Consider the following 144,179-nt stretch of genomic DNA (forward strand, 5'->3'; position numbering starts at 1 on the left):
AATGGTTAAACCATGACCCCATTTTCTCGGGCTTACATCCTAATTCACTATTTGTTAGTGACCTTATTGATGCAGACACTAGGCAGTGGGATCGTGGAAAGATTCAAGCTCTGTTTGCTCCATCAACACAACAAGAGATCCTTGCCATTCCTCTGAACAATCTGCATTCCAATGATGAATTAGTGTGGAAGGAAAACAGCACCCAGAATTTTACAGTGAAGACAGCCTACAAAATTGCCCTTGGCCTCAAAAATCAACCCTAAGGTGAGCACTCACAAGCACGGCAACATGGCAGAATTTGGAAGAAGTTGTGGAAACTAAATGTACCCCCTAAGGTCCGGTCCCTTCTGTGGAGAGCCTGCTCAAATATTTTGCCCACAAAAGACAATCTGCAACGCTGGAAGGTGAGGGTTGATGACGGATGCGAATTTTGCACCCAAGACATTGAGACTACATGTCATGTGCTTTGGGAATGCCCTTTTGCTAGAAATGTATGGGCATTGGCAAGTAGAAGAATTCAGAAGTGCTCAAATAGTGCATCAGATTTTTTTGAGCTGTTCCAGACCATGACAACTAGGCTGAACCATCAGGAGCTTGAGCTATGGACAGTGGTCGTTTGGGCTCTCTGGAATGCACGTAACAAATATCATTTTGAGAAGACCCAAATCCAGCCACAGCGCATCTATGAGGGTGCCTTGGGTCTCTTAACTGACTACCAACATCTCATGACAGCACAAACAACTTGAGCAGTCTCTGTTTTCTCTGTTGTATCTCACTGCTGCATGGTTATCTCACTGTGGCATATTTTCCAGTCCGTGGCCCCTGCCTTGTTGAATACAGAGTTGTGTTTTACTCTCTGGGGGCCCATTATGTCCACTTTGTAACTCAGCTTGTAGTCTTTCTACTATCTTAATAAAGCTTTCTATCTTTGATCTCAAAAAATAATAATAATAAGAATAACCGGTTAATAAGTCCTATACACATTTTATTATTTCTATATGTATGTCAATTTATGTAATGCCAATATTGGTTGTGTTCAAGTCAGTTTTAAATAATGTTACACTAATTAAGTTTAATTTTAATGTAATTTCTTTCCTTTTTGGGAAAGGATCTCCTTCAATTGAATCTTTCAATTCACTTTCATTTTTAGTTAGATGTGTGTCATGTGACATTTATTTGATTTTTAAATAACACATATCTTACATTTATTGGTTCTCATCTTTCCCTACTACTAAGTATAAGTGTTTATGGAGTGGGGGGGCCCAAGGGTCGGAATTCAAGTCTTTAAGAAGGAGTTTCACACACATAAATACTTAAATTTCGGTTAGAGTAGAATTTTTGTCATGTATAAAAAATAAATAAATAAAATAAAACATTACTTTTTCATTTACCATTAATTACTCACCACATCAACACTTTGTAAAAATTGTTATAAATCAATTTGTAACTCTCGTATTTTTCTTAAATTAAAATTGAAGAAAATTAGAGAATTCAATTTGGATAGATGTAGAAATGATATATGATTATGAGATGGGACATGGTTTGAATTTTCCTTTTTGGTGTCAAACAATTCTTTACCTCTTAAATTATTTCGGTAGAAAGTGCTAATGAGTAATGATGGAAAGAGATTTATTATTGTTTCTTTAGTTGTCTCAAACTTGGAGAATTTGATATGTTTAAAAGTTGTGTCATTTATTTATTTATTTTGTTGTCAAGTAAGGAATTAAAGAAAAAAAATTATTGATGTAATTAAATAAAAAATTGTTATATTTTTTCATTCGTAGTCATTGTTTGAAGATGTTTATAATTAAGAAGTTATATTATATAAATTGTGACTGACTTAAAATTTGTTTACATTTTATATTTTTCTAGTTAATATTTTATTAATTATAAATATATTATATTTCTTTATAATTTTATTATATTATTATATTATTTGTGACATCATTAGTTTGACCTTAAAACTAAAAACCATGGTCTCTTCCAATTCTTTTTTTTGAGAGAGTTTCAACTTATGGCGTCCGTTCCTAATGATAACTCTTTATCATTAGACCAAGACACCAATCAGTTTTTGGTGTAAGCAGGGATTGAACCCCAGATCTCTTATACAACCACGGTTTCTTCCAATTCTTTGTCTTGTCTAATTTTAAAAATCATAATATTAGTCCCTTAATTAAAGTCTCTTTAAGATTTTATCTTTCCAACATGACACATAACAAGCTAATAGCATTCATGTTAAAAAGATGACTACATAAAATTGTGGACAGATATTTTGGCTCAATAATAAATTTACCACCATAATATTATCATGGAATAGAGAATCCACATTAATGTTGCTAAAATTTCTAAAAAGCTATTTTAGCACCCAAAACACAAAAAAGCAAGTTACATTGATTGTGCTAAAGCTGAAATTTTTAGCAACTAAGTTACAGTAAACTACCAAAGATGGTAGTTTAATGTAGCTCCAAAGTGATAATTTTTTTTTTCATTTCTCTCTCTTCTTCTCTTTAAAATACTTTTTCTCTTTCTTCCTTCTCTCTTTAACCTTCGTTCCTCTCTCCTCTTTTTTTTTTTTTTTTTCTTTTTTCTCTCTTCTCTCGTCTTGATCGGGACAATTGAAATGGGCAATAGTGTGAGTGTGCTGTGGAGGTTGAGATCAGCGACAACGTGGGTAGGTTTTGGTATTTTGAGTTGTTAGGTTTTGTGGTTCGTGTTGAATCGGTGGCTTTTACCTGGTCAATAATGACTATGTCTTGCAAGAAGCATAAGCCAAGTACTAATAGAACTTGGATATTAAGTTCTAGTTGGTTTAGGGCTTATGTACTAGCTGACCTTTGCTATTATATATATGTTACTATGCAGCAAACTAATTTAATGATAATGAGAGAAAGAGTGGTGCTACAAGACTAGCAAATACAATAGGGTGCTTTATCTGTATGAGAGAGTTAAGGGTGTATTTGAGGTTTGGGTATTGTGAGAGTGCCTGTGTTCTCTGTCGTCGTCTGTGGACATAGGCATATTGCCGAACCACGTAAATTCTTTGTGTCTATTTTTCTTCTCTTCTTTAATCTTGCGTAAGTGGGTTTATTTTCACAGCAATTGGTATCAGAGCTCCATGTTGGTTGATCCAATTGAGGTTAATGCTTTTATTGCCAAGGTAGACGTAGTTAATTTCAATGATATTGGTAACTTCAAGTTCTTTGTAGAGAAGGATGAAAGACATATTAGTACAGGAAGGTTTGATGAAGGCTTTGTTTGGTTTAACAAAGAAACAAAATTAGATGATTGATGACAAGTGGGAATAACTTAAGATGAAGGTGGTGAGTATAGTTCAACTATGTCTGGTAGATAAGCTTATGTATGATGTCATGAATGAGGTGTCAACTACTGTTATATGGTTGAAGTTGGAGAGTCGATATATGTCCAAGTCTCTCACAAATAAATTGGATCTTAAGCAAAAACTTTATGGGCTTAAGATGGTAGAGAGTGCAGATTTGGCTCAACACATCCAACCAAGTAATTAGTGATACGTTATGGATTGATATAAAATTCGATGATGAAGATAAGGCAATGATGCTTTTGACCTCTCTCTCGTTTTCTTATGAACACTTAGTTCAACCCTATGTTGGGGGAAGGAAACTCCAAAATTTAAAGAGATCTTAGGAGCCTTGATGGATCACTACCATTAGAAACAGAATTCGAGTGATCGAAGTTCTGGAGAAGGGCTTGTGGTAAATAGTAATCAAGATCGTGGAAGGAAGAATGACAGGGATAATAGTTTTGCCAGGGATATAGTAATCCAAATCCAAGAGTAAGACAGTGAAGTGCTATAATTGCCAAAAGAAGTGGCATATAAGGCGAGACTATCTAGAATGGAAAAGAAACAAGGATAAAGACAATGAAAGGTCCTCAAGATCTACCAAAATAGTGGCAATAGATGCAAATTTAGATGGAGATTTTTATTATATTTCATCAAATGTAGATGGCAAGCTCTTCTCCACCATGCCATTGCCATAGTTATAGACCTTAGCTTTCATTCTCACACATAAACCCACCATTACATCCTCAACCAAACCCACAAATCAAGTCCCAACCTTTACAATTCCAATCTGGCCTTCCATCTTCAATGATCTCCTTCACTATGCCACCACTTCCTACTCCCACTCTGCCTAGTGAGTCTCTTTCTGATTGTATTTTCTGTTGTTAGAGATTTGGGTAAATTTGGGATTTAAAAAAAAAAAAAAAAAAAATCTAAGGGTAATATAGGCACAATGTACAAAATAATCAATAGTAACATGGAAAGCAATAGTGCGATTAGGAATTTCATCTCAAATATCTCAAATGGTCCAATACCAAAAAGCATTTTCAGTTGTTTGCGATTTGAAATGGTCTAGTACCAAAATGAGCAATTTGGAAATCTTAGAGTCTGTTTGGATACAACTTATTTTGCTGAAAATTGAAAATTTGAAATTGAAAACTGAAAACTGAAAACATTGTAGCAAAATAATTTTTAAATATGTGAATAGTGTCATGGAACCCATTTTTAATATTTTTTCCTAAATAAAATGATTGTGAGTCCCATGAACAGTGCATAAATAGTATATGAACAGTGCGTGAATAATTCTCTGTCTCCTGAAACACGTGAATCAAAAAAAAAAAAAAGAAAAAAAAAAGAGGAAAACGCCTGACACAAACGCACTAGCTTTTTCATCCGGATCCAAACATACACTTAGAGGTTTTTTTTTTCAAAATGTTTAACCAAACTAATAATAATTTATCCAACAAACCTTTATCTATTATCTAACTTCTAGTAACAAAAACAAAATAATGACAAAGAATGACTGGTTTATAAGTCCTATACACCTTTTTTTTTCTTTTTTTCTTTTTAATATATATATACAAGATAGAATTTCTACTCTAACTTAATCTAATTGTACATGTGTGTGAAGCTCCTTCTTGAAGACTTGAACCCCTACCTTTGCGCCTCACACCCCACAAACACTTATACTTGTAGAGTGACCATCGCATCAAGGGTGTGCGGTAGTATACACATATTTTATTATGTCTATATGTATGTCAATTTATGTAATGCCAATATTGGTTGGGTTCAAGTCAACTTTAATAATGTTACACCAATTAATTTAATTTTAATGCAATTTTTTTCCTTTTTGGGAAAGGATTTCTTTCAATGGAATCTTTCAATTCCCTTCCATTTTTAGCTAGATATGTGCCACGTGACATTTATTTGATTTTTAAATGGCACATATCTTACATTTATTGGTTCTCATCTTTCCCTACTACTAAGTATAAGTGTTTGTGGAGTGTGGGGGGTAAATGTCGGAGTTCAAGTCTCTAAGAGAGAGTTTCACACATATACACTTAAATTCAATTAGAGTAAAATTTCTATCATGTATAAAAAAATAAATAAATAAAATAAAACATTACTTTTTCACTTACCAGTAATCACTCACTACATCAACATTTTGTAAAAATTATTATAAAGTAGTTTGTAACTCTAGTATTTTTCTTAAATTAAAATTGAAGAAAATTAGAGAATTAATTTTTTTTATATACAAAATAGAATTTTTACTCTAGCTTAATTTAAGTATATATGTGTGTGAAGCTTCCTCTTAGAGACTTAAATCTCGATCCTTACCTCCCACACCCCACAAGCACTTATACTTGTGGAGTGACCATTGCACCAAAGGTGTGTGGTGGTAATTAGAAAATTAATTGGAAGGGATGTAGAAACAATATCTGATTATGAGATGGGACTTGAAGCTTCCTCTTAGAGACTTAAATCTTGACCCTTACCTCCCACACCCCACAAGCACTTATACTTGTGGAGTAACCATTGTACTAAGGGTGTGCGGTGGTAATTAGAAAATTAATTGGAAGGGATGTAGAAACAAGGGAAATTATTGTATACTCCCGGAGTACCATAAATGCGTACTCCCTCCTCTCACATGAATGGTGGGTCCCACTAATTAAATTCATGGTGGGACCCACCATTCATGTGAGAGGAGGGAGTACGCATTTATGGTACTCCCGGAGTACCTAATAATTTTCCGTAGAAACAATATCTGATTATGAGATGGGACACGGTTTGAATTTTCCTTTTTGGTGTCAAACAATTCTTTACCTCTTAAATTATTTCCGTAGAAAGTGCTAATGAGTAATGATCGAAAGAGATTTATTATTGTTTCTTTAGTTGTATCAAACTTGGAGAATTTGATATATTTAAAAGTTGTGTCATTTATATTTATTTATTTTGTTGTCGAGTAAGTAATTAAAAAAAAAAATTATTGATGTAATTAAATAAAAAATTGTTATATTTTGTCATTCGTAGTCATTGTTTGAAGATGTTTATAATTAAGAAGTTATATTATATAAGTTGTGATTGACTTAAAATTTGTTTAGATTTTATATTTTTCTAGTTAATATTTTATTAATTATAAATTAATTATATTTCTTTATAATTTTATTATATTATTTATGACATCATTACTCTGACCTTAAAACTAAAAACCACTATCTCTTCCAGTTCTTTGCCTTGTCTAATTTTAAAAATCATAATATTAATCCCTTAATTAAAGTTTCCTTAAGATTTTATCTCTCCAACATGACACATAACAAGCTAATAGCATTCATGTTAAAAAGATGACTACATAAAATTGTGGACGGATATTTTGGCTCAATAATAAATTTACCCCCATAATATATTATCATGGAATAGAGCATCCACATTGATGTTGCTAAAATTGCTAAAAAGCTATTTTAGCACCCAAAACACAAAAAAGCAAGTTACATTGATGGTGCTAAAGTTGAAATTTTTAGCAACTAAGCTACAGTAAACTGCCAAAGATGGTAGTTTAATGTAGCTCCAAAATGTTAAAAAAATATATTTTATTTCATTTCTCTCTCTTCTTCTCTTTAAAATCTTTTTCTCTTTCTTCTTTCTCTCTTTAACCCTCATTCCTCTCTCCTCTCTTTTTTCTTTTTTTTCTCTCTTTTGTCTTCTCTCTCCCTCTCTTCTCCTCCTGCTTGCCTACCTCCTCTGATTCAAATTCTCTCAACAAAATGCATTGAGATGAGGACGGTTGAGATGGGCAACAGTGTGAGCATGTCATGGAGGTTGAGATCGGCGACGACGTGGGCAAGTGTTGGCATTTTGAGTTGCTAGGTTTTGTGGTTCATGTTGAGCCAGTGGCTTTTACTTGGTCGATAATGACTGTGTCTTGCAAGAAGTATAAGCCAAGTACTAACAGAACTTGGATATTAAGTTCTAGTTGGTTTAGGACTTATCTAGTAGCCAACTTTTGCTATTATATATATGTTACTATGCAGTAAACTAATTGAATGATATTAAGAGAAAGAGTGGTGCTACAAGACTAGCATGTACAATAGGGTGCTCTATCTGTATGAGAGAGCCAAGGCTATATTTGAGGTTTGGGTCTTGTGAGAGTGCCTATGTTCTCTATCATTGTCTGTGGACATAGGCATATTCTTGAACTACGTAAATTCTCTGTGTCTATTTTTCTTCTCTTCTTTAATCTTGCGTAAGTGAGTTTATTTTCACAACAATTGGTATCAGAGCTCCATGTTGGTTGATCCAATTAAGGTTAATGCTTTTATTGCCAAGGTAGACGTAGTTAATTTCAATGATACTGGTAACTTCGGGTTATTTGTAGAGAAGGGTGAAAGACTTATTGGTACAGGAAGCTTTGGTGAAAGCTTTGTTTGGTTTAACAAAGAAACCAGATTAAATGATCTATGATGAGTGGGAATAACTCAAAATGAAGGCGGTGAGTATACTTCGATTATGTCTGGCATATGAGCTTATGTATGATGTCATGGATGAGGTGTCAACTACGATTATATAGTTGAAGTTGGAGATGGTAGGAGGTGCAGATTTGGGTCAACACATCAACACCTCCAATCAAGTAATTAGTGATATGTTGAGGATTGATATAAAATTTGATGATGAAGATAAGACAATGATGCTTTTGACCTGTCTCTTGATTTCTTATGAACACTTGGTTACAACCCTATGTTAGGGGAAAGAGACTCCAAAATTTAAAGAGATCTTAGGAGCCTTGATGGATCACCACCATCAAAAATAGAATTCGAGTGATCAGAGTTCTTGGGAAAGGCTTGTGGTAAATGGTAATCAAGATCGTGGAAGGAAGACTGATAGGGATAATAGTTCTACCAGGGGATATATTAATCCAAATCCAAGAGTAAGATAGTGAAGTGCTATAATTGCTAAAAGAAGGGGTATATAAGGCGAGATTGTCCAAAGATGGAACATATGGGTCTTCGGCCACCATCGCTCAACTAAGGCCAATATTAAACCATGATCTATCTCTCTGTACGGGGCCCTATACAATCCTTTTAAACCCACCAACTTGATAATATTAATCACCCGATCGTTCGCTATCTCCTTCAAGCGACCATGACAATTAAGTGCCTTTGGGTCTGCAAAATCGATAAACAAGGTTAATAGACCTAGCATAAACCACTACATAGATCAATAAAATATAAAACTTTGATAGAACTTACTAAAAGTCAAAGAGAACATATAAATTAAAGTGGTTGTTAAAACTAGATATTTCACCTCGCCATTCCAAATATTAGTTGATCGATGAATTGTTGTTGCGTCAACACAATGTCATCAATAGGACCAGGGAGCATGATCTTTGGTTCCTAACCTATCCGAGGATCCATACTGCACGAAGTGTAAGTGTGAGATCATATAAACACATCTTAACATGTTGATTTCTATATGACAACTTGAAATCAATTAAAGCAAAAATCCGATCTCTCTCCATATCAAAAATACCAATCTATCAAAGCATGAACTCAAATGCTATACTTAACAGCTTGATTACTAATTCCATCTCTTCTTCTTCTTCTATTAATTTATAGATAATAGGTTACACAAATATGATATGGGATTCCCCTAATATTATATCTTCTTAATCTATTAATTATATTACATAGCCAAATCAATTGCAACATAATAGTATTAATATTTATTATAATTAATTGTTTTGTGCATTCTAAAACAAAAGGACAAAAAATCTGAAAAGATCCCCAATCTTATATCTTCTTCTTCTGTAACTCAAGTTTCAAAGAATTGAGTATTATAAACTCGACTTCTATGTGGCTCCAAGTGGAAAGTTGTCCACGTCAGTTGTTTAGTAGCTCAGGATCTCAAGGATTAAAGACTCGAGTTTCACCATTGAACTTGAGTTTTTAAAACTCAAGAAGTTAGTTTCCCAGTTTGTTTTGAAAAGTGACAACGAACTAAATTCTTAGAAATATAAGGTTAAATGGGAAAAAAAAAAAAAAGGGAGTTTTATGCTATGTTTGGAAGCTTGGAGGGAGAGGAGAGGAGAGCAGTTGGGAGTAAATGGGAGAAGAGTGATGAAGAGGAGAGTAAAGGGGAATGATTATCCTCCATCTTATTTGAATGTTTTTAAAATTAAGAAAGGGGAAGGAGAGAGTAGAGGAAAACATAGTTTGTAATTTTGTTAACATGGTAAGGGTAAATTGGGTAATTTATTTGGTCAAGTATTTATGTGCTCTACTTTCCCTTTAAATCTCTCCAATTTGGGGGAATTAAAAATGAGAGGATAAAAGTAGTTATAACCCCTCCAAATCCCTCCCCCTCCTCTCTTAAAAAATATCCAAACAATGTAATTTAACCTACTCTCCCTCCCTCTACTCTACTCCCCCTCCATTTAAACAAAACATTAGGTTTTGGGAAAGGAAATGTTAGCGTGAAAGATGAGAAGAGATATTTTTTAAAAAACTTCATTGTGTTTTTGTTTTTTAAGAAGTATCGGTTTTTGTAATTTGTATTTGGTGGAGAAAAAAGAGATTTATTATTATTTTTGGCTAAAATATAAAATAAACCCTCTAAGTTTTTTCATATTTCATTTTAGTCCTCTAACTTTGCTTTTGTTCATTTCAGTCCTCTAAATTTCAGATTTATTTAATTAAGGCTTTTCCATCAACTTTTGTTAAAAAATTTTGAAAAACAAATTTTGGAAAAAAAATTTCAATCATTAATTGAATTTTTTTAATTTAAAAAATTTGAAGAAAATTTAAAAAAATTAACTACAACATTTAGCAAAGTTGATAGAAAAGTTCTAATTGAATAAACTTGAAAGTTAGAGCATTGAAATAAACAAAAGTAAAGTTAGAGGACTGAAATGAAATCTAAAGAAATTTAGAAGGTCAGTTTTACATTTTAGCCTTTTTTTTTTTTTTTTTTTTTTTTTTAATAATGTTGATGTGTAAAAATATGGGAGCTTTAGAAAAAGTCAAATATTATTCAGAGGCTTCGGTTTTATAGTATATATAGATTACAAATAGTAATATTTTCATAAAATGATTCTATTATTTCCCTCTGTATTACACCGAAACAAGGTTACTTACCTTCCATTACTTTATTTTAACATATTCAAATAATATTACTTAAATTCATTCTATTCATTGTCCGTGCTTAATGGTTGGAGGGCTCCCAAGCTATATTATGTTCTACTCCAAAATGACTAGTCAAGCTGTAACCGGAGCTTTTCTTAGTTACTTATAGGGATAATTACATTAAACTCATACGTGGTTTCGTTGAAGTCGTATATGTTATTTTTCTTCTTTCTCTCTTCGTCTATTTTTATTTTTTATTTTTAAAATTTTTTTATACTTTTATTTTTTATTTTTTATCTTTTTAATTTAATTTTTTCAATTTTTTTTTATCTTACGTTTAAATGAAGATCCCTAGACTTCTTTCGCTTTTCCCAACTCTTTTATACAATGATGATGGGCACAAGTAGGTTTTTTTGTTTTTTGTTTTTTTGTTTTTTGTTTTTTGTTTTTTGTTTTTTTCCAAGTCATCCCCTTATGCAATAGGGCTTGGACCCATGGAAGTCAATTTCGTACTGTGTCAGCCGATATATACCATACTGGCCAGTGCACCGGTACAAATACCCCCCTTGTTTTGTATCGAAAAAAATACCAGCCGTACTGGCGAAATCCAGTTGTTTTGGCTGGTAAATGGATACCAGGCCGAAACACGAAAAGTCTCATTTGTAAGGAAAGAAAACAGAGAAGAAGGAGAAAAGGAAGAAGACAACGATGAAGTAGGGGTGGTGCCACGAAGTAGCTTTTTCTCTGTCCATCTCCACTACTCTGCAATGAATTAATACCTCTCTTTTCTTTTGTTGAACACTCTTCTTCTCTGTCCGTCTCTAGTCTCCACTACTCTGTAAATGACTTCATACACTCTCTATTTTTTTTTTTGCTGAACACTGTTATGTATGTGGTTTCTCACTTTCTCTTTCTTTGCTTTGTATTTCTTTTTGAAGTTTCCTAAGCTCTCCATGTGACTACTAACACTAGCATTGGAAATATTGAAAACTCTTAATTTTTGAATAAAAGATAAGCTGAATCCATTACTTCTTTTCAGCTTTGCCTTTGTATTAACCAAAAAAAAAAACATTTGGCCTTTGAGCCCAATGTGATGTGACATAATGTACTAGTATTGCTAGATTGCCTTTGTATTGCAACAAATTTATATTTAGAATAATGCTAATATTACAACATTTTAAACAATTTTTGTCATAATTTGTCATGTGAGGAGTTGTGAGTGATGAAAATGTGAACCTACATACACTCACAATTTTTTTCACCTCTCACAACTTATCATATAATGAGTTGTGATAGGCCAAAAACGAATTGACTCATTATGATAAATTAATTGATTAATTAGTTAAATTTATTAATTAATCAAATTAACATGCAAACACATGTTAGCACAAACAAATCACCAATAAACTAATTACATAACGGAAAATAAATAACACAGTGATTTGTTTACCAACGGGGAAAACCTAACGGTAAAAATTCCACCAGGTAATTTTCAGGTCACCACTCCCAAAATTCCACTATTATCAAAACAAGCGGTTACAAGTAAAGGAATCCCAGTACCTTATACCAACTTACAGTTGAACCCTTACCCTAATACCCAATTGGACTTGTTCTGTAGTGATAATTTCCCTTTCCGATGCACGGCTCCCAAGTACGTGACTAACCAATTACGCGGATCCCAGTAGGCGACTTCAATCACCAAATAGAGAAAGTTTTTGGTTACAAAGTTCTTCAATTCATCTAGACGATGAAGATCCAGAAGATGCTTGGTCACAAAACCCTAAGGTGCACATACATAGCAACTTCTTCAGAAGAGATGAACAAGGGAAAAACTTTGCCTCCAGTCACAATTTGCTTGAACAAACTTTTCTCAAAACTTGTGCAACTTGTATACTCTTTGACGGCCCTTAAAATAGTCCATTTATATGTCTAGGGTTAGGATAAAAGAAGGCCCAAACACATAATTCCGAATTAGAGTCAAAACAGAATTAGAATTCTATTTTTCATAATGCTCGATAGATAGCTGTCTGTCGAGGTGCTGTCGAGTTTTAATGAACAACACTTCTTCAGCTTGAATCTTGAACAGACTTGCATGTCTTCAACACTTGATCTTGAAACACAGTTTCTTGAAGTATTAAACACATCCTAGATCTATCCAAATACAAGTAAAGTGCGTTTTGTCAAAAGATAAGTCAATTACATAAAATAGTGACATATATTCCTAACAAGTGAACCACATATGTCCTAACAATCTCCCCCTTTGGCAATCCATGATAAAACCACAACAAACAAATGAAAATATGAGAGAAGTCATAAATCACTCAACTCATATTCACTTGTTGAATACAATAAAATCTAACCTAACACAAACTCTTGAAAAACTTTGCAAGAAGAGAGTTTATGGCAAGTAGACTTTGACAACCTGTATATCTAAAACACTTTAAACAAAACTCATTAAAGCATCTTTGTGTGAAACATAAATAATAAATTGCATACAAGTAATAAGAAGCATATGCATAAGGAGAGAAAAGAAACAACACATGTAAGGGTAGGTGAAAGAAACATACATCACATATATAAAGAAGATAAGTACAATGTATATCAAAAATGGTCATAAGACCCATGTACAAGAACAAAAGCATCTAAAATAGAGAAAAGAAAAAGATACAAGTAATCCTTACTACATCCCTTAAATAGCAACACTCCCCCTAACAAAATGACCTATACTAACTCTCCCCCTAAGAATGATTACTCTTATATCCAAAACTACTCTCCCTTTTTATCACAAGTGACAAAGGGTAAGAGTGTTAAGTAGACATCTCATTGGTAGAGCTAGCATCTCCATCATCATCATCACCATCATTATCATCATCATCCTCAGACTCAAAAGCCACTAGAGGAGGTGGTGGGGGAGAAGCCTCAGGAGCAAAACCACCCATGGTTGCCTGTTGTCATGCAATACGACTAACATGAACGTTCACTTGATACAACTCCGTAAAGAGAGTATCAAGGCGAGCATCCATGCGCTGCAACTGCGCCAAGATATCTCCGAGACTCACATCGCCCGAAGAAGAGGAGAAAGTAGCTGTGGATGGAGCAGAATGAGACGGAGTAGAACGAGAGGAAAGAGCTGCCGAATTTGACTACTGAGACCTAAACTACGCCTTACTACATTTAACGGTAGCGTAGTCTATGATACACATGACAGGAAAATGGTCGGAAAAGGGAAAAGAAACAAGAAAATGGCATAGAATCTACATGATAACCGAAGGGAAAATGAGCTTATCATGGGTAGCCGTATCCCTATACACATCTAAGATAGAAAGAATGAAATGTCAAGAAAAATCTATGTTGAGGTGCTCTAATAAAGAATGCAAAAATCGAGCACGAGGCTCTGTGATAGAGTTATAGTGAGATAATAGGTGCAAAACAAAAGTCATCACCATGTTCATGAATCTAGGATATTTAGTAAAAGGCCGACATGGTGTAAATTGACAATCAGCCCAATTTGCAGGATGCTTATAGAAAGCAGAAATCATCTCGTCTTTGGACACAGTCCTCAAACGTTCATAACTGGGGTAGTCAGGATGCTCTACCCTCAAAACATGAAGCACATTTGCAACAAGCTGCGGTGTGACAATAATGCGCGTACCTCGAACACGAGTAGAAAATAGAGGTACTGAAAAATTGAAACCATGCATGTTGGAGTAAAACTCCTGAATCAGCACGGTAGGACAAGTAACCGGGATGTCACATAGTGACTCCCATCCCCGACTGTTAATGACAGTGGGAAGGTTAGTATCGGCAAAGTCCGCTAAAATGACTCGGTGTTTCAAATGAACACCTTGTCGAGAAAAGTTCTTCGAGAAGTCCTTTCGGGCATCCTCATCATGGAACCGAATGTGAGAAGGGGTAGGATCAGAAGAAGACGATGCCTTAAAATGCAATGGGTTCTGGGACGAAGCAGACTTATGCTTAAGTGCTATAGATACGACTAATGTAAACAAGAGGAAGAAAGAGACAATCAAAAAAGCTCCAAATAGTTCAAATATAGCAAGTATATTGAAAAGAAAGTACATATGCATGGGGAATGCATGAACATGTGATATCAAAAGAAATTGCATCATTGGCTCAATCCAATCCAATCCTACCAGCACACAATTAATTTGCACACGTCTAAATGCATGATAATAATATTATTATGCTAATGTGATGCAATGCATGAGATTTGAAACTCATTTGAGTAAAAAACCATCCTAAATTTCAACAATAACTCATCAATTTTGAAAAACCCCAAAATTTTTCAAAAAAATCCCAAAACCTAGGTTTCAAAACATTAATGCATGTAAATGAAGGAGATTAGAAGCTTACCAAGTAAAGGAAAACTTGAAAAGCTTGAAAAAAAAACCACTTGGAAAGAGGCTTGGAGTGAGAGAGAAGGTGTTTAGGATAGGAACAGGTGCATACAGATCGAGAGATATCAAAGAAATGAGAACCGGATTGTGAAGAACGAATATATAGCTCCTCAGTAATTCTTGACAGATAGAGGTTTCAAGCCATCTGGTGAGGTAGGTGTCAAGAAAAACAACGTCGACAGATATAGCTATCTTGAAGGTGTCGAGAAACAAAATAAAGACACAAGAAGGGAAGCTCGATCGATCCACCAGCTGTTCGGAATCTATCGAGGATCGAGGACCTTTCTCGTTTGATCCACCAGTTGTCGAGGATCTGTCGAGATTGCAATAGGAAAAGACCTTAAGAGCTCGATAGAAAGCCAGGTGTTGAGGAGGTATCAAGGAGGTGTCGAGATTACTTAAAAACCATTTTTCAAAAAGTGAAAAATACAGATATGAATGCAATCAAGCATGCAACTCAACCAAAGATCCATTCAACATTTTAAGCTCTCAAAATTATCTCTCAACAAAAAAAATGGTAAGCACATAGATCTCAAAACACACACACACACACACACACATTAAACAAGTCTAACCCATTTTATATTTCAAAAACAAATCAAGATAGTTTAGTGAGCATACATTAACACATGTAAAACCTTATAATGGCTAAATCACATTGTACCTACACATGTATCAAGAGTAGCAAAAAATATTGCGTGTTGTGTGTGAAAAACATCACAAGATTGCATAAGTATATACATGTTATGACGATTTAAGATATGAGAAAATCACTTTAACTCACACACAATTATAACTGCTTGATGGAGACTATTACCTTCGAGGTACATCCTATAACTCTCACATCTCCTATAATACACACTTGCAATCATATTTAAAGCATTTTGATCTTTTTGCTTTTAGTTTTCTTTGCATATTTTTATAAGCAAATCATGCAAGGGCATATAAGAGAGAGAAAAGAAAGTACCCAATGATGGTAAGCATTTAACATTCCAATTTTGTTATGCGGAAGCACACAAATGTCATTAACACTATACTTTTGCTATACTAAAGCATACAGGTGTCATTTTATGATTGGCGGGCAACAGTGGTGAGATAATTATTTATGTCTTTCTCTTAGAATTTTTTAGTCATTCCCGTCAAAAAGAGTGATACGAGTGTCAAGTAAAAGAGATCGCTTAATCTTACTCATCACAAACAAGAGTCACAAATCTCACTTACTAAGTTGTGCATAGAAATGCTCATCTAAGCTACAAGAGATACAAAGTTTAGAAAATTTTGTTTCAATGGCCATCCAAGGTACACAAGTATTAATGTACACAAAACACACACTGTTTTTGTATTTTTCTAATTTTTCAATTTTTTTAAATTTTTATGTGAAAAAAAATAAACCAAAACTGAAAAATAACAACATAAAAACATGTTAAACAAAGCAAAGTATAAAAACTAGATTGACTCAAAACTTGAAAGCAAAACACACAAGTAATGCACACACAAAAACAAGAAGAGAGAAAGAGAAAAGTGATAGAATCACTTGGAGCCATTTTCCTTCCACACCTTGGAAGAACCTTTCCTTTGATTAAACCCTTGAACTAGCGATGAGAGGGAAGAATTAAAACCGTTCAAGTTCGAAAGGAACATGAGCGTTTTGAGAAGATCTCCAAGGGGAGCAAGAGAGGATTGAAGCTAATTCTGGCTTCCATATACTATCATGTCATTGCTCTGTTGAGTGGCAAGCCACTTATAGCAATTTGGTTGAGTATGACTGATGACTCCACAGTGATAACAGAGATGCTGCTTCTTTTGTTTAGGCTTTTGAGAGTTAGACTTCTTAGCCCTAGGGTTCTTAGCTTCCTTCTTTTCTTGCTTAGGGAGTAATCCTAAGATAGATTTACTTTTGTCTAAATTCTCACTAGCTAAATTAGTTTTAACATTATTATTCTCAATTTCAACATTATTGTTAGGAGGAACAAAAACTGTAGTACTAGTAGAAGCAGTATTAGAGGAAGAGAAACCATATCCTAAACCAGTTCGATTAGAATTTCTTAAGACTGAGCATCTCATCAAGCTTTGCATTTGAAGTCCTCTCCAATTGAGCTTTGACTTGGAACAGCTCCACTTCAAACTTCTTGGTCTTCTCAGCTAAGAAATTGTTCTCGAACCTTAGTGCTCCAATAGTTTAATTAGCCTCATCAAACTTTATGGAAAGTTCTTCACGATCAAGTTCCGCATCACTGAGCTTCTTGGTGGTCATCCTATAAAGTTTTTCATGTTTCTCAAAAAGCTTGTATAGTTTCTCATAGGCTGTATGGATGTCATCTTGATCATCCATCTTCTTAAACTTGGATTCCACCAATTCCTCTTCTTCAATCACATCTTCAACAATCCCATTAGTAGGATTAACAATGGCAATGAAGGCATTCAAGATTCTGTCATCCTCATTGTTGGAATCATCCTCAGGCTCAATGTTGCCCAAGGTAGCAACAAGTATCTTGCTCTTCTTAATGCTCTTGAGATATGTAGGACACTCTTGTTCGGCCGGAATTTTTCGTACCCGTCAATGAACCGGTACCAAAACACCTTCAAAATGTACCGCTTAAGGTACCGGCCTATATCGGACAATACCAACCGTACCGGAGTATACCGGACATTTCAGCTGGAAAATAGAAATTCGGCCAGTACAAAAACTAAAAGGAAAGATAGAAGAAATGCATAATTTGAACAAACCCTAGTGCAGTAAGTTGCCACCGCATTGACATCGCCGATTAGATCTTCTTCTTCCTTTTTTTTTCTTCTTCTCGTATGTTGTCCTTCTCCACTGCTCTGATTTCTTCTCTTTTTTGCTGAACAATGAACATTGCTATGTGGTTTCTCTTTTTGTTTTGTATCTTATTTAAAATTTTCCAAGCTCTTTTACATGTGACTAGCCTTGGAAATGTTGAAAACTTATATTTTTTTAATAAAAGATGGGCTAAATTGTTCAGCCTTTACTTCCTTTTCAGTTTTGAGCCCCACATTATGTGATGCATTAATTGCATCACATCAATAGAACCTTTTAGTTTTTTTTTTTTTTTTTTTTAGTAGAAACTTTTTAGTTTACTTTCTATGCAATGTATAATTAAGTTTTTTTGTTTTTTTATATTGTGTTTTTTTTTTCTTTGTATGTAATGAATAATTAAAGTAATGTTTTATGATAAACAAAGATTATAGAGGTAATGTTTTATAGTAAATAGAGATTTTGTGTGTGTATATATATTAAATATATAAAATAGCGATAAACCCCAACCGGTACCTGAAATATATCGTATCGCTAGTCAAATCGATACAACCTCCGATACGGTATTGACTTCCTTGGTTTCATGTGATCGAAGTCTTGACACCCAAAGCACTTAGGTCATGCGGGAACAGTGTACTGACCGTCATCCCTTGCATCATTCTTTCCTTTGTCTTGGATCTTGAACTGAGAAGAACTAGATTGCCTATGGTCCTTGTCAAAGCCCTTTCCATTGGCATTCTTCATAAACTTCTTGAACTGCTTGGTGATGTAGGACTTTATCTTAGAATCTTCATCATCTGAAGACTCATCTATCTCATTGCTCTTGGCCTTCAGTGTCATGCTTTTGCCTTTACCCATCTTGTCAATCCTTTATAACCCTAGTTCGTAGGTTTGCAGATTACCAATTAGCTCTGTCAAAGGAATCTTGTCAATATCCTTTGATTCCTCAATTGCGATGATCTTGACATGAAATCTCTCGAGTAGAAATCTGAGCACTTTTTTCATAATCTTGTGCTCAATAATGGTTTCCCCAAGGTCGAACGTAGAGTTTACTATGTCCTTGAGTTTGGCGTAGAACTCATCAAACGACTCATCCTCCTCCATCTTAATCTCTTCAAAGCTTGTAGTGAGCCTCTATAGCTTTGAATCTTTGACAGCCTTGGTTCCCTCATAGGTTTTCTAGAGAATGGTCCAAGCTTCCTTGGCAGTTTTAGTTGAGAATATCTTTTTAAACTCCTCATTGATGACCGCACTGAATAAGGCATTCAAGGCTCTGCTATTGAAGTTTGCCACCTTGATCTTCGCATCATCCCAGTCAGCAGGCGCTTCTATAGGCTTAGTCCAACCTAACTCCACAGCTTGCCACACTTTTTCATCTAAAGACTGTAAGAAAGCTCTCATGCGTACTTTCTAGTATGCATAGCTAGTGCCATCAAATAAAGGAGGTATGATTAAAGACTGTCCTCTATCCATGACAAACATGGGTCAATGGATCAATACAACAAAGATTAAAACCTAATCAGAGTGTGCCTGCTCTGATACTATTTGATAGGCCAAAAGCGAATTGACCTCTTGTGATAAATTAATTGATTAATTGGCCAAATTTATTAATTAATCAAATTAACATGTAAACACATGGTAGCACAAACAAATCACCAATAAACTAATTATGCAGCCAAAAATAAAGAACACGGTGATTTGTTTACCAATGGGGAAAATCTAATGGCAAAAACCCCATCGGATGATTTTCAGGTCACCACTCCCGAAATTCTATTATTATCAAAACAAGCGGTTACAAGTAAAAGAATCCCAGTACCTTATACCAACCTACAGTTGAACTTTTATCCCAAATACCTAATTGGACTTGTTTTGTAGTGACAATTTCCCTTTCCGATGCATGACTCCTATGTACGTAACTAACCAATTACGCGGATCCCAGTACGTGACTTCAATCACCAACTAGAGAAAGTTGTTGGCTGCAAAGTTCTTCAGTTCATCCAGGCGATGAAGATCCAGAAGATACTTGGTCACAAAAACCTAAGGTGCACATACACAGCAATTTCTTCAGAAGAGATGAACAAGGCAAAACTTTGTCTCTGGTCACAATTTGCTTGAACAAACTTTTCTCAAAATTTGTGTAACTTGTGTACTCTTTGACGGCCCTTAAAATAATCCTTTTATATGTCTAGGGTTAGGAGAAAAGAAAGCTCAAACACATAATCCCGGATTAGAGTCAAAATAGAACTGGAATTTAGTTTTTCATAAAGCTCGACAGATAGCTGTCTATCGAGGTGCTGTCGAGAAGCTGTCGAGCTTTAATGAACAGCACTTCTTCAGCTTGAATCTTGGACAGACTTGCATGTCTTCAACACTTGATCTTGAAACACAATTTCTTGAAGTATTAAACACATCCTAGATCTATCTAAATATAAGTAAAGTACGTTTTGTCAAAGGATAAACCAATTACATAAAATAGTAACATATGTTCCTAACAAATAAACCACATATGTCCTAACAAGTTGTGATAAAAGTTGTATGAAGTATTATAATACTAATATTGCTATAATATTTAAAGTTTTTTTCTTTTTGGAAATAGATATACTTATAATTATAAATTATTAAATAATTATTTTAATTTTTAAATTATTAAATGATTTAAATATTTTATTTTATTTGAGGTAAGTGTCCTTCTCATTATTATATATTTATATGTTGATAACTCCATCAAAACATATAAAAAGTTGCCAATGTGATATATTGAGTTATTAGAAATATAACTTTTTATATTGTATAAAATAGTAAAAAATAGCGGTAAATCCGAAACGGTACACCGGTATTGATCGATATTCAAAATATATTGTACCACTGGTCAAACCGGTATAGCTTCCAGTACGGTATTGATTTCCTTGCTTGAACCACAACGGGCATTAACTCATATTATGCTTTTTAATTTATTTTTGGGCCTTTCGGCCAATATTTTGGCTTGGACCTAGGCCCAAAGATAATAAAATCCGAGGATATATCAGTAGATTCAGCTATAAAAAAAAAACAGTGGAAACCAACATCTCTCGTCAATTAGAATTATTTTTCAAGATATGTCATACTGGTGTATATCTTTTAACTGGATATCTCCAGGTCTGCAAATGCTGCAACTCATAGCTGTAATTTTTGGGGTCTTTTGGTATTGGCTGTGTTGTCCTTGTTTGGTTTATATTCTTGATTTCTTGTAAAGGACTCTGGCCCTTTGTAATTCTTTGGTGTTTGTTTATAAACTATAAAGTCTTTTATTCATACAAAATAACAGTTGTAAGTACAATGTATTTACAATATAAATTTATATTGGAAGTACAATGTATATTTCTATATATAAAAAGAGTGAATGAGAAAAGTTACAGTAATTTTGCTATAGTAGTTTTGGTTTGTACAATTTTCACTGTATCGCTCGCCCATTATTTATTTATTTATTTTTGTGAATGCGTAAAACTACAATAGATTTTTTATATTATTTTTGTTTGTCCAATTCGCACTGTTTCACATTATAATAAAATATTAACACAACAAATTGACACAATATTTTCATAATTGTTGAGGTGTTAATTCATTATAGGTCAAAATAAAATATCATACTGAAACCAATCACAACTAAAAGTAAAGTTATTGTGAAAAAAAAAAGTGCTACATCCAATATATTTTTCACAACACTTTTATAGCAAATCATAGGTGGTAAATTGTTATTAAATTTAATTTAAACTTACCAATGAAACTACTTTTTTACCTACTAATAACAAGTTGTAGCAACCTACTATATACTTATGATTTGTTATGAAATTGTCATGGACATAGCATTTTTTGTGTAAAAATGTTAAGACATCTTACTGTCGTCGCTATATTTTCAAAACTGCTAAGCTATCAATTCTTTACAAGTAAAAATAAAATATAACAAAATTATAAAGGTATTATGAAAATGTTGTGCCATGCTATTGTATTTTTAGAAATATTTTGTTGGTTTAATTAACTTTATTGATCCAAAATTCACTATTTCACATACAATTTTCTTGGGTTGACTTTTTATGTTTTTTTTTTTTTTTTTTTCTTTGCACACCATTTTAAGTAAAAACATATAGTTTTACACACAAAAACATAAACAAAAACTTTGGAAACAAACACTTTTTTATCCTTTATGTTTGAGATAGTTTACAATTCCTCCTTAAACTTTAAAATCAAGCAATTTTTCCATTAATATTTTAGAAAAGAGCAAATATGTCATATTATTATTCTTTTAGTTAAACCCTAATGAAAGCTTATGATTCTTAAAATAATTTATTGTGTAATGTCTAAATTACTCATGCTAAATTTTAATATCCCAAAAATTTTCTTCATGTATTTTTGAGTTTTAGATGGTAGAAATTCTTGGAAAGTTGGAATAATGATATAAGGTGTTTTATTTGTTATCTAAAGAATGTTGATTTTCTAAATTTAAATTTTCGAAACTTATAATTTATCTAATGAAAAATTCAATGACACACGCCTTTTGTTATCTTCTTTTTAAAAAAAAAAAAAAAATTTCTTAGCAAAACTTAGGGGGTGTCTGGTATTGTTATTTAAACTATAATTTTTAATATTTAAATATCACAACATATATTTCCACAACACTTTTTAATCCACACATATTTCCACAACACTTGAATAACGATACTAGAAGTTTTTCAGTTGTTTATTGTTAGAAGATGATGATATTTGTTATCATTCTTAGAAGTTTTTAATGAGTGGATATATAGCCTTTAGCAAGTAGATACTAAAAAACTATTATAGTAAAATAAATATTTATATGTTAAATAGCTACCCTAATTTTGTAGTTAATCAAAATTCTTATACAATGAGACTAATTTTTTACAACATAATTATCAAAATTCTTAAAATTAATGTCTTTTTTTACTAATGTAAATTTCTATATACTTTAAAAATAAATAAATTTATATATTTATTTCGTAGTACAAATAAAATCTAAGATTGATCTTCATCACTACTCTTTTTCCATAGCAAGAACCGCCCTAGCTAAAATATTTGTTCTTTTCTAAAATACGGTAAATTCATTATTGAACTTTATCCTAAAGGTTTTACCTAAATTTGTATGTGTCTTAGACTGATATGTACTGGTCAATAAAGTAAAGCTAAGCAAGGGCTACTTCATAAAATTCATTTAGAACCATTAACCGTACGTTCAATAATTATATGATGATATTTTTTTCTTGAAGCATTATGTGATAATATTATACCATACTTTCTATGATTCGAAAGCAGAGCTCGTGGGTCTCCAGGTCTGCAAATGCTGCAGCTCATAGCTATAATTTTGTGGGGTCTTTTGGTATTGGCTGTTGTCCTTGTTTGGTTTATATTCTTGTAAAGGACTCTGGCCGTTTATAATTCTCTAGTGTTTGTTTATAAAGTCTTTTATTCATAAAAGAAAAAAATTTGCGGGGTCCAAATGACTTGCTGGTTTACTCAAGTCAATGTTTACCGACAATCGTATAAATAATTGAAATGCAATTTGCAGTCAATTTCCATACGAATAAACGCGTAGCATATTATTCCATCACAAAAGAAAACACAAACCAAAAAGAAAACGCGTAGCATTCTAATTTACGACAAGGAAAGCACCAGTTGAAAGTTACTACAAAATATAGAATGATCAGAAAAGCTAATAAATTATTAGAAATAAATTAATCAACCACATATTTAGAATTGGTTAAAGCTTAAAATCAATGAGCGATACCCCTAGGCTCAAGGTCCTGTCAACCTATAACAACATATAGTTGCAAAAACTAAAATGTTAGAAATTTTAAGAACCAGTTTTTGTGTAATCAATCTTGAAATTATCATGGAAATTTTTAAGGTATTCTTACTATATATAGTTCCAAAAATAACATAATAGTTATACTCGCGGGTTGTTTGTTTTGAGCGGAAAATTTTAAGTTCAATAGAATATGCATAAATTAGGTTAATGGCTAAAGTTTGAGGTTAGAGAATTATGTGTCCAGGGGCGGTTTAATGAATTTGGAGGCCTAAGGCAAAAATTGATTATATGCAAAATTACTACTAATTAACAAAAACTAGGTAGAATTTTTTTCTTTTTTTAGAAATTTTATAAATAGAAAAAATTTGACAAAATATTTCATACTTGTTGATATGATAGATTGATAATAGTAAGTAAAAAAATGGTGTTAGTGGTGGACTTAGATGAGAACTAGTAAAAGTTTGCTAACTAAACTCTTATTATTATTCTTATTTTTTTTAGAAGTACAACATTCACAATTTTTTTTTACAACAAATCCTAGGTTTTAAGTTGCTTTTTTTTTTCTCTCTCTCTCTTTGAAAATCTCACTATAATTATTTTTTTGCCATCAATAACAGGTTGTAACAACCTACTACTTAGCATAATTGTAAAAGTGTTGTAAAAAATATTGTGGACATTGCATTTTTCTCTATTTTTTATTTGTTTTTCATCTAGTAAAAAAATATTATTTTATTTATTGATTATAAATAACCTTATTGGTTAAAATTTGGGGGCCTTTTTTTTACATAAGGCCTTAGGCGACCGCATTTCTTGCTCCACTGTTCAGCCGGCACCGTATGTGTCTTTGTTCATGTAGGTTGATCATGAGGTGTCATGATTTTGAAAATTTTGGTTGGAAACATTTTCTCTTAGCCAGTAGTTTTTTTTTTTTTTTTTTTGAAACATAATAAATTTTTTATTAAATGAAGTAGTCATTATGATTGCCAGTTTGTGCGATTTAAGAATTTCTAACATGGATTTTGATTTGATGGTGATTTGTGCATGAAGTTATAGTTTGGATGTTTCATCATTAGGTGTTTGTGGAAATGTCCAAATATATATATATATATATATATATATAGAGAGAGAGAGAGAGAGAGAGAGAGATGGGTTCAGAGTTACACCTTTTTTAAACCATTCGATTTAAGTAGATCCAACGGTCAAAAAATGAATCTCATTAATGCTAATATTCTGTTAGGATCTCATTAATCATCTCTCATTTATTATATATTATATCTATCTCAAAACCCAAAAAAAGTGTTATATTTGACTCTCTCTCTACGTTTCTCTCTCTATCTCTTTCTCCTCCACCGTTGTTCCACCTCCATGAGAGACAGTGACTTGACTCAAAAACTCAAATCTTTCAACTTTCATCACCCAATAATTCCTCTCTCTCTATCCCCAATTTTTTAACAAACTTACCACAATTCCGTTGGATTTCCACAACCAACACTAAAAGTTTCATTACCCACACACACTGTTCACAATAATGCAGACCCAATTACATTTCTCACCAGAGATATTTTCCAAATACAGATCTTATTCTCTCACTGAACAATGCACTCTCTTTAGTTATGTTGGAGATTCGTGATTTTTTTTTTTTTAATATAATTAGAAAAAAAAAAAAAAAAGTATTTCACTATGTCGAGGAGACCAGGAAATCACGCTTGACAATTAGGGGACAATGGAGGTTTATTTTCCAGTTCAAAATCACGGTCTTCGTCGATTTTGTCTTTGGGGCTTATCGTCGTGGTAATTCAAATTTTGGTTTGTTTGTGATTATGGAATGTCTACTTCAAATTCTATTAATATTATAATATAGACATTGAGAAAATTTTGAATATGGACATTGAGCAAACATCAATGTCTATATAGTATGGATTATAATATTGTGGTAATTCAAATTATATAAATATTATAATATAGACATTGAGCAAACATCAAACTGACTATAACTAGTTAACGTCTGCTTCATTGGATTGGGACAATAAATAAGGGAAGCGAAAGAGAGAAATATGTATGGAATGTTATAAATAAGGGACAATAAATAAAATCAATTAGAATATTAGTATTAATGAGGGTCATTTTTTTACCATTGGATCTGCTTAAATCCAATAATTTAAAAATGTGTAACTCTTTAGAGTTACACCAGGTTTAACTTGAACCCATCTCATATAGATATATATTTGAGAGAGAGAGAGAGAGAGAGAGATTACATCATATCAATCACAATTTCTATATATAAAAAGAGCCAATGAGTTAGTGCTACATTACATTGGTTTGTTCAATTTTTTTTTTTTTTTTAATGGTATACTTTGGTTTGTTATGCTTGCGTCCATTGAACTTGCTTAGATAATAATAATAAAATATTAACACAACAAATTGCCACAATATTTTCACAGTTGTTGAGGTGTTAATTCCTATAAAATAATAGAATATCATATTGGAACAAACCACAACTAAAAATAAAAGTATTATGAAGAAAAAATAAGTGCTACATTCACAATATTTTTCACAACAAATCTTAGGTGGTAGATTATCATTGTAATTTAAACTTACCAATGAAATTACATTTTTACCCACCAATAACAACCCGTAACAACCTACTACTTATTATTTGTAATGAAAGTTTTGTGAACATAGTATTTCTCTTCTGAAAATATTAAGACATCTTGTTGTCGTTACAATATTTTCAAAATTGCTGAAGTATCAATTCTTTACAAGTCAAAGTACAATATAACAAAGTTGTAAAGGTATTATGAAAATGTTGTGTCATTCTTTATGTTTCTAGAAAAAAAAAAAATTATTAGTCAATTTTTGTTGAGTCAAAATTCACAGTTTCACATACAATTTTCTTGGGTAGAAATTTTGTATTTTTTTTTTTCTTTATGCACCATTTTAAGTAAAAACACATATATTTACACACACACACACACACACACACACAAAACTTAGGATTAAAATACCTTCGTCTTTTATGTTTGGGGTAGTTCACAATTCCTCCTTAAACTTTAAAATCAAGCAATTTCCCCCTTAATATTTTGGAAAGGAGCAAATATGTCCTATTGTTATTCTCGCAATTAAACCCTAATTAAAACTTATGATTCTTAAAATATTCCATTATGTAGTGGCTAAAATACTCTCGCTAAATTTTAACATCCCAAGGGAAAGTCACCCTCGAGGAAATATCGTGCCTTGAATACTCTATGAACTAGTGAGCTGGTGTTGGTTTGAAGTCGCCATCCCTGTTTAGCCAATAAAGCAAGTTTGAATGCCTTCAAGTCTTGAAATCCTAACCCACCCTCATTTTTTGGTAGACACATCTTATCCTAGTTTAGCCATGCCATTTTGTTTCTCTCATTTGCTAGACCCCACCAAAATTTACACACCATACTAGTCATTTCATAACAAAGAGTATTAGGAAGTTTAAAGACACTCATTGTGTAAGTTGGCACTGCTTGTGCCACAATCTTTATCAAGATCTCCTTACCTGCATTAGACAAAAAAATTTATTTCCACCCAGAAAGTTTATTATCCAACATTTCAATTAATTTGATGGAAGGTGTTGCATTTATTTTTTCATAACAAAGATGGGAGGCCAAGATATTTCTCATGCTACTTGATGATCTCTACCCCAAACCTATTCTTAATGTCATCTTGAATAGGTTGTGGAGTGTTACGACTGAAAAAGAAGGATGTCTTATCATGATGGGACAGTGGGTGGCCTGGATGTGAGGGTGAAAGTAGATGGTTGAGTGAGCCATTTATCCCTCCAAATCTGAAGGGAATGGCCATTGCCCACTTGCCAACAATGCCCTGTTTGTATAATGGCTTAAGCTGCCATAATACTCTGCCATGCATAAGAGGGATGGTTGCCGAGTTTAGTTGAAAGAAAGTCACCCTCAGGGAAATATTGTGCCTTGAATACTTTATGAACTAGTAAGGTGGTGTTGGTTTGAAGTCGCCAAACCTGTTTAGCCAATAGAGCAAGATTGAATGCCTTCAAGTCTCGAAACCCTAACCCACCCTCATCTTTTGGTAGACACACCTTATCACTGCTTAACCATGCCATTTTGTTTCTCTCATTTGTTAGACCCCACCAAAATTTATGCACCATAATAGTCATTTCATAACAGAGAGTATTAGGAAGTTTAAAGACACTCATTGTGTAAGTTGGCACTGCTTGTGCCACAGTCTTTATCAAGATCTCCTTACCTGCATTAGACAAAAAAATTTATTTCCACCCAGAAAGTTTATTATCCAACATTTCAATTAATTTGATGGAAGGTGTTGCATTTATTTTTTCATAACAAAGATGGGAGGCCAAGATATTTCTCATGCTACTTGATGATCTCTACCCCAAACCTATTCTTAATGTCATCTTGAATAGGTTGTGGAGTGTTATGACTGAAAAAGAAGGATGTCTTATCACAATTCAATTGCTGGCCTAACTCCTGTTCATATGTTTCCAATATGGTAATCAAGTTAGAACACTCTTCATTTGTGGCTTGGAAAAAGATCAGTCGGTCATTTGCAAAGAACAAATGAGAAATAGCTGGTCCTCTTGCACAAGCTACCATCCCCTTAATGGAACCACATTCCACTGCTTGTCTAATTAGTGCAAAGAGCTCTTCTGCACAAAATAAAAATAGATATTGGGAAAGGTGATCCCTTTGGCGTAGACCCCTAGTAGGGTGAATGACACCTCGAGGCTTGCCATTAAACTTAATAGAATAGCTGACAGAACAAACACACTGCATCATTAAATCCGCCCATTGTCTATGAAAAACAATCTTAAGCACAATATTTTCCAAACATTCCCATTCAACCCGATCATAGGCCTTACTCATATCTAATTTAAGAGTCATATCTCCCACCTTTCCATTCTTCTTTTGACTAATATCGTGCATAGTTTCAAAGCCCACCAAAACATTGTCAGTGATTAAGCGTTTGGTCATAAAGGCACTCTGATTCTCACTAATAATATGAGGAATGAAGGTTTTCAACCAGTTTGCTAAGACTTTGGAAGCAATCCTGGAACATTACTAAGGCTAATCGGCCTATACTAAGCTATCTTTGTTGGTTCTTCACTTTAGGTACTAGGATAATATGTGTTTCATTAAATTTTGGAGGGGCTATACCATCATTCATGGAACTAGTGACCACTGGCTGAATAGCTTATATAACCCTAGTTGCCTCGGTTCGGCCATTTGATTGAAAGATTGAGTGGAAGTACCCCACGTCTATATCCTCCATAATCTGATCCTTCTCTTGCCATACCCCAGCTACATCGCACAAACCTTTTATAGTATTACATTGAAATTGGTGAGATGCCTTTGCATGGAAGAAGCTCGTATTATGATCTCCACTAACCAACCATGTGTTACAAAACCTTTGATTCCACATTGTACTTTCTACATCAAGCCACGTATTTAAATCTCTATGAACCTCAAATATTTCGTACTCTGTTTGTCTTGTTGTCTATTGATATTCTAGCTCCTACAGTTTTTTTTTTGTAGACTAGCAATTTTCCTCCCCACATGCCCAAACTCCACTCTATTCCAAACCTTCAACCTTTCATTGCATCTATCAATACAATTGTTAAATTGATATCCCCTAGGTTTATTCAAACCTTCTTTCCACGAATCCATCACCACTTTATCACATCTAGGATCTTTAAGCCACATAGCCTCAGAACTGAAGGGTTTATGGTGCTACCCCCGTTGGCCCTGCCTTATTGGAGAAATACGTAAAGCTAAAATAGAATGGTCTGAAATAGAATTTTGAATGTGTTGAATGGCCGCATTAGGAAATTTAGGCCTCCACGTATCAATTGCTAGGCCCTGTCCAAACGAATCTTACAACGACCCTCCTCGGATTGATTTTTAAAGCAAGTGAAAGGAGCCCCATAAAAGCCTAGATCGAAGAAGCCACAATGATGGATAACACTATGGAATCGATTCATTTGTCTCAATGGTCTCATGTTTCCCCAAAGTAGCCTTGGTAATTTTGTTAAAATCTCCAATGCAAAGCCATGGTAATGTGCTAACCTGGCTGAGAGATTCTAACAAGGTCCATGTCTCTTCTCTTCTACTAGTTTTAGGGTGTCCATAAAAACCCATCAGTCTCCGCTTGTCCATCTATGTGGCATTTGAGAATATTTCAATTTTCTTTGCATAAACTGTGCTACTTAGCAGAGCCTCATGTTTTCAAATATGAGGTCTCTGCTTTTATATATATATATATATATATATATATATTAAGGGTGTCCACGGGTCGGGCCGGGTTGGTTTTGGGCCCAAACCGAACTTAACCCGGTTGAATCGGTTTCTTGAATTTGAGATCCATATTCGACCGAATATCGGGTCGGATCCGACATATCGGGTAATATAAATATATATATATATATATTAAGGGTGTCCACGGGTCGGGTCGGGTCGGGTCGGTTTTGGGCCCAAATCGAACTTACCCCGGTTGAATCGGTTTCTTGAATTTGAGATCCATATTCGATCAAATATCGGGTCGGATCCGACATATCGGGTAATCGGGTTGTCCGGGTCGGAGTCATCGGTTTCACGGGTCTGGGCCTCAGATTGGGCCGGACTTTTTGACAGGGTTAAAATTACAAAAAATTCATTTTTTAGGGCCTTTTTACTTAATTTATTTTAAAATAGAGCTTCCAGCTTAACAAAACTAGACCTATTGGGCCATCAATCAGGACAAATCAAAAGGCCCAAATAAAGCTTATTCTTTTTATCACCTGTGATCAACACAACACATCGAAAAGTCTCTTATTTTTTAGTCACTTGTGATCTGGAACAAGAAACACCTATCAATCCCAATACATAATCTTTCCCACATTAAGAACAAAAAATAAACACAAAAAAAATATATAATTTGTTAAACAACACAATAAACAACTTAACAAAACTAGACCTATTGGGCCATCAATTAGGACAAATCAAAAGGCCCAAATAAAGCTTATTCTTTTTATCACCTGTGATCAACACAACACACCGAAAAGTCTCTTATTTTTTAGTCACTTGTGATCTGGAACAAGAAGTACCTATCAATCCCAATACATAATCTTTCCCACATTAAGAACAAAAAATAATATATAATCTGTTAAACAACACAATAAACTCCTAGGCAGTAAACTGCTCAACACCCATATAACCTGCAAACCACAACAAATAATATTTCCAATTTTCTAGCAATAAAATAAATCACAACAAATAATACTATACTGCAATATTCCAACAGATATATATACTTAGTAACATAAAGGCAATCACTGCAAGTTTTTTGGGCAGTAACCCATAAGGCAGAAAGCTTGCTAGTTATACAAAGTTCCAAGCTATATAATTAATTACAACAATCAAATACCATAGGTATTTCCAAAAAATAGCTTTTCCAAAGCATTGAATGACTACTCTATAGTTTATAAGTCTATAACTAATAGAAAAAGAAAACCTATGAACTAAGATTTCTTTTCTATAAGTATTGACAGTTGAGTATAGTTACAAGTTAGAAAAGCAATATGTCCAAAAAAGCTTCTAAAATATTCCCAAAATGCTGCCTTCTTTACAAAATAAATTACCATCCTCCTACAATAGACAAAAAAATATTCAACAAATAATACATTAGTACCAAGTACAAGACCAACTAGTAAGGAAAACAAGTATATAATAGTAAGGGGCTATTAAAGGCAGAATCATACCAAGTCACTGATTAATCATCAATGCTAATCAAGGGTCGTTTGCTTGAAGTGGAACCCTTGCTTGAGCTGGTATTTGTTGTTGGTTGTTGATTTAAAACTAGAAAATAATAGGAAATAAACACAATATATTAAATTTTGCTTGAATACATGAGACATTCAATAAAATTAATACACTAAGTTTCAGAATTGAAGCATATTACCTAAGACAAGTAACTCCTCCTCCAATGCCTCAACATCATCCCTTGACTGGCGATGAGAAATTGGAACCGTGGCTTGAAGCCAGTTTTGTGAACATACAAGGTTTTGAATCATGAGAGGAGATAGTGCACTTCGAAATGGATTAACAATTCGACCTCCAGTGCTAAATGCTGACTCAAATGCAACAGTGGAAACTGGCACAGCCAGCACATCCTTAACTACTTTAGAAAACACTTGGTACCTATTACAATTGTCCCTCCACCACTCCAAAATCTCAAAATTTGCATCCTTTCTACTATCACAGTTTTCAGCCAAATACCTCTCAAGCTCATTACTACAACCTACAGATTCCTCAACTTGCACAAAACATTCATATCGCTAGTGAACCATCACATATGGATCACTAGCATCACTTTCCAATTCTGTCCTCTCACTCCCACTTTGATCTTGCACATTTGGTGAATGAATAGAAGTGTAAAAATTATACAACTTAAACAAAAGGTCTTTCACCTTATCAACCATCACTTCTGCAACTGCATTCCCATAAATTTCAAAAAATGAAAACTTCAAAAACCTCAATTTTTTTCGTGGATCAAAGACCACAGCCACATACAAAAGAGGATTAATTTTCTCCCCTTCCCCCCAATACTTCTCAAACTTAGTTTGCATGTTTGTGGTTGTGCTTTTCAAGAGAGTGTTTTGGGATTTAACTAAATTGGAAATACTCTCCTGAATAACAAAGATCTCATCATAGAAGACATTTGAAGTAACATACAATGAACCAGAAAATTTCTTTGTTGCATTATAAAACAGCTTTAAGAAAGTCAGAAATGCCCTACAATTTTGGAAATCAATCATACATGGAGACCCCAAACCACCACTATCTTCCTTGGTCCTAAAGTATGACGAATAACCATCATCTTCAAAATCCATTTCGGAGGAACACTTTCTCAAAATTTTCAGCAATTTCTAACATGATATAGGTCGAGTTCCACCTAGTAGGTACATCTAGACTGAGAAGACTCTTGGACTCCATACCTAACCTCTCCATAAAACTCCTAAAAGTTTGACTTCTATTGGGTGAGGACTTCACATACCTCACAGCTTCACGCACCTTAGCAACAGATGCATCTATCTCTTTTAAACCCTCCCCCACAATGAGATTTAGGATATGGGCACAACACCTCATGTGTATGTACTCATTTCCTAAAACTGTCCCATTCCAATCTTTAGTTACCATTTGCAAAAATTTAATTGTTGTTAAATTTGAGCTAGCATTATCCACTGTCAAGGTGAATATCCCATCAATACCTCACTCACGCAATGACATCTCAATCTTTCTACCTATAGTCTCCCCCTTGTGGTCTTCAACTTGACAAAAATTTAGAATTCTCTTATGCAATTTCCAAGCATCATCGATAAAGTGACATGTCAAACACATATAATTTAAATTTTGAATAGAAGTCCATGTGTCCATAGTGAGACACACCCTACAACCCTTCAAGGATTTCCTTAGCTTCTCTCTCACACTATTATAAATGCCAATCACATCCCTAGCCACAGTTTGACAAGATGGGATATCCTTTAATCTAAGCTTAGGTTGTAAGGTACTAACAAATTTCTTAAACCCATACCCCTCGACATACCTAAAAGGCAACTCATCAATTATAACCATTTCGGCCAATGCCTTTCTAGAAGCCTCAACAGAAAAGGATGTTGACACAAGGTGGAATCCGTCTTCTCCATCCTTTTTGGGTACAAAAGCTAATGTTTTCTGCCCTTTAACTACATCTTCTCTATTAGGGTTCTTGGGACATATTGGCATATGAGCTAACAAATTACTAGTACCACAACTCTTACTATCAGCATTATAAGATTTTTGACAATAATTACAGATAGCCTTAGTCTTACTAGTATCACTCTCATCTATCTTTACTTTTTCAAAGTGACCCCAAACAACAGACTTTTTCCTACCACTACAACCACCACTAACAGTAGTTGTCATACTCACTTGGCATGGTGGAACTGGGGGCAACTCAGAAGCAGCAGCTGCTTCAGCTTGGGAAGCAGCTTGGGTAGCAGCAAAATCTTCAACTTGGGTGGGAATAGCACCATCATCTTCTGTAGCAGCTGGTGTTTGGACAGAGGGTTCATTAGTGTTGGTTCCCATGACCTAAAAAAACAAAAATACATATTAGCAAACTAGAGTAACAAGTATAATTAATAGCTTTAATAATAATAATAAATAATAAGCACACACACCAAAAAGGAAAACCAGTATCCTAGAAGCAAACATTTTAATAAACATAATCAAAAGAGATTATTAGAAAGAAAGATCACAGATAACTCAATGAAGTAAATTAATTAGGGACATGCAAGATCACAGATCTCTTCTTAGCAGTGACAAATTGCATGATCATACTAATCACATCATAACAATCTTCTCATACAAAGCAAGGTAAATGTTCTAAAACTTGAGTTAAATGTGTTAAAAACAAAGCAAAGTAAACTAAAACTTCCATAAGATGCTATAACCAAAATGTTAAATCAACTTTATTCACATCATAACAATCTTCTCATATAATCAACTTCTAGGTGTTAAATGTGTTAAAAACAAAGCAAGGTAGACTAAAACTTCCATAAGATGCTATGACCAAAATGTTAAATAAACCTTGTCTAATTTGGGCAATACAGAACATACAAAGCTACAAACTAATAGAAAAGCAAAATCAAAAGCATCTGCAAGCCACATTAATGCAACTCTCATGAATTAAATTCAGTAGTTTCCCTTTCAACATTCTACTAATCACATCATAACAATCTTCTCATACAAAGCAAGGTAAATGTTCTAAAACTTTAAAAACAAAGCAAGGTAAACTAAAATTTCCATAAGATGCTATAACCAAAATGTTAAATAAACCTTGTCTAATTTGGGCAATACAGAACATACAAAGCTACAAACTAATAGAAAAGCAAAATCAAAAGCATCTGCAAGCCACATTAGTGCAACTCTCATGAATTAAATTCAATAATTTCCCTTTCAACATTCTACTAATCACATCATAACAATCTTCTCATACAAAGCAAGGTAAATGTTCTAAAACTTTAAAAACAACTCTAATGAATTACATTCAATAGTTTCCCTTTCAACATTCTATTTATCATTTAAATTACTCTGCCCCTTTTGTAAAAAGAAATATCAAACAAATGAACAATCACCAGTCAGTCAGTCACTACATTTTTTTTTTTACTAAATACAAAGGAAAGCAAAAACCATACCTTGAAGAAAACCGTGGGTGTATGGGTTTCAAACTTGAGGACAGATAATGATACTTGGACTCAGCTTTCAATCCTGTATAAAATTAAAACAGGATCAAAATTGATTAAAGAAAAGAACACAGAACAAAAGTAAAATAGTTAGGGTTTCTAAGTTTTTTTTAGTTAGGGTTTCATAGTATGAATCTTTGGGTTTATTTGATTTCCATCACAAATGAAACCAACGAGATTAACAAAAAAGAAAGATGAGAAACAAAGAAAAATTACCTTACTGACTCAGTGAAGAGTACACGGGATGAGGACTCCGGCGGTAGCTATGGAAAGAGGAGTGGACAACGGCGGTGGCGCTATTTGGATTTTGGAGAAACAGTAGTTTGGAACTTCGGATTTGGGGAAACGGTTTAGACTTTATAGAGTGTGAGATTGTGAGAGTTTGAGAGAGCAGGTAAAGAACAGAGAGTCTAAGACTGAAGAAATGAAGACTGAAGAGATGAGGAAGAGTGAAAAAGGAAGGAGGAGGCATGAATGGGAAGCCATGTCCATGACCTGAACTCTATCTCTGAAGTGAAAACTGAAGAGTGAAGAGACTTTTGAGAGATATCAAATCCTTCCCATTTAATTCTCACCGTTAGATTGCCTTTTCATCTTAGATTATAACTGTTGATTTAAAATGGGTTATTGTGCCACTGTAACCGGTCATATCATGGTCAGTTTTACTCTCATCAACACCATTAATTTTAAATTTTATTTTGTGATGAACGGCTGATGTTCATGTTGGGAAGGTGTGAGCTTTGAGTCTCAGGCTGGGCATGGGCTGTTCTGGAAGACTGAGACTGGAATGTCAAATCTACTTTTTTTTTATTATTATAAATAATTCGGTCGGTTCAGGTTCCCCGGGTGAAATATTTTGAAACCCGGATCCGAACCGAACTATTCGGGTTGTTTTCTTGCCAATTCGTGACCGACTGTAGAGTGCATTCGGAGCCGCCCATGGACCTTCGGTTCAGGCGGTTTCGGGCGGGCGGGTCGGTTGATGCGGGTCCTTAGACACCCCTAATATATATATATATTTTGATTGCTGTAAAATTCAACTATATTTGACAAATAAATGAATGAGATGAATTCACAAAACAAATAAAATAAAAAATTTAATTTAATTAATTAATTTATTTATTTATTTGATTAGCTTATATAGCTTTTATCTACCGTGCTTTAAATTTTTTTATTTATGTCAGAGTTGGCTTGTAGGTGGAATTATGGACCCCACAATTGTACAATGCTTCAATAAGCCAACAACTCACTTGTATAAAGGAGGAAAAAAAAATTAAACAAAAAAATAAATTACCCACAGTAAATTACGTCAGGACCCACTCTCATTTGAGAGGACGAGGTCAGGCATTGCTTTCGGAGTACAATAAATTTCTTATTCTTATCACTCCTGTACTCCATGTGCTCTCAGCAAAGGAACGACAAAGAGAGTTATATTAAAAAATAAAAATAAAAAAATTAACCAAGTCTTAAAAAGATTCTTGTTGCTAGCAATAAACACAATATAATAGAAAATGTAGATAATAATTTCACAAATAAATAAGAATGTCTTAGAAAACAGTTATAGGAAAATTTAGATGAAAATTGCGCAGATGAACATGAAATTCATTAAAAATACTATATGATTTTGCAACTAAAAAAGGAGAAGAAAATATTTTAAATAAAGATATTTAAATATATAAAAAAGCTCAATATAATTAAAAGTCCAAAATCCCTGGCCCTGGTAAAAAGATTCCAACTCTATATGTGCATATAAATAACCCAAAGAAATTTATGAAATGGGACCTATATTGTTCCTGCATGATTTATCATATCACGCCAAAGAAGTTTCTGAACTGGGACACAGACGCATATTAATTACAAGATATATATCATCCTCTTCATACAAAATTCCACGCAACTTCAAGCCAGTGGAGGAAAGAAAATGTCAAAATCAGCTTGATGACCCTGGTAAAGCTTATGTTGCTTCTATGCATGGGAGCAATGGAAGAGAAAGCACAAGCAGTACGTCTTCCTGATAATGAAGGTATAAGAAATCTTTTTCTTCTATGTATTTGTTTAATTTTCTCGCTTCTATAGTTTGTTCTATCTATCTATCTATCTAGTAATAAGTGAGGGAAAGGCTATGACGTATGAGTGTATGACTGTTGAAGAAAATGTATATCTATATAAACAATTAGCGGTCTCGAATTAATGAAGTTTCTACGTGGTCATGATCAATTGGTTGCAGAGCTGGGGGATTCTTTCTTCTGCATATCACAAGTATACCTCTTGACCACAACAATTCTCTCACTTTTGTAATGTGCCTTTTGTGATTAAGAGCTTGACAAGCTCGAATTACACCAGTATCAGTGTATCACAATCATTGTAAAGCAAAATTTTGTGTTTGTTTTCCCTTTTTGTAAAATTCAACCCAACCACCCAGCGGCTGGTGGTTGCGGTTATAAAACAAAACAGAGGTCTAATTATATAAGTTACAATTGGCAAAATATTGTTCATTATAGGAAAAAAAAAAGGATTTGGGGTTCGGGAATAAATTATAAACGTGAGGAAGTTAGAAGGATCTTGATTTTTTGTTCCTGTAAAAACAAATAGGGATGTTGAACTAGGGAATCCATCGGTTTGATCGGATTTGGTGGAGAAAAGCTCAACTCGCTGTTGATCAGAGAGTAGTGGTAGATCGAGCCTCCCATGGGTGGCTAGAGGATCAATCGGCATTGGAGATTTGGAAAACGACAAAGATTTGTGAGATAATGGTGAGAAGCAGTAGAAAATGGTGAAAATCCAAGGAGGCCTTGATGGGGAGAGGTGGAAAACAGCAAAGATCTGATGAGATCATGCCAAATCTGATGACATTTAGCGTAGATTAGGTGGAATTCCCACCAGATCTTGTGGAAATCTAATTGGATCTAGCAAATCTCACAAGAGTTTGCATAGTTCTTTGATTGGATTAGGTGGTTCAAGTTTTGTAGGAGATAACCCACTACTTGACTTGTTGAGGTATGGTTTTGAAGGCGGAGACCTTCTATAGATTGCCACAACCACCATAGGTCCGATTGGATCTGAACCTAACTTGATTCAATGGTGGATTGTGCCCTTTTAAGGCTTTCGCACATATTGCCACACAAATCTAGATTGATACGTTAGCTATTGCACTTTGCAATAGTGAATCAATGGATGAGATTGAAAGTTGAAAATCCACCTTCAATCTTAGCCTTTAAATCAGAAAATTTTTTAACCTTTCAACTTTTTTACTTTTTTACCTTTCAAACTTTTACATCTTGCAACACTATGGTAATTATTATATGGGATCCAAATCCCCCTCACACACAAATAGAATTTCTTATTGCTTAGCCACATGCTCACAATTCACGTTTATTTATTTATTTATTTTTTATTCTTTAAGAAAATAAAACTTAAACTCTTATTTAGGGGTGTGCATGATTCGGGTTAGGTTAAGTTTAAAGGTTTTTTCAACCCAAATTGAGCTTGTTTAGAAATTTCTAATCTAACCCATTACGTGTAAAACTAGCCCAATATAACCCATTATGTGTAAAAAGCAATCCAATTCTGTTGGGTACGGTTGGTGGATTGTGCTTACATATTTTATGTTGTGTAACAAATGGACTTTTATTGACTATTTAATTACTTTTTAAATAAATTATTACAATTCACATTAATGCCTAAATTATATTATAAATTTCAAAATTCTTAAACTAAAAACCTAAAAAAATGATAATAAAATAAACTTATATATATGATGCTTTCAGGTTGGACTATATGAGTTGAAAAAGCTATCAACCTAAGTTCAACGTGACCTGAAACTCAAAAATAAGCTTTTAACTCAACAAAACCCATCAACTCACAAAAACCACCAAGGCATTGGGTTAGGCTAGATTGGGTCGATTTTGTTGAGTTGGTGAATTTAATGTACACCCTACTCCCCCATCAAACGCAAAGCTGACTATTTGAATCTCAGATCAATTTTTTTTTTTCTTCTTTCATTCATCTTTCTCAATGATCTTACTTTAATCTTTTTTTTTCTTCTTTTTAGTAACAAACACAATAGAAGGGTATTTAACACAAAGACACACCACAAAATTCCACTCAAAAGCCATGATTGATCTGACTTTAATCTCTTCAACAAAAAATGCTTTAAATATATAATCTAGCGATTTTTGATTACATTTTAAATTCCATAATTGAGAGGACAATTAGTTGTCTTAATTGTGGATTACATTTTAGTATTTTTTTTGTTTTTGAATTTGTCTCTAGCCGCATTTTAAAAACGCAGCTATAGCCTTTTTTTTTTCTTTTTTTTTTCCCCTTGGCCTGATGGCAAATGCTTGTCTACAAACACTTCTTATTTGTTGCATTCAATTCCAAAATTGAATGCAACAAAATAACAAGCTGGAATTTTCTCCATCAATAAAATCATAAGTAAATTTCCAAAGACATCAAAACCCAAAGATCATAGTTGGAAAGATTTATAATTGATCATATTCAGTTATTCACTACCTACATGTTTTAAGACATGGCAAAATGTTCGTCATATCATGGCAAAATGTTCGCCATATGATACATAACCTAAGTACCATCCAAACAAGTCTTTTTAGCAACTATACAATTCTTAAATAGATGAGCTTCAATTTCTAGTTCTAGGCCGCAAAGGGAACACATGTCTTCCTCTTCAATCTTTAATCTTGAGGCCAAATCTATGTCTAGAGGAAGTGCTCCTACTGCAATTCTCCATAGTTGGACCTTTAGTCTTTTAAGGATTCTACTCTTCCAGTGCTTTTTCTAGAATGGACCTCATCAAGAATTCTACTGCTATGCTCCAAAATTAAATCTTTGAGATTTGAAATCTAATAAGTAGATATAAAGAAAAGGTACCAGGTTAGCCACCATTAAAGGTTAATAAATGCCTTCAAACTTGGTCTTAGGTTTAAAACCATTCACAGATGAAATCTATCTATGGGTCCTTTCAAACCACAATGTCTACATGATTAGACAACTTCATTGTTACAATATTAATGCAAAGTCACAATAATATTGAATGCATGATATGATGCAAGACAAAACTCTAAAATGGGACTTTGTGTTTAGGAAACAAAATGAAGAATAAAAAAAATTAATATGACCTAACAATCAACATTTAGGCTTTGTTTTAAAGAAAAATTTAAGTACAAGTCCTTAGGTGTTGTATCTTAAGTTCCCCAATCAAATTCAACCACGTGACTGCATGGCCGAAAGGCCACATAGTTGAATTTAATTGTCCTTAGCGGAGGATAACATTGTTTGTACTGCATTGGTTAATGCAAACATCTTGTAGAATTTATTTTGAGAACCTAAGATTCAACAGAAAATAAATTGTACCTCAGTTTTGCCCTTGTTTGGAATCAACACCACAGCAATGAGAATAGAAATATAGATTTAAATTTTTATTTTTTATTTTTTATACAAGATAGAAATTATACTCTAGCCTAATCTAAGTGTATATGTGTGTAAAACTCATTCCTGGAGACTTGAACCACAACTCTTGCCCCCTACACCCCACAAGCACTTATATTTGTGGAGTAACTATCACGCCAAGGGTGCGCGGTGATAGAAATATATACTCTATGAATCATTACTTACAGTTTCTTGAAATCACTACTAAGCATAAGAGAATGAATGATAGGAACTCAAGAATCAACACATTGGCTTGCATGTAATGAGAAACGAATATTAGAAGAAAAATTAATAATCTGAATTTCATTAATCTATCATCCCTAGACTTTATAATTGGCTCTCCAATTTATATCCTACATGGAAAGAAAGTAAACCCACAATGAGATTACATAAAATATATAAATAAAAATCAACATCAACATCAATTAGGTCCAACAAAATCAATTAGCACTAATAGCTATAATTTTGTGTTCACCCCACAGTATCAACCCCCCCCCCCCCAAAAAAAAAAACCAATTTTAAAAAAAGAGAATGAAAGTCATAACTTGGCGGTTTAGAAGAGCATTCATGTGTACTTTTAATTATATGACTTTTTTAATGAGTCATGTGACTACTTTAAATAATACACATTAATAGTCTTATAAATAGCCACCTAAGAGTTGGAGCAAAATAACTCCAAACCAATTTGGAACCTTGTCCTTTCTTTAACTCTTACTTTTGTTGTTTTGTTTTCACATCTAGTCAAATGAAACTAAACTCACTTATGGTTATGGTGGCTTTATTAATTGCATTATTGCATGCATAACACTTGATTAAATAATTTGGTGCTTGGAAATTGACTGATGTTTGCCTTGTTGGATTTAGAAGTGCGTAAGACCATAGTAGTGAACTAAATATAATGGCTTAATGCATGTGTTGAAGAGGCTACATGGCACTAGAATATGCACTACGAGGTTATTTAACCGACAAAGCAGATGTTTTTAGTTTTGGAGTTGTTGCATTGGAAATTGTAGCTGGGAAGAACAACATGAAATATCAACCAGATGAGAACTTTGTATGCCTTCTAGATAAGGTAAAATACATCCTTTTATGTTCTTTTGAAACTTGTGGCTACAGGTAAACTATGAAGTACGAACCCAGGTTGCTTCTTTTGTAACTACCACATTTGACTAGGTTAAGGTGGAAAACAAATGTTATATAATTTAGTTTGAAGTGTCTAACCCAATAATGTGTGGCTAGAATTGGGGAAGCAGTATATTTGCTTGCATCTTCAATGTTCAACCTACATACCTAATTTTTCGAGTCTTCATTGCTATCAAAGTGATGTGCTAAAATGTGTTAATGTCTTGTTATAATTTTTCAACACACTGGAAATGCGATACCTCAAACAGTGTGAATTTAATTGGATTACATTGTATTGAGTGTGTGTTATATAAGTGTATACTGAGTCCCACATTGGGAGTTTACTTGGTAAATCTTGGGTGTTTTAAGTGATTATGAAGAGTTCTCATTACAACTTGAGTAGTCTTTTTGGGATAAGCACAAATATGGTTTGGTGATTGAATTGTATGAGTAGTCTCCTTAACATGCTCTCTACTCTCTAGACTCTAGTGACTAGATCCTTAACATCACTTTCACAAATTTTTCCATAAAATATATAGACATTTTCATATAACATACAAACTTTCCCACCAAGATATACAGGCTTTTTCATAAAATATATACACTTTCTCGTAAGATACAAAGATTTTATCACAAAATGTGTCGATGTTTTGTGGCCTTCAACCACCCCAGACAACAACGTGTGCTCTCCACATGTGTGGATAGGGGGGAAAGATAGATGGGAACTTGTGTTGCCCCCCCCCCCCCCCTTCTCTTCCCTTTTTGAGAATGATGCATGGTTTGGGTGCGAACTATGACTATGTGTCATTTTTAATTAAGGTTTGGGAGTTACCACCAATCATTGGGTTTTTTTCCAGTGTGATTGGTCTCCTAACTCTATTTTGATTTTTTTACCAATCCTAGGTTAAGAAATAGTCAGTTTTTCCTAATCTAAACGGATGATAAAAAGCTTGATTCTTGGATTTGGAAGTCTAGTTACGTGTGGGGAATGTGCTAAACACCCCTACAATGCCTATCATGAGACAATCCTTTGTTTTGGTAAAATCTTAATTTTTGGTCATTGGCAAATAAAAACAAGTTATTGGTAGTAGCAATCACACACACGGTAGATCATGCACCCAATAAAGCATGAATATCTATCTACATCATTCGAAGTGTAGGACTACTTTTACAATATATAGTATGCGCAAAATATCAACACAAAGAGCAAAATGTAGACCTATCCACACCTAGAAGGTGTGTCCCAAGTAATGTACAAGAAAAGTAGACACATCCACACCTAGAAGGTGTGACCCAAAGCAAGAAGCTAGAATAGAACCTTAATTTAGGGAAGCGACTAGACATGATTCTAAGGAATTTCTAAGGGAAGAATGGACCTCACGGAGGGGCTAAACCCCTATATTTACTAATCAATTCCATTTTGCTTACTTCTTGGAAGTTGCACACATGCTCCATCCATCATATGCAACAAAACAAGCAAACAAGCAAGCAAAGAGATTAAAACGAACCAAACAAAGAGAGCATATTAAAAAACAAACGATCAAAGAGACTATATATTCACAAGGGACAAATGTAGGTTTGGATTTAGTGTCCATAGATCCATTAAATTGAATTACGGATGACAGACGTGCCAACAAACAAAGCTCCCAAAAGTAGGTCTCGGGATTTTATGGATAAAGACGGGTGTGAACCCGCATGAAATCAATATCTTGGAACAATGCTTGATTACACAGACAAGACAAGCAAAAACATGCATAAGCAAGACAAACAAGCATGCAAGGGTACAACCAACACATAGAGATCACACAAGGTGGCATAAAGAAAGCAAAGCAATAAGCACAAAGGTGGCAAAGCATGTTATCATCACACTCAAGGATAAAATTAATCATGCCATAATGCACACTCAAGGCTAACATGAGAAACCCTAACATGCAAAGTTGAACAAGAGAGAGAGGCAAGATATAAGTGTAGACACTCAATTTTGCACCCATAATTTAATCAAGAAAGATGACTAGAGTGACCAATCATATACCCAAAATTCATGATTGCACTACATACATTAATACATTCATTGCATATTACAAAAATAATCTTGAGGATCTAACGGTCGCAAAGATATGCCTGATTTCCAAATCAGACTATCGGATTGAAAGATATCGCATGATCAAGTTTGCATGGTCTACATGCATTATATTTAGGAATAATCAACCACACATGATTAATTTAAATTAATTCTGATTGACTAAACAATTAAAATTAATTCAATAATTTTGTGATTGGTTGTTAGTGAGTGTCAAAAATAGGCTTGCTTGCATAGGAATAAAGGGGATAATCAATTAACAATAAAATTGTGGATAATCAAGACTTTTAAGAGTATTTATCTACAAGATAATCATTGCTGAAAATACTTGAATTATTAAAAAAAAAAATAGTTTAATTTTTAGAATATGGATTAAAAATGCGTCTAAGTGCAAGTCCCAGATTAAAAAATCTCAAAAAGGAGCCCAAAACGGACCAAAATTCAAACACGGGACTGGCACCCAAAAAGGCCATTTGGCACTTTTGGAGTGCCGATTGGCACAAACTTGGGCCCCAGCCCGAGGGCACTTGGATTAAGCTAAAATAGAGGCTACATCTATTTAGCTATTTTTTCGAGCCTCCCAACCTCTATAAATAGAGGCTACATCTCAAAATTCAGCACACTTTTTCATGCTCTCTAATTTCCCCTATTTCTGACTCCCTTTTTCTATTATTTTCTCTCTTACATTAAAGACGTTTTGGAGGCTCTAGCCTTAAGAATTTCTTTTTTGTAGGCAAGGTATTTTAGGTTTCAAAGATAATTGAATAAATTTTTTTCAACCCTAAAATATTCCCTTAATAAGAAGAGTACGTCCATGCAAGAGGTGGTTTTTCTTTACCCTTTTTTCTGTTTTCTTTTATTTTGATGATGCATGATGTAGATATTCTTTTAGTTTCAATTTCTAATGTTCATGCCATGTGTTGTTAATGTTTTTGTTGAAATATGTTCTTAATGCTTTTGTTGTCATGATTTACCTTTTGAGTTTCCAAAATTAGCACATTATCACATTTTTTTCAACCAAAAACAAATCTGTATCTTCCTTAGATGCAGATTTAATTTTTTTTTTTTCTAATAAAAAACAGATTTATATCTTCCTTAGATGCAGATTTGAATTTTTTCTAACATAAAAACAAATTTGCATCTTCCTTAGATGCAGATCTGAAATTTTTTTTAACATAAAAATAGATTTGTATCTTCCTTAGATGCAAATCTGAAATTTTTTTTAACATAAAAATAGATTTGTATCTTCCTTAGATGCAGATCTTAATTTTCTTTTAACATAAAAACTGATATGTATCTTCCTTAGACACAGATCTGAATTTTTTTAAACATAGTGGATTTTGAAATAAAAAAGAAAATCGTAAGTAGTGATGTTTTGTTGTTTTATTCATAAGTAGTGATGTTTTGTTTGTTTTGTTTAATGCAAATAGTGTAGGTTTATTTCATGGGTGTAGTCCTCTTATAAAAAAAAAAATCTTTTGAAATAAAAAAGAAAGTCGTAAGTAGTGATGTTTTGTTTGTTTTATTCATAAGTAGTGTTGTTTTGTTTGTTTTGTTTAATGCAAATAGTGTAGGTTTATTTCATGGGTGTAGTCCTCTTATTAAAAAAAAAAAAAAAAAAATCTTTTTCTTATTTTATTTAATATAAAAAATAGATCTAATTTTTTTTACAAATCATGATTTTCTAACTTACAAAACAGATCTGGGTTTTTTTAATGAATCAAATCAAATTTTTTATTCACAAAAACAGATCTGAATTTTTTAAAAGAAGAGGACACATTCATGAAGTAGATTTATGTGATTTAGTTTAGGGTTAAGTTTGTCATGTATGCAACATATCATTCATATCATGCATTAAGGGTATATTGGTCGAGTCTAGAAGACCAGACTTTGTCTGGGCGAAATGGGTGCCTAACAACTTCTCATTCCGTAACCTAGCCTCCGAATTTAGTTTCTTTTGGGATAGGTAAACCTAGGCTTTATCTTTCTATTTATTTTTTAGGGTAGATTGTAACTAGGACAAAAAGCCATGTATCTTTGGTAGTTTGTAACTAGGGCTCAAAGCCTTATAATATTCAATCTATCAAGTTTGTACTTTTTATTCAATTAATGATAATGGAACATTTCAGTCGTGTAAAGTTGCATTTAATTTTTTCTTATTTTTTTGTATAAAAAAATAAGTGACGACTCCACACCACTTACCCAAAAAGAGAGGTGTCTTGGAAAGGCACCCACAAATCTCTTTCTTGAGAACCACCTTTGCCGGGTCCTCTCACAATAAGCATGCCAACATCATCAACATATGATCTCATATGAGTGGTTGCACCCATACAAGAAACATTGGGAAAAGATGCAACCAAACAAGACAAGAAAAAGCACAAAGGTGCAAACAAAAATGCTAAGGAAAACACAAAAGGTGCAATCAAGCACATACTAAAAGGGAGAATAAAAAGCATGTGAAGTATGGTAGAGATGCAAGAACCTAAATCTAAGCACACAAGAATCAAAGATAAACATGGATCTAAGCATGGAGCATCCAAACATGGTATCATGATATGAAGGATTTAGGAATTAAACACATAAAAACAAGTAAATAGCCAAACAAGCATAAATATGTATTTAAGACTCTAATCCAAACCCTTTATTGAAATTGGGTGTTTGGATGTAAACCTTGACTAGAGAATCAAGATCTACACCATACCAATGACACGAGACACAAAATCAAGGCATAGACAATTTAACCAAAACAATAGGCACTAAAGCATGACTTCCAAACATGCAAATATGGCATAAAAGAGTACAAATAAGAAATTTAGATATATCCTAGCTAAGAAGGTTAAGGTTAAGACAACATCATCAAAGTAATAAAAACATGATAGAGAATTTAAATAAAGAAATAGACATGATAGGAAATTGAAATAAAGTAATAAAGTGCTAGAAATTAAATGGGTGTAGATTGGAAGCAAGAACACTACCTCTTGATATATGGAGGATGAGAGAATCAAGGGTTTTGATGTATGTTTTTCGAAGAGAATTTAGATAAAAAGAGAGAGAGAGAGAGAGAGAGAGAGAGAGAGAGAGAGAGAGAGAGAGAATTGCTCTACAAAACTGCCCCAGGACCCCAAATTTTCCTTCTTCTTCTTCTTCTTTTTTTTTTTTTTTTTTTTTTTTTTTCATCTGGGAGCTAAGGGGTTTTTATATTTTAGTTTGTGACACTACGTCTTCTGGTGTACACTTTGTGTATGCCCATAAATTCCAAGCGCACACATAGTGCACGCTAGCAAGCTTCTAACACATACTAAGTTTGCATGCCATCTAAATTTATGACTTTGGGCACTCATCTGAAGGTTTTACCAAGCTCTAATTGATCATACTTCAGTGTCATTGGAGAGATACAGATGTCTAGTTTCCAGATCATTTGACATTTTGGAGATCAAATGGTCGGATCAAAGGTTATGGGCTTGGTAGGCGAGTTGACACTCTTTGCATAGTTTTCATGATATCTCAACCGTCTTAACTTCAATTTTGACCCATGAGCCATTGTTTGAAAGGGAATTCAATATTTTTTGGAATGGAATTGGTATTATCCCAATCGGACTATCAGATCGAAAGTCAACTTTCAGTCGCCACAAAAGTCAACCCTAGGTCAAATTTGGTCAAAGTTGACAAAAAGCTCCAATAATCTTGGATTTGATATAGAAACATAAAAAATGTCATTTTGGTGGAGTTTTGACCAATTTCGTCTTTCGGTTGACTGAGGTTGACCGAGGGCATTTTGGTCACTTTGACTTGAAATAACACTTTGAGCACTTTGACGTCTTATTAGGTTAAACCACAATAATCTAGATGTTCCCACAGTCCCTCAATGAAAAAAAGATGATTTTTTTTTTTATAGAATTTTCGGTTTCCAACATGCAAATCAAGAGTGGACAAAATACGGTATCAACAAAATGTACAGACCTCCCTATAGAATGTCCAAACTTTTGTACAGAGCGTACAAACTTTCTTACAAAATATATAGATTTTCCCATAAAAATATACAGACTTTCTTATTAAATGTAATAAATTTCCCATTAAATTAAATACTTTACCACAAAATGTATAGACTTTCCCATTGAACACATAAAAATTTTCATAGAATTTAAAGACTTTCCTATAAAATATACCTACTTTCACAGTAAATATACAAATTTTCTAGTAAAATATATAGTCTTTCCCACACAGCCAACAACCACCAAAACCGTCAATAATCAACCACCCGCAATGACGGCTCCAAGATTTGTTTCTAAGGGGTCAATAATGTTGGAGCTAGGAATCTGTTGTGGGGTGAGTAAAAAAAATGATTAATTTTTTTTTTCTCTACATACAACTTTCATATTATATACAATAATCTAAAATAGTATTCTAAATACAATTTAGTATACAATATAACTAAATATAATTAAAGATCAATAAGACAACAAACATTGAATACATATATAAATATAATTAAATTACTAATTACACATTTTTGTCAAATTAATAATAATTTATTATATTTATATGTAATATCAATTAAATAAAAATATATGATAAAGAAGAATAGTAACACACCTAGGAGTAGGACTTGGAGTAAATGAGAAACTAGTAAAAAAAAAAAATTAGTAAATGATATAAGTTTTTTCTTTTGAAGTGTATGGTTTTTTATACGCGTGCTCATTCTCTTGAAATTAGAGCAAACACTGAAAGATTTCTTGGACTTGGAAATCTGAAGAGCACTTATCAAACTACTTGATTAGATGAAAAGAAAATGTAGAAGGGAGAAAGAGAGATAAAGAGGATGAGGAAAGAATCACATATGTAGATATAGATTGGTTGGTTCTAACAAACTATAATTGAGCTGAATAATTTCATGAACCTATCCCCATTCAATTCAGGAGATACTATTGGACATTTTTCTTTTTTTCTTTTTTGTGTTCTATTCAGTAGAATTTCATGAATAATGATTGTGAATTGATATTATATATGTAGTATCCAACAGTGATTTTCAAAAATATATATGTGATAGCAGTATAATGAGAAACTTGATGTAGCCAATATCATGAAAATTGCAAAAGAAAAACCATTTTAGTACCTCCAAATGTCCTAGTTGAACTGATGTCCTAGTTGAACTGATGTCCTATATGTTTAATAACTCAAGCTAATATCAATCACACCACTACAATTCATCATTCCAGTGTGTAAACATGAGTTACATGCTAGTTAATATATATATAAAAGCAGAGATCTCATGTGGGAGAGCATGAGATTTTGCCATTTGGCTTTTTATTATAGTAGCTTTTGCATCTGAATTTTCATCTCACCTTCTCTTAAAAATTGGAATTTTAACATCCTTTTAGAATTTGAAAAGATGCAGGTTATTAATTGCTTTAGCAAAAACCATTGAACCAGATTACCTTTCTTTCTCTCTTAACTGTTCAGTTCCCCTTTAAATTTAATGCACACAATATTGTTTCTTTAGAAATCAGTATCATTTCACCAGGTTTCTAAATCTCTCTATCTCTCCTTCCCTAAAAGTTTAAAATGTTATGCTCTTCTCTTTCTCATTCAATTTATATATATATATATTTATATATATATATATATATAAATCAGACTATGAGCTTCTTTGAGAATCTTGGGGATTCTATCGGGAAAGGCTTTGCCAAAATTTGTCTCCAATAGAGCAAATCAAGTCAGCACCTCAAACGGGAGTTCATTACAGTTTTCTCTATCGCTAGTGAAAGTTGGGTTCTCCAACTTCTCCTAGGCTGAGGAAGAGTCTAACCCTTCTTCAAGAAGGCATGTCTGTCCCTATCAGTAGCTTTGGTTGTTGCAGGCTTGGGGTTTCTTTCTTTTGGGTTTTGGAAACACTTCTCTTTCTCTTGTCTCATGGATGAAATTACTAGAGGGTGGAATAGAATGACTTTACAGGGACCAGAAGATGAGGAGTTTGATCTTCGATCAAATGTGGGGTCCAAGGAATTTATCTTGGCTGCGAGGTTCTTCACAAAACAGGTCCTTAATATAGATGCCATTGCTGGGAACTTCTCCCAGCTTTGGCGTACTCGAGACGGATTTAAGATTAAGGACCAAGGCAACCTTATCTTTTTATTTATCTTCAGGAATGAATTTGATTGTGATAGAATATTCACTAACCAACCTTGGAGCTTCAATAAGTTCTTGGTGGTTTTTCAAAGGTACAGTAGTGCCATTCCTATCCGGGATTTGGCTTTCAAAAGAGTCCCTTTCTGGGTGCAAGTTTATGATATTTCGATAAGTTTTATGAATAAAAAGGCGGCAGAAGGTCTGTGCCTGAGGATAGGTGAAGTTTGTCCTACGGATTTCTCAATAATGGAAGGTGGTGACCACTTACGAGTTCATGTCGTCATTGATATCACAAAGCCACTATGCCGCGGACTTAAAATCACTCTTGATGGAGGAAATACGGGTTGGGTATCCTTTAAGTACGAGAGGCTACCAAGTATTTGCTACTGGTGCGGCTATTTAATTCATAGGGATAAAGACTGCGATCTGTGGATAAATAGTGAGGGTACGCTCACGGAGAAGGATCGGAAATATGGAGTACGGCTACGAGCACCGCTATCCAATCAAATCCGGAAAACCACTGTTGTTGTCCCGGGATTTTATCAGCAAAAAAAGGATTCAAAGAGTTCTAAGGATTTTGATAATTCAATTCCTTCGAAAAATCCTCACGCAACCATGCCTAAGACCAAAGCTCCGAAAACCTCGCCTTTAAAGGTAATTCCGAATTCTTCACTTGCAATTAATTCTAATTCTGTCTCATGTCCTATTTCTAGGGATTTGATGGATTTTCCACCATGATTTGGGGGTCAGCTAGAGGAAGAAGGAAAGTTTACACAAACTTTGCATGAAATTGATGAGGAGTTGACAAAATTTGATTCGATGGAGGGTATAGATGGGAACGTTGAGACCATACCAAACTAGGAGTCTATTAATTCAAAAATTCCTCCTGTCAAAGATTCTCATGCAGAAAGTAACTCCTCAATCCCAGTTACATGCAATATTCCTTCCCTTATTCATAATGACAGGTCAGCTAGAACTCCTGTGGTGGACTCCTCTAACTCTCAGTATTTTCCTACGTGTACTCCACCTCCACCTAAGCCCTCTTGGACACGAGTAACCCGCACCCCCTCTAAGAATGAGGTTAGTTTGATGGCACTCACAAGGAATAAGAGAGCCACACCAGGTAGGAAAGTTTAGCAAAGCTCTTCTAAGAAGCCGAAGTTGGCACATGGGGTTGGTACCGAAGATAATCTTACATTGGCAGAGGCTAGTTCCCAACCCCACCAGGACCAATGAATCTCCTTTGTTGGAAATGCCAGGGGCTTGGGAACCGGCAGACAATTCAAGAGCTCAGGGCTCTAGTTCGGGCACAAGATCCCTCAGTTGTGTTTTTAGCCGAAACATGGCTGGAAGAAACAAGGCTAAGTAGTATTCGTGACTCTCTTCGATTTGGTCATTACCACGGAGTTTCTAGAATTACTCGTGGGGCTGGCTTAGCTCTTTTTTGGACACATGATCTTGCTTTGTCTGTTGAATCTTTATCTCCGAATCAAATTGACGTGGTGATAAATAAAGGAAAGGCTAATGCTTGGCGATTTATAGGAATATATGGAGCTCCAGAAACGCAATTGAGATCCGAGACCTGGGAGCTAATCCGAAGCTTGCACAGGCGTGTTTCCTTGCCATGGTTGTGTGGTGGTGATTTCAACGAGATTCTTAAAACTCATGAAAAGAGTGGTGGCAGAGTTAGACCCATGGACAGATGGAAAGCTTTTGAGAAGCCCTGGATGAATGCAATTTGTTTGACTTTGGATTTGTTGGGAATAAGTTCATGTGGTCAAAAAATTATCCAAATGGAGGCATGGTATGGGAAAACTTGGATAGGGTGGTATGTACGGCGGAATGGTATGACTTATTTCCCTCTACAAATGTTCAAACTTTGACATGTGTATCTTTGGATCACAACCTGATTTGCATCAGACTTGAGGGAATTGTTTTAAAGAATCAAAGGCAGTGGCGATTCAAACAAATGTGGCTTGAAAATTCGGGATGTAGAGATATAGTGGTGGGAACTTGGGGCAAGTCTACTTCGAGCTCTCCCATGGAATGAGTCATTGCAAAATTGGAGGCATGCCAGGGGAACCTCACCTAGTGGAGTAAACACTCTTTCTGTCATGTCAGAAAGGAGATAACGGATAAAAAGAGGTTGTTGGAAGATGTTGAACATGATGCAGCCCAGGGGAGGAATATCCCATGGTTCATTCAGCTCAAATCAGAGCTTGTCGACCTTCTCTGCTTGGATGAAAAGATGTGGCAGCAGCGAAGTAAGGAGCATTGGATGGTGTCAAGGGATCGAAACTCCAATTATTTTCATACCCAAGCTTCACAATGATTCCGCCACAATAGAATTTTGGAGCTTCGAAATTCAAATGGAGTTCTTGTATCGGGTGATGCTAATGTCTCAGCCATGGCTAGAATTATTATAACGACTTATTTGTCTCTTTAAGTTTGACTGAAATTGAGGAAGTGGTCTAGTTAGTAGCTTCGGTGGTCACTGATGATATGAACAACAATTTGATTAGCGTTTTCTCTCAGACAGAAGTTGAGGTTGCCTTGAACCAAATGGCTCCCTTTAAAGCACCCGGTCTAGATGGAATGCTCCCCATTTTTTTTCCAAAAAATTTGGAGTGACATTGGTGATGAGGTGGTCCAAGCCGTGTTGTCCTGCCTTAATTCTGGCAAGCTCACTCTAGGTCTAAACCATACTTTCATCTCTCTTATTCCCAAAGTTAAAACTCCTGAGTATGTGACTGAATTCCATCCCATTGCCCTTTGTAATATTTTATATAAACTTGTATCGAAAGTGTTGGCTAACAAGTTAAGGAAAGTATTGCCTCATATTATTTCAAGATCTCAAAGCGCCTTCCAATCCAATAAGGCAATTTCAGACAATATCTTGGTTGCTTTCGAGTCATTACATCACATGAAGTGCAAGAAAGGGGGTAAAGTGAGGCACATGGCTTTAAAGTTGGACATGAGCAAAGCTTATGATAGATTGGAATGGGCTTTTCTCAAAAGGATGATGGAGAAAATGGGTTTCCATGCGAGGTGGGTGGGCTGGATTATGGAGTGTGTGCAGTCGGTGACTTATTTTGTGTTGATAAATGGTGAGCCCACGGAACCCATTACTCATACTCAAGGCATTCGACAAGGGGATCCCCTCTTCCCATTTCTTTTCTTACTTTGTTCTGAAGGTTTGAATGGCCTTATTGAGAGAGCGGTGGAGAATAAACATCTTGAAGGTTTCTCTCTTTGCAAAAATGGAGCAAAAATATCTCATCTGTTGTTTGCCGATGATAGCCTCCTCTTTTGTCATGCTAGAATGGAAGATGTGTCTATGATTCAAGAAATTCTTGGGAAGTATGAACGAGCTTCGGGGCAGAAAATTAACTCCAACAAAACCACAATCTTCTTTAGTGGAAATGTGTCCAATGAAGCCAAATTACAAGTCCAAAATTTATTGGGGGTTCTTGAAATAAAAGAGTATGAGAAATATTTGGGTTTGCCGGTGGTGGTTGGAAGAAATAAAAGAGCAAGCTTGAATTTTATAAAAGATCATTTTTGGGGTAAATTACAAGGTTGGAAGGAGAAACTTTTATCTCAAGTCGGCAAGGAGGTTTTGCTCAAAGCTATGGTTCAAGCCATCCCGACCTTTGCTATGAGTTACTTATGATTGCTGGTGGGTCTTTGTCAAGATATTGAAGTGCTTTTTCAAAGATTTTGGTGGGGTCAAAGAGGGGACCATCGAAGAATCCATTGGAAGAAGTGGGAGGTGCTTTGCAAACCTAAGGATGAGGGCGGCATGGGTTTTAAAGATTTGTGCAAGTTCAATGAGGCCATGTTAGCAAAATAGGTTTGGAGGTTGGTTCATGATCGGAGCTCTCTATTCTATAGGGTGTTCAAAGCAAAATACTTTCCTCAAGGATCTGTCTTTGAAGCTACTTCATCGTCAGGATCTTATGCTTGGAAAAGCATCTTAAGATCAAGGTATCTGATTGAAGAAGGAGCTAAGTGGAGGCTGGGCGATGGGCAGAGCATTAGAATTTTCATTGATAAGTGGCTGTTAAATGGTGATGGAAAGGTCTCTGCCTCTTCGGGTGAGCTTCATCTAAAGGCCATAGTTGCGGAACTCATAAATCCAAGCTTGGGCTAGTGGAATGTGCAATTGATTAACCGATGCTTTCATCCACCAAATGCAATTCAGATCAAGTCACTCCCACTTTGCTCAACCCCTCAATCTGATGTTCTGATTTAGCCTCTTGAAAAGTTAGGCACCTACTCAGTAAAATCCGAGTATAAATTGCTATGCGAAGTATAGGATTCAGAAGGTAATCATCCCCAGATAAGTGCTGAAGAAAAGAGCTTTCGGAAAGGCCTCTGGAAAATTCAGGTTCCAGGAAAAATAAAACATTTTCTATGGAAAGCTTTTTCGAACTCTTTAGCTACCAAAGAAAACTTGGTGAAGCGTAGAATTCTCAGTGATGCTACTTGTCAACGCTGTCAGGTTGCCTCAGAAGATACACTCCATGCACTTTGGAGAAGTGACCATCTGAAGGAGGTTTGGATGAAGGATTTTGGTTGGGTCTTCAGGTCTGGGGAGGAACTTGGTTCTTTTTTGGAGCTGGTCAAGTAGATATTTACGAGACCTAGAACTGTGGCTTTATTTGCTACTACAGCTTGGTCAATTTGGTATTATCAGAACAAGACTCGCTTGAATGAAACTACCTTGTCACTGGGATAGATTGTGAACTTTGCCCATGATTATATTCAGGATTACAAAGCTCTGGAGCGCTGCTCTTCCAATGTTCGTCATGCTGCATCTGCACATTGGAGCCCCCTTGACCAAGAGTGGTGGAAGGTAAACTTTGATGATGCCATGTTTAAGGAATCGGAAGAAGCAAGACTTGGGGTGGTAGTTCGTAACTTTCATGGTGAAGTCAAGGCTGCTCTAGCTGAGAAGATCCGTAAACTGCCTTTAGCTAAGATAGCAGAGGTGCTAGCTGCTAAACGGGCTACTCTCTTCACCCAGGAACTTGGCCTTAAAAAGGTGATATTTGAAGGGGATTCTGAGTAGGTAATAAAAGCCCTTCAATGGGGTGGCTAGGATTTTGCATTAGGTGGTCATCTTATTCGAGACATCTCTTATACTGTAAACTCTTTTATGAGTACTTCTTTCTATCACGTATGTAGGCAGGGCAATGCGGTTGCGCATGCTTTAGCCCAGAGAGCTAGGCATTGCTTTCCACTTTCTATTTGGTTGGAGTCCTTTCCAACGGATATTGATCCTTTTGTAATGTCTGACTGTCAATTTGTGATTCAATAAAGTTTACAAGTTTCCTTCTCAAAAAAAAAAAAAAAATGTTAGCACCTCAAAAAATTTCATAGAAAATTTTCCAACCAAAACTAAATGGAATATGAATAAGTAGCACCTCAGAAAGATATCACTGTATTCTCTGTTTGTATTTTAATGTTTTGAATGATTCCAAGAAGGTAGGACTAACACAAAAGATTAATGGTCAACTTGTCAAGGTAAAAAATAGAACCTTTGTTTGGGTTTTTTAATGCTATAGTTAAATTCCTCCTTGGCAGCTCTAATGTGTCAATGGCTATATAGGATAAATCTTTTTCAATAGCTTTATTCTCTCCCCCCCCCCCCCCCCCCCCCGCCCCTTTTTTTATATGTCATACCAGTTAAGAAAAGACAAATGACCATTTGAAATTACTAGAGCCAAAGATGTTTGTCACTTGCATGAGTTATCTTATGGTTAATAAAATTTTTATATTTGACATGAACCTTAATCATATTATGATAACTATTTGGGTCATTCATAAATACAAGTTGCTATTGAAATTTTGTCCTTAAAATTTTCTGGCTTTTTAGGCTTCACCTTGGTTTGATTATGTTTGAGTTCAAGCACATACACCTTCAACAATGGTGGAAGTCGAGGAAACCAAAGGGAGAGAGAATTGTATGTGAATGATTTTGTGTATTAAATAATTATGCAAGCTCTGTTCCTTATATACAGTAAGAGTAGGTGGGAAAATCTAACAAACTACTAACAAACTAACTAACTAATCAATCTACCAATATAGAACTAACACATGTCCACTGTAAACTAACTAATTACATCAATATTACATCAAGTGACCTGTAGCTTTTAGAACTACTTATACAATACGACTTGTAGCATCTCTGTTTCTTGCTTTTTATCTATTGCAACTGCAAGCTGCTCTATAACCTTGACCTTCATCCTTTAACACTCCCCCTCAAGATGAACTATATATATTAATTAAGTTCATCTTGGATAAGGGATACAAGAACTGTCTCTGAGCTAGAGGTTTGTGAATAAGTCTGCCAACTGATGCTGTGTAGGAACATGAAAAGTCTTGATCACTCCATCTTGGATTTTCTCCCTAATGAAGTGACAATCAACCTTAATGTGTTTGGTCCTTTCGTGGTACACTGGAATGGCAGAAATAAAGAGAGCTACTTTGCTATCACAATAAAGTGTAGCTGGTTATTTGTGTTGAACATCAAAGGTATCAAGCAATGCAATTAACCATACTATCTCAATAGGTACAGTAGCCATAGGTCTGTACTCAGACTCAACAGAAGATTTGGAAACTACTTGCTGCTTCTTGCACTTCCAAGATATCAAGGACTCATCTAAAAAAAAAAAAAAAAACTAGAGATAGACCTTCTGGTATCTACATATGCTGCAAAGTCAGCATCACAATAACACTTCAATTTCAATTTTGAATTTGCAAATAGAAAGAGACCTTGTCTTGGTGTCTTCTTCAAGTATTTAAGAATCTTGTAAGCAGCTTGTAGATGTGGCAACTTGGGAACACTTATGAATTGACTCAGCTTGTGAACTAAATAGCTGATGTCCAGTCTTGTTAAAGTCAAATATAACAATTTCCCAATTAATCTTCTATACAATGAAGGATCAGGAACATCATCTCCAACTCCACTGCTCAGTTTGAGAGATTGATCCATAGGAACGTTTGAAGGCTTACAAGCTAGTAAACTTGTATATGACTACAGCTCAAGAGTAAATTTTCTTTGACGTAAGGATAGACCCTTAGTTGTTCTGGCAACTTCAAGACCTAAGAAGTGCTTGAGAGTACCTAAGTCTTTAAGTTTAAACTTTTTATCTAGAAACTGCTTGAAGACATTGACAGCATCCACATCATTACTAGCTATCAAAATATCATCAACATAAACCAAAAGGATGATGATAGAACCTCTTTGAATTCTGGTAAACATTGAATAGTCATATTTGGATTGAACAAAACCATGGTTGATGATGGTGGAAGAAAGCTTAACAAACCACTATCTGCTAGATTGTTTAAGTCCATACAGAGATTTTGTGGGCTTGCATACCTCCCCCTTGCTGCCAAAACCAAGAGGTGGAAACATGTAGACCTCCTCAAGTAAATCACCATGCAAAAAGGAATTGTTGACATCTAATTGAGATAGATGCCAACCCTGAACAGCATCCAAAGCAAGCAAATTTCTGACAATAACAAATTTCACAACATGGGAGGATATTTCATAAAAATCAATTCCTTCAGTTTGTGTGTACCTTTTGGCCACTAACCTGGCCTTATATCTCTCAACATACCCATCTGCCTTAAGCTTAATTTTATAGACCCATTTACAACCAATTGGAACCTTACCAAGAGGCAAAGACGTCATCACCCAAGTATTATTGGCTTGCAAAGCTTCTATCTCAGCTTGCATAGTAGCTTGCCATCTAGGATCCAAAAGGGCTTGAGCATAGGACTCAGGTTCTTTATTAATGGTCAAACAATAGAAAAAGCTTTATGTGTTGTGGATAGTTTGTCATAAGAGAGATAAGAGGATAAAGGATACAAGATACCTGAACTTGAAGCATTGGAGTCGGATGAGGAGAGGAGTGGAGCTAAGGCCAAGATTGAAGTAGAAACAAGATTACAATGATAATCCTTAAGGTAGGTAGGAGGTTTATGCACCCTAGAGGAATGTCTAAGAGGTATAGCATTCTCAACAATAGGAGGTTTAGGTGGAGGAACAGATGGGAGTGAAGTATCAGGAAGTGAAGTATCAGAATAAACAAGATCAGGAAATTCACCAAGCGGTACAGCAGTATCACAAATATTAAAAGTTAGAGAAAACTCAGCAGAAATAGTAGGTAAAGGAGCAACAACAGCAGTAAGATAAGGAGATTGATCAAAAAGACAAGGATGAGAAGGAAACATGGAATCATTAATTGGAGAAGGAGGTGGAATAGCGTTTGAAAACCAAGATCTAAAAGGAAAAACAATTTCTTTGAAAATGACATCTCTAGAAAAGAAACATGTTCTATTGGCCAAATCATACAACTTGTAACCTTTAATACCATGTGGATAACCAAGAATGATGCAAACTCTTGCTCTATGATCAAATTTAGATCTGTTTCTGCTCAATGTGGAAGCATAACAAAGGCAACCAAACACCCTAAGGTGAGTATAAGTAGGTGGATGGCCTAACAACCAAACAACCTCTCACTGATGCATAGGTGTCATTGAGACCCCATTAGAAGAGACATGACACATTCTTTTGCTTGATGACCACAGGAACAGGTCCTATATTTTGAGAGTTCTTGCCGCAGTCCCTTAAACTCGGTATAGTAACCATTGATGGTCAAATCTTCTTGAGCCAAAGAATAAACCTCCTTTTTCAACTCAAAAATATGAGGACCATTCCCTTGTGAAAACCTATGCAGCAAATCAAGCTAGACCTCCTTTGCTATCTCAAAATAAACCACACTAGGTTGCAAGTCCTTTGAAATGGAATTAAACAACCAAGCAAGAACAATGCTATTGCACTTACACCAAGCAACATAACAAGGGTGATCAATGGTCTGAGGCTTTGGTATAGAATCATCAATGAAGCCTAGTCAAGTTTTTGCATCCAAAGCAATGAGAACAGCTCTACTCCAAATGCTATAACTCTCTTCAGTGAGGTGTTAAACAACAAGGGAAACATCAAGAATGTCACAATTAGATAAGAAATAAGGACTAGAGGAATTTTTGCATGGTTGAATGGTTGGAGCAGTTGGAACAGAGGTGCTTGATGTACTATCACCCATATCTACAAACTCAGATTCTGGCTAACCAATCAAGATTGATATACTACAATCAAGATTCACAAACTCTGAACCAAATCAACAAAGGAACAAGCAATTGAAGTAATCCCAAGGCTTTCACCACAAGAATCAACAATGAATTTCACTGATCAAATCAAGATCTAAATGGAAATTCAATTACAAAACCCTAAGATTTTCACCACAAGAATTTAAAACTGAATTCCATTGCTCAAGACAGGATCCGAAAGAAGAATTCAATTTCACAAACCCTAAGTTTTGAATTCAATTGCCAGAAATTGCAAAAGAAATTCAAGATCTAAGGGAAAAGGAAAATAGTGCAAGAATCAAGAGAAAAACAGAGAAGAAATTTTCTACTTGATCTAAAACTAAAGCATTGAAAGTAAAATCACAAGTAAGAGATCGAACTAGTGAATTAAAAGAATACCAGATTGATGCTCTCAACTAGTTCAGCTTTGATACCATGTTAGAATTCAAGCACATAGACCTTTAACAATGGTGGAACTCAAGGAAATCAAAGGGAGAGAGAATTGTATGTGAATGATTTTGCGTATTAAATAATTACGCAACTCTATTCCTTATATACAGTAAGAGTAGGCGGGAAAATCTAACAAACTAACTAACTAATCAATCTACCCATATAGAACTAACACGTGTCCACTGTAAACTAACTAATTACATCAATATTACATCAAACGACTTGTAGCTTTTAAAACTACTTATACAATATGACTTGTAGCATCTCTGTTTCTTGCTTTCTATCTGCTACAACTACAAGCTGCTCTATAACCTTAAGCTTCTTCCTTTAACAGATTATGGTATCCAAAGAGCTTTTCTACTCATAACAAATTTCCAGTAATCCCATTGTTTGCACCTATATATGTGGTGCGTAAAGTGTTGTTGAAGGTAAGCAGCCCAAATAATAATTCCAACTAATGATTCTTAATTTATTTTATATGGTTCCAAATGATGAATCAGCTCCAATTAGAACTAAGCTACAACTTAGCATATGACATTCTTTGAATATTTTTGAAAAAATTACTGCCAAATTTTGGCCACTAATGCTGCTTCTCTTCACTAAATGAAATTCTGCAAGAATTTATTAGTTATCCTACTTTGAACATGATTGCAATAAAGTTCATCTATGAATGAAAATTCACACAGTTTCTTTTCAAAATTTTCTTTCAAGTCTTAACTACTGTGTTTGATTACCACAAGGGCAATTCTTAAATAATTGATGACATATTTGCATCACTTTGATTGAAGGTTAATGATGGCGAAAATGGCCCTTATGTGTGGGACATTTTTTCAATATTAGTTCTTGGTATGTAAGACTTGGTATTAGTGGCAAAGGATATATTTCTAACTATATTTGGCCATAAATAATGTATATAGGAAGCTTCAATGAGGCTGAAAACTCATAGATGAATCATTACGGTTTTGTTAATAAGTTGAACAAAATGGTCAAATTTCACCATTTCATTTTTCATTATAAAGATGGTTGTGGTTAAACAAAAAAATCTTCATATTGGACTCTATTGCATATCTTCCTGCTGGACTATGAAGATTGTTTCTTTTTTCTTTTCCCCCTATTTTTACTCATTTAATATAATTGAAGCTAGTTCTACAAAAAGAATATCAAGATACTAGTTCAAATGAAATTGTAAAATATCTACACATCGCGCTAGATATCGTCTAGTATATTATAAAAGTTAGATCTCTATAACTGGTGAATACACAAAATGGTGACACACGTCCCTTAGACAATACATATCACAATGACAAATGTCATCTTTTAGAATGATGTAAGCTAATAACTCCATATGGCCAAAAACGATTTGTACACATCTTACATATTTGACACATTTTCAAAAGTTATTGCTAATTTATATTCATTTAATTATATAATAAATACTTCTAAATAAATGTGTGTTTGAATGTATAATTAAAAGCATCACAATATAAAAATAAGTCCAAATGTCACAACTTCTATTCCCTTAATTATAACTAATAAATTATTTTTCTGAAAAAATAATATAATTATATATAATTATAAATTTTTTTCTTTAAAGCTTATTTTTATACATAATTACCAATTTTTACATAAAAATCCTTAAAAATGAGAAAAAAAAAACTTTTTTTTTTGTTGTCACTTTGTATTTTGATATGAGAAAATACAAAACAAGACAATCAATTTTCTTCCCGTAATTAAGTATATTACAATAAGAAAAAAATTCCAAAAGTCGGTTTAATTTTACTTTCTTTTGCTGTTGTTACTTGCTTTTAAAATTATATATAATCATATATAGTTGTAAAATTGGGAAGAAGAAATGTTAACAAATAAAATGAAGAGACACAAAGGCTTAAGTAAGTTGGACACTGTGGGGGCTAATAATTATAGAAGAAGAAAGAAGAAACTTTTTTTTTTGTTTATTGATACAAGATAGAATTTCTACTCTAGCCTAATCTAAGTGTATATGTGTGTGAAGCTCCCTCCTGGAGACTTGAACCCCGGCCTTTACCCCCCACACCTCACAAGAACTTGTATTTGTGAAGTGACCATCGCACCAAGGGTGTGTGGTGGTAAAGAAGAAACTTTAAATTGTGATGCGTTATTGGGAGGAATCCTAAAGAGGCAATGAAATTAATGATTTTTTAATTAAAAAAAAGAAAAAAGAAAAAAGAAAGACTAATGAATATATATATATATATATATATAAAAGTCATAAGATTTACAACAAAAGTCCAAAAGTTTTGGAAAGAAGGCCAAAAGTCAGTTTTATTTTAATTTTTTTCACTTTTGTTGTTGTTGTTGTTGTTGTTGTTTTTGTCACATACTTTTCAAATTATATATATAGAGAGGGATATCTCATTAGAATAAATATTTTCTACTTATTTCTTTTCTTTTCTTTTTTTTCATATTTAACTTTCTCTCTTTTCTTTTGTTCATATCAATTAATTGACAAATAGATTTTGATCATGAAAAATCCTAAGGTTTTGGATTTTTTTTTTTTTTTTTTTAAATATTGCGGAGGATATCAATGAGGTCAAGGAAATTTATAACTAAAATGGTTCAACCATTTGCTTATCATACATTTTAGATTTAAATATTGTGCATATATTTTTTTTTGATGATTTAAATATAAAATTGCATAAGTGTACATTTGTTTCTGTGTTTAAAAGTGTTCACGAGCTGTTTGGATAAATAAAAATGGAAAAAAATACATTTAATTGACGATGAAATTGCTAAAGAATGAGGGAGAAAATGGGCATCTACTCCTAATTTTAAAACTAGGTGTTAGTTTTTAGACCCCTTAAAACCACAATCAGATTAACCTAGGTAATTAGCCAAGTGATTACTTAGTCAAATTAACAGATCTAGGTTAACACAAATATATCATATCAATGTATAGCAGCGGAAAAATAAATAACACAACGATATGATAACCCAGGAAAACCAAACCGGTAAAAAACCTGGGGAGGATTTAACCTAGCTATCCTCAAGGTAAAAAGCAAATCCACTAGAAAGAATCGAAGTTCATACAATAAGACTTACAAGCCCCCACGCTCGACTTCTTATTGTTACCCACTAGTAGAACTTACTAACATGACCACGTGCAAACTCCGAATCCACGAACTTCTTCTTTCTTTGGCCTTTGCAAAACACAAACACCCCCGTTTGTGACTTTGAGATCTCACTCAAAGGTTTAGCAACACAAACTCTCCTGTTTGTGACTTCAAGACCACCCTTGAAGGTTTAGATCATCAGCACCTTTGATGACTAGAAAAGGCAGCAACTTCTACAATACCAGATCTTGAGATTCTTCAAGGAATAGCACCGGTAAAAGACATAAGAGAGCTTTTTAGGAACAAAACCCTAAATACAAAAGAGGCACACTCTTTTCTCTTTGAAAAGCCTTCAAAACCCTTGATCTATAAAAGAGGCACAAGATGCACTCTAATCTCTCTAAAAAACTCTCAAAAACCTCCCTAGGGTTAGCTTATAATGTCCTTTAAATACTGGAAAAAACGGCTCGCAATTTGGGCTTCAAACAAATAAGTTATGGCCTTTTTACGTTTTTTTTATTTTGCTGATATGCGATTTTCGATCAATCGAAAATCCCTAGCAGCAATCGAACCAACCAGCGGGTAGCTTATTTGTTTTTTTTCCTGAACTTGAGTTTTTTGTCCTGGGCTTCAATGTAGACCATTATAAACTAATGAGACTTAGTTTTTGTCATGTTTTGTCATGGTTTGCCAACATTACAAACTCAAAACCTAACACTAGGCATTAAAATACCCCCGTTTTGAAACTATTTAGCAGAATGCCACTGTTTTTTAAATTTGATTTTAACAAAATCAAGTTTTGTGTAAAACTTGATATCCTCAAAATCGAGTTATGTGTATATTTTTAAGTGTGGCAGTGTTGAGTTCCACTTAAATTTTCAAAAAACTTTAAGTGGTTGAACTTACCTAGAACTCGATTTTCTAAAAGTCGAGTTTCATTGAAACTCATTTATTAGAAAATCAAATTTCAAAACAGGGACACGGTGCTTAATAGTTTCAAAACAAGGACATTGTGCTAGATATTTTAAAAAATAAGGGCAAAAGCCCATTGACCCCAAAGAATGAGAACGTCAACTTAGTTGTTATCGAATTTTGTTCAAATAATTTCTATTAAGCAAAGAAATTAAACCATTTCATAATACCATATTTTTTATGAAAATTTATGTAAAGAAAAAAAAATACTATAGTCATCTAAAGACTAATATTTACATATTTATCCAAAAAAAAAACAGTGCAAAGCACGGGTCAACAAGGAGCTTTTGGCCACTTAATTGACAAAACAAAAACAAAAAACAAAAACAAAAAAACAAAAAAAAAGAAGAAAAGAAAAAAAAGAAAAAGAAAGAAAGAGATAGGAAAGAAGGAATGGAAGATAGGATTAGCTTTTGGAGTATCATTTTCTGTCACTTTTTCTCACATATTCGCACGTATACATGAGGTGAGTGTGGCCAATTTTTTCAGCAAATGAGGGACAATTTAAGATATAAGATGATGCAAGTGCAACACACACACACACACCACATAGCATGTTGAGGAATTGAAAAAAGTACCCATGCCCCCCTATCGAAAGGAAACCAAAACACTAAATAAAGCTCCACACATCAAAAGTCATTTGGAATTTTGGATCACGAAAGCTACATAAAGCTCCGCCAATGCCCCAAACATTATGCTTTATATACTTGTTTAGTAATCAGATAAGGTTGGTTTTGGTTAACTCAACTTGTAAAGTTTTTTATAGTTAAATAAGATACCTAAGGTTTAATTTCTGTCTACACTAAAAACTAATTGATATTTTGATCTGATAATAAAACAAAATCACAGAAGCAGCACCAAAAACTAATTAGTGTCTTGGTATTATTTGTACATCTCAGTATGTTTGTCATAATACTAGACACGTGGCATATAATTAAAAAATATTGAAAGAATTTTTTTTTTTTAGTATGGTATTTAAGTTTACATTTTTATTTTTATTTATGATCATCAATTCTTAGTTTGTCATTTGCCGTATTCACTTTCCTAGCCATTCCTCCTCCAAAGGCTATTAAAGTATTTTATTATAAATAAAATTTAATTTGTTGAAAAAAATACTTTAGTTGAGTAACATATGTGTAATTTAATTATCTATTATCTATTGAGATTTATTTTTAAAAAGTTATTCTGAAACGATAATTAAATACGTCACAATTAGAAAAGAAGCTTAGAAGTCATTTGATTTTTTTTCCAATTTTCAACACTTGAAATTTAAATTGTACACATATAATAACAAAATTTATACAATATTCTCATAACTTTTAGTTTTTTATGTTTCTTTTTTTTACACAAAGGTGTGTATATATAAATATATACACATGTGTGTGTGTATATATCACATCATTATTTTAGCAATTACAATTACATTTCAATTATCTACATGTATGATGTTTCATCATCTTCCCCAACCTTTCATCTTCCTTGTCTCCTCTTTTTCAGTAAATAAGTTACATTTCCTCTTCCACTCTATATTTTTACATATAAATATGTTCTCTCTTTACCCTCTTATAACCAACAAGCTTAAATATTTTGATGAGAAATTTGTTTCACGATTGCATTTTTGTTTTTATTTATGTTCTCCACTATTAGAGGTACCTCTCTCTCTTCTTCTTCTTCTTCTTCTTCTTCTTCTTCTTCTCTCTCTCTCTCTCTCTCTCTCTCTCTCTCTCTCTCTCTCTCTCTCTCAAACATTTTGCTATTAATCTCTAACTTTATTCTTTGATTTACTTTAATACTTTTCATTTTACATATTATTTTTTGTATATGTAATTTAAGATTGAACAATATTTGAGGCAAAATATTGATTTATTTATGTATTTTAATTGTTTAAATTTTTTTAATATTATTTTGATGTTAATGCATTTTTTTTTTTTTTTTTTGGTGTTTTGATTAGTGGGTGATATTCAATTTTGTTATTTCAAATGATTTTTGTCCAATTTTGATCCAAATGTTTAGTTGTATATGCATGATATGTATATAAAAGTTTCTAATATTTACGTCAATATTTTTGTATCCAATATTTGAGTTATAATTTTTTATGTTCATCTTTAAATTATACAATTGTTTCCTTTTATGTTTTAAATAGGAAGTTTTATCTATGTTTTATGCAAGTGAAACCTCCTAAAAAATTTTGAAACTCACTACTAACTTACATGATAAAAATTGATGCTCTACATTTAAAGGAAAACATTATTTTTGATGTTTCATTTTCCCTACAATGTGTATCTCCTTATAAAATAAATTTTACTATCATTTTTTTTTTCCTTCACATTAGATTGATATAAATATCATAATATTAAAATTTTATATATTGTAGTATAGTCTCAAATTTTATATAATAATATTTCTAAGTGTTATATAAATAATATTAATATATTAAGAGATTTTCATTGACCTTTTATGTAATATTATTAACTCAAATAATAGAAATAAAATTTTATTTATTGTTTCATTGATTATGTCTATTTATTAGTAACGACTGAAAGCAAAAATAGTTTTTCTAGGATTATAATTATGTTTTGGTTAAATTGTTAATTTCATCTAATATTTTAAATGAAAATACTTAAGAGTTTCTATATATCACAATAATAATAATACTAATTTACACTTCTTCTTTTTTTTAAGTGTGCAACGCATGTAATTCGTGTGCAGCGCATGAACCTATGACTAGTAATTCATTATTTACAAGTACAGAAACTACGGCTCCATATTCTATTTCCAACTCTCTCTGCGCTTTCTCACCTGCCCAGTGTTCCTTTCCTCCTTAGAACCCCAAGTAAGTTTTCTTCCCCTTCCTATTCCTTTAGCTTTATTTCTTCAAGTCCCCTTTCATAGTATTAAGCGTCAGAGATGGGTTACTCTTACCTTTTAGAGTCCTCGGCTGCCTTGGCCACCTTTAGGAGCAAATTTAGCATCCCCGATGACGTGGAAGTGGCTTACTGCCATGAGAGTGACATCGCTCTCCACCGAGGGCAAGGCACCGTCTTTTTTCCTTTGATGTCAATCTTAGAGGGCGGGGTTAGGTTTCCCGTGGACCCCCTTCTTACAGATACACTTAGGTACTACGGACTGTGTCCCGACCAGCTTTCCCCCAACTTTTACCGGGTAGTTAGCTGCGTCAGTAGGTTGAATCACATCTTTGATTTACAGTTAAATCACCATGACATTAACCACATGTATAGCCTCTGTGGGAACAAAGCTACCAACTATTACCTAAAGACAAGAGATAATCGGGTACGGTTGATATCATGCCTGCCCGATTCGAATAGGAACTCCGCCGGGGAGTTCGTTCGCGTGCGCGGCAATTGGTTTGCCAGGGACGTCCCTTGCCCCCTTTCACGGCGTGAAGTGGGTTTGTACCATTCCTTTAATCTAACTGCTTTCCTCCCCTTTTTCATTTCTGTTCATTAAAGTAAAGCTTCATTATCAGATATTGATATGATACTTGCTCTTTTGCAGACGGCAAAGTTTTCGTTCCGGATCTCAGAGCCGTCCACGTCAAAGATTTGAACTTCATTCTTCGCTCCGAGATATACGTGCATTGGGACGGACAACTCCGGGCTTCGCACCTGATCCTCGGAGTAGAGCCAGTCTACTCCACCTGGCAGAATTTTAAACAAGCACTTCTAGTGGATAGTCCCCTGCTGTCATACATCGACGTTCGGTATGCAAACTTCCTGCCACCGAAGCTTACAACTGGGGAGGCGAGGGAATTTGGACGGCGCTTCACCTCCTCGGACGAGCTAGCCCTTTTGCGAGACGAGTCCGCGGAACGCATTTCTCGGCGCCTCAGAGAGTTAGCCCACGAAGCTATCCAAGAAGAGAATCCCGTTTAGGAGCAGGCGCAGCCCGAGAACCAGATCGTTGAGCCTCAGCAACCAGCGATTGAAGCGGCTGCCTTGTCGGCTGAGGATATCCGGTCCGGCGGAAGGATGGTGTCAAGGAGGGTCATGACCATTGATCGCTTCGTGCCCGGTGCACGGCAGCCCACCCAGCCCCCGCCTCCATCTCAAACTGGACGGGCCAGGAAGAAACAAAAGGTCACTGATCAACCTTCCACGGGACCGGGAGATGCAGCCGTCCAGACCCCTCCGCACCCAACAGAGGGGATTGTCATCCGTGAGCCGCAGACCCAGGTTGGTCCAGGGGTTGCGTCCTCCTCTCAAGCGGCTCCAGCGTGGAAGCCTAAGTTCTTGTTGGACGGCAAGCCTTTGCCTTCAACCGCTTGTGTGCGGATATGGGAGAAAGGCGAGGGTGGCCGTATTGCCCAAACCCTGGCCGAGGGTCTCCTTCTTCCTAATGACGTGCACGCCTTTGAGGAAGGATCTGAGGAGTCTGTGGGGCGCAGATTAGAATGGCACGCTATTGCGGTAACTCCTTAGTCATCTATTTTATCCCGTACATTATATTTCTGTTTCATCGCTAACTTTTTGTGATTGCTAGGTTGCTCAATTGGCTCACGTAATGGCTGGCCGGGCAAGAGATCTTACCGAGGAGATCGAGCGCGAAAAGAGTGCGCGGGAGTCAGCGGCCAAATCAGTGAAAGAAAAGCTTAAGGCAGCTGAGAACGCCGAGAAGAAGGCCGCCGTAGCGGAGCAAAACTGGGCGCTGGCAGAAAAAAGATGTGCGGAGCTTCTGACCAAGCAAAACGAAACTGATGTGAAGCTGGCCGAAGCCATCAGCCTGAACACTTCCAACGCCGAGGAGCTAGCTGACCTTAGGGTAGCCCTGACGGAGTGCGAGCAGAAGTGGTACAACGAAGGCTTCGCTGATGCCGAGCAGTCTGCAGAGCTGGTAGTGACTCAGGCTCGGAAGCTGGGTTTCGAGGCCGGGTGGTATGCCGCTCTTCATGCGCTGGGAGTTGCCGAGGATTCCCACCTGAGAGACCCCGGCCAAATTCCCTTTCCAAGCGATGTAACTGCCGTGCAGGATCCCCCGGTTACTGTCGAGGAGGAGGAAACGGCAAGTATGAGAGAGCTCGTTGAACAAATTGATGCTCATGCCGAGCCAGAGGACATGGAAGCCACCAGGATCCCAACCGTACAGGACCTTCTCGGCGAAAACTCGTGTTACCCCCTGACCGACCAGCCAGAAGTGAGAGATCCGACCCGACCTTCCAGCTGATTATCCGCATCCTTTCTTATGCTTTCATTTATTTTCATCGCACTTGTAGTTTACATGTTTGATGGTTTATTTGCCTATGTCGCCGGGATGTGGCGGACGAATAATTCACGGTTTAATTTGCCCGTTTGATCGGTAAACAGCTTCCTTTCTTAACTTTGGTTTTGGTTTGTTGAATGAATTTTTATCTTTTTGATTGTTTCGCTTTGACTGCGTCAATGTTTCTGCCGTGCATGGGATGATACCCAAAGCCTATCGTGCCGTGCTTTGAATAATCTGAGATGAATTTTAATGTTCGGAGGGTTAGGGTTCCTATATGTTCGGTGGCTTTGACCCTGCCGAGGAATATGATTTCATCTTTTGACCCTTTATCCTCTTGGCTCGAAGACGTCTCCCCCAGCTCGGCGTTTTTAATAGTGTCGTGGGCCAGGTTTCTTTCCTTAGAGTTTTTAGCGATAAGGTTTCAACCTGCTCGGCGATTTTAATCGAGCCGAGGGCCGGGTTTCTGTCCTTAGAGTTTTTAGCAATAAGGTTTCAACCTGGTCGGCGATTTTAATCGAGCCGAGGGCCAGGTTTCTGTCCTTAGAGTTTTTATCGATAAGGTTTCCACCTGCTCGGCGATTTTAATCGAGCCGAGGGCCAGGCTTCTGTCCTTAGAGTTTTTAGCGATAAGGTTTCCACCTGCTCGGCGATTTTAATCAAGCCGAGGGCCAGGTTTCTGTCCTTAGAGTTTTTATCGGTAAGGTTTCCACCTGCTCGGCGATTTTAATCGAGCCGAGGGCCAGGTTTCTGTCCTTAGAGTTTTTATCGATAAGGTTTCCACTTGCTCGGCGATTTTAATCGAGCCGAGGGCCAGGCTTCTGTCCTTAGAGTTTTTATTTGCAGTTCTCTTGGTGTGTAGTGACGGAAACAAAAACAGCATATACAAATGAACTTCATCATAATCTCAATTTTAGCAAAATACAAGTTCTGGCTTACACGAATGATCATGCGTAGAACTTCTTTAAGTTGCTGGCGTTCCACGGCCGGGGAAGCGGCCTCTCGTCAAGGTCTTCCAAGAAGTACGCCCCTGCACCAGCGATGGCTGTCACTCTGTACGGTCCCTCCCAGGTTTGAGCAAGCTTGCCTGCAGATATGTCTCGCATGTTTCCCACGACTTTTCTCAGAACCAGTTCTCCGGCACTGAACTCCCTTTCCTTTACATTCCGGTTGTACCTTTGGGCTAATCTTTGCTGATACTCGGCGAGCCGTATGGTCGCCGCCTCCCTGCATTCCTCTAGCTAGTCCAAATGCTCCATCATCAGGTCGGCGTTCTAGACGGGGTCAAACCTTGCGACCCGTGCACTGCACAAGCTCACCTCGATTGGTATCACGGCCTCTGCTCCGTATGTCAAGGAGAACGGGGTCTCACCCGTGGATCTTCTGGGGGTCGTCCGATAAGCCCATAATACACTGGGTAGCTCTTCTGCCCATCTTCCTTTCGCCCCGTCCAACCTTCTCTTCAACCCGTTCAAAATAGTCTTGTTCACTACCTCAGCTTGGCCGTTGCTTTGTGGGTAAGCCGGTGTTGAATACTTGTTTTTGATGCCAAGTTCGCTGCAGAAGGTCCGAAAAGCTTTGCTATCGAACTGTAGCCCATTGTCGGTTACTAGAGAATTTGGCACCCCAAACCTTGTGACTATGTTTTTCCATACAAACCTTTTTACGTCAGTATCTCGGATATTGGCCAAGTCCTCGGCTTCCATCCATTTTGTGAAGTAATCAACAGCCACCAATACAAAACGGCGGTTCCCCGTTGCTCGGGGGAATGGTCCGAGGATGTCAAGCCCCCATTGTGCGAATGGCCACGGGCTGCTGACAGGGTTTAGACGACCTGCAGGCTGATGGATCAAAGGGGCGTGCTTTTGACACTGTTCGCAACTCCGAACATATTCAGCGGCATCCTTCTGCATCTGTGGCCACCAAAACCCCTGGGTCATCGCTTTGTGTGCTAAAGATCGTCCCCCAACATGGCCGCCACACACTCCCTCATGTAGCTCGGTCAGAAGCTCTCTGACTTTTTCGGGATGTAAGCATAAAAGGTAAGGGTCTGCAAAGGACCTTTGGTACAGTTTGTGGTCCGAAGACAACCAGTATCGGTTAGCCATCCTGCGAATCTTGTTGGCCTCGTCTTCATTCTCCGGAACCTTATCCTCGGCAAGGAAATCTATGATCGGGTTCATCCAGCACGGATTGGCCACTGCTACCTTCGCGACCTCTATTCTGGCTCGATCGGGAATACCCTTCACACCGATACTTGGCTCTTTTATAAGTTCTATTGTCACTAGCCGGGGTGTATCTTCGGTTGCTGATGAGGCCAACGTGGCAAGTGAGTCGGCGTGTTTGTTTTGTGACCGAGCTACTTGGGACACCTTTACAATTCCGAATTGACCGATGATCCGCTTGGCTGCACTTAGATAAGCTTTCATTCGAGAGTCCCGAGCCTCGAAGTCTCCTGTGATCTGGTAAACAATCAGCCGCGAGTCCGAGTAAACCTCAACATCTTTTGCGCCCAGATGCAATACGGCCCTCAAACCGGCCAGTAGAGCCTCATACTTGGCCTCATTGTTTGAGGCTTTAAATCCCAATCTGAAGGAGTGTTCTAATCGTATGCCCTCGGGGGTGATTATGACGATACCAGCCCCGGCCCCCATAGCATTTGAAGCGCCGTCCACAAATACCCTCCACGGGCGCATCTCCGCCCTACAAATTACCTTGCCGTCGTTCTTGGGTGTGAATTCCGCGATGAAATCTACGAGAACCTGTCCCTTCACCGAGCTCCTTAGTCGGTATCTTATGTCGAACGACCCCAACCGGGTCCCCCATTTGGCAATTCGGCATGTGAAGTCTGATCTCTTTAACAGTGACTGTAATGGATACTCGGTGAGGACGAACACCGTATGAGCCATGAAATAATGTGGCAACTTTCTAGTGGGGTGCACCAGGGCTAAAACTAAATTCTCCAGGGGCAGGTATCTTGTCTCGGCATCAACTAAGGTTTTGCTTATGTAATACACTGGCATTTGTACTCCTTGGTCCCTTAGTAACATAGCACTTACGGCATGGTCGGTGACTGAGAGGTACATAAACAAATCCTCCCCAGACTCCGAGGCCATCAACTTTGGCACCTTTGCCAAGTATTCCTTCAGCTCTCGAAAAGCCTCATCACATCCCTCATCCCAGCGAAACCCCTTCCACTTTTTCAGAAGTTGATAAAACGGTCGGCAGCGATCGGCAAACTTGGAGATGAACCGGTTTAGGGCGGCTAACATTCCAGTGAGCACTTGCACCTCCTTGGGATTGTTTGGTGGTTTGAGGCGGTTCACGGCCTCTATTTGATCGTAGTTAGCCTCTATTCCCCGTGTAGAGATCAGATAACCCAGGAACTTGCCAGCCCTCACTCCGAAAGTGCACTTCTCGGCATTCAGGCGCAACTTATGCCGTCGTAGTATCTCGAATACTCCCTGGAGGTCTTCCGTATGCTGTGACTCTTTTCTGCTTTTTACCACCATGTCGTCAATATATACTTCAACCGTGCCTCCAATTTTTTCCCGGAACATTCTCGTCATCATTCGCTGGTACGTGGCTCCGGCGTTCTTTAATCCAAACGGCATGACCTCGTAGTGATAGTTTGCTCCCGGGGAGATAAATGCTGTCTTTTCTCGATCCTCGGGAGCCAAGGCAATCTGGTGGTAGCCCTGGAAGGCATCCAGGAAACTCATTCTCGGGTGCCCATACGTGGCGTCTACTAGTTGATCAATCTTGGGCATTGGGAACGGGTCCTTGGGACATGCCCTGTTCAAGTCTGTGAAGTCCACACAAACTCTCCATTTACCGTTCTTATTCTTCACTACGACAGTGTTTGCTAGCCATTTCGGGAAGAATATTTCCTTTATGACTCCGGCTTCCTTCAGCCGCTGGACCTCCAGGTTTACTGCATCGACATGTTCCTTTGATGCTCTTCTCGATTTCTGCTTCTTCGGGGGAAATGATGGGTCCACGTTGAGTTTGTGGACAATGAACTCGGGATCTATGCCGGGCACTTCATACGGGTTCCACGCGAAAGCATCTATGTTCTGCAAAAGGAACAACAACATCTCTACCCTTTCCCGGTCATTCATGCTTGTACCTATCTGGAAATACCTGTCAGTATCTGGAAGAATTCTAACCTTCAATACCTCCTCGGCAACGTCCGCCCCCGTTTCCCCTCGGGGTTTTGTAATTGCTATGAAGCTTCTTTATCGGTCTGTTCAGCTTGTCCGAGCTGTTCATTTTTCCATCTGACCGCAGCGACAAGACACTGCCTCGCCACTTGTTGGTTCCCCCTTACCTTGGCAACACCATACTCAGTGGGAAATTTTACTTTCACGTGGAGGGTGGAGGGGACAGCCTTCATGGCGTGAATCCATGGCCTCCCCAAGATTGCGGTATACGGTGAGAATGACCGGACTACTATGAAGGTAATAACAACCCCCTTGCCTTCCATGTCTACCGGGAGAGAGATTTGTCCCTCGGGAATTACGACTCTCCCATCAAATGAGACCAGTGGCGTGTCATACTTCGCCAAATCCCTGGTCTTCAATCCGAGCCCCTCGAAGAGGTCCGGGTACATGACGTCAGCTCCGCTCCCTTGGTCGATCATTACCCTCTTCACCAGGAACCCGCCTATCCTGGCCGCCACCAATAAAGCATCGTCATGAGGTTGGACCGTTCCTTCCAAATCGTCATCTCCGAACGAGATGGTCAGCCGTTCAACTTTCTTTTTCTTCTCGGCTGATTCTCCTCCCGCGCATGCCACTGTTAATACCCTTTTTACTGTTGTCGTTCCTCTCGGTGCAGCGTGGATAACTTCGATTACCCCGAGTGGAGGCGGGAGGGGGTTCCTTTTCTGTTGGACGCCCTGGCCGGTTTCTCGGTTAGTGGAGTCTACTACAAACTCTTTCAGGTATCCCGCCTTTACTAGCTGCCCGAGATGATCTTTTAATACCCGACACTGCTCGGTGGTGTGTCCTTTGTCTCGGTGATAGGTGCAGTATAGGTTTTGGTTCCTCCGGGACGGGTCGCCCCCCATTTTGTTTGGCCACCTGAAGAATGACTCGTTCTTGATCAGCTCCAAGATTTTTGTACGGGCTCTTTAAACGCCACATTAACCCCTTCGATTTGCACCTCTGGTTCCTGCATTCTGAAGTCTTTTTTGGGTCTTGCCGGCACAACGCCTTGTCGAGATTTCCCAACTAATGTTGCTTTCCCCCTGTTCTGCAGCCGGTCGTCTTCTAGGCGTTTGTATTCCTCTATGCGTCTCATCAGTTGCCTCATGTCCTCGGGGGGTCTTCTTGTCAACGACTCCCGTAATTCAGAGTCTTCGGGGAGCCATATCCTGAAGGTGCTTGCTGCAATTTTCTCATTCCCTCCACCAATCTCGTTGTAAAGCTCCCAGTATCGGCTGGCATAACTCCGAAGGGTTTCTCCGTCCCTCATCTTCATGGAAAGTAGCGCGTCAACCGGCTGTTCACTCGGCTGCATGTCACGAATCTACTGCCGAACTCTTGAATCAACTCGGCGAAGCTGCGTATGGAGCCTTTCCGTAACCCATTGAACCATCTCAGGGCCGTTGAGCCGAAACTAGAGGGGAATACTTTACACATCAACGCATCATTGTGTGCATGCAAAGACATCATGTGGATATAATGACTGACATGCTCTACGGGGTCTGTCTTACCCTCGTAGGAATTGAATGGCGGGCGCGTGAATCTGGTCGGCATTGGGGCCCGTTCAATCTCATCGGAGAACGGGGACCGAGCGGCCAACCGTAAGGCTCGGCTCATGGCGTCCATGGCGGCATTGTGGTGCTGCCGTTCCTCCGACGATTCTGACCCTCGGTCATCGTATCCATGCGACCGTGACCGGTTTCGCTGATGACGTCTCTCCCGGGAGTGTCGGTGTGACTCTTGAGAGCGTAAGCGGTCTCGGTATCGTTGCGTATCAGATCGGCTGGAGCCCTCCTCTCCCCGATTTCTCCTTCGCTGGGAGTTGCGATCCCTTTCTTGGCACTGACCCCATGCTTCCAGCTCCAAATCCATTACCAATCTGCGCAACCGCTCCAATTCTTGGTCTCTATCATCTTGCTGCTGATGTGCCGAGACGCCTGAAACCGTTCGGTGTGTTTGGGCCGACCCTTCTCCCAATTCGGACCTTTCCTCTCCTCTGGGCTGCTCCCTATCCTCCCGTCGTTTCTGCCTTCTCTCCCTCCACGTCGATCCCCGAGAAGATCCTGCGGAACTACTCGGTGCACGCTCTCCCGAATGCTGTTCAGACATTTCCCTTGTTTGAGTCTCGGTTGAACCACAGCTTCGTAGGAATGCCCCACGGTGGGCGCCAATTGTAGGCTTCGAAAGTGAGGCTGTTGGGCCTGAATACACTTGGGCTAACAATTTATTTGTAAAGTGGGTTTTTAGATTTCCTACTAACGGTCGTTCTCGGCAGAGAGACTCAAAACAATATTCACTCTACTCTCCTTTTTTCTGAACCCCTTTCTCTTCCCAAACTTCTGCTATTTATAGCCAAGGTTAGTGGGGGGATTATGATTACAGCCACCAATAGTGCTATTGAAGGTCCAATATTGTTTGCTTTAAGTGGGTGTTTAGGTGAGAGTGGGATGCAGTAATTACGGCCTTGGAACTTGGTTCCAGCCTAGTCAATTGTGCTCGGTAATGCAGTTCCCCGACCATTTCGTGACTTCCCCGGACAGGATTTATGAGCTTGTTAGGGAAAACTCATGCCGAGCACCTCTCAGGATCCGTGACTCAAACACTGTTCTTGCACGAAGGCAGTTTCAAGGACTTAGGGCAATTGGGCCGCTACGTTGGGCCTGGGCCCAGGGCCCATACAAGTCTTGGGATCTTGGTACCGTACAACCCCTATTTTGAAACTCTATTTTCTTAAAATCGAGTTATAAAAAAAAATAAAAAAATAAAAAAAATTAGAGCCATATAGTGGCGTTTTAAAGAGTCTATAGTGATGTTTTAAGGACCTATAGTAGTGTTTTGTAACTCGATCTCCATGAAGTCGAATTATATGCAATTTTTTTTCTTTTTTTTTACCTATAACTCGAGTTCAAAGAGCTCGAGTTACAAAACGCCACTATAAGCTCCTTAAAAAGGCCACTATAGGGCCTAACTTGATTTTAAGAAAATCAAGTTTCAAAAGAGGGGCATTTCCCTGATTAGTTTGGGAAATGGGACAAAATGCTGGATTGTTTTTTTTAAAAGGGTAAAGGCTAATTTTTTCCAGAATATCTGGTATATCAGATTTTTGTGGGGTCTTTTTGGTATCGATTGATGTCCTTGTTTGGTTGATATTCTTGTAAAGGACTCTGGCGCCCATTTGTAATTCTTTGGTGTTTGTTAATAAAGTCTTCTATTCATACAAATAAAAATTTGCACATATATTTAGAATTGGTTAAAGCTTAGAAAGGTATTTGTCGCGCGGAGAATGAAATCAATGAGTTATACCCCTAGGCACAATTAGGTCCTGTGAAGGCCCATTATATGGCACACTCACCCAAGTAACCAACAAGCAACCTATAACATATAGTTGCAAAAACTAAAATGTTGGAAATTTTAAGAAGCAGTTTTTGTGTAATCAATCTTGAAATTATTATGGAAATTTTTAAGGTAGTCTTCCAATATACAGTTCCAAAAATAACATAATTTTTATACTCAGTTTGTTTTTTTGAGCGGAAAATTTTAAATTAGATAGAATATGCATAAATTAGCTAGGTTAATTGCTAAAGTTTGAGGTCAGTGAATTATATGAGGTTGATCTTGAGGTGTCATAATTTGGAAAATTTTGGTTGGAAACATTTTCTCTTAGCCAGTGGAATTTTGTTCGAAACATAATTAATGTTTTATTAAATGAAGTAGTCATTATGATTGCTCAGTTTGTGGGATTTAAGAGTTTCTAACATGGATTTTGATTTGATAGTGATTTGTGCATGAAGTTTTAGTTTGGGTGTTTCATCATTAGATGTTTGTGGAAATGTCTAAATGAATTATTATCTCTATATATTAAGAGGATTCAAGAAGTTAGTTATAACTTCGGAAAATGTCAAAAATATCTCTAATTTAATTAGATATTTCTTATTCCTAAAAAATAAAAAATAGGGTTAAGATTGTAATTCAATAAAATTAAAAAAAAAAAAAAATTACCCAAGAAAATTTTTCCCTAAAAATTTGTACACACTCTATATTTAAATATATCTCACATACGTTTGTTACTTTTTTTTTTCCTAAAACTAGCACACACTAAACCGAGTAATTTACTCGTTTTCAAAATCCTAAATTTTAGATTCTTAAAAATCCATTCCTATATAACCTCACTAACGATAGATAAATTCAAACTAAAAAATTACATTAACTTAATATAAAAAAAGAACCTCATCACACGTGCGGAGTGCGTGTGATGAAGCTAGTTATTATTATTATTTTTAAAATCTATTCATCTAGCTCTTCAAAAATTTTGCTAGTAAAATAATTTTTGGTTATGAAACTAGTTTTTGCCTTTTTATATTCTCTCTCTCTCTCTCTCTCTCTCTCTTTGTGAGGGATTTTCACAATTCGCTCCAATACCAATGGGCTTGGTCTACGATCGAATGCTATAAAAGATTTGTGCCCTCTCATCCTTCACCAATTGGTTGTTGGATGGATCGGTAAGGCACACGGTCTGACAAGTGGTATTAGAGCCTGGTCATAGGTTCAAGTTGTTGGAGCCGCATTGTGAGGGAGGGATTGTGAGGGATTTTCACAATTCATTCCAATACCAATGAGCTTGGTCTGCAATCGAATGCTATATATAAAAGATTTGTGCCCTCTCATCCTTCACCAATTGGTCGTTGGATGGATCAGTAAGGCACACAGTCCGACAGAACTAACTATAATAAAAAATTATTGTGCGTGTGAAGGAAGCAATACCTATTTCTTTAGGTTTACATCTTTGAGCATTTTTAGGGGTTCAAAAAGTTTCAACATTTGTAATAAAGGATTGAGAATACTTTTTCTTTTTAAATATTCATCAAGTGTGAATATTTTCTACTTTAATTACTCATATTTAGAACTATAAATTATCAAAATTTATAAATTACATATATAAAAAATTTTACTTTTTACAAAAGAAAGTGTTAACAAGTGTATGCAATCAAACAAAATTATATAATTAAATTGAATTCATCTTTATCTCTCAATACCTCAATATAATAGTTACAAATATTACAATTATCAAAACTAAATATAAATAAAATAATAGAACAGGAAGAGATTCAGCTGTAAAGGTAAAACACAAATGGTTACAAAACATATACACCGGTAAACCATTGCACAGCTACAATGGTGAGAGGGTGGAAAAGTGGGAGGATAGAAAATAGTGGGAGCGTGGACAAATGAGAGGATAGAAAAGATTTTAATTTCTCTCTTTTTTATTTGGTTGGAAGTGGAAAAGTGGAGGAATGGAAAAAGTGTGTTTGTTTAAATTTACTCATATACTCTTATTAAAAAAATGATGCCTAATGAAAAGAAAAAGTGACAAAAAAGAATCACCCAAATTTATTAAAAAATAAAAATCATTTCTAGAAAAAAAAAATCACATCTAAACCAAAAAGAAAAAAAAAAGTTTTCGTCATTTACCAGAGGCAACTTATAGACCAAAGGCAATAACGTACTGGACAAGCCCATGTGCGAGTACATGCATTTTCATCATTTGCCTATCAAACTCACCCCATTTAGTTTTCTCCTCATTTTGGTGAGAAAACTTTTTGATGGGCCTAGGAAGAAAACACCTGAGTCCCACCATCATTTTCCTCTCTCTCCCTCCCAACCAAACATTTTCTAAAAAGTTTTCTCTCCTCATTTTTTTTTTTTTCTCATTCTCTCTTAAATCCACTCTACCAAACACACCCTAAACACAACTTGGTTAACAAAACACTTCACACATAAAATAAAATAGTAGAAAAAATAATATCATCAAAACTGTGTAAAATAAAATAATAGAAAAAATAGAGTCCATTTGATAATGTTGTTCTAGTAAAGTTATTTAAGTTTTTTAGAAATACGTGTAGTGAAAAAGTGTTGTGAAAATACGTGTTGTATTGTTTAAACAACAAAAACCATTATTTAAATACTCCTATCAAACACCCCCGTGTGCGTTTGGATGGAAATTATTTCTACCCGCGTTTGCGTTTTTGGCGCTTCAGTGGTTTCACGCCTTTTTTTTCACGTGTTTCAACTTTAAGGGACAACTAGCACTGTTCATGCATTGTTCATGGGACCCACAACCACTTTATTCAAAAGAAATATTAAAAATGGGTCTCACGGCACTATTCACACATTTAAAAATTATTTTGCTACAACATTTTCAGTTTTCAACAAAATAAGTTGTATCCAAATGGACCCTTATTAGTCAAGTCTATAATACCGCGTTTGAAATTTGTGATATCTGGCCAAACATGCCATCGAAAATTTTCATTTTCATTGGTAAGAAAATTTGTATAATGAGGGTTGGGTCCATTTGGATACAGTTTATTTTGTTGAAAACTGAAAATACTGTAGCAAAATAATTTTTAAATGTGTGAATAATGCCGTGGGATCCATTTTTAATATTTCTTTTCGGAATAAAGTGGTTGTAAATCCTGTGAACCGTGTATAAACAGTACATAAATAATGCTCCACAGTACATAAACAGTACTAGTTGTCCTTAAAGCTGAAACGCGTGTAAAAAATAAATAAAAATAAAAATAAAAATAAAAATAAACGGCGTGAAACCACTTAAACGCCAGAAATGCAGACGCGGGGTAGAATAATTTCTACCCAAAACACACACTAATATCATCAAAACAAGTGCAAGCAAGCTGTAAAAACACCCCCTAATATCATCAAAACAAGTGCAAGCAAGCTGTAAAGCACAAACCAATTACACAATTGTGAAAGTCTATTTTAGACTTTCACAGTTTGTCTGATATTTGCTAGTCAATGAAGTAAAGCTAAGCAAGGGCCACTTCATAAAATTCATTTGGGACCCTTAAACGTACGTTCAAATTCAATAATTATATGATGATATTTTTTTCTTGAAGTCTGATAATATTATATCATAGTTTGTGTGATTCAAATGCAGAGCTCGTGGAATACCTACTCAGCGGAGCAGACGATGGCAAGGGTTCTTCCTTACATTACCTTTACTGTGTTCTTGTTAGTTTTGAGCGCGGCAGCACAAGCAGGGCTAGGGCGAACTCCTGATAATGAAGGTAAGGATGTCTTTCCACTTCTTTCTATTTGTAATTCTGTATATTTATTCGTCACTTCAATTCATTCTATTTCAAACTGGTGGAAAAATGGATATATAACTAGTGTATAAAATCACCATTTCTATTAAAAGGGATATATAACTGATGTATAAAATTTAAAATTTAAATTTCAAAACAAGAGTAAATTTAAGGGAAAACTATTCACAATTGATGCATAATTTAAGATAAAAAAGTGCTCAAAGGTCCAGGGCGGCGCTAAAGCATATTCAGGGGGTTCAAATGAACCCCCTGGATTCAAAAGAAAAAACTATATATATATATATATATTTTTTTTTTTTTTGATTAGCTTAACACTTTAATTTATTTTTAGACTTTAAGAATAAAGAGTAAGATTTTTTTTTTAGAAGCCGAATAAAGAGTAAGGGGCCGTTTGGATTGAGTTTTTTGATAACTCAATTCTTAGTTTCCATAACTCATAACTCAAAAATGATGGGACCCATAGCAAAAAGGTTGTTTGGCCAAACGATAACTCTGTTTCCATAACTCTGTTTCCATCACTCAATTCTCTGATTTTTGAGTTATGAGTTATGAAAACTGAAAACAACAAAAGGCTGTTTTCAGTTTCCATAACTCATAACTCAATGGCATTTCCGTAAATAAACACACATGAGGGACCCACAGCCGCAACTTTTGACTACCTTTTGACTTTTTTCTTTTTTTTTTTTTCTGGGTTGGCGTTGGCTGTTTTTTTTTTTTTTTTTTTTTTTCTGGGTTGGCGTTGGCTTTTTTTTTTTTTTTTTTTTTTTTTAAGTACCTAGACTCACCAAACTTAGTGAAAAAAAAAAAAAAAAAAAAAAAAAACCCAGACCGAACAGCCAACCCAGGAGGGGGAAAAAAAAAAAAAGAAGAAGCTGCTAGTGAAAAAAAAAAAAAAACACTGTACCGTGACAGGTGTGGGCCCTCCAAATAGTGTGAAAAATAGTGAGTGATGAAGGCAAACGGATGTGAAAAATTGAGTGATGAGTGATGAGTTATGAGTGATGAGTGATGAGTGATGGAAATTGAGTGATGGAAATTGAGTGACGAAAATTCCTTACCCAAACAGGCCCTAAGTGATTGTGAATTGTAAGTGTAATTCTTTTTTATAAATTTATATTATGTGTGTGTAAGTGTATACATTACTTTTTGTTATAATGTTACGTATTGTGTAAATTATGATGTGTGTGAATGTTTGTATGTACAATATAAATATAATATAACTTTATATAATTTAATAATTAAGAAATAGAGAAGGTTTTTTTTTTTACATGTGTTTATTGTTATCATATTATAATAACTTTTTGTAATAAAGTTAGTAAAATTCAAGAAAACAATTGTAAAGTTAATGATTGTTCAAGCATTTAATTGGTTAAGTAGACATATAGTGTATAATTTATGTATGAATAAGTGTAATTATTTGCGTCAATAATTAATATGAAGCCAATGAGTTAAGATTAGTCATTTAGTCTAAAATATTTTTATGAAAACAAAGTCAAATAGATGATAACAATTGTATAAAGATAAAAATATTAGATAAACTTAACAAAATAAAATGGTCATAGACTTGTAGCTACCCATATTGGCAATAGATATTCATAATGAACTATCATATAACATTCAAAATTTGAAAACTTGTAAAATAAAATTATAAAACTTTATGTATTAATTTTTTTTTTCAATAACTCAATATATTCAAGTTCTTTTTTTATTAAAATTTTGTAATAACCCTCCTAAACAAAATTCCTGAAGCACCACTGCAAAGGTCAAAAGTCATCATTTAATATTTCAAATGTTGAAACTTTAGATGCTGACGCTCCTAATAAAAAGGCTCGAAGATGAGAATTGAAGAAATAATATATTGCTTCCTTTAGAATTAAAATGGTGAAGTCATGGGTGCATTTAGTAACGTTGTACTGGTGACGTTATTAAAGATTTTTGAAAATTCATATAAGTGAAAAATTGTTGTGAAAATACATGTTGTATTGTTTAAATAATAAAAATTAGGGTACTTTCCAGAAACCTACCCTGAGGTTTGAGGAAATACCAAACACGTCCAAGAGTTGTTAAAAACGGCCAATTTGCTCCTTTAAATAGATGGCGTGTAACGCCGTTTGAGCACCGTATATTAAACCAATTTTTCTTTCTCTCTTCTTCACAAATAACGCTAGAAAATCTCTCTCCCCTTCACGCCCAGAAAATCTCTCTCTTCTTCACACCAAAAAATATCTCTCTCTTAAGTTCAAAGCCAAAATTTCAGACTCGAGACCAACAACTCCTCCACCGGAATGGTTTCAAAGCCGGTTGAACCACAAATCTCACGCCATACTCCGCCGTTAAAAGCTTTGTGGTTGGGTTGCGAATCATGATGAATTATAGATGGCGATTGCTGGGTCACGATGAGTGGAGACGGTGGTTGCAAGGTCAGTCTGGTGGAGCTGCCGTTGTGGGTATGGGTTTTTTTTTTAATAATTTTTATAATTTTTTGATTTGGGTTTTGTTTGGGTCTGAGGTGTGAATCATGTGATGTTTGGTTGGAACGGTTTGGGTTTGAGGAAGATGGGTGGGTAGTGATGGGTGGTGCCGTGGTGGACGGTGGTGCCGTGGTGGACAGTGGTTGGGTCACACGATGCTCAACGGTGGGTTTTTTTTTTTTAATCATAATTTGGGTTTTTTTTGGGTTTGAGGTGGGTTTTTTTTTTTTTTTAATCATAATTTGGGTTTAGGTGTGAATCATGTGATGTTTGATGGTGGGAACGGTTTTGGTTTGAAATCGATGGGTGGGTAATGATGGGTGGTGCTGTGGTGGCCGGCGGTTGCTGGGTCACACGATGCTCACCAATGAGTCTGGGTTTTGTTTTGATTTTTTTTTTTTTTTTTTTTTGATCTGTTTGAGGTGTGATGTAATTGGGTCTGTTTGATTGCCTTGTGTGATACTGGATCTAATTGGGTTGATCTTGGTTTGATGAAGGGAGGATTTTTGTTTTTGGAATGTAATGTAAATTTTTATTTTTCCTAATGAGAATGTATGGTTTTGATTTGAAAAATGGGTACTGGTTTAGTGATTTTTTTCTGTAATCTTTCTCAAAATACATGTTTTGTGTATATCTTTTGGATTGGATTGAGTTTAGGCGTTTATGTTATGGCGCGAAGAAGAAATTGAACAAACAGAGAACATGGAAAAAAAAATAGTTTGGAGAGAGTGAACAAACGGCAGTACACGCCGTCTTTTTTAAGGACCAAATTGGTCATTTTTAACAACTCTTGGACGTGTTTGGTATTTCCTCAAACCTCGGGGTAGGTTTCTGGAATTTACCCTAAAAATTATTGTTTAAATACTCCTACTAAATATCCCTAGCTCCTTAAAAAACTTAATTTATCTATTTTATCACCTCACTTTACCAAACGCTCAACATCAATAGTTTTATTTTAGTATTTAACATATTAAAATAATATAAACAACATAATAAAATAATATATTTACTAAAATAAACAACTGCAATGGAAACCACCACACAGCCACAACCACAGCCATGAAAAACCCAACAACCCCTTATTGCAAACCGATCGATAACCCACCACAGCAACCCAATCAACAAACCACCAACCCAACCATTGACATTGCCACAGCCAAAACCCACACCACACATTCAACACAACCTAACCACACAAACCCACACCACCACTAAAACCACCAATCCAAAAAAACCCAACCAGACAAACCCGAAACCCACCACGAACTCTGCGGCGTGGTAATCATGCTTGGTTTGACTTGGGGCTTGGGTCGGTGATGGAGGCAAAGATGGGTCAGCTTAGGGCTTGAGTCAACGGCGAGTGGAGGAAGAAAGATTGGTCAGAGCTGGGCAGGGGAGATGGAGGAATGGGGCTTGGTGGGCGAGAGTGGAGGAAGAGAGAAAAAATTAAAAGGGGAAAGGGTGAGACTGTGTTTGTGAACTAAAGAGAGTGAGTGGAACTGGAAGAGAAAAAATGAGAGAATAAAAAGGAAAGAAAAAGGAACATTGTTTTAATGGGAGGACAAATAAAATAGATTATTTTGCTTTAATATTTGAGCTACAGTACACAGCATAATGGTTGTGCACTGTAGCTCAAGAGTTAAAAGTTTTACATATAACTTCATTGATGCAGAACAATTTTTGGATTTTGTGGGGATAAAAATAGCATTTTAGCCATTTAAAACAACTAAATACTAATGCTCTAATATCCTATTAATCAAGAATTATGTCATGATTTTTTTAAAAAGAAATTAAAAAATTATAAATAAAAACAACCTTAAGAATTTTGTTATATTTAGTTTGGCCCCTAATATAATACATGCTATTTTCTCATATATAAAAAATATTAACACCAATAAAAAAAACTAAAGAAAAATTTATTTTCATATATGACCAAAAAAAAAAAAAAAACCTAACTCCTTAACACGAAATCTACAATTGTAATTTCTTTAAAATATAGTGTCTATATCTCTAATTCTCCAAACACAAATATTTATTATTAGAAAAAAGCTTTGGTATTTGGAAAATAAAGAAGGTTTTTTTTTTTTTTGAGGATAACTAAGAAGGTTTTAATAAAAGAGATTTATGTATTTACTCTTAAAAACAAAATATTATATTCGCAATATTTTCATAATATTTTTAAGATAACTTGCTAGCAACTTGTGCTTGATGTCCAATTTTATGTTCAGTGGGTTGACTTCCCCAAGTCACGACCTTTTGTCCTCGGTAATAATATTGGTCTGCTTGGTTCTGCCTGCGATGGCAGATCCATATGTGTACTAGATAGGCATCTATTAGGCTTGGGCCGGTTCTCAAGCTTATAACCTGCTCAGCTTGGGCCTGGTATGGGCTGGCCCTTTTACCCTGCAACATAATGAAATCTATCTGTTGAACATCTGCATTTGGTGAAAAAAAGAAAAGAAAAAGAGGAATGTGGATGTTCAGGGTCCAAATTTGTTTTGGAGTAGTGAGTTGTGAGTAGTAAAAAATGTAAAACTACCATTTTTTCTTTTACTACTCACAATTGACAAGTTATGTAAAATGTTGTAGTTTTAGAAATTATCTTGTTGTAGTCTTAGCATTTTTTTGTTATTTTATCTATTAGAAATTATCTTGTTGGTAAGACCCATATCATCCCTTTCACATTTAAAAACATAAAAATATAATTTAAAAAATAATAAAGATTTAAAAGTGGTATTTATATATAAAAAAAATGTGAAAGATTTTTATATTTGGCTGAAGAACACGATTTAAAAAATAAATAAATAAGTAGTCAAATATGGAAGCAACTTATATCTTTAATGGTTCAAGTTGGACCATATGAGTTGAAAAAGCTATCAACTTAAGTTCAACGTGACTTGAGACTCAAAAATAAATTTTTAACTCAACAAAACCCATCAACTCACAAAACCAACCAAAGGCATTGGGTTAGGCTAGATTGGGTCGGTTTTGTTGAGTTGGTGAATTTAATGTACATCCTACTCCCCATCATTTAATGACTATTTGAATCTCAGATCATTTTTTTTTTTCTTTCATTCATCTTTCTCAATGATCTTACTTTAATCTTTTTTGTTTTTTTTTTTAGTAACAAATGCAAAACATACAAGGGAGAGGGGAATGGTATCTAACACAAAGACACACCACAAAATTCCACTCAAAAGCCATGATTGATCTGACTTTAATCTGTTCAACAAAAAATGCTTTAAATATATAATCTAGCGAAATTTGATGACATTTTAAATTCCATAATTGAGGGGACAATTAATTGTCTCAAATTTTTTTCTAACACACACTATAGCAAGAGTAGAGTCACATTTGATGCTTTTGGTATGGCAAATTTGTTATTATTATGGAAGCAATTCATTATAACAATAGCTTTATAGATATATATATATATATATATATGCTTTGAATCCAAAAATTAAATTATTTTTTTCTCACCAATAACAGACAGTTTCAACCTCTCTCTCTCTCTCTCTCTCTCTCTCTCTATATATATATATATATATAATAGTAATAATAACAATAATAATAATAAAAACAGTAGTTTTTTCTAATAAGAGGGAAAAAGTGAAATAGAACAAAATTTTAAGGGATTTCAATATCCTCTCCTACTCTCTTGAAGAGTCTTTTCCATTTTTCGATTATGTATGGAAAGATAAAAATAAAATGACTACAATTTTGGGTATTCATTTAATTTTTTCAGGTATAGGTGCTTTTCTTCTAGTATTCAAAGCTATTTATTTGAGAGGCGTATATGATACTTGGGCCCTAGGAGGGGGAGATGTAAGAAAAATTACCAACTTGACCCTTAGTCCAAGCATCATATTTGGTTATTTACTAAAATCCCCTTTTGGATGAGAAGGTTGGATTGTTAGTGTGGACAATTTGGAAAATATAATTGGAGGGTATGTATGGATGGTTGGTTTTGCATGAGCACACCTTGCGCTTGTATGGCTTGGGGAGGCTAACTTGTCTTATAGTTTGGTTGCTTTAGCTGTTTTTGGTTTTATTGCTTGTTGCTTTGTTTGGTTCGTAAATACGTGAGTTTTATGGGCCCACTGTATTGCATGAATGGCATATCCCATTTCATTGCATCCCTTTATATGCATATTTCTTTAAAGTGTGTAAAATAACTAATTGCCCTAATAATTGAGATAAAATTACCTTTTTAACCGCAAAATAAAATATAGTATAATAGTCATAATAGTAAAACTACACATTATTTTCAAAAAAAAAAAAAAAACTACACATTAAAATATTTTTTTCGGTTTTTTATTTTTTAAATTCTCAAACATATTAGGAAAAGAATATATCATTTATTTCCATTGCATTTTAGTATTTTTCTTTAAAAAAAAAAAAAAAATTAGAACTCCAAAACGTAATATAACGTCAATAGGCCCTATAAATGAATATCAGTAGGCCCATTGCAAAAGTCCGATCCATAATTGAATGGCACGCATTTGCGGCATAGCAAATCCAAATCAGCGTGTCAATTTTGGAGTAATAGACCAGTTATAAAGTTTGCAAAAAAGATAGACCAGTGGTTGTTGTTGGTGGTGGTTTTTATTTTTATTTTTTAAATTAATTATCATTTTTTTAATTTAGTTTGATGGCTGGGGTACCCCACCGGTGGGGTATTTTGAACCATAGATGTTTTCTTTAAACTACAAGTCTCTTGACAATGGACAATATGTAATGCTTTAGCATCTACACTTCAAATATCATATTCCCCTCCCCGAATATTTACTTGGGAAGAAAAAAAAAGAAAAATATTTTAGGAGGTGTAACAAATTAAACCTTAAAGTTTTAACAGTAATCAATTTAACTTCATAATTTTAAAAGTAACAAAATTAAAACATGATATTTCAAAAAGTCACAAATTAAACCTTTAACCCATGCATACTCAATTTTAAACCCAGGCTTAATTTGTTGCTTTTTTTTTTTTTTTAAACAGTTCAGGATTTTATTTGTAGGGTTCAATTTGTTATTTCTCAAACTTCAATGTTTAATTTGTTATTTTTGCAAAACTGTAAGGTGAACAATTGAAGTTTGATTTATTTTTATGGTCTGAAGTTTGTTTTATTATTATGAAAATTATGCAGTGAAAGCACTTCGTGAAATAGGTGAACAATTGAAAAAGAAAGATTGGAATTTCCATGTGGACCCATGCGACAATGACTCAAGCTGGGTAACAGAACAATCGGATTCGAGGCCGTTATACAACAATTCTATCACCTGCAATTGCTCCTACCCTTATGGTGTATGCCATGTCGTCAAATTGTACGTACAACTTTCATTTCGCTTTGTGAGCATGGTTGAGTTCTAGACTTTTTTTTTTTTTTATTGTTTTTTGAGGCATACAATTACAAATATAAGCGGAGATGACTTGGATGTTCTAGTAGACTTCGTTTGCAAATTTTTGTTGCAACTCTGAGTAATCAGAGAGAGTACATGCATGTAATAATAAGGGTTAAACTTGTTGTACGCAAACTATTTAATACAGTTTTACATGCACCTCAAAAAGCAACTGAAATCATGATCGTGATTCATGAGTTGAAAAATTGACCTTGTTACACAGATTTCTTAAGGGACAGGATCTAGCCGGTGTGCTTCCACCATCTCTGGTGAAGCTACCCTACCTGAAGACGGTGTAAGAGGCCTAAACATTATTTGTTTTACTACTTTGGACTTGAAAAATGATTTAAGCATCTAATTGTGCGATTTCCTCTTCATTAATTGTAGTACATTCCTTCGTAACTACCTTAGTGGTAATATACCCCACGAATGGGCTTCTTCGACCGAGTTGGAATATTTGTAAGTGACTCCTTCAGTTCATATCCAAGGTTAGCCAATAAACGTTCGTTCTTATTTTTGATCAAGTGTATTTGCTGTAGAGACATCGGCGTGAACAACGTATCAGGACCAATCCCAAGCTTCTTGGGTAGCATGACCAAACTTACATTTCTGTATGCTCTTTTTGTATTTTTCTCACTCGCCTATCATATAGACAGTTAAACTATAACATGCTTTCACTTGGTCTAGCCAGCTCTAAAATATTTAAGGACATTATAATATTCAGGAGCCTATCTTCCAATATGTTTTCGGGAACTGTTCCCCATGAGCTTGGAAATTTGGTTAACTTGGAGAAGCTGTGAGTATTTCTTTGTTTTCTGTTATTTAATTTTTTGAATCAGATTTGATTATTCATTAATTTCTTTACTCTCCTTGATTTGCTTCATCCCTTAACACATGCAATGGTCTGAACTTTCCTTTCGGTGACTGCAGCATTCTTAGTGCTAACCATCTAACAGGAGAGTTGCCAGTTTCGCTTACTAATCTAACCAAATTATCAATACTGTAAGTGGAATTACTTGGAACCGTTTCTATAGCTGGTAGCATTTACTCTTTTTTTAGATTTTTCCTTTGAAAAATAATCTTCAGGTTTGTATTTTGTTCAATATTGTTTCTATTTTGGGACATATCAGTAAAATTAGTAGTAACAACTTCACTGGGAGAATGCCTGACTTTTTTCGAAGTTGGAAACAACTTACGAAATTGTAAGTGACTTTTTCCTACTTAAAAAAAATAAATAAAAAAAAATCTAAATCTCTCTCAGGTAAAGGTTTCAGGTGTGATAAAGATCCATTTGACTTGTGTTTTTTAACAGAGAGATTCAAGCTAGTGGTTTTGAGGGGCCCATTCCTTCTAGCATTTCTATCTTGAGTAATTTAACTGAGCTGTAAGTTATACCTTCTAAGAATTTTTTTGTTGCATAATCTTAGTGATATTTTTATGTCAAATTCAAACTCTTTATTGCATAATCCATTAACAATTATTGATGATGCAACTTTGTGCAGAAGGATAAGTGACTTACTTGGTAATGGTTCGGAATTTCCACCCTTGAATAGCATGACAAGAATGAACAGATTGTAGGTCATTCTTTTTGGTATAACGTTATCAACTAAAATAATGCAAGGTTATAGAAATTTTCTGAGATGATGTCGGTTTGTGTTGCAGGATGTTGAGGAGCTGCAATCTCTCTGGACCTATCCCAGCATACATTTCACAAATGACTAAGCTTGTAACTTTGTACTTTTTCTGTCCTTTCCATCTTCCTTATAGGATTTTCTTCTTTTGCTAAAAAACTAGTTAACTGCAAAAACCCAGATAGTTGGATTAGACCATGTTAGTTATCTCTATTGAGAACATTATACCTGCATAAATACACGTGTATAAGGTTTACTATATTTCATTTTAATTTTTTTAATAAACCTTCTTTTGTATCATTATAACACCTCTTTGTTATATCCTTGCAGAGATCTCAGCTTCAACAAATTGGAAGAAAATGTTCCAGATTTGAGTGGTCTATCTTTCTTGCAATTTATGTAAGTTAGAGTCAAACTGTAAATCAAGTTTCATGTCAGAGAAGTTCAAATAAGAAATTAACATAAGTCGTGTCATGATTTGGTTTTTGCCATATGTCCACAGTCAAAGATGCTAGGAATTTCTCTATAATCAAGGAGATTGTAGTGCTTATGTCTCACACAAATCCTAAATGAACCCTCTTAGAACTTCATGTTTTCTATGTGCAGCTATACTTTTTCCCAGCATATTTTGAAGTCCAATAAGCCAATAGAAATAAGCTCTGCCAAACAAGGACACCACATTGTAGGGTGGGTTGGGTTGGCTGGGGGCTTTGCCTCTTGACTCCCGTGTGATACTTTGAGGAAGGCCCATTACATGTGTAATGCAAATCTAGGGGTTGAGTGACAAGAAGACTAAAATAAACATGTAGATTCATGAGGGGACTAGAATACAAAGTATGATGAATAGGGGCCTTTCCTATGATCCTATAGATAATGTCACTAATGTCACTATATGAATTACGCATATTTCTAGATTGTTGAACCATATAAGTGTTTTGTCTATCTGAGTATCCTTTTTATGTTAATCCGGAGGCCTGCTTTCTGAAACTTAGTGGATACAAGTTAAATACTAACCATCTCCCACAAGAATGTCAGTTCACCGATGGATGGGCCTAACTTTCCTATGGCTGTGGCCATCAACCTATTATGTCGCATCATAGCACCAAGTCATATATGTGGGAAACACTTCATATATACATGATGCATCATAGCACCAAGTCGTCAAAAAGTATTTTACCTTTGAATTTCCTCCATTATCTTCTATTATTATTATTTTTTTTAATAAGTTTTTCTTTCATTAGTAATCTTATAAATCAGCTTTAACTATAACATCATTACTTTGCTATTTGAACAGGTTTCTGACAAGCAACTTGTTCACTGGGAATATTCCAAACTGGATCACTAGCAGAGATAGTCGCTAGTATGCAATTCACCTTAAATTTTTTTATTAATTTTGCATGACATATTTCCTTTTTATTGTGTAATTTTTTATGGAGTCTGCGGTTGTTATTAAATTTTACAAAAATGCATAATGTTCAAATATGCATTTCTTTGGATTTTGATCCATCTTGTAACCTCTTTAGGATCAATGACAGATCTCATTCAATCATAAACAATAGGTGAATTGACCCAATTTCCTTGCAGCTTTGATTTGAATCTTGCACCATGCGACTCCAGTTAAAAAGACTTGTGGACAAATTTTTTTTACATTCTTACGTTGGTTGTCTGTTCTCTGCAACATTATAAGGGCAGTAGAATTTTGAGTTGGCCAGACAAGTTTGTGGTCTGAACCTGATTTGACATAGGATTAGCATTGACAAAAACGAGGTGTTTAGTTTTAGAAAGTGCAAGATGGTTCATAGGTTAAACACTGAATTTATATACAGTCAATAATACTACTACTGTAAGTATTTCGTGGATTAGCCTAAATCGTCCATTGTGTCAGATTAATGGCAGAAAGCTGCAAGGGTGATTAATTAATTATCAGCCCAAATGAAAATTTTTATCTGTCTCGATGTTTCTAAAATATTGAAATCATTTTCTTTTACAATTTATCTGCTGATGTTTATCATTTATAGTTTTACAAATTTTATCAGAATTATTGTAAAATGTAGGTTTTTTTTTTTTTTTTTTTTTTTTTTTTGCTTTTTGAATTTATAATGACTTATTAACAAATATTATGTTCGTGTTCAGCCAAATAGATCTTTCATACAATAATTTTTCAGAAACCTCTGTGCCACCTACTTGTACAGGAAGCCAGTAAGAACTTTTTCCTGGCCTTTTCAAATTCAATTTGGCCTTACATGGACTTTGTGTACTTTTGTCTCTTCAAAAGCTTCCTAGCTTTTTTAATCCAACTATTTTCTCATTTCATCAGAAATTTTTTTCAGAGCTTTTCTGGACAGGACAACTCGTAAGCTCCTAACTTGTAAACTTATAAGAACAGAAAATTTTTGTCTTCTTTTTCTTTGATTTTGCAGAAGTATTTCCTTTTTTTATTTGCTTTCATTTTGCATAAGCTCACACTTCTTTCTTTTGCTGCACCAATTAAGATTACTTGCCAAGTGCCTGAAGAACAATCCTTGTCCAAAAGGTAATTATATTACTGTAGAATCAAAACTTAGGTTGCATGCTTTAACTATGTTTTCGGCTTCTGAGAACTCCTTGTAAATGTAGAAAACAACACGGTTACATATTTCATCTCGTATTAGGCAACTAAGCAACAAACAAGACAATATTGATCTTCTTTTAGCTCTACGATGTTTGCTTCTATCTAATTTCCCTTACAAACCTACTTTTTTTTTGTGTAGAACAATATTCATGGCATATAAATTGTGGTGGAATTGCAACCACCATTGGAAACATTGAATTTGAAGAGGATCAAGACCCAGCAGGGGTTGCAAAATTTGTCCCCGTAGGAAATAATTGGGGACTCAGTAGCAGTGGTAATTTTTGGGATGTTGACAGTACCTCAAAACAATATAAAGCAACTAATGTATCAATACTCAGAATGAAAAACTCTGAATTATACGCGAGTGCACGGCTCTCTCCTCTTTCTCTCACATATTATGCACGTTGCTTGGCAAATGGAAATTATACAGTGAAACTATACTTTGCAGAGATAGTATTCAGAGATAACAGATCTTTCTACAGTCTTGGAAGACGGATATTTGATGTTTACATCCAGGTATAAAGTCATATTTGTTTTTCTGTTTGCATAGAAAACAATTTTATTGAGTTAATTTGTTACAGGAACAACTGGTCTTGAAGAATTTTAATATTGAAAATGCTGCTCAAGGTGTTGATAAAGCAATAGTTATGGAATATAAAGCAATTGTGAGGAACAAAGTTTTACGGATACGCTTTCATTGGGCTGGGAAAGGGACAACAGCTGCACCACAGATAGGAACATATGGTCCTCTCATATCAGCAATCTCTGTGGAAGCTGGTAAACAATTCTTTCACACTCATTAGTTGGTGAACAATAAAAGTACAGGGATATAGTTGAAGTAGAACCAATGACTATTTGCCATGAGAACTTATCATTTAAAAAAAAAAGGTTAAAGTGCAACTAGTGGAAGGCATCAAAATTTATCATCTTTTTTCAACCTACCCTTACATTGCTTATTTTGTACTTAAAACATCTATACCTTCTTGTGGCTTGGTCTAACTATGCAAATCTGTATGGTGCTACATATATTACAGAATGCAATTTCATAATCACTTTCCATGGCTATTTGTTTCTTTTGCAGATTTTAGTCCACCTGGAAATAGCAAGATGAAGATATTAATTGGAGTTGGAGTTGTGGTATCAGTGTTATTCCTCTTCTTTATGATTTTAGTCATTCTTTGGTGGAAAGGCTACATAGGAGGCAGGATATCAAGAGAAAAAGGTAATTAAGATTCGCATATTCCGATGTAAAATTTAGATAGGATATTTTTTTTGTCTTCTCCAACTATTGCGTGAAGTTGGAACAATATAAAAAAATTCCCTAAGGCTTATATACAATTGCTGTTTATATGTTTTATCATTGTACCTCTTTTCCTAGATGAAAAGTTAGCAATCCAATGTACAATCACAAAGGAACAAAATATAGTACTTGATTGCAATGCATACAAAGCTATCTTCATAATAGCTTTCCTGGAAATTTCCATTCCGCATAAATGGGACTCATTTGCTTCCAGCTATGATAGGAAAATGATCTCACGAAATCATGCAAAACTATGAGATCACTGCTTATTATAAAATATAAATCGAGTTATTTGTACATGGGAGATGAGGAAAGCAAATGTCTAAGAAGGATCTGTGCAATCAAGCCTAATTTTTGGCCAATTTTACTCTACTCCCCCCCCCCCCCCAAACTCCCCCTCTCGCCCTCCTCAATCCAAATGGGCCCGAAATGTTCTTAGTCACACGAGAATTAGTTTTCCAATGACTATTCTTTTTTAGCTCTACAATGATCCTATTTCAATTTTCAAGTGTTAATAGAGGCACAAGGCACATCTCATAATAAGATTCTTTATGGAAATATTCTCTCATTTTCGCTTTGTTTTTTGACTCCCAATACACTTGCAATTCCATAACTGAAGTAGGAAAAGAAATGAAACTCTAAATCTTGTTGCAAGTTGGGTTTAAGTAGCTGATCAACTGGAGCCTGGAGCCTTCTTATGGCATTTGCTTTGTCTCATTCTCTCTAAATTTATCATATATAATATGCAGTGAGACATCTTAGCCTCACCTTTACATTCCTTTGACAGAGCTGCAAGGATTAGATCTGCAAACTGGTTTTTTCAAATACAGGCAAATCAAAGCTGCCACCAACAACTTTGATGCTGCAAACAAGCTTGGGGAAGGTGGTTTTGGAACTGTATACAAGGTATCCAAGTCCCACAATGTCATTCTTTCTGCTACAGATTTTTTTCTTTATTCTTACATAATAAAATACATACCTGAATATATATTATTCTATTCCAATGCAGGGTATATTGTTAGATGGTAGTATGATTGCTGTTAAGAAACTTTCTTCAAGATCAAAACAAGGAAACCGTGAATTTGTCACTGAAATAGGCATGATATCTGCATTACAGCACCCAAATCTTGTTAGTCTGTATGGATGTTGTATTGAAGGAAATCAACTATTCTTGGTATATGAATACATGGAAAACAATAGCTTGGCACGTGCTTTGTTCGGTAAGCTCAATATTTTTATTTGCATATTTTATATCAACTTTGGAAAGCATATAAGCCTAGCATTCCAAATTATATATATCAAGACCTAAGTTGATCTATCCCTATTGGACAATCTGCGGAAAATGAAGGTTCAGATGAACATCGATTGACATTGGACTGGCCTACAAGGCAGAATATTTGTGTCGGCATAGCAAGAGGTCTGGCTTTCTTGCATGAGGAATCAACACTAAAAATTGTTCATAGAGACATCAAAACCACCAATGTGCTACTGGATAGGGACCTTAACCCAAAGATTTCTGACTTTGGTTTGGCCAAGCTTGATGAAGAGGAAAACACCCATATCAGCACCCGAGTTGCTGGAACAATGTAAGCTACATTTTTCCCTCCTTCCTTCAATTTGTAGTCTACTTATGATTCTACTCCTCCTTTTCATTTTGGTCCCAACTTTCATTTTGGTCCCCAGAACATAGCAGCATTTGGAAGTCCGTATACCAAAAGTATTGGATATGGAAAGTAATATGGAACTCCTGCATTCAGTATTTCTTAGGATTGCAACACAACCGTGCTTGTAGAGAAATTCAGAGCAACATGATTCCAGAATTATCAACCAATTTTTATGCTTTGAATACTAGTCCAAACGTGAAATATGCACTAATAATTTGCGATAGTTTCATATGCCTCAATACTTGATACAACAAACAATCAGCTCTATTTCCTCATAAAATAAATATTATAAAACACCAAAAGCCACACACACACACACGCACAAACAAAGAATCTGTTTACTCAACCATTAGATAAATGCTAACCCTAAACACTAACTCCCTTAAATCAAGAAATAAATAGCATAGAGAATAAACTTGCGTTCGAATATTCTGTTTTCCCATACTGTTAATTTCTATGTTGTGGCCTCCATTTACAATAATTTCAAAATCTGCTCCATCAACCCAAGGAAAAAATGAAATCCCAGATTTTGTTGAATCATAACTTGAGCTTAATGACCAAAAAACTTGTGTGGCTAGAATGGCTTTTAATTGTCGGGCCTAAAAATCTTCCTCACTCGTTTCTAGGAACTCAGTTAGGTGTACATGACTACATCAGCTATCACTTGCAAGTTGCAAAAGAGACAATTTTATTCTTCCTTGCTGATAAATTGTTTTGTATCTTCAATGGAATGAAATTTACCAATCAACTCTTGTATCCTTATTGATTGCATAATCACATGTTGAATGCAAATGAAATATAAATTGGTACCTAAGTTTCTTTTCATATTGGGCTTTGTTGAAGAGGAAAGACCAGAGTTTCATACAAGTGAACCACTAAGTCATAATATAATCTTTACTTTGCAGAGGATACATGGCACCAGAATATGCATTATGGGGTTATTTAACCTATAAAGCAGACGTATACAGTTTTGGGGTCGTTGCATTGGAAATTGTTGCTGGGAAGAACAACATGAAATATCGACCAAATGAGAATTTTGTTTGCCTTCTCGATTGGGTAAGATCTTTGTTTTGCTTTTAGTATCTACAACAAAAACATAGTCTGAACAGCTGGTTTTTCTTTGTGCCTCCACCTAACTTGGTCATTCTGATCTATTAGTCTAACCTTGAGAAGCAAAATAGCCTAAACTATGTTGAAAATTGCATGACTAGTTTCACTTCAGGCATTAGTTCAGCTAGTTGATGCCTTTATTTTGTTTCCTATGTATGTTTGGTTAATTTGTTCTCTTCTGGTAACTTGCTGCTTTTCATTTCCATCATCTTCTCTATACTTATTACAGGGCCTTGTTCTGCAACAAAGGGGTAATCTAATGGAGCTGGTGGATCCAAAATTGGGATCAGAGTTCAATAAGGAAGAGGCAATTAGAATGATAAAAGTAGCACTCTTATGTACTAATCCATCACCAGCACTTAGACCCAACATGTCTGCAGTAGTAAGCATGCTTAAAGGCCAAATAGCTGTTCATGAACTTGACATGGATCCAAGTATATATGGCGATGTATTGAGCATTAGAGCCTTAAAAGAACAGTCTGCTAAGATCCTACAACAACCAGTGAGCTCAAATGAAGCTGAGAGCCTTATTCAATCATCAGATGCAACATGGGCTGGATCTTCTTCTATATCCACCCAGGATCTCTATTCAACAAATCTGGATTATCAATAATGCAAGTATCCACATCCATGCAAAATGCATGGTGCTTCTGGAGGAATTTGGTTGACTTGTGAATAAGAGAATATGCTGTAAGTCATAAAAAGATTTCACATCTGGATGATAGAATTTATTACATTATAAGAGCTCAACCCAATAGTACATATATCTCCATAAATATAAGCCATAGTTGTCTCTCCATGTCCTTTTTGAGAAAAGTAGTGTTTTAGACTGCATTTATGCGATCATTGTGTATGTAGGCAAAATGGAAATGTCAAAATCATCTGGATTATGACGTCTTTCATTCTCTTCAAGACTTCATTGTGACAATTTATTTGTGTACTTGGAATTGTAATTGGAAAATTATGATAATTGTATAGTGAAGCTGAACTTAATTAGTACCAGCTGTACCATGCACACAGACACGGGCGTAGCTTTATATGAAACTCCAAATCTCCTAGAACAGCACATACAGGATGCATATGTGAACAGTGAAGTGCCCAATGGTCTAAGCACAGTGTGACACTGGCTACAATAGCGCAAGGCCTTATCATAATGAAGGCCTTGATTGCTGTAACATGTTTAAGTGATTTGGACCTGTTGGTTTCCTTTTTAATAAACAACTTCTTTGTTTTTAAACCTCTAAAATAAAAAATAAAAAGGGATTAAATTCAATAAGAATTCAGTGTACTATAAATAACCATGTTTATAGTAGCTAATAAAATATTACCACATCATACTTTTCCAAAAAGAAAAATAAGGAGTATTCACGTACAAATACACTTCTAATTGAAAACTCTTTTTTTATTTTTTTTTTTAATCTTCTTCTCTGTGTTTCTCATCTAGCTTTCTCATGGATACTCTCATCTCTCTCTCTTTCTTTTGTGTTTATCTGCATTTTAAAATTTTCCTTTCGTCATAGTTGTAGATCGATGAATTTGGGGGATACAATAAAATCGCAACAAGGGCTTTGAATCTAACCAAATTGTGTTTAGTTGGAGAAGTGGAAAAGTGGGAAGGATGAAAAATTCTTTTTTTTGATTGAGAAAAAAGTAGAAGGATAAAAAATGTAGTTTATATAAATTTACTCTTATGTTCTTATTATATAATATGTAATAAATAATTTATTTGTACTCATTAAATAATATAAAAATTAACATATCATACATATAAAATTATATTATTTATCTTTATTAATTATTATAAATATTATAATCTAATTTATACTGGACTTGTTGCTGGGTAAAAAAAAAAAAAAAAAAAAAAAAAAACTGGGCAACAATAACGGTGCTGGACATGTTCACCGGTCTATATTACAGCTCAAAGATGGCCTGTCCCAAAAAAAAAAAAAAAAAAATTATATGTAATTTTTTTTTTTTTTTTTTGTGAGCCCTAAAATAAAATTTTGAACACTTTAACCCAAAATTTTGTTTAAACCCAATTGAAATATGATCATCTTAGTGCTATTTTCACAATATTTTTACAATCAAGGTTAAGTGAGAAGTCGTAATTGAATTTTTATCTAAACTCATGACTGACATCATTTTTTTACATACTTTTAACAACTTATCACCTAGATTTTATTATGTAAATATTGTGTCAGTAGCACTACTCTTAAAATTACTCATTTGTTATAAATAAATAAATAAATAAACATTCTCTCTAGACTCTGGCTTACTTTACCACTAATAGTAGGATATTGAAACCGTTTTTTCCTGCACTTTTCTTCTTCGTCAGCAAAAAATTACACTTGTGCAATCAACTAGTCTATATTTATATCTATGATTCTTTTCTCATTCTCTCTTTCTCCCTTCTATGTTTTCTTTATGTCTAATCAAGTAGTTTGATAAGTGTTCTACAATTTTTTTTGTCCAAAAAGTTTTTTAGTGTTTGCTCCAATTCTAAGAGAATGATCATGTGTGTGGTTAAAAATCCATACACTTCAAAATCAAAAGCAAAGTTACTATTTTTTTTTTCCTTAGTTTCACGTTTACTCCCAAACCTACTCTTAAGCGGGATTTTTTTATAAAATAACTATAAAAGCCAAACTATATTATTAGTTAGCCAAGGTTTGAAACAATTTTGGTATGTAATGACTCGAGTCTTTGAGACTCGATTTCACTGTAGCAAACCGAGTTTAAGAGACTTGATTTCTGTGTGCATCTTCTTCCTCCGTTTTTTTTTCTCCATTTCAGGTCATGTTCACCATCTTCTTCCCTTCTTCCAAGCCCCCAAAAATCCATTTCATCTAAATCCCTTCTTCCTTCTCCGTCTAAATCCATTTCTCAAAATCCCAAACCAAATCACGATCTCAATCGGAGCAAAAATCCAAACCCAAAAATCACGACTTCTTCCTGCGTTGGTGTTTTCTGGGCTACGTTGTTGTGATTTCTGCGTTGCTGTGATGCAATTTCTGGGTTTCTGCACTGCTCACGATTTCTTCCTGCGTTGGTTTTTTCTGGGCTACGTTGCTGTGATTTCTGGGGTGTTGTGATGCGATTTCTGGGTTTCTGCGTTGCTGTGATTTCTGGGTGTCTATGTTTTGTATTCTGGAGGGAAATCGAGTATTAGAGAGTCGAGTTCCAATGGAAATCGAGTCTTTCGAACTCGATTTGCTACAGTGAAATCGAGTCTCACATGCACGAGTCGTTAGATACTAAAATAGTTTCAAACCTTGGCTAACTAATAAAATATTTTGGCTTTTATAGTTATTTTATAATAAAAAAATCCTCTTAAGTGTGCTACTATTCTTTTTTATCATATATTTTTATTTAATTGATATTACACATGATTATAATAACTTATTATTAATTTGACAAATATTATGATTAGTTATTATTTTTATTTATTTATGCATTCTATTGTTGTTTCTTGCTGATCTTTAAACTATTAATAATTTTTTTAGACTATTGTACAATATAGTCGTATTGTATACTATTTAAAATACTATGTTAGATTATTGTATGTAATATGACAATTGTATATATATATATATATATATAAAATAAAATAAAAAATTAATCATTTTATTTTTTTACTCCCCACAACAAAATCCTAGCTCATGACACTATTGACTCCCTAGAAAAAAAATCTTGGAGCTGCTATTGTCAAAGACCATTTTGCAAATCTGGGCATGTTCTTTTTTTTATTATTTATGAATAGAAGACTTTATTAGGAGCTTGAAACCTAAACACAAATTTAGTCTTATTTATATACATGGTCCTAAGCCTCCTGGTCAGGTGTGTGGACCATGTGGTGAAATGGGTGGGGTAGGTGAGATTCATGAAAAGCATTAAAATTTGGGGGCAATTTGGTCATTTACTAGAACATGAGTTTTCATGCTTGTTTTCTCACTGATTTGGAGAGATGAATTTTTGGTGGGTTAGAGGAGAAAATACCTGAGTCGTACTAAAAGATTTCCATCTTTTCTCTCCTTATTAAACAACACTCAAACCTATTTTCTCTCATTTATCTTCTATCCTCCCTATTCTACCTCCAACCAAACATACCCTAAGTGAATGGGCAAAGCATGGGATATAAAAATTTTTTGTGGAAATCACCCTAAAACCTAGTAGTAGATTTGCTAATTGGCCTTTTTCCTCATGTCAACTAAGAGAAAGTGTGTTAGGGTAGTAGCTCCAATCACCATAAAATTAGGCATTAAGTTTGCCAACCAGTTGTTCCCTCAGGCCGGCAGGTGGGATGTATACACTACTTTAATATGTAGATGGAATGGACAGATCCAGTAACATTAAATGCGACGGTCGATGTGCAAGCGTGCCAAGCAAGCCAACTATTCCATGGACATCATGGGTTCCTCCACGGGTTGATGTACAAGACAAATGTGGATGGGGCAGTTTTTTCAGACCTAAGGGCAGTGGGCATTGGCGCAGTCATTAGGAATGAAAAAGGGAAGGGTTGTAGCAGCTTTAAGTAAGAAGATTCATGCACCTTTGGGCGTTGTTGAAGCTGAAGCCAAGGCTTTTGAAATGGGGTTGCAGTTTGCTAAGGATGTTGGTGTGCGTGATCTGATTCTGGAAGGTGGCTCCCTCAATGTGTATCGGGCTCTTCTAGGCTCCTCTCCTCCTCCATCAGTTGATGCAGTGGTTATTGGGGTGCAAAAAGCTTGCTCAGAGTTTCACTATATTGGTTTTTCTCACGTCTGACGTCAAGGAAATAGAACAGCCCACCTTTTAGCAAAATATGCCGAGGGCATAGATGATTATTGTACCTAGATTGAAAAGAATCTTTGTTTCATAGAACAAAGTCTTATCCGTGATGTATCTGTTCTTTCAGTACCTTAATAAAAGTTTTTCAGTCTTGCTATCAAAAATAAAAAATAAAAATGCGACGGTCGATTATTTAGCCACTATTTTTGGCCATGGTCCTTAATAAATCAACTTCTTTGTTTTTTCTAATTTTTTTTCTCTCTTTTAGGAGGCCTGGCTAACCTCGAATCTAGCCAATTTCATAAATTTCCTATCAATAACCTTCCATTTTCAAGACATTAACATTTGTTATTTAGAACCAATCTTTCCTGAATCATGACAGAAATTCAATCTACTTCCCACATGAATGAATCCATTACTAACCTCAAGAAAACCATTGATCATCACAATCAATCAACCAATAGCTGAGTTCCATCGATCAACAATTGAGAAAAGCACAGCAAAATTCTCAAGAATCCGTGACACCAGGAAGAACGGCAACACCAGAATGATCTGCATTGGTTGCATGGGTTCATTCCACAGCCACATGCCGTTTTTTCATCTCATTGGTACAATATGCAGGTTTGGAGCAAAATTATCTCCAGGCCGGCCCAAGCCTTAAGCCCAAGGCCCCATAACAAAAAGGTCCACCCTCTATTATAAAATGGCCCAATTTTTTTTTTTATAATAATTGTTTTAAAAAAATAATTAAATAAAAGAGTTCTTCAAAATTTTATACCAATAGAAACTTAATTTAATAATCCTAAATTGTCTGGGAAAAAAATTATAAATATGCCAAATTATAAAAAAAATAATTAGTTTTCCTTAACCTTTAGAGCTTTCCATTTTATGGCGACACGCTAAATAATCTCTCTCCTTTAACACCACATCCAAAATTAAAAATTATATTACAATGTTACTTAATCATGCATAAAAGAAATTTGTTTTTATTAAATTTTTTTTTTTAGGAAGTTAAATTTTATGCTTGAACCATATTATTTGATTTCTAAATGAAATTAATCTTGGTTTGGTTAGAACTAATTCATCGAATTATGTACTTAATTTATCCAATTAACCTTGATTTGGCAAATATTAAATAAATACTATTTAATTTATATTTTAATAAAATGTCTTAATGTCCTGCTTTAATTTATCACCTTATATCTCAAACTATATATAGATCCAACCTCGATTCAGATTTGTTACCTTGGCAACCATATATTCATTCATAATTTATACCTTTCTCATTACCCAAATGCTATTTGGCACATAACCATAGCACTAGCACCTCTTTAACCATAAGGATGCTTCTCCAAGTATTAGAGGGACTCAGGATCAAAAGGATGCATACATACATACGCACACATTGACCTCAATTTATACATTTATTGTGCAAAATGTATTTTTACCATTATACTTGTGCAAATATACACAAGCACTGCAATTATACATTTCAGGTTTTTATTTTTATTTTTTTGTTTTTCAAGAATGAAAGAAGATAGTAGATAATAGTTGTAACTTGTAGCATGTGAAGAGAGAGAGAATTTTTTTTTAAAAAAAAGATGAATTGATATTTAAAAGAAATAGAATTTTAATAGATAATTTGATATGGCTGTTTTGAAAAGTGGTTAAGTAAAAATAGAAAAGTATAATTTTATGCTAAAATAGACAAAAAATTTTGCACACGTTATAACTAATGAGTACTCTAGTCAAAGAAATTAAAACAAAAAGGGGCAAAAAATAGTCTTATTAAAAAAAAGTTCCGAAACCGTAGTGACAAACTCTCTTTTCTTTTCTTTTCTTTTTTTTCTTTTTTTTTTTCTTTTTCTTTTTTTTTTTTTCTTTTTTGTGCTGAATATAGATAAATAATGTAGCTTGATGTTTTTTATCGTCCCTTTTCATTCAACTTTGAATGAAGAACTCATTGCATAACAAGTTGGGGGGAGATAATATAGCAAGAAATGCTCAGAATCCAGAGATGGACATTATCCTTAATACGCTAACACTGCTTCTATTATGCACGGGAGTATTCCAGGCCAGGGCACAAGTTGGGCGTCTTCCTAATGATGATGACAATGAATTACGTCTTCCTGATGATGAAGGTAATAAACTATCTTATTTATGCACTAATTTCATTACCACATTTTCATTGGAGAATAATTTATTAGTAAGTTGAGGTTGATAATGTCGTGATGAATTTGGATAACAATTATACATACATTATTATTGGTACTACGGGATGTGACTTGGTGATAAGAGTTCTTATATCGCTTGACATGATTCTTAACATGAGTTGAATGGTTTGAGTAGTAGCACTTTAACAAATGTATTGAATTTATAATGACTGTCTCATCAAGACCAAGTGATACATATGGTATTTACCTATTGTCATCGCGTGCTGTGGAATTGATGAGTCCTTATATGCAATATTGGTCCCATCTCAATTGGTAAAAAATTTTAAACTGAGGCATTATCCCTTTATTCTATAATGTGAACCTCTGATTAAGAATGAGAATTTGAGAAGAACAAGGGACCAGACAAGTGTCGTAGTTATTTTGGTTTTAGCTCTCTAACCCCAATCTACCATGATTAATGGTATTGAACCTCAGTGTCGGTTTGGTCAAACACAATGTTAGGGACATGAAATTTTGACATGGAAATGGAATACCATCTTGTGATTTACGTGGTGGGGATGCACTTCCCATTATATTCTATCGATTGGGTTATACTTGCTTTGAATTTTTATCAACCAATCGGCTTTGGCAATGTCTTTGAGTAATTTCTAAATACAATTTACACAATTAATTTTTTAAATAAAAACCAATAAAAATATATAATCAAATCTACTATGCTAAAGATGAAAGCAATTAAAGTATCCAAAAAGATAAAAATAAAAAGAAAGGGTTCAAATTGGTATTCACATTAGTTTTCTCAAATTTTTAGTTAAACTAACCTAAAAATCACTACTATTTCTACTTTAACTATCTATGTTTTTTATGCACAAACATCAAACTCAATACTCTATTTTTTATTTCATTTAAATAATATATTTTATCTCTCCAAAATCCCATCAACATGAGAAATATTAGTATCACAAAAAAATATCACAACTTTTACCACAACTCACCACGTGGTAAATTGTGAATGGTGGAGATGTGAACCCCCATGAACCTATTAGTTTCTTTCCACTGCTCACAACTCGTCATGTGGCAAGTTGTGACAAAAATTGTGATTTTTTTATGACACCAGCATTTCTCTATAAACAAACAGCATATACAGATAAATGTTCTTTTTTGAATGAAAGACTGTCACATCACCCTTTAACTAAATAAAATGTAGAGATTAAAATTCACTATCACCTACCTTAGTATATTTAAAATAAAACGACATGTCCAGTTAAAAAAGTACTGAAAATAAGCCAAATCCAAAAAGATAATTATTGCAATTAAGGGGGTTGAGGGCTTGAGCTAGATATTTATATATTTATGTGTGGAAGTCCATTTCCTTATTGTTTAAACAGAGTCGAATATGGAACATTTTTAAAACAAAAAATAAATTAATAAAGGGGAAAAAAAAAAATTTTTGATGAGTCTGAGTCTGATGTACTACTAACTATTTTGCAGTGCAAGCCCTTCGTGAAATTGCTATGCAAATAGGGAAGAAAGATTGGAATTTCGGAGTAGACCCATGTAGTAATGACCCAAGCTGGTTAACACCACAATCCAATTTGAGGCCATTGTACAACAATTCTCTTGTCTGCAATTGCTCCGATTCTTTGGGTCAATGTCACGTCCTTGAAATGTACGCACCCTTCATTTCCCTTCCTGTTATGTTTCAAATATTTGTCCAGCTTTAATTTATCTCTCTATATTTTGCATTCACCTCCTTTGAGGTTTCTATTATTACACTCACCTCCACTTTAGTTTGCAATATTCTAAAATTTCAGATTTTTACCCTCCATTTAAAGGGTCCTAGTAGTAAATTTCAGATTTTTCTAAAAAAGAGATTTTAAATGCCTTTTTTTCAATCATCTAGGGGAGGCAAGTGTAAATACTAAATAATTTACATTTTAGAAGAGATGAGTGTTCTATTCCAAATAAGAGATGAGGCTAGTGTAATAATAGAAAACCTAAGGAGAGGTCAGTGCAATTTTCTTATTTATATTATTGTACTATACAACTTACATATACCATACTGGTTCGTGTATGTTAGTCTCTTAATGTATACTCTAAAAAATCTCAATGGACTTTGTATATATACTCTCAATAGACTCATAATATAGATCTCAAATAGTAAAGAAGCAGTCGACTAGTGACTTATATTATGGACGTAGGTTGTTAGGTCGAACTATGTTATGTTATTTGTTCTACTTCTCCCACCTTTTCTTTATCTCTCTCGTTATTAATCCAAACAATAATTCCCTGTATCGTTCCAATTTTATCGGATGTCACCAAAGGCTGCCAAGTCACAGCTCACACACTTCACCACTATGCTGTCATTAGTCATTAGTTGATGTCTTCCAACTCCAATGAGCTATCCTTAGCTGATGTCCTCTAGTAAACGGTGTTGTCAATTTTGTTATCCTTTGACCATTGTATGTTGCTAAACTAACCAGCACTATTACTGGTGTCTATCTCCCAATATGTCCATTTTTGAGCCACCATTCCTCTACTAATATCCATCAGGCCACCATACTATGAAAGAATTTGGTGTTCAAAAACTTGTGAGCAAGATCTTTACAAAGTTTTCAACAAAACTATGGAGAAGCCCGTTTTTTAAAGCTTCACAAAGTTTTCACCATCACATTGCAAAAAACTAATTATCAAAGTTTCATAAATTTTTCATTAAGTAATTGTGCAGAAGCTCATTATTTAAGTTTCACTAAATTTTTACCAAAATTTTGTCCAAAGTTTCACAAAGTTTTCATTAAGTAACTGTGCAGAAGCTCATTATTTAAGTTTCACTAAGTTTTTACCAAAATTTTGTCCAAAACTTGTTAAAGCATTTTCACAAAGATTTCACCTAGCTTTTTTCTGGAAACATTTTAGTAAAGTTTCTCAAAACATTTCACCAAAATTTTGTAATTAAACTAGTAAGCAAGAGTTTAGATAAGTTTCAAAAAAAATTTGTGTAGAATCTCATTCACGAAGTTTCACAAAGCATTCTACAAAACTTTGGGATGAAACTAGTTGGCAAAGTTTTTCACAAAATTCTCACCAACACAATGGGGAGAAACGTGGGAGAGCCATTTTAACTGAATTTTTACTAAATGGGGAAAACTTTGTGAAACTTCATTTGGAGATTCTGCACAAAGTTTCGGTGAAAATTTTGTGTAAATCTACAATCAAGTTTCAACTTGAAGTTTCAGTGGAATCTTTGTGAAGTTTCGACAAGAATTCTAGCCAAGGCTTTGGAGAAAATGATGTTAAAATCCATACTTGAGTTTCCATAAATGATGTTTGCAAAAACTTTGTGAAACCTCATGACAAGTTTCTAGAAAGTTGCTGGTTAAAAGTGAAATCTTTGTGAAATTCTATGACGCAAGGATATGTATGAGTTTTTTGACCAAACAGGTTTGTCATATGTAAAAAGGGCTAGGTTTGCTAAGATAAAATTGATAAGTAGACCTAGGGATTATTGGCATGATATTGAAAACCTTTGCAATAGAAAAGGATAAGCCTCCCATAACTGATTTGGAAGAAATGAAAGAAAAACTTAGAGAAATATGTTCCCACATCCTATCATCAAAAGAGAGTTTTGTCCAAACCCTATCATTGTAGCTTTTTAAATCAAAAAAACAATCTCAATCAGTGGGACAGACCTACACCTGGCAATGTAGCTCAAAAGATGAGATGAGTGCTCAAACAGTTTCTAGTTCTAAGTCTACCCCAACAACATTTTATGACATATTGAAGGCCATCCCTGAAATTTAACAAGACCATGCTAGGATTAATGCCCAACTACACTGAATAATGGCATCCACGCAAAAATTACCCAGCGGGCTCGAGGGCAAAGCTTCAGATAAGAGATATAGTAATGTTTTGCACCAAAAATTGGTTATGAAAAGGAGATGCATGTGCCAAGAAGTGCTCAATTAGTACATCCTCAACAATGTGTAGTTGACTTGATTCAACCTATTGGTGAGTCAATAGTTGATGAGACAAAAGTTCAGCAAAACCTTTAAGGGTGCACATGTTGTGATAGTAGATTTTACTGAATGTGTTACTGATCAACCTTCCATGGTGCATGAGGATAAACAACTTGACAAAGTAGAGAAAGTGGATACAATGTTTCTTCCTATGGTTCAAGATAAGATTGTGTTGATTCCACACATGGATTTTATGATTCTAGAAGAGTCATGGAATGCAGGGTTTAGCCACTCTCTGTGCTCCCAATGTAATTCTTAAATTGAGGCAAGTGCTGCATTCTGGAGTTCTACTCCTTCCCCACTTCAAAACTCAAAGTCAAGTTTTCTTTAACCAAGGGAGTATGATGCAAGGAGCTCTAAAGTCATATAATATTTTGTTTTTGAATTTGAATTTTGGATTGAGTTTTTAATGTTGAGGGTTTTAAGGGATTTAATTAGTTATTTTCCATGCTGGTGTAATCCCTAAAGTCTATTAAACTAGTGCCCTTGTAATAGTGAAAGGCAGAAGATTTGGAATAAGAATTTTATGAGTTGAGAATGAACTCCTCTTTTGTTTGGTGGTAATGCCAAACACCATTATGTGGTGATGCCTAGGGTTCAGGTAGTTTTTACGTGGCTTGCTATGACTTGCTATGTTTTACCAGCCTGTCCATAATTTGAATTGTCACCAATGTGAAAAATAACTTGCTATGTTTCACCGGCCTACCCATTCTAGAGTCAGTGATGACTCATACCCAAATGGCATCAGCTTCCCTTCCATAGAAGGAATGCAGCATTAGATCACAGGCTCAATCACATCTTCTTGTGTGAGTTGTGTTTACACATCTAGAAAGACTTGTTGGATTATAATCTGCACCTTAATATTTTTAATCTGACATCTGCACAAGGTTCTTTGAGAAGAGTTTCTTCACTTTGCAATTGGCATTGTGCACCTTATATATGGTATATCCTTCCATACATACACAGTAGCAATGAGCTGCACATGCTATTTAAATAGAGTCTCAATAGAACCATTTCCTTTTCATTCAGAAATTGTCCAATTTAAGTTCATCGTCAAAACATGATTTCGCATGTTGTGTGTATGGCCGTGTGTAGCAAGCTGTATGCAACAATAATAAACCATTCTGATATATGCTATTTAACTCTTGCTTTAGTGAAAATTTCAATTTTCTCATCCTTTGCTCAAACATATGCATGAGGATGATTTATATTCTAGTAGATAATGGCTGAAAAGATTCTGATGGGATTCCAAATACGTGGGCTAGTACATTAAATCTATTATGTATTTCATACAGCTTTCTTAAAGGGCAAGATCTTGATGGCATGCTTCCACCATCCCTGGTGAAGCTACCCTACCTAAAGAAAATGTAAGAAAAGTAACTAATTATTTGTTTTACTTATTAGCACCTGAAAATTGAGATTTGAGCTTTGGATCTAATAGCACACTTCACTCTTACTTGAAGTGATCTCACTCGAAACTACCTTTCTGGTACCATACCACCTGAATGGGCTTCTACAAAGTTGGAATATCTGTAAGTTACTTCTCATTTAGTGTCAATGGTTAACCAGTAAATGCTCATTCTTTAAACTAATTCACTGCAGGTCCGTTAATGTAAACAATTTATCAGGACCAATCCCAAGCTACTTGGGAAACATTTCCACTCTTACATATATGTATGCTCTTCTTGCATCCTTCTTCTTCTTTTATTTGATTTGTAGACCTGTTTCAAAACATTGAAGAGGATTATACTTTCAGGAACATAGAGAACAATCTATTTTCTGGAAATCTTCCCCCTCAACTTGGGGATTTGGTTAACTTGGAAAATCTGTCAGTGTTTCTTTCTTCCCTCTTATTCATTTGTAAATCACATTTGAGGATTCATTTCTAAATTATCAATGATTTATTTTGTCAATCAACAGTAAGTAAGTTGAACTGGTCTAAACTTTTCATTTTGGTGATTGCAGCATTCTCAGTGCAAACAATCTCACTGGCGAGATTCCAGCTGCTCTCACCAATCTAACCAAATTAACAGAACTGTAAGTCATCATATAATTTCCCATTTCTGTACCAAAAGTGATTTGTTATTTTCCCAGAAAAACTTCAATTTTTTATTTTAGTTAATCTAGTTTCCAATTTGGGCAACATGCAGTAGGATTAACAGTAACAACTTCATTGGAAGAATACCCGACTTTTTCCAGAGTTGGAAACAACTTCAGGAATTGTATGTATTTTTTCCCATAATGTTTTAAAAATCACTTCTAGTAAAAATTTCAGGTGCAATCTAACACATTAGAGCTGTATTTTCAATAGAGAGATCCAAGCTAGTGGTCTTGAGGGGCCCATTCCTTCTAGCATTTCTGTCTTGAGTAATTTAACCAGGCTGTAAGTTGTACCTTCTAAGTACTCTTTTGTTGCATATTCAAATTCTTTATTGCTTAATACATTAACAATTATTAATGATGCAATTTTGTGTAGGAGGATAAGTGACTTAATTGGTAATGGTTCAGAATTTCCGCCCTTGAATAACATGACAAGCATGAAAAGATTGTAAGTCATTCTTTTTTATATAAGGTTTCAACATATATAATACAAATTTATAAAAATTTTGCCTAGATGATGTTGGTTTATATTGCAGGATGTTGAGGAATTGCAATCTCTCTGGGCCTATCCCGGCATACATTTCAGCAATGACTGAACTCCAAAACTTGTATTTTTGCTATCCTTTCCATCTTCCTTTTATGTTTTGCTTCTTTTGCTAAAACCCTGTTAGCTGCAAACCCTAGATAGTTGATTAGACCATATCAATTATCTTTATTGAGAACATTATACTTGTACATATATAGATATGTATAAGGTTTAATATATGTCATTTCAAGTTATTTTATAAACCTTCTTTTGTATCAATATAACATCTCTTTCTTGTATCCCTGCAGAGATCTCAGCTTCAACAAATTGGAAGGAAATATTCCAGATTTGAGTGGTCTAGATTCCTTGAAATATATGTATGTTAGAGTCAAACTCTAAATCTAGTTTCATTTCAGATTAGTTCAAATACAAAATTAACAACGGTCATCTAACATTATTCGGTTTCTGTACTATGTCTACAGTTAAAGATGCTAGGAATTTCACTATAATCAATGAGATTGTAGTGCTTATGTCTCACACAAATCCAATAAAAATAAGCTCTGCCAAGCAAGGACAACACAACATATAGTGGGTTGGGTTGGCCTGGGGAATTTGCCTCTTTGACTCCTGTGTGATACTTTGAGGCAGGCCCATTACACATGTGATGCCAATCTAGGGCTTGAGTGACTTCAAGACTAAAATAAGCTTGTAGATTTATTAGGGGACTAGAATACCAAGTATGAGGACTAGGTGCCTTTCCTGTGATCCTGTAGATACTGTCGCTATATGTATTACAGAAATGTCTTGATTGTTGAACCATATAAGTATTATGTCTATATGAGTATCCTTTTTATGTTAATCCGGAGGCCTACTTTCAGAAACTTAAAAGATACATGTCAAATACTCATCATCTCCCACAAGAGTGTCAGTTCACCCCTAACTTTCCTATGGATCTGGCCATCAGCCTTATTATGTTGCAACATAACACCAAGTCATATATGTTGAAAGGCTTTATATATATATGATGCATCATAGCACCAAGTCATCAAAACGTATTTTGCCTTTGAATTTCATCCAATATTTTCTATTTTTTATTTATTTATTTATTTTTGGTAAGTTTTTCTTCCATCAGTAAACTTATAAATCAGCTTTAACTAGAACATCATTACTTTGCTATTTGAACAGGTTTCTGACAAACAACTTGCTCAGTGGGCATATTCCAAACTGGATCCCTAGCAGAGATAGTGGCTTGTATATAATTCATCTTAAATCTTGTATTGGTTTCGCATGAAATGTTTCTTTTTATTTTTCCCTTTCTTTTTTGTAATTCTTTATGGAGTCTACAATCATAAATTCTTTATAAAAAAAATGCATATTGTTCAAATATACATTTCTTTGAATTTTGATTCATCTTATACCTCTTTAGGATCAGTAACAGATCTCATTCAATCATAAGAAATAGGTGAATTAGCCCTTGTTGGCAGCTTTGATTTGAATCTTGCACCATGTGACTCCAGTTTAGAAGACGTGGACAAATTTGTTTTACATTCTTATGTTGGTTATCTGTTTTCTGCAACATAATAAGGGCAGTTAATTTTAAATTGGCTGGACAAGTTTTGTGCTTTGAGCCCGAATTGACATAGGATTAGCATTGACAAAAACCAGGTGTGTAGTTTTAGGAAGTGCAATATGGTACATAGGTTAAACTGCTAATTTATATTTCATATTATATGCAGTCAATAATACTGCCACTGTAAGTAATGTTCAGATTATCCAAAATCATCAATGATGGCAGAGAAGGTGGTTAATTAATTATCAGCCCAAATGGGAAATTTTATCTGTCTAGATGTTTCTAAAATATTTAAATTATTTCCTTTTACAATTTTGTGCTGATGTTTATGAGTTTCTCATTAATAGTTGTTCAAAGTTTTTGGATTTATAATGACTTATTAACAAATACTATGTTTGTGTTCAGCCAAATAGATGTCTCGTACAATAATTTTTCAGAAATCTCTATGCCACCTACTTGTACTGGAAACCAGTAAGAACTTTTTTGTCCTTTTCAACATCAATTTCAGCCTAATTGAGCTTTCTGTACTTTTCTCTCTTCAAAATCTTTCTAGCTTTTTAAAATTAACTATTTTCTCATTTCAACAGAAATTATTTTCGGAGCTTTTCTGGACAGGACAACTCGTAAGATCCTAACATGTAAACTTATTAGAATAGCAAATTTTTGTCTTCTTTTTCTTTGATTTTGCAGAAGCCTTTCCTTTTTCTTTTTTTCTTTTTTTTTTCCATTATAATTTTGCATAAGCTCACACTTCTTTCTTTTGCTACACCAATTAAGACTACTTGCCAAGTGCATGAAGAACAAACCTTGTCTGAAAGGTAATTATATTGTCTAAACTCAAAACTTAGGGTGTATGCTTCAACTATGTTGTTCTGCTTCTGAGAACTCCTTGTAAATAAAGAAAAAAATTCAGTTACATATTTCATCTAGCATTAGGCAACTAACAATTGGACTAACAAGCAATATTGAGCATCTTTTAGCTCTACAAAGTTTGCTTCTATCTAAACTCCCTTACAAACCTGCTGTTTTTGTGTAGAACAACATTCATTGTATATAAATTGTGGTGGAAATGCAACCACCATTGGAAAGATAGAATATGAAGAGGATCTAGACCCAGCAGGTGCAGCAAAATTTGTCTCCGTAAGAGATAGTTGGGGATTCAGTAGCAGTGGAAATTTTTGGGATGTTAACAGTACCTCAAATCAATATAAAGCAACTAATGTATCAATACTCAGAATGAACCACTCTGAATTATACATGAGTGCACGGCTTTCTCCTCTTTCTCTCACATATTATGCACGTTGCTTGGCAAATCGAAATTATACTGTGAAACTACACTTTGCAGAGATAGTTATCAGAGATAACAGATCTTTCTACAGTCTTGGAAGACGGATATTTGATGTTTATATCCAGGTATGAAGTCATATTTGTTTTTCTGTATGCATAGAAAACAATTTTATTGAGTTAATTTGTTACAGGAACAACTGGTCTTGAAGGATTTTAATATTGAAAATGTTGCACAAGGGGTTGATAAAGCAACAGTTATGGAATTTAAAGCAGTTGTGAGGAACAAAGTTCTACAGATCCGCTTTCATTGGGCTGGAAAAGGGACAACCGCTGCGCCACTGAGAGGAACATATGGTCCTCTCATATCAGCAATCTCCGTGGAATCTGGTAACCAATTCTTGAAGTATGAGATTCTTATATTGTTGTCCAACTTCTTTCAAACTCATTAGATTGACGAACAATAAAAGGACAGTGATATAGTGGTAGTAGAACCAATGATTATTCTGTGAGAACCTATTACTCAAAAACTAGGTTCAAGTGCAACTTGATGGAAGAAATCAAAATTTTATCATCTTTTTTCTTTCTACCCTTACAGTGCTAGTTTGTATTTGAAACATCTATATCTTCTTGTGGATTGCTCTAATTATGCTTAACTCTACAGAGCTACATATATTATAGAATGCAATTTCATAATCACTTTCCTTAGCTATTTTTCTCTTCTGCAGATTTCGGTCCACCTAAAAATGGCATGATGGAGATATTAACTGGAGTTATAGTTGTAGTATTAGTGTTATTCCTCTTCCTTATGATTTTAGGCATTCTTTGGTCAAAAGGCTACATAGGAGGCAAAATGTCAAGGGAGAAAGGTAATAAAGATACGCATCTTCTGATGTAGAATTTCGACAGGATTTTTTTTTTTTTTTTTTTTTAAATCTTCCCCAAATATTGCATGAACTTAGAGCAATATACAGCAATGCCCTTAGGGCCTATATACACCTGCAGTTTATTTTTTTATTATTATTGTATCTCTTTTCCTAGTTGAAAAACTAGCAATTCAAAGTACAATTCTGAAGGGAACCATACATTTGCTTGATTGCCGCAAATACAAAGCTATCTTGAGAATCATAATAGCTTTCCTAGAAATTCCCAGGCTGCATAAATTGGAGAAATTTGGTTCCAGTTAATATAATAAAATAATCTCACAAAATCATGCAAAACTATGAGATCACTGCTTATTATAATATCTAAATAAAGACATTTGTACATGGGAGATGAATTGATGGATTAAGGTCAATGAGGTTGAGCAAATTTCTAAGAAGGATCTGCAAAATCAAGTGTGTGTCCCAAAAAAAAAAAAAAAATTGTTTTCAATTAAATCTTTTATGAAATGTTTCTCAGAAACAGAAAAAAAAAAAAAAAAAAAAAAAAAAAAAAAACTTCTATGAAATGTTTTCAAAGACACATGAGAATTAGTTTTTCTGATATCTATTCTTTTTATAGCTGAATAATGATCTTATTTCGAGTGTCCAGAAGTGCACAAGGTACACCACATCCTAAGATTTTTCATGGAAATATTCTCCCTTTTTTTTCATTTTGTTTTTGACTCCCAATACACTTTTGATTTCATGAAAGAAGTAAGAAAATAAATGAAACTCTAAATCTTGTAACAATTGGGTTTAAGTAGCTGATCAACTGGAGCCTGTAGCCTTCTTGTGGCATTCACTTTGTCTCATTCTCTCTAAAGTTATCATATATAATATGCAGTGTGACATCTTAGCATCACCTTTTTATTCCTTCCACAGAGCTGAAAGGATTTGATCTGCAAACTGGTTTTTTCACCTTCAAGCAAATTAAAGCTGCCACCAACAATTTTGATGCTGCAAACAAGCTTGGGGAAGGTGGTTTTGGAACTGTATACAAGGTATCCCAGTCCCACAATGTCATTCTGTTCTGCTACAGGATTTTTATCATTATTCTTACTTATTCATGATATCTGGAGACATATCTCATTACATAGTGTGAATTACATACCTGAATGTGTAGTTTTCTACTCTGATGCAGGGTATATTGTTAGATGGTACTATAATTGCTGTTAAGAAACTTTCTTCAAGATCAAAACAAGGAAACCGTGAATTTGTAACTGAAATAGGCATGATATCTGCATTACAACACTCAAACCTTGTTAGACTGTATGGATGTTGCATTGAAGGAAATCAACTATTCTTGGTATATGAATACATGGAAAACAATAGCTTGGCACGTGCTATGTTTGGTAAGCTTAATATTTTTTATATCAGCTTTGGAAAGCATATAAACCTAACACTGAGAATGATATATATCAAGAAATAAGTTGATCCATCCCCATTGGATGCTCTGCGGAAAATGCAGGTTCAGATGACCAACTATTGACATTGGACTGGCCTACGAGGCAGAAAATATGCGTTGGCATAGCAAGAGGTCTGGCTTTCTTGCATGAGGAATCAACACTGAAAATTGTTCATAGAGACATCAAAAGTACCAATGTCCTGCTGGATATGGACCTTAACCCAAAGATTTCTGACTTTGGGTTGGCCAAGCTTGATGAAGAGGAAGACACCCATATCAGCACCCAAGTTGCTGGAACAATGTGAGCTATGTTTTTCCCTCCTTCCTTCATTTTATAGTCTACTTGTGATTCTATTCTTCCTTTTTATTTTGGCCCCCTGACCTATTAGCTAACAGATAACTAGTAATGGACACTTTATTTTATATTTGTATGAGATGCTGCTGAAACTAAACCAGAACACAGCAGCATTTAAAGTTTCCATATCAGAGAATTTTGGATATGGAAAATGCTATGGTGCTCCTGGATTTAATATTTCTCTGGATTGCAACCCAACCATGCTTGTAGAGATATTCATAGCAACGTGATTCCAGAATTATGAAACAATTTTCTTGCTTTGCAAACAAGTTCAAACATGGAACATGTACTAATAATTTGCGGTAGTTTCATTTGCCCCAATATACTTGATACAACAAAATCTCTATTTCTTCATAAAGTAAAAAATACACAACGCAAAGCCACACACACAGAGAGAAGAATCATCTGTCTATTCAACCATTAAATTAATGCTTAAACACTGACTACCTTAAATTAAGAAATAAATATCTTGCAGACTAAAATAAATAAATAGCTTAGAGAAACTTGTGTTCAAATATTCTATTTTCCTATACCGTTAATTTCTATGCTTTGGCCACCATTTACAATTATCTAAAAATCTGCTCCATTGTAACCCAAGACAGGAAAAAAATTAAAAAAAAAAAAAAAAAATGGATATTGCCCAATGATAGTAACTTGAGTTTAAAGACCTAGCTTACCAAACAACTTGTGTGGCTAAATGCCTGTTCCTTTGTTGTTGGGGCTGAAAAACTTCCAAGGTCATTTCTACGATCTCAGTAACATGTACATGACTACATCTATTATCACTTCCATGTTGCAAAAGAAAAAAAAAAATTCTTCTTCCCTGCTCAAAAATTGTTTTTGGGTCAATGATGGAATGAATTTACCAATAAATTCTGGTAGCCATATTGATTTCATAATCTCATGCTCAATGCAAATGAAATATGAATTGGTACCTAATTTTCTATTGATATTGGGCTTTGTTGAATAGAAAAGACTAGAGCTTCATACAAATAATCTTTATTTTGCAGAGGATACATGGCACCAGAATATGTATTATGGGGTTATTTAACCAATAAAGCAGATGTATACAGTTTTGGGGTCGTTGCATTGGAAATTGTTGCTGGGAAGAGCAACATGAAATTTCGACCAAGTGAGAAATATGTTTGCCTTCTAGATTGGGTAAGATCTATGTTTTGCTTTTAATATATGAAAATAAAAACACAGTCTGGAGAGCTGGTTGCTTCTTTGTCCCTCTGCCTAACTTGATCATCCTGAACTGTTAATCTAGACTTGAGAAACAGAATAACCTTAACTGTGTTGAAGATTGTTTGACTTCTTCACTTCAGGCATTAGTTCAGCTAGTTGACATGTATATTTTGTTTGCTATGTATGTTTGGCTACTTTTTGCTCTTCTAGTAATTTGCTACTTCTCATTTCGATCATCCAATTCTCTTTACTTATCACAGGCCCATGTTCTACAACAAACGGGTAATCTAATGGAGCTGGTGGATCCAAAGTTGGGGTCAGAGTTCAATAAGGAAGAGGCAGTTAGAATGATAAAAGTAGCTCTCTTATGTACTAATCCATCCCCTGCACTTAGACCCAACATGTCTGAAGTGATAAGCATGCTTAATGGCGAAACTGCTGTTCATGAACTTGACATGGATAGAAGTTTATATGGCAGTGACTTGAAGGTTAAAGCCTTAACAGATCAGCTCCTACAACAACCTGAGAGCCTTAATACTTCATTAAATGCAAAGTGGGTTGGATCTTCTTCAATAACCACCAATGATCTCTATTCAATAAATAAGGATTCTCGATAATGTAAGTATAGTGTTGCCCCCACATCCATGCAAAATGCTTGTTTTGATAACAAGAAACTATAAACTATATTTTCTTTACCAACTCTGGTCTGTTGTTGGCCGGTTTAACACATATCGATAACTGTAAATTAGCCTTTTTATATGTGTAAATATCATTTAAATAGTTTTTTTTACCTGGTGTTTTATATTATAATATTTTATTTAAAGTCCTCTATTCTTAAACTTACAAAACTGATGGGGATGAATGTAATAAATGAATATTTGAATGGATAATATTAGGAATATTACAAATTTTATAACATGTGGCTTACAAAGATGACTCAACAATCACAAAATGTAATTCAAATATGCATTTATTATGTTGTTGAAGTTCATCCATCTTATTCACTGCAACATCAATTTGTAAATGCTATGAGTAAAATTTATATTATCTCTAACATTTTCCTATTTGAATTACTTTTTGTGATTGATGACACATCTATTCATAAGATCTATGTATTTAAATTTGTATTATCTCTTAACATTACCTTTTTTTTTTTTTTTTTTTTGCCTTCTTAAAAGTGAAAGAAAAATGTACAACTAAATTTTTTTTTATTATATCTAATGTTAAAAAATAAATAAATAAATAAAAAAAGTCACTTCTTACCTCCACATCATGGCCTAAGTGTACTAGGGCCTAGGGCCGGCGAAATTTGGTTATTGTGAATTAGAGAATATACTATAAAATGAAGCTAACAATTTATATATATATATATATATATAAATCTAAAATCTAAAAGCTGAAACGTAACATTTATTTTTGCTACACTCTAGTTGAACCAAATCATCGTCATGTCAAAATTTTTTTTTTTTTAGTTTCCACTTCTCACCTTCTCTATAATCAATCATTTTTCTCTGTCTCAAGTTGTCATCTTTCTAACTTATCCAAAAAAAAAAAAAAACTCACCATCTTTCTAATCATTAAATTTCCAACTTAGTTTTACACATTCTCCAACCTTTCCCCTCCCTCTTACCTTTTCATATCCCTACTACTATCTACCTTAATATTAGTATATTACTCTTCCTCTATCCTTTTATCTTCCTTTTATTTTTGGTTATTCTTATTCCTATCCTCTTACTATAAATTTGCAATTCACTACTCTCATTCTATACATAGTTTTCCACACACAAAAGGTTATTTCTCTCTCCCTCTTTTTGTCATTTTTTATTTCATTTTTTGGTGGATTTTATTACTTTTCTTGCATATCTACTTTGAGTTCATGTGATATAGTTTTGTATTTTTAAGTTGTTATCTTTTTTCTTTTCTTTGATTTGTTAAATGTTATCTTATAGAATTATAAAGATAGTGTGTAAGAAATATAACGTTATTCAATTATAAAGCATTACTTGGATAATTTTGTATTATTACTATTTTATTTTTGTAAGGACACGATTCGTAACGAACCGTAGCAGTGTTGGGTTCGCACGTAAAAAGGCCCAAACAATATCATTTGTAGAGCATGGGTTTGAAAGGCTAGGCCTTAGTCACCAGGTGGTGGGTTTTTCGTGGTGTTTATGCGTGGTTAAGTTTTCTTCACCCCTAGAATCTTTCTCCTGGAGGTGGGCTGGAAGGCTCTGGTTTTTGGCCATTTTCCCAGCCCCTTGCTTGATGCACCTACCTTTTTATTATATAGTCTGTCTTGGTTGATCCTGGCCTTCCACTTGTTGGTCAGGCAGGTGTTTATTTCTGTACCCATCCCATCAACCGTCCTTTCTTACTTTCTATTAGTTGCATGGATCGAAATTTACACCGTCCAAACATCTTTTCTCATTAATCAGCTTTGGGTATTGGCAGGTGCATTTACTGAAGAGGGGACGCATTTTTCTTGGTCCAATTTTACACCTTACTTCCCTGTGGGCCCCATTCCACTCTCATCCCCTTGAGGGGGCTGTTTGGGGATTGCCTCCACCAAGATGTTGGTCTTCCCATTGAAGCTCTGGAATGCCGAGGACAGGGTAGTTTCTCAGCCGTTCCCCTTGACACCCCGGCCATCGATCATTCGTCCTCGGCAAGAGACCTCCTCGGCACGGGCCCTGGGCCCAGATAGAGTTTGGGCCGGATTGCAGACCTCTCGGACCCACAATAGCCCCTCAAAATCCTGCTATCCATCTCCTCGGACGGATAGGAGGGTTTTGATGACATCAGGGATCTGCCAATGCCTATCAATTCTTGTCATCTATCGATTCCCGAGATTTTTCACCTGCCCAAGGCACGTTCCTAGAGCCATTGGAAGGCGAAACGTGGCCTCATTAAATACGGGCGGCTTTGTGCTTCCCACGTTCTACGGTAAGATGAAAATCGAACGGTGGTGATCTTCTGGTCTTTTTGGGCTGGAAAAGGTGTGCAGTTACCCTAGAAAGTATAAAAGATTTTTTGGGGATGGATCCGTCTCTTCAGTTCTACACTTAAGAGTTTTAGTGCGTGTATTCTGGGTTCGTCTGAACTTCCGCCCCAATTCCAGTCTATCTCAAGCACATAAAGCCTGTCCGAAGCGTAATTCCTCTTTTACGTAAGTTCCCTACCTCCATTAACTCGTGTTTTTTTTTTTTCTTTTCTGGGTTTATTTCTCTTTGGCTCCCTTTCTTTCCCGTCGCGGGTCAAGTTTGTTTTAGCAAATCACAAAGATGACTAAATTGAGATTGAGGAAGTTAGTCGATACTGAAGAGGCGATGAATAAGTTCATCGTTGATTATAGAATTCCCCCCAACGTAAGTCTGGAGCACTGTAAGATGGGGGAATGGCACTATAAGAGGGGAACGGGCACGGTGGTAATTCCCATCCTCGCTTTTGTTGAGGGAGGTATGAGAATCCCTATGGGGCCAGTGACGAGGGGTTATCTTAGACATTTCCGTCTAGCCCCCACCCAATGTGCCGGCAACGTTTTTAGGATTCTGGGGTGCGTGGACGCTTTGAATGAGAAGATGGGGTTAAGACTGACCCATCATGACGTGAACTGGTGCTATAACCTCCAAAAATTGAAAGGGAAAACCTACTACATGAGGTCGAGGGACGAAAGGGTTCGGTTGATCCAGTGCCTCCCTGACTCCAACAAGGAACTGAACAAGGATTTCCTTATCGTCTCAGGGGAATGGCACGATGGCGATCCATGCCCCGTAGTAGAAGGAGAACCAGGTGGGGTACTGGGAATGGAAGGGGGATAACCCTTTACGCCATTCTAATCTAACGTTGTTCGATAGCTAACCATGCATATATGTTTGTTGTTTTTTTTTTTTTTTTTTTTTTTAGATGAATACGCCTACACACAGTATTTTCACTTAGTCAATCGGGCGGACTTGGAGACCGTTTTACAAGCGGCGGTTTTTGTGAATGACAGAGATGGCCAAGTCCGAACAGCTCACAAAATACTAGGGTACCCTCCTGTTCAGAAGTCATTTGGGGACGCAAGGCACGCGATCAGTGCCCGCCGTCCTTGGCTTCCAAAAATTACTGTAGTTGAGATGGGATTTTTAATCTCCTAGGAGCCAGCTGTCCCCGAGAACATCCCACAGGTGGGCCCCTCCTCGTCTCACCCAGTAGCAGAGGACGAAGACGAGCCAGATCAACCCGAGGAAGGTTTTGGGGTATTTGACCTAGTCTGTCAATCCGAGGACCCTCTTGGTGACATAGGTGACCCAGCCTTGTCCGAGGCGGAATTGTCATCAATAGGCACCTCTTCTCAAGTCGAGATGGGAGTCAAGAGAATACCTTTGACCCCTCTTCTCCAACTCCTCGAGGGCCAACCAGGGAAGGATACACAGGAAACACCACAACCCGATGCTCCTCTTCCACCACTTCGGCCCCTTACAATCCAAACAAGGTCATCCTCCACCAAGTCCCAGCCACAATCCACCCGCCCCGAACTTCCCACTTCCTCCCAACCAGCTCGGCCTCCTCGACCTGAAGGTGCTGATTCCAAGAGAAAGAGGAGCCCCAAGGGCAAGGACGTTGTGAACGAGGGAAAATCCCAACCTCCTAAGGAGAAGGATGAGACTCCGCGCACAAAACAACTGAAGATCGGACACCAAGGCAAGGGCAAAGGAACCGAAGTTCAAACTTCTCAAGGCAAGGGAAAGGGAATTGATTCCCAGTCCCTACCGAGTGCCTGGCTTCCTGCCCAATGCTTCACGGGGGTCCACTATTGGAGACGGCCTCTCTGAGGGACCTTGGAGACGGCGAGGGTGGCTACGTGGCGGATGCATTAGGGATAACCATGTTACTCCCTAATGACATGGATGAGCTGAGGAGAATGAGGATGCAGGAGGTTTTTCTCAGTACTAAGAGATACTTGGGCATGGTAAGATTTCTTGAAACCTAACCCTTTATTAACTCTTGTCACCGGTTTGTCACTCACTACACGCTCATCTTTCTTGACAGGCTCTCCAGGCAACCTATAGGATGGAGGAAGAAGTGCATGACAGGAGTAAGGCGGCCGAGAACGAACGCAAGAAGCGCATAACGGCCTCAAAGACTCTCGAAACTTCTGAAAATGAACTTGCCAAAGTCAAGGATGACTTAACAATAACTACCCGCGAGAGGGATAACGTCTCGGCGGGCCTTGCTAGTACCCAAAAACAGGCGAAGGACCAAACAAAGCGTGCACTTGAAGCCGAGGACCAGTTACGAATAGCCAAAGACCTGATCGAGGATTTAAACAAGCAGCTGGCCGCGGCTGTGCATGAAAAGGGAGTGGCAGAATATGCCTGAGATGAAGCCCAAAGGGCAAAGTAGGAGGCCGAGTTTGCCAGGAATGAGGCAGAGGCTGCCAAGAATACGGCCGAAGATGACGGTTAAAACATGGGAGTAGCCGAGACCCAGGCCACCCTTAAGGCGCAGATTCCTGGAGTGTGTAGGTTTTATTGCTCCCAGGTTTGGGAAGAAGCCTTGAAGCAAGCTAGGGTGGATGCTTCATCTGATTTGTGGAAGGCGGAGAGCATATTCTACCCGGCGGCTATTTGTGAGGCCACTTCTACCAGCTCCGCGGCTATGTGTGATCAACCCGAGGAAGAGATCACCCCATCGGAAGACTTACAGGCCAGCGGTTCCTCTAGCAAGGCGCCCAAAGAAGGAGAACTTCAGGATGTGATAATGATATCCCAGCATACGGGTCCTGAGGCACCTAAAGAGGTTACTGAGCTCGTGGTTGGCATTCAGGTGTCTAGTATAGAGGAGCCAGCCACACTTGCACAGCCGCCACAGGCCATTCCCCTTGCTGTGGTCCCTCGGAGTACCAGTGCTGGCCCTGTTCAGCCTTCCCCAGAAGGGACCATCCTCCCGGGCATCGAAGCTGATCCTATTCCTTCCTCTCAGGACGTGACCGACAAAAAAGCAGAAAAGTAGAGATCTTGGCTAGACTTTTGTATTCATTTCTATTTTAACGATTAACTTGTTTCCTTTTATTTCAAAAACTTCCTAATTTATTGATGATTTGCAAGCATTTGAACATGTATATATGAAATCTTGTTTATCCTTTTTCCTTCTGGTTACATCGTTAACTGCCCTCGTTGATATGCAATATTTGTTTATGAATTCTGCGCTGTTTCATTTTATCATGTACGAATATCTACGCATGCAAAACATTTATCATCATGTTCCCCAAACCCTAACTTATTTGCACCCGCAGAGGCTTTAGACTCATTTCTAACCCTCGTTTAACGAAGATATAGGCACCATTTTCGACGTCACGCATAGTAGCTAAGTCTTGCTTAGTGCCCAATTTTCTCATCCAAGTAGTTGGTTTCCCCATAGGCTTGAGTCCGAGGACCATGCAATGCCTTGGTTCTGTCCAAAACCTAGTTTTCTCATCCAAGTAGTTGGTTTTCCCATAGGCTTGAGTCTGAGGACCATGCAATGCCTTGGTTCTGTCCAAAACCTAGTTTTCCTCATCCAGGTCCCATAGGCTTGAGTCAGGACTATGCAATACCTTGGTTCTGTCCAGTTTTCCTCATCCAGGTAGTTGGTTTTCCCATAGGCTTGAGTCCGAGGACTATGCAATACCTTGGTTCTGTCCAAAACCTAGTTTTCCTCATCCAGGTAGTTGGTTTTCCCATAGGCTTGAGTCCGAGGACTATGCAATACCTTGGTTCTGTCCAAAACCTAGTTTTCCTCATCAGGTAGTTGGTTTTTCCATAGGCTTGAGTTCGAGGACTATGCAATACCTTGGTTCTCTCCAAAACCTAGTTTTCCTCATCCAGGTAGTTGGTTTTCCCATAGGCTTGAGTCCGAGGACTATGCAATACCTTGATTCTGTCCAAACCTAGTTTTCCTCATCCAGGTAGTTGGTTTCCCATAGGCTTGAGTCCGAGGACTATGCAATACCTTGGTTCTGTCCAAAACCTAGTTTTCCTCATCCAGGTAGTTGGTTTTCCCATAGGCTTGAGTTCGAGGACTATGCAATACCTTGGTTCTGTCCAAAACCTAGTTTTCCTCATCTAGGTAGTTGGTTTTTCCATAGGCTTGAGTTCGAGGACTATGCAATACCTTGGTTCTCTCCAAAACCTAGTTTTCCTCATCCAGGTAGTTGGTTTTCCCATAGGCTTGAGTCCGAGGACTATGCAATACCTTGATTCTGTCCAAAACCTAGTTTTCCTCATCCAGGTAGTTGGTTTTCCCATAGGCTTGAGTCCGAGGACTATGCAATACCTTGGTTCTGTCCAAAACCTAGTTTTCCTCATCCAGGTAGTTGGTTTTCCCATAGGCTTGAGTCCGAGGACTATGCAATACCTTGGTTCTGTCCAAAACCTAGTTTTCCTCATCCAGGTAGTTGGTTTTCCCATAGGCTTGAGTCCGAGGACTATGCAATACCTTGGTTCTATCCAAAACCTAGTTTTCCTCATCCAGGTAGTTGGTTTTCCCATAGGCTTGAGTCCGAGGACTATGCAATACCTTGGTTCTGTCCAAAACCTAGTTTTCCTTTGGCGCTGGACCTTGACTTTAGGGGGGTTAGCTCCCCGGCCAAGCCCCTAGAATTATCCGTGTGATTAACGCTACCAAACGTAGCCCCTAGTCAAGAAGCATAGCCCCTAACGGAACTTTACTCTAAAACTCTACAACGAGTTATCAGAGATGACAAGGGAACTCTCTCGACCCACCGCCTATGCCAACACACAAGCCTTCCCCACAGACGGCGCCAATTGTAAGGACACGATTCGTAACGATCCGTAGCAGTGTTGGGTTCGCACGTAAAAAGGTCCAAACAATATCATTTGTAGAGCATGGGTTTGAAAGGCTAGGCCTTAGTCACCAGGTGTGGGTTTTTCATGGTGTTCATGCGTGGTTAAGTTTTCTTCACCCCTGGAATCTTTCTCCTGGAGGTGGGCTGGGAGGCTCTGGTTTTTGGCCATTTTTCCCAGCCCCTTACTTGGTGCACCTACCTTTTTATTATATAGTCTGTCTTGGTTGATCCTGGCCCTCCACTTGTTGGTCAGGCAGGTGCTTATTTCTATACCCATCCCATCAACCGTCCTCTCTTACTTTCTATTAGTTGCATGGATCGAAGTTTACACCGTCCAAACATCTTTTCTCATTAATCAGCTATGGGTATTGGCAGGTGCATTTACTGAAGAGGGGACGCATTTTCCTTGGTCCAATTTTACACCTTACTTCCCTGTGGGCCCCATTCCACTCTCATCCCCTTGAGGGGGCTATTTGGGGATTGCCTCCACCAAGATGTTGGTCTTCCCATTGAAGCTCTGGAATGCCGAGGACAGGGTAGTTTCTCAGCCGTTCCCCTTGACACCCTGGCCATCGATCATTCGTCCTCGGCAAAAGACCTCCTCGGCACGGGCCCTGGGCCCAGATAGAGTTTGGGCCGGATTGTAGACCTCTCGGACCCACAATTTTTATTCTTTTTATTCTCATCTTATTTTCTATAAATTTGTTATTCTCTCCTGAAAAAGTGATTATTTTCTCTCTTTATTTTATATTCTTCCTTGTAACTCTACTTTAGGTTGATGAATCATTGTATTTTTTTAAAGCTCTATTTTGGGTTAATACGTATTAGTTTTGTATTTTTTAATTCCCCATTACAAGTAGTCTATCTCCCTCCTATAGCTTTGGTTTGATTTTTGTTTGAGTTAATACTTAGTTATTTTGGAATTGATAATTAAAATTATTTTAAAACACAATATTGATTATGCATTTAAGTGTGCCCATATTTGTGTAATATTAAGTGTAAGGGCCGGGGTTCAAGTTTCTAGGAGGGTGATTTCACACACATATACACTTAGATTTGGCTAGAATATAATTTATATCTTGTATTAAAAAAAAAATACAATTTTGTTATGATTTTTTATTTTAAAGAATATGTACCACCTCATAAAGGAATAGTACCAATCAAACACTCTCAAAATAATAGTATTATTATTTTTGTATTTTTGAATTCCCCATTACAAGTAGTTTATCTCCCTCCTATAGCTTTGGTTTGATTTTTGTTTGAGTTAATACTTAGTTATTTTGGAAGTGATAACTGAAATTATTTTAAAATACAATATTGATTATGCATTTAAGTGTGCCCATATTTGTGTAATATTAAGTGCAATTTTGTTATGATTTTTTATTTTAAAGAATATGTACCACCTAAAGGAATAGTACCAATCAAACACTCTCAAAATAATAGCATGACATATTTGTCATGATAATCCTCTTTAAGAGAATGAGTAATTTGAATAATTTATTTGAAACTTAAAAAATATAACAAAATTTTAAAGAATATATACCACTTCATAAAGGAATAATACTAATCAAACACTCTCAAAATAATAGCATGATATATTGGTAGAGATAGAAAGATGAAATAGTTTTAGAAAATATTTAGAGTATTAAAGGTGTAAGGACACGATTTGTAACGACCCATAATAATGTTGGGTTTGCACGTAAAAGGCCCAAACAATATCATTTACAGAGCGTGGGTTTGAAAGGCTAGGCCCTGGTCACCGGACGGTAGTTAGTTATGGTGAATTAAATCGCGTTCACTTTGAGGAGTCTTTTTCCTGAAGGCGGACTGGGAGGCTCTGGTTTTTGACCATTTTTCCCAACCCCTTTTTCGGATCGCTTGTTCCTCTTTTTATATTAACCTGTATTCCTTATCCTTCGTCCACGTGTAGGATCAACTTTCCAAGGCTGATACTTGTCCCATCAGCCCATGCCCAAAGTAGTTGGGGATGGTTGTAAAAGTTGAAGAGCATGGCTCTGTCAGGTGCAGAGTATTGAATGGCAGTGATGGCAGCTTTCCCTTTGTCCTTGGTCGTTATACTATCCAGCATCTCCTATTCTATTAGCATAGATATTTTAGATCTTTTCTCAAACTGTTCTTATACCGTTTTTGCCCTTTCTTCCAGGGGGACCTCGGATATGCCGAGGACAGAATCACCCTTGGCTGTGTCTCAAGACTGTCTGGACTTTTATTACCCCCCCTCGACTCGAACCTTGGGCCGCAATGTAAAAATGGGTCAGGGCCACAAATTATCGGGCCTCACAATAGCCCCTCAAAATCCTGCTGTCCGACCTCTTGGTCGGAGAGGAGGATTTTGATGATGTCAAGCCCTTATTATGGTTCGTTTAGCTCTGTCCTTCATTAATGCTGGTGTCTCTTCATCTGCTTAGGAAATGCGTCGGGTTACGAGAAATTCTTCTAGATTTACACACGATGCGCTCCCGTCGTTTCAGTGTACGAGGTGCGTTTTTAATAAATTTCCTTTACGAGGTCAATCAAATCTGACAGTTACAGATGATATTGGGGAGTTGAACAGACGCTACCTTACTTACAGATCTTCTTGGAGATACGTGCAGATTAAATGCCACTGAATTCACCTTCCATATAAGAAGCCAAACGAGAGGGCATTCCCTTCGCGTATAGACTTCTTAACCTTCCTAAAGCCTCAACCCTCAAGTTGTGCTTTAAGTCTTCCTTATCAGTATAACCACAGCTTATAGTGTGACACATTTGAAAATAGAAGTGGGGATGAAAAGATCACACCTTCTTCAGAAGCGCTATGTCCCTCCGAAGCTTAAGATGGCTTGGTCAGGATAGGGATGGCAGAGACTCAAGACACCTCCCATCCTCCCTTTAGTCAAAATTCGAAGTAGGGGCTCGTCGCGTCAAGCTTTTGGTGTGACTAAGCTGGGGTCACCCATTATCAATACCAGCCCTCTCATAAGCTTAGCTAACATGGGACCAGTGTGTTAGGAGTCAGGACTGACGCAGGGACAAAGTATCCCTGCTTCTTCCTCTCTTCCTTTACTGATGTCTTCTTTTGCCTCCCCTTCTTCTTCTTTCCCATCACCAGATCCATCCTGGTGCTTTTCCTTCTTCCTCTTCTTCTCCTCTTCCATCAAGGGAGGTCCTCCTCTCAATATGGGTGCTACTGGGGTAGAGTTTGGAAAGACTTCGAAGCAGAGCTTAAAAAGACTTCTGACTGTTTGTTTGTCTTGTTGTTTTTCGTTGTTGTTTTTGTTTTTTGTTTTTTTAATTGTTTTGGTAATTCGCCTTCTGTATACGCTTGTTTAAACCCTTCATTGTACGCTGTAATACCTCTTTATATTAATAAAAGTCGTTATTGCTTTATTTCGTATGTTCTATCTCTTCTTTTTGAAATGGTTATGCCGTGAATAGACATACTACCCTATGACTTCTTTTTTATTTTTATACTCTGAACGATGCTTAGGGCCGAAACCTCAGCTAATAAAAAGATCTTGCTCTGTGCTTATTGAAGCTAGCCGGCGTAAGAATGTTGACTTGAACAAATGATACTTAGGGCAGAAATCCTTACTAAGAAAAAAGAAAAGTATATTATGATGGGCTTATTAGAGTTGTCTGACGTAATAATGCCGACCCATGAAAACAATACTTAGGGCTGAAAACCCTTACCAAAAAAAAAAAAATATATTATTATAAACGTATTGGAGGTATCGTGTACAATAAGACCGACCTAAAAATGGGTTGTACACCCCAAACTTGAATGAGATGATGACGGAATACTCGATGCCGTGTAGGAAATAATCATTCGAGGATATATAACCCAAAATGAACAGCCCCTACAGGTCGCTGAATAATAAGGCGTTTCGCCATCTTCCTAATAACTTTCATAGCCTTAACCTTTTCTGGTATTTGGTCCGAGGACTGAGTGACTTAGAATTCTTCTTAAGTAGCTGACTTTCCCAAAGGTCCGAGTCCGAGGATCATGCAATACCTTGGTTCTGTCCAAAACTTGATTTTTAAGTATTTGGTTTCCTCATAGGTTTGAGTCCGAGGACCATGCAATACCTTGATTCTGTCCAAAACTTGATTTTGATAAGTAGTTGGTTTCCCCATAGGTTTGACTCCGAGGACCATGCAATACCTTGATTCTGTCCAAAACTTGAATTTGATAAGTAGTTGGTTTCCCCATAGGTTTGAGTCCGAGGACCATGCAATACCTTGGTTCTGTCCAAAACTTGATTTTGATAAGTAGTTGGTTTCCCCATAGGTTTGAGTCCGAGGACCATGCAATACCTTGGTTCTGTCCAAAACTTGATTTTGATAAGTAGTTGGTTTCCCCATAAGTTTGAGTCCGAGGATCATGCAATACCTTGGTTCTGTCCAAAACTTGATTTTGATAAGTAGTTGGTTTCCCCATAGGTTTGAGTCCGAGGACCATGCAATACCTTGGTTCTGTCCAAAACTTGATTTTGATAAGTAGTTGGTTTCTCCATAGATTTGAGTCCGAGGACCATGCAATACCTTGGTTCTGTCCAAAACTTGATTTTGATAAGTAGTTGGTTTCCCCATAGATTTGAGTCCGAGAACCATGCAATACCTTGGTTCTGTCCAAAACTTGATTTTTAAGTAGTTGGTTTCCCCATAGGTTTGAGTCCGAGGACCATGCAATACCTTGGTTCTGTCCAAAACTTGATTTTGATAAGTAGTTGGTTTCTCCATAGATTTGAGTCCGAGGACCATGCAATACCTTGGTTCTGTCCAAAACTTGATTTTGATAAGTAGTTGGTTTCCCCATAGATTTGAGTCCGAGAAACATGCAATACCTTGGTTCTGTCCAAAACTTGATTTTTAAGTAGTTGGTTTCCCCATAGGTTTGAGTCCGAGGACCATGCAATACCTTGGTTCTGTCCAAAACTTGATTTTGATAAGTAGCTGGTTTCCCCATAGGTTTGAGTCCGAGGACCATGCAATACCTTGGTTCTATCAAAAACTTGATTTTTATAAGTAGCTAGGGGAATTAACCCCTCAGTTATGGTGTGGGACCTTATTTTAGGGGGATTAGCTCCTCGGCCAAGCCCCTAGAACCATCCACGCTGCTGACGCTACGAAGTGCAGCCCCTAGTGAAGAAACGTAACCCCTAATGAAGAAACGTAGCCCCTAGTGGAACTTTATGCTAGAACACTACATCCGGCTGTTGGAAATGAAGTGAGGGACTGCCTCAACCCACCACCCGTGCCAAGACACAAGCCCTTCCCACAGACGGCGCCAATTGTAAGGACACGATTTGTAACGACCCATAATAATGTTGGGTTTGCAAAAGGCCCAAACAATATCATTTATAGAGCGTGGGTTTGAAAGGCTAGGCTCTGGTCACTGGACGGTAGTTAGTTATGGTGAATTAAATCGTGTTCGCTTCGAGGAGTCTTTCTCCTGGAGGCGGACTGGGAGGCTCTGGTTTTTTACCATTTTTCCCAGCCCCTTTTTTGGATCGCTTGTTCCTCTTTTTATATTAACCTGTATTCCTTATCCTTCGTCCACATGTAGGATCAACTTTCCAAGGCTGATACTTGTCCCATCAGCCAATGCCCAAAGTGGTTGGGGGTGGTTGTAAAAGTTGAAGAACATGGCTCTGTCAGGTGCAGAGTATTGAATGGCAATGATGGCAGCTTTCCCTTTGTCCTTGGTCATTATACTATCCAGCATCTCCTATTCTATTGACGTAGATATTTTAGATTTTTTCCCAAACTATTCTTATACCGTTTTTGCCCTTTCTTCCAGGGGGACTTCAGATATGCCGAGGATAGAATCACCCTTGGCTGTGTCTCAAGACTGTCTGGACTTTTATTACCCATCCTCGGCTATACCTCCCTCGGCTCGAGCCTTGAGCCCCAATGTAAAAATGGACCAGGGCCACAAATTATTGGGCCCCACAAAAGGTAACATTTTTTTTTCTCTAGAAATATGACTTTGTTGTATTTTAGGTCCCAAGAGTAGTTGTTTCATTCTTTCTTTGGCTTGTACATTTTTTATATATGTTTTCTATGCTTTTGATATTAGGGAGAGAAAGTTTGGATATTGAGAAAAATTTTCAAATTTCTAACATAGCTTACGTACAAAATTCTATCAATAAAAATTATATGGGAAAGGATATTTTTATGCTTCACCTTTAAAGTTCTTGATTAATATTGTTTTTTTTTTTTTCATTCTTTCTTGCAACCCTACTTTAGGTTGATGAATCATTGTGTTTCTTATAACTCTATTTGGGTTAATACTTTTTGGTGTTGTATTTTTTGAGTTCCCTATCACAACTCTTCTCTCTCCCTCTTATAGTTTTAGTTTACTTTTTTTTTTGAGTTAATATTTAGTCATTTTGGAAGTGAAAATTTGAATATATATCAAAATGCTGTCTTGGCTATATATGTCAATGTGCCTATCAATTATTTGAGTAATATCAAGTGTAATTTTGTGATGGGTTTTGATTATCATAATAATTTTCTTTAAGAGAATGATACTTTTGAATAATATATTTGAAATTTAAAAGGTTTAGTTGTAAAGAAAAAAAAATTAGAAACATATCAAATCGGTCCTATTCGGTCCACTTCGGTCTGTATGGTCTACTTCGGTCCAATTCGGTCCATTTGATCTACTTCGTTCACTTTGGTCTAACACTCTAACTTGGTCGGCTTCAGTCCATTTTGATCCAATTCATTCCACTTCGGTCAATTATATCCATTTGGTCCACATCTATCCAGTTCAGTCTATTTGGTCTAATTTAGTCTATTTGTCCACTTTGGTCCATTTGGTCTAAAACAGTCCATTTAAATTCACTTTAGTCCAATTTGGTGTACTTACTTAAGAATAGAAAAAGAAAAGTTATGGTTAAGAGTACTATCAATTATTTGAGTAATATCTGTAATTATAGGATAATTTTTTGTTATTATAACTGTAGGGTCTCGATTCTTTGACGGCCCAAGAATGACATTGGGCTCGTAAATAAATGGCCCTGACAATATGATTTGTAGAGAGTGGGCTTGAAAGGCAGGACCTTGGGCACTGGTGAGCGGTTTGGTCATAGTTTTTATGGGAGCTTATACATGGGCGGGCTTGACTTGACTAGCCAAGCCCTACATTATCGGGGGTTGCAAGATCTAAGTCCTCGGACAGCGTCCGAGGAGCATTATACCCTTCCTTTTCTCCCTTTGCAGGATTTTTCCTCCTCCCGGGGATCCCCTTCTCCTTTGCTTTCTTTCTCTTTTATACTAGTGTTCCTTTCCCCTCTGAGTGTCCACGTGTAAATTTTACTTTCTGGGGTGCAGGCCTGTCCTGTCAACCCATACCTAGAGTGGTTGGGGGTCGTTGGAAAAGTATAAGGGCATGGTTTGGAGTATGGGCTTGTCAGAGACAGGATTCTGTATGACTATGTTGGCAGCTTTCTCTCTTGCCCTGCCCCTGTACCGAGTTTGCCCTTCTTTCCAGGCATTTTGTGAGGTGCTGAGCATAAGATCGTCCTCGGCCACGTCCTCGTGCCCTTCTTGGGCTTTTATTAGGCGTCCTCGGCAATAGCTTTCCTCGGCTTAGACCTTGGGCCCAAACATAGAATGGGCCTGGGCCGCCAATTCTCAGGCCCCACAATAGCCCCTCAAAATCCAGCTGCCTGACTTTTAATTGGGGAGTAGGGTTTTGATTACGTTGGGCCCACATCATGACTCATACAGATTCTGTACTTCGTCGCTATTTGTGCCTTTCCATTTGCATAGGAGATACACCGAATTAAGAGGCATCCCTTAAGCTTTTAGTCGCGTGGTGTCCTTTGAAGCTACAGTGCTCGAGGCGCGCCTTCACGAGGGTCTTTTAATTTTATGGTTGCAAATGGCGTTGGAAATCGAGCCTAAACCATCTTGTCCGTAGCGTTCCTTAGAACTCTGTGTAAATTAAATACCACCTCCTTGCCCTTTAAATAAGTAGGATAGGAGGTTATTCCCTTTACACACAAACCCTTTGGCTCCCTTCAAAATCATAATCCTTCAGCCATAATCACAGTCTCCATATCTAGTGCTATCCACCCTTAGTGCAATATGTTTAAGGCACGAGTAGGGGTGAAGGGACTACACCTGCCACAGAGGCACCGGACCCTTCCATGACTTAAGGTGGTGCAGTCTAGGCAAGGGAGGCACAGATTTAAGGTAACCTCCAGCTTGGATAAAGTGGGGATGGTACCCCTACCTCTTTCAGCCAAAATCCGAAGCAGGTTCTCGTCACACCAGATTCTTGGTGTGTCATAAGTAAGGTTTTCCGCCATCAGCGCCGTCTGCTTTATCGCAGGCGTGCCCAACATTGAGGCTCATCAACTTCTGGCTCCCTGCACCTTTTCTTCCACGGTGCTGGCCTCAAGTTGGGCTCTCTGCACCTTTTCTTTGACGGTGCTCGCCCCAAGTCGGGTTCTTTTACTGCCTGAGTTATAGGCATGTAAAAGTATTGAGGAATGGCTCCCTCGGACAACATTTTGGAACTGCCGCACTCCCCTCTGCACCTCTTCTTCCGTTTTCTTGTATCTTTTCTTTTGCTTATGTAATTAGTTTTTAGTATAAGCTTGTTTAAGCTCCCTCATTGTCCGTTGTACTATTTCTTTATCTCAATAAAGGATGAGTCTATTTCCTTCTAAATGTTTTTCTTTTCTGCAATAGCTACTTTGCGAATGGATGTATTTCACGTATATTTTTCTTTAATAACGCTTAGGGTGGGAAACCTTGTAATGAAAAAATACCAATCTAAACTTATTGAGACTAACCGATACAACAGTTGAGTGTTCTGTAATGCACATGAGGTAGTCATCCGAGAATAAGAAACCCAAAGTAAACCATCCAAGAGGGTAGTCGAGGAGTGAATTTTGATTGTATTTTTTGATCGCACCTGGTCTCTGATCCGAGGACCGAGGTTTGATTGTGCCGGGTTATGTTTGAAAATCGTAGTTTTTCTTCTGAGTAGTTGGTTTTCCCATAGGCTTGAGTCTAGGGACCATACAAGGCCTTGGTTCTGTCCAAAACTTGTGTTTTTCTTCTTTTAAGTAGTTGGTTTCCCCAGAGGCTTGAGTCCGAGGACCATACAAGGCCTTGGTTCTATCCAAAACTTGTATTTTTCTTCTAAGTAGTTGGTTTCACCAGAGGCTTGAGTCCAAGGACCATACAAGGCCTTGGTTCTGTCCAAAACTTGTATTTTTCTTCTAAGTAGTTGGTTTCCCCAGAGGTTTGGGTTCGAGGACCATACAAGGCCTTGGTTCTGTCCAAAACTTGTGTTTCTTCTAAGTAGTTGGTTTCCCCAGAGGCTTGAGTCCGAGGACCATACAAGGCCTTGGTTCTGTCCAAAACTTGTGTTTTTCTTCTAAGTAGTTGGTTTCCCCAGAGGCTTGAGTCTGAGGACCATACAAGGCCTTGGTTCTGTTCAAAACTTGTGTTTTTCTTCTAAGTAGTTGGTTTCCCCAGAGGCTTGAGTCCGAGGACCATACAAGGCCTTGGTTCTATCCAAAACTTGTGTTTCTTCTTTTAAGTAGTTGGTTTCTCCAGAGGCTTGAATCCAAGGACCATACAAGGCCTTGGTTCTATCCAAAACTTTTGTTTTTCTTCTAAGTAGTTGGTTTCCCCAGAGGCTTGAGTCCGAGGACCATACAAGGCCTTGGTTTTGTCCAAAACTTGTGTTTCTTCTTTTAAGTAGTTGGTTTCCCCAGAGGCTTGAGTCCGAGGACCATACAAGGCCTTGGTTCTGTCCAAAGCTTGTGTTTTTCTTCTAAGTAGTTGGTTTCCCCAGAGGCTTGAGTCCGAGGACCATACAAGGCCTTGGTTCTGTCCAAAACTTGTGTTTTTCTTCTAAGTAGTTGGTTTCCCCAGAGGCTTGAGTCCGAGGACCATACAAGGCCTTGGTTTTGTCCAAAACTTGTGTTTCTTCTTTTAAGTAGTTGGTTTCTCCAGAGGCTTAAGTCTGAGGACCATACAAGGCCTTGGTTCTGTCCAAAACTTGTGTTTTTCTTCTAAGTAGTTGGTTTCCCCAGAGGCTTAAGTCCGAGGACCATACAAGGCCTTGGTTCTGTCCAAAACTCGGTTTTTCATTCATTTATTTGTTTTTCGAAAGTTAGCCCCTCGACCAGGGTGGGGGGAGTTAGCTTGATGTTAAAAGCCCCTAGAATTGCCCGTTCCATTGGCACTGCGAGGCGTAACCCCTAGCGAAAATTCATGTCAAAGCAACAACAGCATGTCACTGGAAATGGAGGAACCTTCGCAGACCTTTGCTCGACAGAAGCTTAACTCCACCGTCACTTGTGCCAACGTGCAAGCCTTCCCATAGACGGCGCCAATTGTAGGGTCTCAATTCTTTGACGGCCCAAGAATGACATTGGGCTCGTAAATAAATAGCCCTGACAATATGATTTATAGAGAGTAGGCTTGAAAGGCAGGACTTTGGGCACTGGTGAGCGGTTTGGTCGTAGTTTTTATGGGAGCTTATACATGGGCGGGCTTGACTTGACCAGCCAAGCCCTACATTATCGCGGGTTGCAGGATCTAAGTCCTCGGACAGCGTCCGAGGAGCATTATACCCTTCCTTTTCTCCCTTTGCAGGATTTTTCCTCCTCCCGGGGATCCCCTTTTCCTTTGCTTTCTTTCTCTTTTATACTAGTGTTCCTTTCCCCTCTGAGTGTCCACGTGTAAATTTTACTTTCTGGGGTGCAGGCCTGTCCTGTCAACCCATACCTAGAGTGGTTGGGGGTCGTTGGAAAAGTATAAGGGCATGGTTTGGAGTATGGGCTTGTTAGAGGCAGGATTCTGTATTACTATGTTGACAGCTTTCTCTCTTGCCCTGCCCCTGTACCGACTTTGCCCTTCTTTCCAGGCATTTTGTGAGGTGCTGAGCATAAGATCGTCCTTGGCCATGTCCTCGTGCCCTTCTTGGGCTTTTATTAGGCGTCCTCGGCAATAACTCTCCTCGGCTTAGGCCTTGGGCCCAAACGTAGAATGGGCCTGGGTCGCGAATTCTCAGGCCCCACAATAACAATTTCCTTAAGAGAATGAGAAATTAAATAATAACTTTAAAACTTAAAAATTTTAATTGTCCCATAAACAATTAGAAAAATATAATTTATAGTAACAATAATTAAAAGAATATGGACCATTTCAAAAAATATTAATAATATCAATCAAAAAACATAAAAAATTATTTATATATATATATATGTAAAAATAGAGTGATGGAAATTACTTTTTGAAATTTTTTTTTAATTTTTAGGAAGAGCAAATTATCTACAATAAAATTTATAGAATAAATTATATATATATATATATATATATATTCAATACAAGATTGTTATGATTTTTGATTATCATGATAATCTCCTTTAGGGGAATGAAAAATATGAATAATTTATTTGAAACTTAAAATTTTTATTTGTACCAAAAAAAAAAAAAAAAACATAGCATACTATAACATAATTTCAAAGAATATGGAACACCTTATAGAGGAACAATATCAATCAAACATACCCAAAATAATAGAATGATATATTTGTAGAGATAGAAAGATGAATAATAATTTTAGAAATTGTTAATTTTTAGGGAGAAAAAATTATTTTCAAAAAGTTTACAGAACAAATTACACATTATAATATTATAATTACAAAATGATTACCTATTCCCAAAATAATTACAAAATAATTACAAAATTATACATTAGGTCACTACTAGTTATATCTAAAAGTTGAAGCGTAGTAAATTATTACTGCTAAGCTCTTATTGCGCCACCTCATTTGTCACATAATCATTCTTTTTCTTATTTATTTTTTATTCCTAAATTTTTTGAAAATATAAAATATATAAATAGATTGACTTTATACATTCATCTTGGATGGTTTTACTTTACATATAATTTTGTCTTTGTATATTCTTCCACTTCCACTTTAATTTAAATGTTTATAACTAAATAATAAAATAAATGAAAAATCAAAAACCGAAAAAAATGCCTACACTCATCTATCTATACTATATATAATAACGGAAACTTTGCAATAAACTTTACAAAACTCTTTTTGCACCATGTCATTAGCATCTTTTTTTTCCCCCAATTTTTACTTTGTTCAACCTTTCATCTTCTTAAATTATTATTTTCTTAGTTCAATCTTTCATCTCCTCCAATCATTTTCTTCTTAAAATTTTCATTTGATTACCTTTATAGATTTTTAAATTTTCTCCTTTATATCTTCTTAAATTCTACCATTTTGCTTTATTCAACCTTTCATCTACTTCCATCTTAATTTTCATATAAATTTCATATTATTTCATTTCCACCTCTCTCCCTTATTCCTTCTAAGTTTTTCAAGATGAAAAATGACAATTCTCTCTCTCTCTCTCTCTCTCTCTCTCTCTACAAATTTGTTTATCTTTTGGTGCATTTTTTTTCTTTCTATCACTTAATTTTTTTCCACTAATGATTATTTTTGTTATTGTTGATTTAATTGTCACGTCACATTTGTTTATCTTTTTGGCAAATTTGTATCAACTTTTATGCAGATTTCAATATTTTGGTATTCCAATTCCCAATCACAAGTTCTTTTTCTTTATCTTATTAGTCTAATTTGATTTAGGTTAATAATTAGTTGTTTTTAAAGTTAGAATTTGATTTATTTAGATGTTAAACTATAATACTTTATGAAGTTTTGTTTATTATTTAATCCTTTTGGGTTGACAAATTTGCAATTTTTGTAGAGAAAATACTCTTAATAGTTGTATTAGAAGTACTTTATGGTGCCACTTGTTCAAACAAAAGCAAATGTTAGTCAAACAAAATTAATTGGATAAATGACATATGTGCGAGCCAGGAGTGAGACTGTTGGGCCTGACCTCACTGGGGCTCACAACTTACTTGCAATGTGGGCTGAGGATTTCCTACTTCGGGTCGTTCTCGGCACAGAGACTCAACATAATTGTTCCTCTCTCTCTCTCTCTCTCTCTCTCTGAATCACTCTCTTTTTCTATACTCTCTATTCTGTCCAGAACCTTTCAACAACCATTTCCCTTTCCATCTTCTCATATTTATAGCTCCAGATTAGTGGAAAGACCATGATTACTGTGCAATTGGGAGTCCAATATCATCAGTTGTAAGTGGATGGTTAGGTGGGAGTGGAATGTGGCGATTGTGGCCTTGGAACTTGGTTCCAACTCAAGTAGGAATGCTCAGCAGTGATGTTTCCTGGGAGCTGCCGAGTATGCTATGGTGTGTTTGGACATTAGTCTTTCTTTATTATTTGGGAACGGTTTGCCGAGCAAGGGTCAAGTGATGAAACTTAGGACCTGCAGTTTGTGCAGGTTGGGTAGAAAGAGGTTGGGGATGTGGGCCATGTTGATGGGCTTGAATCCAAGGCCCAAATAGATTTAGGTACCACGGTGCCATATATTAGCCCCCCCCTTAATTCATGCCCGGCTACCGAGAAGAATCAAGGAACCCAAAAGGCATTCACGTTTGAGGAGATTAACAGATAGAGATTTTAGCGGTTACGGAAACCCATTAATGCGCTCTTAAAAGGCGCACAATTCCTGAGTGCTAGGTTCAGCTGTCATCATTACCTGATGGTTCGTGAACCGAGGCGGCACGTGTGTCAGTTGTCATTGGCATCCATAGATTTTCTTCGCTAATCATGCCTCATTATTGCTGATTGAACGTCTCTCTGTCCTCTTTGGCCTCTATAAATAGTTTATCACAAAACATTCTTTCACATTTTCACTCCCCACTTCCTAAGTTTTTTTCTCTGCCGAGCATTCATCTGTGCGCTTACTCACCAGTCCAAAGACCCTTTCTCCCCTAGAGCCCAAAGTAAGTTTTCTACCTCCTCCTGTTACTTCAGCTTCTTTCTTCAGTATTAGACTTTAAAATGGGTTATTCCTTTCTTCTGGACACTGCGACGTCTTTAGCCACATTTAGGCAAAAGTTTGACATCCCCAATGATGTGGAAGTGGCGTACTACCACGAGAGTGAAATTGCTCTCCAAAGAGGGTGAGGTACTGCTTTCTTCCATTTAATGGCAATTCTAAGTCAACACACTTAGGTATTATGGGCTGTGTCCTAACCAACTCCCCCCCAATTTTTACCGGGTAGTTAGTTGTGTCAGTAGGTTGAACCATACATTCGATTTACAATTAGACCACCATGATATAAACCACATGTACAGTTTTTGTGGGAATAAGAATACCAACTATTCCTTAAAAGTTAGAGATACACGGGTACGGCTGATATCTTGCCTACCTGTCTCAAATAGGAATTCAGTCGGGAGTTCGTCCGAGTGCGCGGCAATTGGTTTGCCGGAGAAATTCCCTGCCCATTATCATGGCGTGAAGTGGGTTCGTACTGATCTCTAACTTAATTGCCTTTATACTTGTTGTAGTTTTATTTATTTGGACACTAACACTGTATCTCACCTCCTTGTATGCACATATATATATTTTGTAGATGATAAAGTGTTTGTCCCGGATATTAGGACAGTCCACGTTAGGGACCTAAATTTTGTACTCCGGTCCAAGATATACATTCATTGGGACGGATAGCTCCAAGCATCCCATCTAATTCTCAGAGTTGAATCGGTCTACTCCACATGGCAGTCCTTCAAACAAGCACTTTTGGTTGACAGCCCCTTCTTGTCATACATTGACGTTTGGCATGCGAATTTTCTTCCGTTGAGGTTTATAGTGGGAGAAGCTCGAGAACTGGGTAGGCGATATACTTGCTTGGACGACCTTGTACTGTTGCGGGATAAGTCTGCAGAGTGCGTGTCTTGGACTCTCCGAGAGCTTGCTCATGCAACTATCCAAGAAGAAGCTCTCGTCCAAAAGGAACCTGCACAGCTCGAAGAACCCGCCGAACCAGAGGCTCCTATAGAGGAAGTTGAGCAATTTTCTGTTGATATAACCGACCTTTCAGATACCAAACCTTATCTTAGCGAAGATATGGTGACCCGGAGGGCCATAACCATAGACCATTTCGTGCCCGGCGCGAGGCAAGGCGCACAATAGCAATCGCCTCAGAGCCAAGGTCAAATGCCTCCTTACATGACTGCCACACACTCCGTCACGCAACTCAGACAGAAGCTCATTTACTTTCTTGGGGCGTAAGCATGAAGGTACGGTCTTCCAAAAGACCTCCGATATAACTTGCGATCTGCTAATAGCCAATACCGAGAAGCCACCCGACGAATCTTTTTGGCTTCTTTTTCATCATCCGGTACTTGATCCTCAGCCAAGAAGTCAATGATCAGGTCCATCCAACACGGCCTTGTTGTTGAGATTATGGCGACGTCGACCTCGATCGTGATATAGTTATCTCTTATACTAATACTTCGCTCCCTTATAAGCTCTACTTTGATAAGCTGAGGCACCTCCTCGGTCATTGACGAAGCTAATGTGGCTAGGGAGTCAGCGTGTCTGTTCTACACCCGGCCAACTTGGGCCATCTTCACCGTTTTGAACTTGTTAATAATTTGCTTTACTGCTTGCAAATAGGCTTTCATCCGAGAATCCCGACCTTCAAAGCTACACTGGATCTAATACACAACCAGTCGAGAATTAAATAAATCTCTACATCCCGGGCACCCATGCATAAAATGGTCCTCAATCTGGTAAGAAAGGCCTCATACTCGGCTTCGTTATTAGAGGCTTTAAATCCCAATCTGAAGGAATGCTCCAAATGTATCCCCTCTAGAGTAATTATGACAATTCCAGCTCCAGGCCCCATAGCACTCAAAGCACCGTCCACAGAAACTTTCCAAGGGCGATTCTCTACAAGACAGATCATCTTCCTGTTGTCTTTAAGAGAGAACTCCACAATGAAATCAGCAAGGACCTACCCTTTTATCGAGCTTCGCGGCCTGTACCGTATGTCAAAGGAACCTAGTCGAGTCCCCCATTTAGCTATTCGACTTGTGAAGTCTGACCTTTTTAATAATGACTGTAAAGGATATTCAGTCAAGATGAACACAGTATGAGCTTGAAAATAATACGGCAGCTTTCTCTTGGCGTGCACTAAGTTTAACACCAACTTCTCCAAGGATAGGTATCTTGTCTCGACATTAACTAGGGTTTTGTTGATGTAATATAGTAGTTGCTGTATTCCTCGATCTCTCAACAGCACGGTGCTCACGGCATGATCGGACACTGAGAGGTGCATGAATAAATCTTCTCCGGAATCTAAGGCCATTAACATGGGTGCTCGCATCAGATAATCCTTCAAATCTCGAAAAGCTCTGTCACACTCTTCATTCCACTGAAATACCTTCCACTTCTTCAGAAGCTGATAGAACGGTCTATAGCGATTGATAAATTTGGAAATGAACTGGTTAAGTGCGGCTAACATCCCGGTTAATACTTGCACTTCTTTTGGATCACTCGGTAGCCTGAGGCGATTCACTACTTCGATCTGATCGAGGTTGGCCTCTAATCTCCGATTGGTGATCAGATACCCCAAGAACTTACCAACTCCCACACCAAAAGTGTACTTCTCAGCATTTAGGTCCAACTTATGTTGCCGAAGTGCCTCAAACACTCCCCGAAAATCTTCTACATACCGTGCTCCTTGTATACTTCTACCGTATACCCAATTTTATCTCAGAACATCCTTGTCATCATCCATTGATACGTGGCTCCGACGTTCTTCATTCCAAATGGGATCATGTTATAGTGATAGTTTACATCCAAGGAGATGAACGCTATCTTTTCTCGGTCCTCAAGTGCTAGGGCAATCTGATGATACCCTTGAAAGGCGTCCAAAAAGCTCATCCTCGAGTGTCCGTATGTGGTATCTACCAATTGTTCGATCTTCAGTATAGGGAACGGATCTTTCGGGCATGCCCAATTTAAGTCCGTGAAGTCCACACAAACCCTCCACTTAACGTTCTTCTTCTTCACTACCATGGTATTTGCTAACCATTTCGGGAAGAAGATCTCTCTTATCACCCCGGATTCCTTCAGCCTCTAGACTTCCAACTTTACCATATCAACATGCTCCTTAGCCGCTCTCCTCGGCTTCTACTTCTTTGGGGGAATGACGAGTCCACATTGAGCTTATGGACAATGAACTCAAGGTCCACCCCGGGCACTTTGTACGGACTCCATGCAAAGACATTCACATTCTGCATAAGGAATAACAATATTTCTACATTATCCTGGTTCTTCATGCCCGTCCCTATTTAAAAATACCTATCAGCGTTTGGTAAGATCTTAACCTTCATCAGCTTCTCGGCACAACTAGCCCCCACTTCTTCTCGGGGCTTCTGCAATTGCTATGAAGATGCCTTCTCGATGGTTTCCTTTTGTTTAGCTTGCTTGCCCTTCCAATTGACTACAGTAACTAGGCATTGCCTAGCCACTTGCTGGTTTCCTCGTACTATGGCAACACCATGCTCGATGGGAAATTTAACCTTCACGTGCAAGGTGGAGGGAACAGCCCTCACTACATGAATCCATGGCCTTCCTAGGATTGCCGTGTATGGGGAGAACGATCTGACTACCATGAAGGTCATCATCACTTCCTTACCCTCCATATTTACAAGAAAGGAAATTTGACCCTCGGGAATCACCACCCTTCCATCAAATGAGACCAACGGCGTATCATACCTCTTCAAGTCTTGATTTTTTAATCCAAGCCCCTCAAACAAATCCAGGTACATTACGGACCCCGCTTCCTTGGTTTATCATCACTCTTTTCACTAAGAAGTCACTTATCTGAATTGTTACTACTAACGGATCATCGTGCGGTTGAATCGTTCCCTCCAAATCTTCGTCATTAAAAGAGATAGGCAGCTAGCCAACTTTCATCTTCTTTTTGGGTGGTTGTTTTTCCGTGCAAGTTTCTTTGGGTGCCATTGTCAACACTCCTCTTCTGGTTATAGTCGCACCCCTCAAGGTAGCATGGATGACTTCGATCACCCCTAATGGTGGTGGGAGAGGGTTTCCTTTTTACTGAGCACCATGATTGGCATCTTGGTTTCCGAAATCCACTACGAACTCTTTCAAATATCCTGCCTTCACTAGTTGTTCCAAATGATCTTTTAATATCTGGCATTGCTTGGTGGTGTGCCCTTTATCCCTGTGGTATGTGCAATATAAGTTTTTATTCCTTCGAGACAGGTCGCCTCCCATCTTGTTCGGTCATTTGAAGAATTGTTCGTTCTTAATCTGGTCTACAATCTTGTGTACCGGCTCCTTGAATGCCACATTCACCCCAGCCCCCCATTTGCACTTCCAGTTCCTGCATCCTAAAATTCTTCCTTGGTCTCGAGGGAAAAATGCCAAACTGGGAATGATTCAGCAATGGGGCCTTGCCCTTATTTTGCAATCAATCATCCTCGAGACGTTTATACTCTTCAATACATCTCATAAGTTGTCTCATATCTTCAGGAGGTCTTTTCGTCAACGACTCCCGTAGTTCAGAGTCCTTGGGCAGCCCCATCCTGAAAGTGCTCATTGCAATCTTCTCACTACCCCCACCAATTTCATTGTATAGGTCCCAATACCGACTGGCATAACTCCGAAGGGTCTTGCTAACCCTCATCTTTATGGATAGTAATGCGTCCACCGGTTATGGCACCCGGCTACACGTCATAAAATTAAGCTCCAAGCTCCTGGAATTAGTGTGGCAAAACTGTGAATGGAACCTTTTCGCAACCCATTAAACCATCTCAACACTGTGGGGCTAAGACTTAAGGGAAACACCTTACACATCAGTGCATCGTTGTGTGTGTGCAAAGACATCATATGGATATAATGACTGACGTGCTCCATCGGGTCCGTTTTCCCATCGTAGGAGTTAAACGGTGGCCGTGTAAATCTTCTTTGCATAGGAGCGCGTTCAATTTCATTTGAGAATGGCGACCAAGCGGCTCTTCATAAGGCTTGACTCATTGCATCCATAGCAACATTGTAGGGCTGCCGTTCCTCCAGGGAATTCGAACCACAGTCGGCATATCCACGTAAATGTGAATGGTCCCGGTGTTGACACAACTCTCGAGAATGTGAGTGGTTCCTGCATTGGCATGATTCCTGGGAAGGGGAACGATCCCGGCATTGACGGGAACTGGATTGGCTGGATCCCTCCTTACCTCGATTTCCCACGCTACCAACCCTCATTTCTCAGTTGTCTCAGTCCCTTATCTAGCACCAACCTCTTGCCTCCAACTCCAAATTCCTCACTAGTCTGCGCAACCACTCCAGCTCTTGGTCTCCCCCGTCAAGTTACCCGTTCCTTAAGGCGCCTAACATTGTTTGGTGAGTTTGGTTGGACCTCTCCCTAAGGCCTTCCTCTCTTCGCTCGCACTCCCTATCCTCACGTCTTTTCTGTCTTCTCTCCCACCATGTGGAGTCCCGATAAGACCCCACAAATATGCTCTTGACATGGCCTCCTGAATGTCCTTCAAACATTTTCCTGTGTGTGAGTCTCAGTCAAACCACAGCTTTGTAGGATAGCACCACTGTGGGCGCCAATTGTGCACGCCGGAAGTGAGACTGTTGGGCTTGACCTCACTTGGGCTCACAACTTACTTGTAATGTGAGCTGAGAATTTCCTACTTCGAGTCGTTCTCGACATAGAGACTCAACGTAGTTATTCCTCTCTCTCTCTCTCTCTCTCTCTCTCTCTCTGAATCACTCTCTTTTTCTATACTCTCTATTCTCTCCAGAACCTTTCAACAACCATTTGCCTTTCTATCTTCTCGTATTTATAGCTCTAGATTAGTAGAGAGACCATGATTACTGCCATAGTTAGTGCAATTGGGAATCCAATATCATCAGTTGTAAGTGGATGGTTTGGTGGGAGTGGAATGTGGAATGTGGCAATTGTGGCGTTGGAACTTGGTTCTAACTCAAGTAGGAATGCTCGACAATGATGTTTCCTGGGAGCTGCCGAGCATGCTATGGTGTGTTCGGACGTTAGTCTTTCTTTATTATTCGGGAACGGTTTGCCAAGCAAGGGTCAAGTGATGAAACTTGGACCTACAATTTGTGCGGGTTGGGTAGAAAGAGATTGGGGATGTGGGCCATGTTGCTGGGCCTGAATCCAAGGCCCAAATAAATCTGGGTACCACGGTGCCGTACAACATATTTTTGCTTTTGCAATTATATAATT

General features: G+C 36.3%; 3 protein-coding genes across 3 annotated transcripts in view; all 3 read left to right on the plus strand.

Moving 5' to 3' along the window:
* The window catches only part of LOC115990651, a 3,102-nt gene extending 2,839 nt beyond the window's left edge, over window positions 1-263 (plus strand). Inside the window, exon 4 of the mRNA XM_031114462.1 lies at window positions 1-263. This exon is cut by the window's left edge and continues 865 nt beyond it. Within this exon, the coding sequence (XP_030970322.1) occupies window positions 1-263 (263 nt within the window).
* A 36,241-nt stretch (window positions 264-36,504) lies between these two features.
* Window positions 36,505-96,881, plus strand: LOC115989507 (probable leucine-rich repeat receptor-like serine/threonine-protein kinase At3g14840). The gene is made up of 25 exons (XM_031113203.1): window positions 36,505-36,726; window positions 79,527-79,656; window positions 87,311-87,488; window positions 87,787-87,858; window positions 87,951-88,022; window positions 88,103-88,174; window positions 88,288-88,359; window positions 88,494-88,565; window positions 88,694-88,765; window positions 88,876-88,947; window positions 89,066-89,137; window positions 89,226-89,297; window positions 89,525-89,593; window positions 90,489-90,554; window positions 91,328-91,393; window positions 91,512-91,547; window positions 91,687-91,727; window positions 91,945-92,321; window positions 92,387-92,582; window positions 92,887-93,027; window positions 93,893-94,011; window positions 94,115-94,325; window positions 94,454-94,691; window positions 95,675-95,825; window positions 96,109-96,881. Exons 1-25 carry the CDS (start codon window positions 36,721-36,723, stop codon window positions 96,490-96,492), a joined length of 3,057 nt encoding a protein of 1,018 aa, XP_030969063.1. The 5' UTR covers window positions 36,505-36,720; the 3' UTR covers window positions 96,493-96,881.
* A 4,171-nt stretch (window positions 96,882-101,052) lies between these two features.
* On the plus strand, window positions 101,053-116,801 carry LOC115989508 (probable leucine-rich repeat receptor-like serine/threonine-protein kinase At3g14840). The gene is made up of 25 exons (XM_031113204.1): window positions 101,053-101,119; window positions 102,692-102,755; window positions 104,307-104,486; window positions 108,129-108,200; window positions 108,297-108,365; window positions 108,436-108,507; window positions 108,590-108,661; window positions 108,799-108,870; window positions 108,984-109,055; window positions 109,145-109,216; window positions 109,310-109,381; window positions 109,470-109,541; window positions 109,768-109,836; window positions 110,645-110,710; window positions 111,435-111,500; window positions 111,617-111,652; window positions 111,807-111,847; window positions 112,066-112,442; window positions 112,508-112,703; window positions 113,042-113,182; window positions 114,119-114,237; window positions 114,378-114,588; window positions 114,705-114,942; window positions 116,007-116,157; window positions 116,445-116,801. Exons 1-25 carry the CDS (start codon window positions 101,053-101,055, stop codon window positions 116,799-116,801), a joined length of 3,024 nt encoding a protein of 1,007 aa, XP_030969064.1.
* The last annotated feature ends 27,378 nt before the right edge of the window (window positions 116,802-144,179 follow it).

Source organism: Quercus lobata, chromosome 5 (assembly GCF_001633185.2).
Source record: "Quercus lobata isolate SW786 chromosome 5, ValleyOak3.0 Primary Assembly, whole genome shotgun sequence".
Lineage (NCBI taxonomy): Eukaryota > Viridiplantae > Streptophyta > Magnoliopsida > Fagales > Fagaceae > Quercus > Quercus lobata.

Excerpts from the sequence above, each read along its gene's own strand:
- LOC115989507 (XM_031113203.1), top strand. Across the intron at positions 90,555-91,327 it reads ACTAGCAGAGATAGTCGCTA|CCAAATAGATCTTTCATACA; the intron begins GTATGCAATTCA and ends GTTCGTGTTCAG. Across the intron at positions 91,548-91,686 it reads TTTTCTGGACAGGACAACTC|ATTACTTGCCAAGTGCCTGA; the intron begins GTAAGCTCCTAA and ends GCACCAATTAAG.
- LOC115989508 (XM_031113204.1), top strand. The coding sequence starts at position 101,053 with ATGAATCCATTACTAACCTCAAGAAAACCATTGATCATCACAATCAAT. Across the intron at positions 109,542-109,767 it reads ATGACTGAACTCCAAAACTT|AGATCTCAGCTTCAACAAAT; the intron begins GTATTTTTGCTA and ends GTATCCCTGCAG. Across the intron at positions 111,653-111,806 it reads TTTTCTGGACAGGACAACTC|ACTACTTGCCAAGTGCATGA; the intron begins GTAAGATCCTAA and ends ACACCAATTAAG.